At 39.5% G+C, this 136,057-nt stretch overlaps 5 protein-coding genes across 19 annotated transcripts in view; 1 reads left to right on the top strand and 4 right to left on the bottom strand.

Moving 5' to 3' along the window:
- esr2b (estrogen receptor 2b) overlaps positions 1-4,237 on the bottom strand; it is a 56,390-nt gene extending 52,153 nt beyond the window's left edge. For all 3 annotated transcript variants that reach the window (XM_046865539.1, XM_046865573.1, XM_046865559.1), the window contains exon 1: positions 3,983-4,237. The gene's annotated coding sequence lies outside the window, so the exon portion shown is untranslated. The remainder of the gene's footprint in view (positions 1-3,982) is intronic.
- Positions 4,238-6,829: 2,592 nt separating this feature from the next.
- On the bottom strand, positions 6,830-42,328 carry jag2a (jagged canonical Notch ligand 2a). The gene is given in 27 exon segments (XM_046865527.1): positions 6,830-8,705; positions 9,858-10,011; positions 10,859-10,990; positions 11,169-11,320; positions 11,323-11,404; positions 11,502-11,617; positions 11,724-11,837; positions 12,987-13,072; positions 13,178-13,205; positions 13,302-13,418; positions 13,503-13,616; positions 13,737-13,850; positions 13,960-14,073; positions 14,284-14,448; positions 15,642-15,792; positions 15,899-16,072; positions 16,223-16,269; positions 17,899-18,012; positions 18,782-18,895; positions 19,228-19,341; positions 19,462-19,581; positions 19,886-20,016; positions 22,706-22,766; positions 23,039-23,293; positions 29,119-29,179; positions 40,942-41,271; positions 41,966-42,328. Coding segments are annotated over 27 exon segments (3,654 nt in total). The 5' UTR covers positions 42,029-42,328; the 3' UTR covers positions 6,830-8,274.
- An 11,531-nt stretch (positions 42,329-53,859) lies between these two features.
- Positions 53,860-96,751, bottom strand: brf1a (BRF1 RNA polymerase III transcription initiation factor subunit a). Of its 3 annotated transcripts, none has more exons than XM_046871306.1 (20): positions 96,327-96,581; positions 94,395-94,633; positions 90,817-90,894; positions 87,749-87,922; positions 85,396-85,427; positions 82,620-82,692; positions 76,292-76,441; positions 74,334-74,427; positions 73,981-74,107; positions 72,973-73,012; positions 72,797-72,889; positions 71,299-71,586; positions 63,086-63,147; positions 62,594-62,675; positions 61,491-61,546; positions 61,072-61,340; positions 55,948-55,999; positions 55,483-55,636; positions 55,343-55,389; positions 53,860-54,425 (listed from the first exon to the last, which is right to left on the bottom strand). In XM_046871306.1, the coding sequence occupies exons 2-19, from the start codon at positions 94,570-94,572 to the stop codon at positions 55,358-55,360; spliced, it is 2,034 nt and encodes a 677-aa protein (XP_046727262.1). In that variant the 5' UTR covers positions 94,573-94,633; positions 96,327-96,581; the 3' UTR covers positions 53,860-54,425; positions 55,343-55,357. The 3 variants fall into 3 exon arrangements, with proteins under 3 accessions (XP_046727262.1, XP_046727254.1, XP_046727244.1); XM_046871298.1 differs by lacking the exon at positions 53,860-54,425 and adding an exon at positions 96,593-96,751 and having other exon boundaries at positions 54,908-55,389; positions 96,327-96,422; XM_046871288.1 differs by lacking the exon at positions 53,860-54,425 and having other exon boundaries at positions 54,908-55,389.
- btbd6a (BTB (POZ) domain containing 6a) lies at positions 78,200-82,128 on the top strand. Its single transcript, XM_046871321.1, is given in 6 exon segments — positions 78,200-78,814; positions 79,278-79,368; positions 79,958-80,076; positions 80,474-80,703; positions 80,706-81,182; positions 81,185-82,128. Coding segments are annotated over 6 exon segments (1,668 nt in total). The 5' UTR covers positions 78,200-78,383; the 3' UTR covers positions 81,505-82,128.
- A 7,662-nt stretch (positions 96,752-104,413) lies between the features above and the next one.
- LOC124399949 (kinesin-II 95 kDa subunit-like) lies at positions 104,414-111,400 on the bottom strand. 11 transcript variants are annotated; one of them, XR_006928298.1, is made up of 9 exons: positions 111,298-111,364; positions 110,236-110,313; positions 110,037-110,134; positions 109,634-109,822; positions 107,833-108,912; positions 106,348-106,379; positions 106,155-106,252; positions 104,783-105,924; positions 104,414-104,687 (listed from the first exon to the last, which is right to left on the bottom strand). XR_006928298.1 is itself a non-coding variant. In XM_046871334.1 (5 exons), exons 1-5 carry the CDS (start codon positions 111,305-111,307, stop codon positions 108,863-108,865), a joined length of 336 nt encoding a protein of 111 aa, XP_046727290.1. In that variant the 5' UTR covers positions 111,308-111,358; the 3' UTR covers positions 107,340-108,862. The 11 variants fall into 11 exon arrangements, 2 of the variants coding, with proteins under 2 accessions (XP_046727299.1, XP_046727290.1); XR_006928302.1 differs by having other exon boundaries at positions 104,414-105,924; positions 107,833-107,868; positions 108,366-108,912; XR_006928305.1 differs by having other exon boundaries at positions 104,414-105,924; positions 107,833-107,868; positions 108,378-108,912.
- Positions 111,401-136,057: the final 24,657 nt, after the last annotated feature.

Genomic DNA, 136,057 nt, shown 5'->3' with positions numbered 1-136,057 from the left:
TTCCCTAAACGTTAATTAAACATCTCTTATATCACCAGGAGAAGCGTTCACAGTCTATTCAAATACGTTGTCTTTCGTGTGTGTGTGTGTGTGTGTGTGTGTGTGTGTGTGTGTGTGTGTGTGTGTGTGTGTGTGTGTGTAGGGGAGAAATACCCATACACAGTGAGCTCTTTTACTAAGCAGCTGCTCAGGATTTACACACCGCCGCCGTTTATTCATGTACGGGAGCAAATGTCAACACAAGAGCCTGCTTTCTTAATCCTACAGATGCCACATTTCTACAGCAGCTGTTTCCTTCCACGATTATCGCCTTCAGAGGATTCAGTGTTGTGGGAGGCAAAAAAAAAAAAAAACACAACGCTGAATCATGTGTGAAGAAGGAGATAGCACGAAATCCAGACGGGATCTGACGAGAGCAGGGATCGCAAGTCACGGCTCTGTCATTACAGGTTTACATCTAGAGCTTCAAACTAGTCAGAAACACCACACACACTTTTTCTTCTGTATCATCTCTAAGGGCACAAAAAGATTTCATATTAGGGTAAAAGTGTGGTTCTTTGTGTGTGTAGTAAAGACTCCTGCACATCTGGATACAGGTGTGATACCTGGCAGATAAATAACTGCATAGCAGAATTCCTCTTTTCCCAGCGATATAAAACACAATTCACACATTCTCTGAACAGCTTTGATGCTCAGCAGAAACGTGTTACATCAGCTACCATACCATGTCAAAAATAAATAAATAAAATAAAATAAAATACCATAGATCGAGTACATCTGCTTGTACGCAACCACAAACATTTTTGGGGTGAAGGTAATGTTTTATTTATATATTTTAAATGTATATTGTATTATGCAATTAGAGCTCATGCAGTAATGCAAGGTACAGCATACTGTATATATAAAGTATACTCCTTCACTTTCTCTCACTCTATCTATCTATCTATCTATCTATCTATCTATCTATCTATCTATCTTAGATTCAACATTGTCATTGTGCAGAGTATAAGTAAAGCCATTGAAATGCATTTCCCATCTAACCTGGGGTGCAAATAATAATGTATACAAAAAATAATATAAACATAAATATACAATAAATGTTTTACAGTAGTGCAAAAGTGCAGTATACACTACAATAATACTGTATAAGGTGCACATATGAAGATCACACAAAAACACAAACAATGTAAAATTCAACATCAGGGAAAATGTAATTTGTGCAACAGTAAGAGAATGTATAGTATGTATTAATGTGTATAGTAAGAGAATGTATAGTATGTATTAATGTGTATAGTAAGAATGTATAGTATGTATTAATGTGTATAGTAAGAGAATGTATAGTATGTATTAATGTGTATAGTAAGAATGTATAGTATGTATTAATGTGTATAGTAAGAATGTATAGTATGTATTAATGTGTATAGTAAGAGAATATATAGTATGTATTAATGTATAGTAAGAATGTATAGTATGTATTAATGTGTATAGTAAGAGAATGTATAGTATGTATTAATGTGTATAGTAAGAATGTATAGTATGTATTAATGTATAGTAGGAGAATGTATAGTATGTATTAATGTGTATAGTAAGAATGTATAGTATGTATTAATGTGTATAGTAAGAATGTATAGTATGTATTAATGTGTATAGTAGGAGAATGTATAGTATGTATTAATGTGTATAGTAAGAATGTATAGTATGTATTAATGTGTATAGTAAGAATGTATAGTATGTATTAATGTGTATAGTAAGAATGTATAGTATGTATTAATGTGTATAGTAAGAATGTATAGTATGTATTAATGTGTATAGTAAGAGAATGTATAGTATGTATTAATGTGTATAGTAAGAATGTATAGTATGTATTAATGTATATAGTAAGAGAATGTATAGTATGTATTAATGTGTATAGTAGGAGAATGTATAGTATGTATTAATGTGTATAGTAAGAATGTATAGTATGTATTAATGTATAGTAAGAATGTATAGTATGTATTAATGTGTATAGTAAGAGAATGTATAGTATGTATTAATGTGTATAGTAAGAGAATGTATAGTATGTATTAATGTGTATAGTAGGAGAATGTATAGTATGTATTAATGTGTATAGTAAGAGAATGTATAGTATGTATTAATGTGTATAGTAAGAGAATGTATAGTATGTATTAATGTGTATAGTAAGAATGTATAGTATGTATTAATGTATAGTAAGAGAATGTATAGTATGTATTAATGTGTATAGTAAGAATGTATAGTATGTATTAATGTGTATAGTAGAGAATGTATAGTATGTATTAATGTGTATAGTAAGAGAATGTATAGTATGTATTAATGTGTATAGTAGAGAATGTATAGTATGTATTAATGTGTATAGTAAGAGAATGTATAGTATGTATTAATGTATAGTAAGAGAATGTATAGTATGTATTAATGTGTATAGTAAGAGAATGTATAGTATGTATTAATGTGTATAGTAGAGAATGTATAGTATGTATTAATGTGTATAGTAGGAGAATGTATAGTATGTATTAATGTGTATAGTAAGAATGTATAGTATGTATTAATGTGTATAGTAAGAATGTATAGTATGTATTAATGTGTATAGTAAGAATGTATAGTATGTATTAATGTGTATAGTAAGAATGTATAGTATGTATTAATGTGTATAGTAAGAATGTATAGTATGTATTAATGTGTATAGTAGAGAATGTATAGTATGTATTAATGTGTATAGTAGGAGAATGTATAGTATGTATTAATGTGTATAGTAAGAATGTATAGTATGTATTAATGTGTATAGTAAGAGAATGTATAGTATGTATTAATGTGTATAGTAAGAATGTATAGTATGTATTAATGTGTATAGTAAGAGAATGTATAGTATGTATTAATGTGTATAGTAAGAGAATGTATAGTATGTATTAATGTGTATAGTAAGAATGTATAGTATGTATTAATATGTATAGTAAGAATGTATAGTATGTATTAATGTGTAGTAAGAGAATGTATAGTATGTATTAATGTATAGTAAGAGAATATATAGTATGTATTAATGTATAGTAAGAATGTATAGTATGTATTAATGTGTATAGTAAGAATGTATAGTATGTATTAATGTATAGTAAGAGAATGTATAGTATGTATTAATGTGTATAGTAAGAGAATGTATAGTATGTATTAATGTGTATAGTAAGAGAATGTATAGTATGTATTAATGTGTATAGTAAGAATGTATAGTATGTATTAATGTGTATAGTAAGAGAATGTATAGTATGTATTAATGTGTAGAGTAAGGGAATGTAAAGTATGTATTAATGTGTATAGTAAGAGATATACATATTTTCCCTTTACCTGGTTCAAGTGAAGGGAAAGTTTCATGCATCTACATTAAAAACATGCTATCCAATTGTCTGCATTAACTTTGCAATAACAGTTTGGGAAAGAACCACATTTGGCTGGGAAAGTCAGATGTCTCAATACGTTTGTATATGTATACACGTATATTTATATATAAATTATTTTTGTATGTAGGTAGATCATTTTGACGGGCATTTTAAAAGCAGATTTAAAGCAGGCCAAAAAAAAAAGGATGAGCTCCCCTCACTGACGTCACCCAGCGACTCCTCGCCAATTTTCTAACAAAATTCAATACTTTCCCCTGAACAGTTTTTTCCCAATAACCTGAGACCAAAACAAATACTGAGCAGCCATTTATACAAACTCCATTATCATATTTCAAGTGTTTACAAAACATAAGTGTTTAAAACACAATATAAAACTATTTAGACATGTATCTGTGAAATGTTAGCATTTTTATCTACAATAAAATTACCTAAAAACCCGGCTAATTAGCACACATGCGCTTATCTTTCTAATTACAACGTTTTAGCTACTTTTAAACATTTCCAATATGCTTTAGTTTAAAATTCAGACTGTTGTCTGATTATAAGTCAAAAAAAAGAGGAAGAGAACATTTTCAGACCTGTGAGAGGAGCTGAAAGCAGGAGGAACAGGAGGGAGGACTGGGACACCACCAGGCCGCAGGGGTGGAAAATGGCGGCCGGGTAAAGCGGGTAACACGGGAAAGTAAAATAGCGGCCGGGTGAAGCGTGCGATAGAAAAAAACTCTTTTGTAGTAATAAAAATGGCAACTAATTTCCCAATACTACTATATTTATTACATGTGTTTGGTGATCTCCGCTGCACATACAGATAACCAGGTGATAGTCGGGAAACTCAATAAACAACCTGACATCAAACACACTTAAGACTCCGCCCACTTCTTTCTTTTAAATGAGATAGTAGTACTTGTTTGTTAGTTTTTTGTTTGTTTGTTTGTTTGTTTAAATAAAAACTCATATTGTCGTTCAAACTTTTCTATCTATTAAAGTATGACGACACATTTTATTCTAACATTTAATGCTATTGAATGCCTGACGAACAAGTTAGTTCATGTTCTCGCTTACCTTATAGCAGCTGTAAACAGTCTTCACCAAACTCTTTTTTTCTCTTTGGTTTATTCTATTTATTAACATCAATAAAATAAGCTCACCAAAAAAGCACAAAGATGTAAAGTCTTCTGTCCTGGTGACAGTCGAAAGTTGTAGCCTAACCTCCGACTGGGACAGAGGTGGGACTGAGACTGGTGCTTTTTTTATGAAAAGTTTCATCATATCAGCAAGTCTTGTGTTTACTTCAAGATTAATATACAACACTATAAGAAGTCATGAATCGCCACTAAAACAATCTATTGAAATTCGGATGTTCATACTACATTGTATAGGGAATAAAGAACTGTATTAGGGGCCACGTGATGAAGCAGGTTTACAATCATTACCCTGAAGTTTTTATTATTTTTTAAATTATTATTAGTATTAGTATTATTATTATTACTTTCCTATAACCACATCCTTTAGTGTTTTATGTCTCTCACACTACAGAAATTTGCCAATGCTGGCAAGTTTTTTCATTAAAAGATCGTTTTTCTTTTTACGGTTACATTTAATCTTCTGGAATGAGATAAACACAGGTCAACTCATTAATTCACATAGAAATAGTTGTTTCATTACCATTCTTTTTTTCTCTCTTAAAGTTAATTACAAATCCACTGTTTTCCAAGAAACTACAAAGTGTAAACAATTGTCTTGAAGACATTCAATTAGGTTTTACTTTTGACACATGAGACTCCCTCCATAAATGTTTAATAAATAACTTCATGAAACAACATATCAACAAATACACACATTTTAATATTTTATTACTAGGCTTAGATTACACAGAGCATCCACCATACAAGTCCCTGTGATTGGCCATAATAATAATTTTAAAAAAGCATCATGTTTTGTGGATTCCATAAATATAAACCTGTCAGCAACATTATTGTATTAATTTAAAGAAACTGTTGTCCCTTGAGATCCTGGAGGAAAACCCATAACCCATACAGCTGGATTTGTTTCTGAATAACATTTACGTAGGCAAATAAGTGGATGTAAACGTAATACAAGCTTCATGGGAATTTGTTTAATCTTTCAAAGCAATGGTTAAGTCATGAATCACATTGCAAGGCCAGACTTGGTGCTGGAATGAAAGAGTTTTCTGAAGAATCCCAGACTCTGGGGAGGGGGAAGGGGGAATCCTGTTCATAACTCCAGGGGAAAGAGGATTACGCTTTTAAACATCCCACATGCACTTAATGTTAAGGTGAATAAAACATCCAGTCAGAAAAAATACACATACCGAGGATATCTCGAGCAGAGCCAAACCATAAGCCCCCTGCTTTCTCCATTAACATTACATACATCATTAGTGTAACAAAGTGGATAATACAGTTGTACTGAAATCAGATGTACTGTTTTACACATTTGACCTTATGGCAATGCATTTTTATTTTGTTACAGATGTGAAATCACAACCCACATCATCAAAGATGTTTTATACTTGTAGTGGTCTGAGCACTAAAGTAAACCCAGACATAATAATATGGTCTACTGGTAAAAAGTTCAGTTATCAAAAAAGCTCAAAAATCTTATTAAGAAAGTAAATATTTTACTACATCATGTTACTATTATTACTTTATTACAGGGAAATTAAACACTGCATACACCCCTTACACACACTCTTTACCCTCCTGCCATTTGGGAAAAAAGGTGCTTAATCTATCAGGTCCTCATGGCCAGATTGTCCAACAGATTCTTCCCGCAAGCCACTGGACTGGACTGATACTCATACACCTTCATACAATTTGTTTTTTGCACAATTAACATCAAATCAACAGCATTTATTATTATATGGACAAGTAACACATTTAGCTCTGTGTATTTCTTGGTGCTTCACTGTTACAGTGTCATTGTTTGCACATGTGCAATATGTTACATCGTATGTATATATATGTATATATCTGTATATATGTTTGTTCTGGTTAGTTTTGTCTTATATTGTGTTCATTTACACTGTTATATGTAATACCCTGATACTATAGGAACATTGTTTTGTTTCTCTGTGAACTGAACTGTATAAGTTTGAAAAAACTCTTATAAAGCCACTTGACTTGTCCTGACACACTGTGAGGGGAAGAAATCTGCTCCACGGGACCATCCTGTACAAACACAACAGCCTGAAATCAAACACAAGTGATTTACATGTAATCATCAACATCAATAATTGTGATAACAACTGTGGTGTATTATTCTATTACGTGCAGCACATTTTTTGCTTTTTTTGTAATGTTCAAAAATAAATCAAACAATTGTTTTAAAATTTTTATTGTCAATTTAAACAATTTAACCTTGTACAAACGTGTGTGTGTGTGTGTGTGGGGGTAGAAAGAAAGTTATTTCTTGTCTTTTATTATTACAAGTTCAACTAACACTGTGCCGCTTATGCCCTAACGCCCCATCCGCTTATGTTCTAAAATGTCACGGAAAAAAAAGAGGAAAAAAGAGGAAAAAAGACAGCTCCATAATTTCCAAAAAGTTGTGCACCTCCTAGAGCCCAGAAGGAAAAAGAAGTGTTGAAACAACTGAAGGGATACATCCTTTGAAAACAGGAAATAGGCCGATCAGTGTTTGTCATTTAAACAAATTCTTTCCACAACATCCAACAGAGTTCTGATTTCAGAACCGTCAGTGCTCCAGGGGTTTATATATTTATACACTTGTAAAGCGTTGAACCAACATAAATAAAAGGAATGACAATATGTATATAAAAAAGCAAAGACAATGTGAAAAAAAGACAGAAATAGAATTAATATCAATAATAATAATAATAATCAAAATAAAAAGTCTCTTAAGTTACTAAACTCAAATATACACAGCTATAACTCTCCTATTTACACATGTACACATTAATTTTTTATATTTTTATAATACTTACACAGTTTCTCTCTATAAATTTGTAAAAAAAAACTGCTTTCTGTCAAAATTGTCAAAAACTCCAGAAGAAATAAATAAATAAAAAGGGGAGAGGGGCGTGGCATAGGAACAAAGCCTTTAATACACGCTTATGACAAGATGAACTACGGGACAAGTGAAGGGTTCGCTTTTATCTTTTATCCAGTCGCTTCTGTGAGCCGTATTCTCAGGACTATAAAAATTGAGTGTGATTGGACAGCACCACGTCTTGTGTTAATGACATTGACAGCATTTGAACGACATTCATACAACTGAGCAGCTTTGAGGTTAAGTGTCTTGCTCAGGGGCTCAGGCATGGCAACTTGGTGTGGTTGGGATTTGAACTTATGACATTTGAATCCTAAGTCCAGTGCCTTAACCACTAAGCATTCACCTCACTATGTATGGACATAAAAAAAAAAAATGCTTGATCACATGAAGGTAAAATAATATAGAATGTAAGCATTTATCTAGTATTTGACTGGTTTTGCTCCAGTGTGGTTATTGCCCTATCGCCTACTGGCTGAGGGGACTTTTAAAAAAGGAAGACGATAAAACCATGCAAAAATAAAACCGATAATATAAAACATAATTCTGCTGTAAATTACCAGAGGAATAAACACATCCCATAGTCCAGAAAATACGCTAACAGCACGTGTTACACACTTTACACACATTACGACTGGAAAAAACCCAAAACTATGAATCAAAATCCGAGCTGCCATTTCCAGATTCGCCGGATTTTTTTGTTTGTCTGTAGAACTGGGTCCTTACCCACCTTTACAGAAAAACAAAAATGCAAATAATGATGTGGGTGTAAACGGATATAGAAGAGGGTGAAAGATCAGCTTTGAGGGGTGTTTGTTCATACGTAGTGATCGTCGACTCATTTGCTCCGGTTCACGTCTTTACACCGGTTGTCTTTAGAGCTGTAGTGCGTCATTAAAGGGTGTGTCTGGGCTGCGGTAAAAACGGTATACACTGCCTCCACTTTAGTGTACTTTAAAGAAGGGCACTTATCCACCACCAGCCCCGGGCCCCTTTCTTCTTCTCTGTCCTCGTCCTCTTCCTCATCTTCATCCTGTTTCTCTGCTCCGTCTCCGATCCTGTCCATAGGATATGCCTCACTCTTCCTGTTCTCTCCGTAAGGGGATTGAAGTCTTAGAAAAGCCCCTTGCTGGTTGTTGATGCTCTCCTCCATCGGCACATTAATGCTTTCCCTCTGTTTACGGCGCTTGCGGATCCAGCACACACACACCACTGTGCAGGAGATCCACAACACGGAGAACAACACACACAGCAGCGGGACTAGGTAATCTACAGAAACGAGAGAGAGAGAGAGAGAGAGAGAGAGAGAGAGAGAGAGAGAGAGAGAGAGAGAGAGAGAGAGAGAGAGCAAGAGAGAGCAGAGAGAGAGAGAGAGAGAGAGAGAGAGAGCAGAGAGCAGAGAGAGAGAGAGAGCGAGAGCAGAGAGAGAGAGCGAGAAAGCGAGCGAGAGAGAGAGAGAGAGAGAGCAGTATTTAGGCAGCATTTTTGACCCATTCGTTATTTTGCATGCGCCCTCCATTATCCATGAAGGCAATCCCACATTTCTGTTGTGTGGGCGGCAAAAGTTTCTACAAACACAGAGAAAGAAATAGACCTCTGTTGCTCTGACCCAGGAGCTTAATCTCTCTTTTCAATCTTAGAAACAAGCTCATATAATCTCACTTTGTAGTTGTTTTTCCCTACGTAGCTGTATTCTGTGGGACTACAATTGACTAAAATGTACACGTATTAAAGTAAAAATCTTATGTTCTGTTGGATTTACAAAAATAAAGTTATAATGAAAGTTAAACAATGATGATGTTACACTGATGCAGTTACAATGAACTTACAATGAAGTTACAGTGATTAAGTTACAAATATGAAGTTTTAATAATTAATTTTTTACTAAGTTCTGATGAAGTTACAGTGATGAAGTTTTAATACTGATGAATTTTTGATGAAGTTCTGATGAAAATACAATGATTTTTTTAATGAGGTTACAGTGGTTAATTTAAATAAATATAATATTAATGATGCATTTTTTATGAAGTTTTAATTATGTTACATTGATGAAGTTTTGATGAAGTTACAATGATGAAGTCTTAATAATGATGCCTTTTTGAAGTTTTAATTAAGTTACATTGATGAAGTTGTAATTAAGTTACATTGATGGCGTTTTAATTAAGTTGTATTGATGAAGTTTTGATGAAGTTACACTGATGAAGTTTTTTGTTAAAGTTACTCATACAGCTATAGGCTTCAGGTAGAACATGCAAGTTAACCTTCCTTACAATATTATGTAAACAGTAAGGAGTTTTCAGATCTGGTGTGCACTCTCGCAAACTGAGTGGATCAATTTGTGAATGATTGAAAGATAAAAGAGAGGATTTGATAGATCAGACCCCTCATTTTGCAAAAATAAAATAAAGCTCTCCTACTCACTCAGGGATGTGGGCATGACCTGGGTTTCAACTTTGACCTCTCGGATGGCCAGAAGCAGTGTGCTGTTGTGGCGTTTGGAGAGGACGCCGATGAGGGAGCTGACTACCTCCTGTATGTCTGCATGCTCCTCGAATGTTGCACTTTGCTCAAATGACTAGAGAAAGAGAGAGAAAGAGAGAGAGAGAGAGAGAGAGAGAGAGAGAATACATTTTTGGATCTTGTAAAGTAGCAGCGTTACTGTAAATACAGCAGCACACTGGTGATTACAATTACAACTAAAACAAGTATGTTGTTCCTCAGTTAAAACCCAACCTTGTGCTGATGAAACATATAAATAAATCTAAAAATACTTGTCTCATTTAAAGACCGTTATGAAATGGAGCCTACGTAGAAGATGGAGTGCTTGCAACTTTTATAAAAGACTACAGGCTGCAACTGTTTCTTGAATAAAACTCCACAAACACAATGCCATGAAAAATAAAAAAGGGTGTTTATTCTTCCATTAAAGCCTTAAATAGGTGTGTGGTGTACAGACTGATTAACCCAGGGGTGGACACGGTTGGGGTTTTCAGTTATAAACAGGGTTAAACAAAAACGATTAAACAAACTCAATGTGTGTGTATGTGTGTGTTCACAAAAAACTCCTGGCCACAGTCTTAAACTTTAAACAAGGACAAAAGTGTGCTTTTAATAGAGAAAATTATATTTATAAAACTAATATTTGATCCCAAAAAGGAAAACTTTACGGCCAGTAAACTGGATTCAGTCATAAACTCGCTGATGTAATGGTCTTAGAGTTATTTACTCAGTATGTAATTTGACATAATAAGTTTAAAGTTCTATTGTGATCTCTCTCTCTCTCTCTCTCTCTCTCTCTCTCTCACTCACACACACACACACACACACACACACACACACACACACACACACACACACACACACAATCAAGTAATGAAAAAGAGATTTCCAAAAAAGTAAAAAGTACCAAAAAATATCCTCACCATGGCAACCTCTAAGGCGTTGCTGCTCGATTGTGATTGGTCACAGAGAATAAAGAGTGTGTGATCTCGGGCAAGGGTTCGAGTGACCGGGAGATATCTGAGTTCAGAACAAATCCCATCAACAGTTGTTCCCTGTAAAACACACACACACACACACACACACACACACACACACACACACACACACACATATATATATATTTATTTATTTATTTATTTTTTATTTTTTATTATTATTTATTTTTTTATTATATAAAGATTCTAGCCAATGAGATCACAGTTCACGTCACACAGTCGCAGTCAGCGTTACCGGAGGCAGGCCATGGCTGTCGAACACCAGGGTGACGCGTGCACACTCGCCGTTTGCGTACTCGGTGTTGGGCCGGCACTCGGTGCTGATCTGTGGAGCATTAGGATCAGAGCACACGCCCAACAGCTGACACGGGGGGCGGAGACAAAAGGGAAGTGATGCTGGGTGCACTCCTGACCTCTGGTGCACTGGGGTTTTTGAGAGTCAAGCAGACAGGGCTGACCGCCACAGTGCACCTGAGAGATAGGAAGACATAAACATTTTTTGTAATCGTTCTCAAATATTACCTTTAAGAGAGACACGAGACATGTAGACATCAATAGGCGTGCTTACTTTGGTGCACTTGATGTTGCCGTTCATACACTGACAGCCGTTACAGTCATCTTCCCAGCGAGAGCCGTGAGGAACAGAAATACCCGAGTGCTGACATGCCTTACCAACACCTATAACTACACACACACAACACACAGACACTTTTTTCTTTTACAAGCTCATTAGATGTGTATTTCCTGATATAACACACAAAAGCATGGTTTTTCTCCACATTGCACTCACACTCCTGACAGCGAGCTCCAGCTCGGCCCTGAGGACACACACACTGATATGCATTAATCTCATCCACACACGTGGCTCCGTAAGAGCAGGGAGACGACTGACACTCGTCCACATCTGAGTAAAAAAAAAAAAAAGAAAATTATTATAATGCTGTGTATACTGATCCATGTTATTTTCAGAAAGTATTAGGATTTAGAAGTAGAACTTAATCTTTATCTTATGTTTAAATGTGTAATCTGTCGATGTGCACTGACTGCGAAAAGAGTTTTTTTATGATGTTTGAGACACATACATGTTACGTTTGTTTCTATCCAAAATACTCAATAAAAGGCAAAAAAACTAAACAAGACTTGGGCAGTGAATGACTGGAAGAAAGTTTCGTGGAGTCACAAAGTGACAGTTTTGTCTCTAACACAAGAACTTGTGTGCAAGCTGGAGAACAGGGGAGAAGATGTTAGCAGACTGTCTCACTTCCACAGTCAAACATGGAGATGAAAGCTTAATGGTTTGAGGTTTAGTGGAGCAGGAAAGGTTGCAGATTTATACTACAACACCATGAAATTCTGTCTGGACTGCGGCTCACTTCACCATACAACAAGACGATGAGCAGAAAAGTACGTCCGAGCTCTGTAAGTGTTATTTAGAGAGAAAACAGACATCTGGAGTGTTATCTATCATGGAATGACCTTCCCAGTCACCGCACCTAAATTCTATTGAACTGCTCCCGGATGAACTGAATCACAAGGTCAAAAAGAAATCCCCAACTAGTGAAGAACACCTATGGCAAGATTTACGAGGCACAACAAAGTATTTCACCTGAATGTTTAGAGAAACGAACTGAGAGAGGATTTTTCAATGAAAATAAAGTGTAACATCTGCACATTTATACATTTGTTTGGACAAAGTAAATTTTCGTATGGTTACATTACAGAGTTTGTAAAAAAGGAACCTGCATGTGTCTCTTAAACACCATAAAAGACCAGGAATAACATCTAACAGGCTCTGTATACATTTTTTCCTATAATTTCTTTTTTATCTTTACCAACGGTGCCAATAATTGAAAATATCAACATTGAAAAGTTGATTATATTATAATTATTATGATCATTATTATTACATTATTATTATTATAATTATCATCATTATCATTATAATGATGATAATAATAATAATTATTATTATTATTTCATTGTTGGCAGAATTTTTTCATTAGATTTATATTTATATATTTTAACATTACTAAAGGATGTGTAATTTGCTCACTGATGCGACAGTCAGGACCGGCGAACCCAGGAGCGCAGTGACATCGAAACCAGTTCACTCCGTCCACACACTCGCCCCCATTATAACTGCAAAGAGAAGAGAGTTCAGGAAAGCGTACAGTGATATTTGACATTAATTAATATTAACATGAATTAATAATATACATCAACATTACAGTTTATAAATCTTACCATGGATGAGGATTGCAGTCATCAACATCTATAAAAAAAAAATTATAAACTCATATCTTGCATTCTATACACATTAAATCTGCAGCCTCATAAAGATTATTAAAATGTGTGGGCGTGGCCTTACTCTCAGTACAAGTAGGCCCCTCCCATCCATCCTTGCAGATGCAGGTAAAAGCTCTGCCCACTCCGACGCACGTTCCCCCGTTAGCACACGGCTGAGAGTCGCAGGTGCTGTTTATCGCTGCGAGGACATGATAAAGACAAGGCTTTAGTTTTTGTCCTGTTAGTGTTACAGCATGTCTGGCATCATGTGCCTGAAACTTACCTGAGTTACAAGTGCTGCCAGTGAAACCTGGTGGACACATACAGCGGTACGAGTCTCCGTGATCAAAGCAGGTTCCACCATTTAAACATGTCGTGGGGTCACACTGACTCTCTCCTGCTCACACACACACACACACACACATAGACACAGAGATGAAATTAACCTGATATCTACACTTAGATTAAAAGATTTAAAGCATGATGGGTAAAGTTTTACACACACACACACACGTACGTGATTGACAGGTTTTGCCCTTCCAGCTGTCAGTGCATTGGCAGTAAAAATCGCTGTGCAGATCGACACATAGACCACCGTTCATACACGGCTCACTCTCACACTCGTAAACCTCTGCATACAAAAACAAGGGATCAGTCAGGAGAGAGGAGAGGAGAGGAGAGGAGAGAAGAGAAGAGAAGAGAAGAGAAGAGAAGAGAAGAGAAGAGAAGAGAAGACTGACCTTCATCACAGAGTTGACCCTTCCAACCACTACGGCAGATGCAGCTGAACATGTTAATGCCGTCTAAACACGTTCCCCCGTTCATACACCGAGACGGAGCACAGTCATTAACATCTGCACAGGAGACACAGGATAAACACAATATAAACACACAATAATACACACTATTGTAAACTAATATACACTAACACACAATCACATGGCTTATCTTCCTTAATGCACACATACAGCTGATTCCTGTGTGTGTGTGTGTGTGTGTGTGTGTGTGTGTGTGTGTGTGTGTGTGTGTGCGCGTGTGAGTGTGTGTCTGTTTGTGTAACTCACTCTCGTGGCAGTAGGTCCCTGTAAATCCTGGCAGACAGGCACAGGTAAAGTTGCCTCCTGATTGGCTGATACAGCGGCCATGCGGGCCGCACACGTTGGATGAAATGTGCCACGCCCCTTCCTGGGTGGAGTTGTTCACCACGGAAATGGTGCAGCTGTCAATCACTAGCAATAAATAAAACATTTGGGATAAATAAGGCATGTTACTGCCGAAAACACTCCAGCAATATCAAGATCATACAGGAATAACACACTCTGTGCTGTGCTGCTGTAGTTAAACTATTAGCGACAAAACAGTGTGATGAATCAGGGTTACTCTATTTACCCTGCAATGGAATTATTTCCTACCACAGGGTTTGAAAACAACGCTTTATTCTTCTTGTACCTCACACATTTTGTGGGGATTGTAATGTCTTCATTAAATAATTATGAATTTTTTGTCCATTTATGATTACATTTATGGTCACTGAATGCTGATGAAAGACTTCATATTTCTATATTTCTATTATAGCAGCTATAAACAATTGTTTCCTAGACAGAAATCATTTTCTTCTCTCAAATTAATACATGATTTAATTAGTAGTTACTTAGCAATTAATTAGTAATTAATCAATAACAACAAAAATCCAAACTTGTCACATGGCCAGGAAGTGTGAACTCCTCTGTCCTGACCTGTTGCAAAGAACTGAAACAGGAGACTCCTTCCACACGTTACATGAAGGTCTCCTTACAGAAAACTTACACAGAACTGTATATCTGTATAATGTGTCAGTGGTGGATTAAGTACACAATACATGTAGTTAAGTTAAAGTAGGTACTGTAGGTAAAATATGACTCCAGTACAAGTAAAAGTGCTCCATTTAAACTTACACTTTATTAAAAGTATTGACCTCCAAATGCACTCAAGTATCCAAAGTACTATGATTTATTATGGCACACACAAATGAGGCCACAGGTGTTGTGGCAAGTTCGAGTCAGGAGTTTGTTCCATCATTTATTACTCTCTAAATGTTCTGCTTCCTGTTGAACTGACGCCGAACTGTATGCTGGTGATAAGTAGATACCACCAAGCGCCAATCAAAACAAGTTCAAAACAGAGCATGCGCTTTGCCCTGATTGACCAGTTCAGTTTTTTCTACTCAAAAATAAAAAGGAACGACTTATTTTGCAAAATCTACTAAAAAAAGCTACTTATGTAACGGATTATATTTACTTCATTACCACATGACCACCACTGATAACATGTTAGAGGGAGCGCATTCTTATTATCATGTGTCTGAGCTTCTGTTGTAGGAAAGGAATCGACACCTTTGGACCTATCAGGATCCATTATTGGTCACGTCGGCGTGAGTTTTCACCTCGGCATGACGTGATCTTGCAGTGGTCCGTCAGCTCGGCGCACGTTCTGCCCTCGTAACCGTCAGCACACTCGCAGTAGAAGCCCGACTGCAGGGCGTGGCACTGAGCTTTATTTACACATGGGTTCGGATCACATGGATCCACCTGCACCTGCACCGGAGACCAGACATCAGATAATGACGTTACACAGAACAGGAGAAAGAGAAAAATAAGAAGAATGAGATGGAGAGAGAAAGGGAGGGGGGGTTTTCCTCACCTCGCAGTGTGTCCCTGTGTACCCTCTCACACACTGACACTCATAGCCAGTATGTGTGGTGCGACACTGACCCCCGTTATGACACAGCGAGCTCACACACACACTCTGCTGCATCTCACAGTGTTTGCCCACAAACCCTGGCTGGCAATGGCAAACATAGCCCTGATGCCCGTCCTACACACACACACACACACACACACACACACAGAACTGAAGATAAGCGAAGTGCGCTTTCCCACGCACAGAAAGCTACAGGTTCTGAACGGTTGACATTGAAATGACAAAACGATTAAGCCAGACTGTCTTAAGTCTCTCTGTACTCACCGTACACGTGCCGCCGTTCTGACACTGTCCATAACAGGTCTGAATATCTACAGTTAGATCAAAAAGTACAGCACTGAATCGTATTCATTATGTAATCTATATAATATATTAGGGGTGAAACAGTACACAAAATTCATGGTTCGGTACGTACCTCAGTTTTACAGTCAAGGTTTGGTTGAATTTCGGTACAGTTTGTGGGGAAGAAATGCAAAACATAAAATTGCTTGTCATTTTTTAATAACTCAGTTTATTATTATTAAAATTTGTGATCAACAACATTTGAACAGTTTACACTTTTTTACTTTTTTAAATAAAATGCCTGCTTGGTGAAATAATATATAAAATAATATATTTTATACAATTTTATAAAAATAAACAAAATAAATCTAATTAATGCAATGTAATGCACTTTTTTATTAAATTAAGTAATCACAAAAAGTAAATTGACTAAATTAAATTAAACTTATGAGAGATTTTAAACTAAATAGTTTGTTAGGCATTTGTTAGACCCATTTTGGGTAATAATAATAATAATAATAACATTAATAAATGCGCTAAGTGTGAGGTGAAGACTAAACAAACTCGCAGTCTGCCACTTCGTTGCTGAGGAAACTTAAGTTTTAACAAAAAAGGAAAATCCTGACAATTCCACATATCGAGTGGAGTGAATGATTAAAGGATGGAAGGAATTAAATTTGTTGAAATTACATTTGACAAGTATGCTGCAATAAGTAGAACAGTTAAGTAGATCATATCTTTAGAAAGTTAAATATTAAATGTAAAACACACACACACACACACACACACACACACACACACACACACACACACACACACACACTTACATCTGTATTGTGAACCAAATGGGGTCTAACAAATAAAAATAAAAAAATATTTAATATTTCCATTTATTTAATTTAATTTGTGCCAATTTAATTAATAACAATGTAATCAATATAAATACAAAAATGCCATTAATTTAATTTATTGTATTAAATTTTTATAATATTTTATAAAATATTTTATTATATATATTATTTCACCAGGGAGGTATTTTATTTAAAACTATAAATTGTTCAAATGTTAAAGATCAAAAATGTAAATAATAATAAACTACAAATAATAAAAACATTGCAAGCAATTTTATGTTTTGCATTTCTTCCCCCAACTATACCGAAACTGAACCAAAACTTGACTTAAAAACCGAGGTACGTATGAAGAATTTCCGTGAATTTTGTGTACCATACACCCCTAATATGTAAGTGTGTATATAAAGCTCGAGTCTATAAATTTAAGCATGCAAATACACTTCTAAAGACTTACACTTAAAACTTAACTTAAAACTTTAAAGTAAAAACAAGTGTGAACATGCACAAAAATAGCAGAAGTGTGCAGAAGGGCAGGCAGGAAACAAAAAGATGCTAATGGCGTACAGAGGAATGTTTAACATCTATGCCTGTCTCTATCAGAGTAATCTGACTTATTTCTCTCCAAAATGAACCCTGGTCTCAGTCCTGCTTTTGTGTCCTCCTGTAGACCTGATTCATTATTAACATTATTATTAACATTATTATTATTATTATTATTGAAATGAAAAGGAAGGATAAAAAAAGAGTAGAATTCCAAAGGAGACAGAGGAAAGCTGTAAAAATATAGACTGATGCTGATATACTGACTGATGTCACAGTTTGGTCCCGCCCACCCTGGATGGCAGGCACAGTGATATCCACCAATCAGATTTTTACATGAGTACGAATTTGCGCAAGGCCTCTTCACACACTCATTCACGTCTGTGAAAGACAGAGACAGAAACAAGCGATAAAGCCTCGCCACCCTGCTCACCGTTACACACATCAGGGCGACATGAAACACCATGTTCCCGGTTTCTCTGTGTTCATTAAATCAGAAAAGTTCTAAGTCTGTGGGATGGCGTGAATGCTGTGAATTATCCTCTCTCTCTCTCTCTCTCTCTCTCTCTCTCTCTCACACACACACTCACACACACACACAAAATGATACTGAGAGCAGCGCAATTTAAACAACCAGATTGTAACTGTAGCCATTTGCTTGATCGGTTTCATCCATGCCTTGGCTGAAACAGGTATAGAAGCTTCCCTGAACTTAAATTTGTCCCTGGAGTAAATACCTCAACCCCTCTGTCTCTCTCTCCATCCCTCCATCTCTCTCTCCCTCCACCAAATACACCTCTGTGAGAGTAAATATAGCCAGTGGCTGGCGGTTGCCAAGGACGGAGTTATAATTAGATACGCTCGGGTTGCTGATAACGTATGGCTTTCTGTAACAGACGTGCAGTCTGCGATCCTCAGACGTCCATTAGCGTGCGCACACACACATAAACACACACATTCCCACACATTCCCACACATATACACACACACACTCCAGTGTAAAACACAGCATTCAGTTCAAAACATGGCTGGTTAGATGGATCATGCAATTACTTCACATGCTTAATTCTGCACCCTATGCAAATACAATCCACAGAATCAAACACACAAACACATACACACACACACACACACACACATATGGCCCTACCAATCTGGCAGGTTTTTCCCGTCCACTGAGGTGGACACAGGCAGTTGAAACCGTTGTCCTGATCGATGCAGGTTCCTCCATGTGCGCAGGGGCTGGACATGCACTCGTCTTTGTCTATGACACAAATACAAAAAGACACACACACACACACACACACACACACACACACACACACACACACACACACACACAAGAAAGACAACCTATTTGAATAGACTGCAAATGCTGTAGTTGCAGATAGGTATATAATGGAACTTTCCGTATATGGCCAGTGTTTCCTGTTTAAGTCAACTGATGTCAACTGTCACTCATTACGTAGCCTAGTGTGCGTGTGTGTGTGTGTGTTTGTGAATCTTATTTCTAGCTATTGTGTGTTTAATATTTTCCTCATGTCTGCTGGACAGAGCTCAATCTACCAGGTGTGTGAGGAAGTTGTGACCTCTGACCTTTGGCGCACGTCGTCCCTGTCCACCCGGACGGACAGTGGCATTCAAATCCGAATGAAGTCTCGTGGCATGTCCCACCATTGGCACATGGGTTCGACATGCACGCGTGTTCCACTGGACAAAATCAATACACAGACACACACACACACACACACACACACACACACACACTAGTTAACACTTCAGCACAGTTGTGATGTCCTGTGGTGTGTAAATTGGTGTCAGGTTCCTCACCGATCTCACAGTTCTTGCCTGAGTAGCCGTTGGGACAGACGCAGAGATACTCATCCGGCTCGGTGTTCATACACGTCCCTCCGTTTACACACGGCCGGTGACTCCCGCAGTAATTCAGGTCTGTCCAAGAGCAAATGAAAGAGTGCAGGAAGTATGGAATGGTTAAAGTGTCAGATCTGAAAAAGTGCTTCGTGAACACCTTAGAATTTTCCACGCACGATCGAAAATAGTTGCTAGTTACCTAAAAAATACAATCTGCATCTACAATCGACATTACAAAGCTAGCTAACTAACACTAGATAGCTTGATCTTACTTTGCCACTAACAAGCATTTACTCGTAGTTTAAGTGATCTGTGCATGTATGTATGTGGTATATTAATATGTAGCATACAGGAGGCTAAAGTCCATCGTGTCAATGATCACCTTTTTCACAAAACAGTCCTCCCCAGTTCTTCTCACAGATACACTCCCACTTCTCCACACACGTTCCGTGAACGCAGCCTGGGTACGGCAGACACTGGTCACACAGAGGACCCTGCCAGCCGTAACTACACCTGCAGCAACACACACACACACACACACACACACACACACACACACACACACACACACACACACACACAGGGTTTAGGATTGTAAACATACTGTAAGTAAGTCACATGTGAATCACTGATATGTTAAACATTTTTGTGTATGGAAGGAGTTTTCAGTTCAGTTCTTTCATAAAAACGTAACTATAAATGGATATTATATTATATTATATAGCATGGTGAGCATCAGAGGAGTAAAATGTGTGGTGATGGCAGTGTTTCAACACGCTGACATGTCATTGATGGGTTTCCTACAACAGCATGACACAAAGTGTTATACACACATTAGGGATGTGCATCTCCATAACTGAGGTCAATGCGATTTGCATCTCGATGCATAGCCAAGAATACGTTAAAGCTACATATGAATGCGATGTGATACAAGTCACCACTTTTACAGTCCAGTCTGATCCGATTTCGATTCGATTCAATGCGATTTAATGCAAAAAAAATAAATAATGGTATGCAATTTAATAAGGGACAGACAGACAGCAAATCATAAATTTATTTGAGTGCCTTTTGACCTCTAACGCATGGCCCTTTCGCATACAGCCCTTTGTAGTACAAAAAAAGGAAGAACTTTAAATAAAACCAGACGTTTTTTTCCTGCTGTCTGCAGGAAGATGCAGCTCTACCTCTGCCATGTTAATCTATATTCTATGTGACTCTCAGGACGTACATCGGTCTTTGTAGCGTTGTGATACGTCATATTCACGTAGCAGCAGTGGTGCTGAGAGAACGTGCTTGACAAAGAATTTAGCAAAAAGAAAGCAATCTTCATATCACATATATGTCACACATTATTGGTCACTTTCTAAATCACAAAAGTATAGCACATCTACTAATAGTTACATATACATAAATCATTTTTTACCAACAGAAATATGATAACAAACCATTGTGATACAAATGCCAACTTGTATCTGAAACACACTTTTTAAATCGATGCATCACATTGTTAACTTTTATGCAGATGCATTGATGTGAATCGGGGAAACTTACCATACCTACCACACACACACACACACAGACACACACACACACACACACACACAGAGTGAGAGGTTAGCTAATCACTTGGTTTAAAGTGATGTGGTGTTATTTCGGTTTTGGTAGCAGCCTTGTTCCAGCTGTCTCCACATTTCATTCAGAAGTATTTAAAGACTCTACATAATACAACACACACACACACACACACACACACACACACACACACACACACACTTACTACAGACACATGCACACACTGTGCCGTCTGACAGACACACTTGTTGCTCAGACACTCTTCCAGCTTCAGACAGCTCATTCAGACTCATACACACTTATCAGCCACACAGCACATGCAGCAGTGACCACAATCACAAAACGACACATACACACTACACAAACTATACATACACACACACACACAAACACACTCACACAATGTGATAAATAATTTGGGATTTGGGACAGCCTCTCTCCCTGTCTCTCTTTCTCGTTCTCTCTCTCACACACACACACACACACACACACACACACACACACACACACACACACACACAGATCCGTATCTTTTTACACTGACACACACTCAGATATCAAGCCATATTTGTGTTTGTGTGTAAAAGTGTGTGTGCCTGTATGTGTATGAGATGTAAGGTGTGTGTGTGGGTATGTGTATGAGATGTGAGCTGTGTGTTTGTGTGTGTGTGTTTGTGTAAATAAGATGTGTGTGAAGTGTGTGTGTGTGTGTGTGTGTGTGTGTGTGTGTGTGTGTGTGTGTGTGTGTGATGTGAGGTTTGTGTATGTGTGTATGAGATGTGAGCTGTGATGTGTATATGTGTGTGCATATGATGTGAGGTGTGTGTGTATCTTTGTGTATGAGATGTGTGTTGTGTGTGTGTGGTGTGTGTATGAGCTGTGCTGTGTGTAGGTGTGTATATGAGATGTCAGATGTGTGTGTGTGGTTTCAGGGTGTTACCAATCTTCTTATAGCCTCAGTCATCTTTATGGAGAGCAAGATTTCTAATTCTCAAATCCTCAGAGAGTTCTTTGCCAATTGGCGCCATGTTGAACATTCAGTGATCAGTATGAAAGAATTGTTCTTAAAGCACCTAATGTTAACTGCTATAATACAAGATACACAAATCTGTATGGTCCTGTCAAGCAGACAAAAACATGAACATGATGAATAGGACATGTGGCTCTCATAGTTACTCGATGTACAGCTGTTATCACTTAGGGTGTACTCTTTGTTATTTTGAGAATAATGTCTGTATGTTGAGTTATTTTCAGAGAACAGTATATATATATATATATATATATATATATATATATATATATATATATATAATAAATAAACATACTTTATCTGTATATGATCATGTATTATATATATATACATATATGTACAAATATCTGACATTTTTCTAAATCTGTGAAATTCAAACATGAACATGTATGTAATATATGTACTTTGCATATATTGCCAAATATCAGATTTCTGTATGGGTAAATATAAGTAAAAAACATGTAAATAAGGTGGATGTGTGTGTATGTATGTATGTGTGTGAGGTAAGCATAAATAAGGTGTATATGTCTGTGTGTGTGTGTGTGTGTGTGTGTGTGTTTGTGTGTGTGAGAGAGAGACTGATGAGATTAGCAGACTTACATGCACTGACCCGGGATGGTGCAGTTTCCGTGCAATTCACTGCAGCCCTGCTTACAGATTGCTATCTCACACACACACACACACACACACACACACACACACACACACATTTTATTCTCAGGAGCAAGAAATAAACTAAAACATCTACAATAACATGCATTCCACACAGAACCTGCACCTGCCTGGAGCATAAACATCAGTTACACCACACCCCCCGCTAGCCCCACCCCCAGGCCAGGCAGAGACACGTACCTGTGTTCCTCCCACCCACAGCTTTTACTAAATCATTTAAGGAGGGCTCACCTATCAAGACACACACACACACACACATACCTGTCTTGCAGTCGGATCCGGTCCAGCCCTCCAAACACTGCAGGTTGCCATGTTGATCGCACTCAAAGTGGCCAAAGAGGTCATCACGGGGTCGGCACAGTTTGTTGCACTTGTTGCTGTAGTAATGGCGATCGCAGCGCACACACACTTGGTACTTGAACCTGGCAGTGTGGCCAGGGTGCTGGATCACCTGACACTCGTCGCCGGGGTTCATCTCACTACGGTGCACGCTGCGCTCGATCAGCTGCTTCTCATCTGCCACAAACCCACAAACACACAATACAGTTAGCAAAGAGTCTAGTTTAAGCTTCTGATTAATCAGAAGGTTTTGATTAGTTTGTGCAGCTCTATCTATAAAGGTAACAGTATTGCATCATCGTTTCTATAGTAACAGCTCATTCTCAGGGGATTCCCTGAAAGCAAATGGTTTCCTGGTAATAGACGTGTGTTTAACGTTCAGTGGAAGGAGTCTCCAGTGTCAGGGGTAAAATCTGGCATGAGGTCGGCCAACTATATGATCGCTAGCAAACTTCTAGAAAAGGAATTCGTGTTCACAGGAAATAAGTGGCACGCCAAGATGATTCGTCATGACACATACAGTCTGCGCCTTTGATTAGTTTCCTACAACAGCACGCCACACGGGGTGTTGTTTCTTACCTGGCGGTGTTGAACAAGTACATGAGGCTTGTAAGGAGCATGGTATTTGGTGTACATTCCCCCCTGAGAGGCTGCAGTGTAAATCCTCCAGTAATCCCCTCCTCCTTGTCTTGTTGTTATGAATATTTGTATGACTGGACGCGGGCCAATGCTACACCCTTCCGTAACAACACGGCTCTCTAGGAAGCGGAGGAATTCTCCGACGCCTCCGGAGCTGTTTTTTTTTATTATTATTATTATTTTATTTTTTTTACAGCTTCCCTTTTGAGAGCGCACGGGGCGACCCGGAGGAACGGCGGAAAAAAGTAAACAGTAGGCTGCGAGAGTTCGATAACGGCGCCGGCCCGTGCCCTTTCCTGCTTTTCTCAATCCTCAGAAACTTTCTGTCTCTATCTCTCAGGAAGCAGGAGTCTTGCAAGTCTCAGACTGTCGAGAAGCCAGAGAGGAAATAATAAGGGGGGGACTGATGCGGAAGGGCGACCAGGGGAAACTCTCTCTCTGTCTCCATCTCTCTCTCTATTTCTTCATCACTTTAATCCAATACTCTGTGGCCTTTGTACCATTTCCAGCGCGGTATAATAAAACTTTCATTCCCGCTTCCTGGTTTTGTCTCTTGCCACACCCCCTGAGAACTAAGGTGAAAAGGTTTACATGATATATGAGGTTTAATAGATAATGCGTAGGTTTAATAGATGTTTCGATTAATTAAATAAGCGTGTCATTTTCCTCACCAACTAAAACCGGAGGAAATTGAAGTGACCGAGCTAAAAGGCGCATCTGGAGGCACGTTCTGGTTTTCGGGTTACGATAGATTTTTGCCCCGTATGTGAACACCCCAAACAATCTCAGGAGCGAAGTCTTGTGGCAGATGCAATGTGAACACAAACCTCTCTGGTTCTTTTCTATCTACGAATTCTCAGACAGATCGGGCTACTTAGAGTAGCTGCTTCCTGCTGAAACAGGGATGACATGAGCACCTGTGTAAAAACCATCTTCCCACAAATTTGGAAGGAGGACCGCCAACATAAGGCGAAGCCTTGGAGATAACCGGTGCCATATTTTTCTTGTTGTGATCCTCTTTTTTGTACATTTCTTCAAAACCAGGCAAATCAGGGCATATTTCAGGTCAGCGGCCTTTACAACACTTCTTCATGCAAATTACTGCAAACGAACCAGGACCATTAATATGGGGCAACACAATGAGGTCTGAGACTGCATTAGTGCGTCAGTGGACCAGAATAAGATGGGATTTCTCATTTTTTCAGCGATAGTATTATATGTAAATGTAAAGAGAACCATGGTCCTTTATAACTTGGTCCACTTCAAGAGGTCCAAGTACAGTTTGAATGAGGTAACGCTGATATTCTTTGTACTCAAGACTTTTGAGAAAAAAAGCCTGTTTTTTTATATATATTATTGAAACATAAGTTTGAATTGAGGTTATATAAGACTTTTTCTCCTCCAGCAGATTAGAAATCATTATATTATACTTTATGTGTATATCCATCACACATCTTACACATTCTTTAGGCTCTCAGTGTTCTTGCTCTGTCCAGATTTACTCCCTGATTTACACTCTCGGTATCAATCTCTCTTTCTCTCTCTCTCTTTCTCTTTCTTTCACAGACACACACACACACACACACACGCTCACATTCTCCCTACATGGTCACAGGATTTGAGAAATAGCACAAAATGCTTTGGCACACTGTCCTAATTTCAGCCTAAAAAAGGATTTAGTGTGCTGTTTCCCATCAAGCGTGTCATCGCCTCTTTGCTTTCCTTTCCCTTTGCTCTCTATCTGCACTTGGAAGAAAAAAAAAAAGAAAGGGGCAATACACTCATCACCTAATTCATTTTTCAGCAATTAGTTATAAAAATACAGACCAATCATTGTGGCTGTCTAAAGTGAAGGAGACAATCACAGCCTGTTGCTGGGGAGAGTTAGAAAAAGAGGAGGGGGTGCATTTCTAAAAGTAAGTGTGTGTGTGTGTGTGTGTGTGTGTGTGTGTGTGTGTGTGTGTGTGTGTGTGTGCATGTATTTTCAGGCCCGCTAATCTCTTCGACACGCAAACAGGAGTGGTCATGATCAACAGGTATGAGCAGTGAAGCCGATTAATATGAAATAAATCACAACAGCTGCTTCAAAACAATCAGCCCCTACACCCGCACTGACCATGTCGGAGTCAGATCACTGATTCTGACCATTTAGGTGTCGGATCACTGACAATAACCATGTAGAAGTCAGATCACTGACTCTGACCATTTAGGAGTCGGATCACTGACACTGACCATGTAGGAGTTTAAACAATGATTCTAACCATGTAGAAGTCGGATCACTGACTCTGACCAGGTAGGAGTCAGATCACTGATTCTGAGATCTGAGACTGCATTAGTGCGTCAGTGCACCAGAATAAGATGTGATTTCTCATTTTTCAGCGATAGTATAAATGTAAATGTAAAGAGAACCTGGTCCTCTTTTACTTGGTCCACTTGAAGAGGTCCAAGTACAGTTTGAATAAGGTACTAAATACAGTCACTGACTCTGACTATGTAGAAGTCGGATCACTGACTCTGACTATGTAGAAGTCGGATCACTGACTCTGACCATGTAGAGTCGGATCACTGACTCTGACCATGTGAGTCGGATCACTGACTCTGACCATGTAGGAGTCGGATCACTGACTCTGACCATGTGGAGTCGGATCACTGACTCTGACCGTGTAGGAGTCGGATCACTGACTCTGACCATGTAGGAGTCGGATCACTGACTCTGACCATGTAGGAGTCGGATCACTGACTCTGACCATGTAGTCGGATCACTGACTCTGACTATGTAGAAGTCGGATCACTGACTCTGACCATGTAGGAGTCGGATCACTGACTCTGACTATGTGAAGTCGGATCACTGACTCTGACCATGTAGAGTCGGATCACTGACTCTGACTATGTAGGAGTCAGATCACTGACTCTGACTATGTAGAAGTCGGATCACTGACTCTGACCTTGTAGGAGTCGGATCACTGACTCTGACCATGTGGGAGTCGGATCACTGACTCTGACCGTGTAGAGTCGGATCACTGACTCTGACCATGTAGGAGTCGGATCACTGACTCTGACCATGTGAGTCGGATCACTGACTCTGACCATGTAGAGTCGGATCACTGACTCTGACAATGTAGAAGTCGGATCACTGACTCTGACCATGTAGGAGTCGGATCACTGACTCTTACCATGTAGAAGTCGAATCACTGACTATGACCATGTAGGAGTTGGATCACTTACTCTGACCATGTAGGAGTCAGATCACTGACTCTGACCATGTAAGAGTCGGATCACTGACTCTGACCATGTAGTCGGATCACTGACTCTGACCATGTAGGAGTCGGATCACTGACTCTGACCGTAGGAGTCGGATCACTGACTCTGACCGTGTAGGAGTCGGATCACTGACTCTGACTGTGTAGGAGTCGGATCACTGATTCTGACCGTGTAGGAGTCGGATCACTGACTCTGACCTTGTAGGAGTCGGATCACTGACTCTGACTATGTAGAAGTCGGATCACTGACTCTGACCATGTAGGAGTCGGATCACTGACTCTGACCATGTAGAAGTCGGATCACTGACTCTGACCATGTAGGAGTCGGATCACTGACTCTGACTATGTAGGAGTCAGATCACTGACTCTGACTATGTAGAAGTCGGATCACTGACTCTGACCTTGTAGGAGTCGGATCACTGACTCTGACCATGTAGAGTCGGATCACTGACTCTGACCGTGTAGGAGTCGGATCACTGACTCTGACCATGTAGTCGGATCACTGACTCTGACCATGTAGGAGTCGGATCACTGACTCTGACCATGTAGGAGTCGGATCACTGACTCTGACAATGTAGAAGTCGGATCACTGACTCTGACCATGTAGGAGTCGGATCACTGACTCTTACCATGTAGAAGTCGAATCACTGACTATGACTATGTAGGAGTTGGATCACTTACTCTGACCATGTAGGAGTCAGATCACTGACTCTGACCATGTAAGAGTCGGAGCACTGACTCTGACCATGTAGGAGTCGGATAACTGACTCTGACTATGTAGGAGTCGGATCACTGACTCTGACCATGTAGAAGTCAGATTACTGACTCTGACCATGTAGGAGTCGGATCACTGACTCTGACCATGTAGGAGTCAGATCACTGACTCTGACCATGTAGGAGTTGGAATCGCCGGCCCTGACCATGTAGAAATCTGAATCACTGACTCTGGCCATATAGGAGGCGAATCACTGACCCTGACCATGTCGGATTTGGAGAACGCAACATTGCTGTGGTAAAACAATAATTACAATGGTCCCCTAGTTACGTTCAAAGACCCCCGCGAGTTCCCGAAAATCCGCAGATTTTGGACGGACCCACTGAGCCCTTATAGTACCATCTGACATTATGTCACTTTATAAATCTAATAGTGTACAGTATTTGACAAAATGCATAGTTTAAAATGTTATTCCTAACGTTCCTGAACATTCAGTCCCTCGAATTTTAAGATAATTTAAACTTGCTGTTAATTAGGTTCCAGATGAGAACCTGTGAATTTTTATGAGCCGTGAGTTCTGAACCGCAAATTATCTGGGGTTGACTGTACGCCCAAAAGGTGTCGATTTGTTTCCTATAACAGCTGCCCTGACAATAGTGTAGCTTCAAATTGCTGACACACTCTCGTTTCCTTAGCAACGCATGTGAACGACTGTTTTATATACATTTAACAGAAAAGTACCTTATTGAACGTAAATATAAACGAAGAAAAAAATCATTCTGTAATAAACAGAAGGTGTTGGCAAATTGCGGTGTTATTCTATCACACAAACACACACACTTCATAGAGTACACACTCATTTCTCTATTTAATAAGATAACTAACTCATGTTAAAGCCTCGAGTTGGCTATGCAAGAACACACTCAAGCGCACACACACACACACACACACACACACACACACACACACACTCACATATGTGTGTGTGTCTGTGTGTGTGCGTGCGTGCATGTGTGTGTGTGTGTGCATGCGCGCGCGCGTGTGTGTGTGTACAGTGAGTGTGTGTGTGTGTGTGTGTACAGCATGCAGTTGCATTGCAGCTGTCCATGCTGTCACGAACACACACACACACACACACACACACACACATAAAACACACACACATCAGTGGAAAATACCGGCGGTAATGAATAGCTTAACTAGACGATGCTCTCCCCAAGTTAATGTGCACACACACACACACTTTTTCTCTCTCACACACACAAACACTATCTGCGAGCTTTATGGTGTTAACAGTAACCCAGACTTTGCTTATTTTCCTACAGCACCATGTAACTGTGTGTGTGTGTGTGTGTGTGTGTGTGTGTGTGTGTGTGTGTAAAACTTACTGTCAGCAATGACAGTGCTGTTGTCCCAGTCCCATGCCTCAAGGATCAGTGTGTACGCTCTCTAGAAGGGTAAAAATGAGAAAAAGAAAAAAGTCAGAACACGCACACACACACACACACACACACACACACACACACACACACACACACACACACACACAAACTTTGAATAATATTGTCCTGAGAACCACATTTAGGTTCTCACCAAGCCATATCAAGCAAGTAAACACACACACACACACACACACACACACACACACACACACACACACACAGACACACACACACACACACACACACACACACAAGAAGGCACATGCAGACCCATATGCAAACAGTGTAGTGTAGTGTGTGTGTCTGTGTGTGTGTGTGTATGTGTGAATCATAACAGTGTGAATATGAGAATAAGCTGCTTCCCACGCTATGGTGACTGATTAGCTCAGTAATAAACCAGATGATCGCTGAGAAACAGCATGTGTCAGTGAGTGAGTGAGTAAGAAAGTGAGTGAGTGAGTAAATGAGAGAGTGAGTGAGTGAGTGAGTGAGTGTGTGTGTGTGTGTGTGTGTGTGTGTGTGTGTGTGTGTGTGTGTGTGTGTGTGTGAGTGTGAGTGTGTGAGTGTGAGTTTTGTCTAAATGTGAATGTGAGCAAGAGAAAAGGAGGTCGGGTTCTTAATATCGGAACAGCAAGCTTCAGGTGTCTGTCCACACTGTAATCTGTAAACATGAATTATTTAACTAAACACGGTTATAGGAACCGCCATCTTGGAAAGCAGGAAGTGATTCAAGTGATGTCTACACACAGGTAGTCTTCTACTTACGATGGAGATACGTTACGATGACTCCATCGTAAGTCAAAAATATCGTAAGTCGAAGATGATACTATGACTGGGACAGTCTTTCCTGCTTCACGCTGATTTATAATTTTCGTTTTCTGCTGATGGCTTTCCTCTTCTTTTTTTCACTACCAGCAAGAGACATACTTGGGCGCTTTTAAGACATGCTTTTATAACTAAAATTGCTGTTTGAAACCATTTGAAACAAACAAAATACACACTAACACGAAGACAAATTTGCTCCGTCGACTGCTAGCAAGAGTGAGGCACCTCACAGGGCGAGAGATATGCTCATCCCAGCACTCTCACTGATCAGCGTGTGGGGTAGGGGTGTAATGGTATACAAAATTCATGGTTTAGTACATACGTTGGTTTTTATGTCAGGGTTCACTTCGTAAACATAAAATGTTTTATTTGTATGTTTTGAACAATTATATGTTTGACGTTTTTTTTTATTAGCATTTATTATTATTAACATTAATATTTTACACTTTTCAAACAATTTTAAATAAAATGTCTGCTTGTTTAAATAATAAATAAAATAATGTTAATATTTTATAAAAGAATTCTGTGTGATGTGATGTGATGGTGATACTTTGCAAAACATTACTCCAAACAGAAACAGAAACAGTAAAAATAAATGGAAAAACACACACACACACACAAACACACACCAGTTTGTCTTTTTCCCGGAATTTGTGTTTTCCTTTTGCCGCTCGTGTCTTTCTTACTCTCTCTTAAACCATGGCTCAGACACGCCTCGCTGATTCTCCGTTTAACTCACACCACCACAGCGGGAGGAAGACAAAGACCCTTAAAATGTTCTGAAAATGTTTACACACACCCACAGCCCCGGGATCAAACCTCCTCAACCAGTAGAAGTTCGTTCTCTTCATGATAACAACATGAGTTGTTCATGTGGTGATGAACTTCTGACACTCCTACTTCAAGTCTTATATCTGCACTATATGGCAAAAAGTTTGTAGACACCTGACCATAAGATTTGGTTATAATAACTCTTCTGGGCAGAGATGGGAAGACTATACTTAAGTAGATTTCTCTTGTATTAGTACTTTACATTACTTTATTTATTACTTGGGCAACTTTTTACTTTCACTCATTAATTTTTTTACACAAATATCTGTACTTTCTACTTCTTACATTTCCAAACCAGGCTCATTACTTCAGTTTTAATCGATTTGGTGACATAAGATAAGATAAGATAAGATAAGATAAGATAAGATAAGATAAGATAAGATAAGATAAGATAAGATAAGATTAGATAAGATTAGATAATATAAGATAAGATAAAATAAGATAAAATAAGATAAGATATACCTTTATTCGTCCCACAGTGGGGAATGAAGCTCTCACACACTACAGACGTAGGCTAGTTTACGAAGCTAACAATGAACAAGGCAGAGACATTCCTCATCACCTGATCATCATCTTCTTTTCTCTGCTTGTGTTCTCTATGAAAGATGTTCAGCCTGGATACATTCATTAGGTAACAAAATGTGAAATTCTTTTGTATTAATATATTAATATGACATAAGGTCCAGTTACCAGCATGACAGTAAAATAGGTAGCAGTAATGAATACTTTAACTTTGTAATAGAACCACATGTGTGTAATAGATGTGTACTTTTGCCATCTCTGGTGGTAAGTAGTCAAGTACTGGTGAGGAGTCAAGTAAGAGTGTAGGGTGAGGAGACAGGTATTGGTAAAGGTTTAAGATTCAGCTACTGTTGTAGGCGAGGAGTCAAATACTGAAGTAGTGTAAGAAGTCAAGTACTGATGTTGGTCGAGGAGTCAAGTATTGATGTAAGGAGAGGAGTCAAGTGCTGGTGAGGAGTCAAGTACTGGTGTAAGGAGAGAAGTAAACTGCTAGTGAGAAGACAAGTACTGGTGTACGGAGGGGAGTCAAGTACTGATGAGGGATCAAGTACTAGTGAGGAGTTAGGAACTGGTGTAGGGTCAGGAGTCAAGTATTTATGAGGAGTCCAGTTACAGGTTAAGGGTGAGAAAGCCTGGGGTGCAGTCAACACTGCTGATCAGGAATCTAATATAATACAGTTATCTAGTGTTGATTCTCACCATGAGCATGGGTTTGAGTTGTTATAACTTATGTGGTTTCTCCTGATTTACTTGCAGAGACCTGTGTCTGTGAGGTCATGAGACACAATCTGCCACACAACCATTGCAATTCTTTTGCTGATTATCTTGAAAAAAGACGGCAATAAATCAATCTCACACATAAACTCCCACACGCACAAGTGGGCACACACCTGACAGAGATCAAAGCAAATTCGATTTGGAGTCACTGCTTCAGTACTGTCATCAAGAGGCATCTGTCCAGCACTGAATCAATGATGTCAAGCCACATGCTCACATGCAGGATGTGCATGCGTGTGTGTTTAGTGTGTGTGTGTGTGTGTGTGTGTGTGTGTGTGTTAGAGGTGTAATGGTACATGTATTCGTAACGGAATTTTTCAGTACAGGGCTTTCGGTTGGGTGCACATGTGTACTGAATGCAGTCCAGAACAGAGTTAAAATCTGAGTTCCCTGAGGAACATATTAAGTGGCGGACAGCAAGTTTGTTTAGTCTTTGCCTCGCGCTTATTGCATGTTTTTATTATTAAACTTGAAAACATACAAAACAATGCCAGGGGTATTAAAAGAAACCAGAGTTAACGCAGTGCCACTGCAGGTACTCACTCTGTACTGGCAATAAAATTTGTTTTGCGCATGCATGAAAACACTAAAGAAATCATAGTGCTAGCATTAGCCGCTAACCAAGAAGTGCTAGTGCTATGAATTCTTTTGTGTTTTATATCCTGCTTCAAGAATTTCTCTAAAAAGAAGAAAATCATGACAATTGCACATTTTGAATGAATGAAAGAAAAGCATTTGTTAAAGTATTCTAAAATAAGTAGAACAGTTAAGTAGATCATATCTTTAGAAAATTTAATATTCAATGTAAAACACACAAACACTTATAAACACATCTGTTTTACCCAAATGGGGTCTGACAAAAAATCTAATCTATTTAATAAATTTTTTCTATTTATTTAATTTTATTTAATGTATCTAATTTGCGCCAATTTAATTGCTTACTATTTTTTTATTATTATTTTAATCAATATAATAAAAAAATGATTAATGCATTAATTCTGATTTATTTTTATGAAATATAAAGAAATATATATTATTTTAACCAAGCAGGCATTTTAGGTGCAACGTTACACCCCTAGTGTGTGTGTGTGTGTGTGTGTGTGTGTGTGTGTGTGTGTGTGTGTGTGTTTGTGTGTGTGCCATGACATGTTCAAATTATCTCATAAAATTCAACACTGACCCCGAAGCTGAAATGATGAAAAAAAAATAGAATTACACTTGGTTGGATCTAAAAGTATCGGCGCCCTCGGTAAAGACATCGTTACTCTTCTCCCTTCTTTCATCAGCGTATCCTTTAAACGTCACCATGCTGATTAACGCGTTTTTTATGTTCCCATTGTGTGTTTATTTTTGCGGTCAAAGTTACAAGCAGTGGTTTGAAATTTATGCTGAGGTTTAATGACAGTCATGAAGTGTGAGGGAAGAATGATGGTGATGATGAAAACCTGCGCGTTATTGCTGCGATTCTGATGGGATTCAATTTACGACACTGCTCCGCTCTTAGCTCAGATCGAGGCAATGTATTTACACCATTTATGCAGGGTTTTTTTTTCTAATAATCCAGTAAAAAACATGGCACACACACACACACACACACACACACACACACTCACTCACTCTCTCTTCTTTTCCCATATATCAGTGTAAACATGTCAAGTCTCGCTTCGCTCTCTCTCTTACACACACACACACACACACACACACACACACACACAAGCGCGTGCCAAACATTGTCCTATCTTCAGAATTCTCTTATCATAATTCCAGGTTATCACTCTGTTGCTTCTATTTGCTGTAATCGCTCTCCTGCCATCAGTTTTGATAAACTCTGATTTGCAATGAGCTTTAAGGTTCAGCTAAATGATTCTTTACTTGGTACTGGTTTCACTTCATCTTCCTCACATTCCTACTCTATAAATGCAGAGTGAAAAAAACCCATGAAGAGAAATTTACATGAGAGTTTCGTAACGGGTTGCATGTGGGTTATGTGAGGATTGTGAGAGTTGTGTGAGAGTTACATGAGACTTACATGAAAGCTGCATGAGAGTTACCCCTCACGTAACTCTCACGCAGCTCTCACATAACTCTCACATAACCCTCACGTAACTCTCACGCAGCTCTCACATAACTCTCACATAACCCTCTCGAACTCTCATGCAGCTCTCACATAACTCACATAACCCTCACGTAACTCTCACGCAGCTCTCACATAACCCTCTCGAACTCTCACGCAGCTCTCACATAACTCACATAACCCTCAAGTAACCCTCACGCAGCTCTTACATAACTCTCACATAACCCTCACGTAACTCTCACGCAGCTCTCACATAACTCTCACATAACCTTCACGTAACTCTCACGCAGCTCTCACATAACTCTCACATAACCCTCATGTAACTCTCACATAACCAACATGTACTGTAACTCTCATTTAACTCACATAACTCTCATGTTATGTGAGAGTTATGTGGGAGCTGCGTGAGAGTTACGTGAAGGTTATGTGAGAGTTATGTGATAGTAGTGTGAGAGTTACGTGAGGGTTATGTGTGAGTTGACTTAGAGTTATGTGAGAGTTACAGTGAGGAAAATAAGTATTTGAACATCCTGCTATTTTGCAAGTTCTCCCACTTAGAAATCATGGAGGGGTCTGAAATTGTCATCGTAGGTGCATGTCCACTGTGAGAGACATAATCTAAAAAAAAAAAAAAATCCAGAAATCACAATGTATGATTTTTTTAACTATTTATTTGTATGATACAGCTGCAAATAAGTATTTGAACACCTGAGAAAGTCAATGTTAATATTTGGTACAGTAGCCTTTGTTTGCAATTACAGAGGTCAAATGTTTCCTGTAGTTTTTCACCAGGTTTGCACACACTGCAGGAGGGATTTTGGCCCACTCCTCCACACAGATCTTCTCTAGATCAGTCAGGTTTCTGGCCTGTCTCTGAGAAACACGGAGTTTGAGCTCCCTCCAAAGATTCTTTATTGGGTTAAGCTCTGGAGACTGGCTAGGCCACGGCAGAACCTTGATATGCTTCTTACAGAGCCACTCCTTGGTTATCCTGGCTGTGTGCCTCGAGTCATTGTCATGTTGGAAGACCCACCCTCGACCCATCTTCAATGCTCTAACTGAGGGAAGGAGGTTGTTTCCCAAAATCTCGCAATACATGGCCCCGGTCATCCTCTTCTTAATACAGTGCAGTCGCCCTGTCCAATGTGCAGAAAAACACCCCCAAAGCATGATGCTACCACCCCCATGCTTCACAGTAGGGATGGTGTTCTTGGGATGGTCCTCATCATTCTTCTACCTCCAAACATGTTTAGTGGAATTATGACCCAAGTTCTATTTTGGTCTCATCTGACCACATGACTTTCTCCCATGACTCCTCTGGATCATCCAAATGGTCATTGGCAAACTTAAGACGTGCCTGGACATGTGCTGGTTTAAGCAGGGAAACCTTCCGTGCCATGCATGATTTCAAACCATGATGTCTTAGTTTATTACCAACAGTAACCTTGGAAACGGTGGTCCCAGCTCTTTTCAGGTCATTGACCAGCTCCTCCCGTGTAGTTCTGGGCTGATTTCTAACCTTCCTTAGGATCACTGAGACCCCACAAGGTGAGATCTTGCATGGAGCCCCAGTCCGAGGGAGATTGACAGTCATGTTTAGCTTCTTCCATTTTCTAATGATTGCTCCAACATTGGACCTTTTTTCACCAAGCTGCTTGGCAATTTCCCCGTAGCCCTTTCCAGCCTTGTGGAGGTGTACAATTTTGTCTCTAGTGTCTTTGGACAGCTCAAATTTTTTATACAAACAAATAGTTAAAAAATCATATATTGTGATTTCTGGATTTTTTTTTAGATTATGTCTCTCACAGTGGACATGCACCTACGATGACAATTTCAGACCCCTACAGGATTTCTAAGTGGGAGAACTTGCAAAATAGCAGGGTGTTCAAATACTTATTTTCCTCACAGTACATGAGAGCTGCGTGAGAGTTACATGAGGGTCATGTAAAAGTTATGTGAGAGCTAAATGAAAGTTACGTGAGGGTTATGTGAGAGTGACGTGAAAGCTGCGTGAGAGTTACTTGAGGTTATGTGAGAGTTAGGTGAGAGCTGTATGAGAGTTACATGAGGGTTATGTGGGAGGTACGTGAGAGCTGCATGAGAGTTACATTAGGTTTATGTGAGAGTTACGTGAGAGCTGTATGAGAGTTACGGCAGGGTTACGTGAGAGTTACGTGAGAGCTGTATGAAAGTTACGGCAGGGTTACGTGAGAGTTACGTGAGAGCTGTATGAGAGTTATGTGAGGGTTATGTGAGAGTTGAATTAGAGTTAAGTGAGAGTTATGTGAGGGTTATGTGAGAGCTGCGTGAGAGGTATGTGATAGCTGAATTTGAGTTATATAAGGGTTGTGTTAGAGCTGTTTGAGGGTTCCATAAGAGTTACATGAGAGTTGAATTAGAGCTACGTGAGCGCTGTGTAAGGGTTACATGAGAGTTGTGTGGGAGCTGCTTGAGGGTTACGTGGGTGTTATGTGAGAGTTGTGTGATAGATACGTGAGAGCTGTTTGAGAGTTACGTGAAAGTTATGTGAGAGTTGTGTGAAAGATACATGAGAGTTACATGAAAGTTCTATCAGAGTTAGATGATAGTTATATGAGTTATGTGAGAGTTGCACGAGAGTTATATCAGAGTTATACGAGTTATGTGAGAGTTGCCTGGGGGTTACTTGAAAGTGATGCAAGAGTGATGTGAGAGTTGTGTGAGGGTTAGATGAGAGTTACATGAGAGCTACACGAGGGTTATGTGAGAGTTATGCAAGAGCTGTTAAAGTTACGTAAGAGCAATTTGAATTATGTGAGAGCTGCGTCACAGTTGCATGAGAGCTGTGTAAGAAGCAAGTGAGTTACAAACACTACTCAGATTTTGATTAAAAAAGTGGAGTATATTGGGTTTTATATTTAATTGTCTCTTGCTTTTTTCATGCCACATCGTATTACATGCTCCTTTAATTTTAAAGGCGAGTGTTTGTGTTTAAATTTGAAGACAATAACCCGTCTCAGACGTTTCTTCTCCAGAGTGAACTAAACACTGGTGATTGTGGTCATCTGAACAGAGAGCTAAGTAAATTAACAGAAGTGTGAGAGTAACACGACTCTGAATACACAACTTTCCCCGAGCAGATACTGATTTACCTTTTGACTGACTCAGAATAAATAATTACTCTGAATAAATCATTTTACTTTCAGTACAGCTGCTAAAAAAATTATGTTGGATAAATAAATAACAAGACATTATATATTTATAAAATATTTATATATACTGCATATATTTACGCATTAATTACACATGAACGCAAATTCATTTTAACGTCACTGATGTTATTTTGATTCTATGAATAATGCAGCACGCAATTTCTGATTGACCATTTTTTATAAAACGTAAATAAATAACTATAAAAGAAGCGAAATTAAAGCATTTATACGCAACACACATTTATTTACGTCCTTTCTTTACTCATTTATAAAAAAAAAGAATAAACACCAAAAAATTTATTTTTATCACTAAATATTTGTTTTACTGATGCACCAAGTCTTAAATCAAGCACCACAATCCACCATGATGCACACATCAGGAAATTAAAACAGTCCGTGTGGAAAAAAAGAAATGTTTTGTTTGATGTCCTGATGATTTATTTAATTTAAAACACCATAATTACTTTAAAACATTTACAAGAATATTTGTATATATATATATATATATATATATATATATATATATATATATATATATATATATATATAATAAATCAAATTATTGCAATATACATTTTTATTATATTGATTAAACTGAGTAATCGATTTAATTGGAACAAATTAAAAATAAATTTATTTATTTATTAAATTAAATAAATAGAAATTCTGAATTAAATAGTTTGGGTAATACAGATACTGTGTAAATAAGTGTGTGTGTGTGTGTGTGTGTGTGTGTGTGTGTGTGTTTTATATTTAATATTTAATTTTCTACTGTTCTGCTTATTTCAGCATACTTTAACAAATGTCTTCATTCCTTTTATCCTTCATTCATTTACTCCCTCGATATGTGCAATTGTCAGGATTTTCTTCTTTTAAGAGAAATTATTGAAGCTTGACATAAAACGAAAAAAAAAAAAATCCATAGCGCTACGCTAACGCTAGCGTTTTATGCATGCACAAAACTAATCTTATTTCCGATACAGAGTGAGTAGACACAGTCAGTTTTCCCCAAGGCCTGAATTAGAATCACTGATTTACGTATTAATATATTTTTGTCCATGAATATGTATTCAATTATTGCCAATAGTTTATTTACTTTATTTCATAGCGTGTGTTCATTTAACCTGGTTATGAGAAGACGTAACAAATGCAAGCTATGCTAACTTCTTAACTGATCTGTTAAATAAGATAATGGTGTGGTGTTTTTATGTGAATTATAGTATTGTAACATAATAACCGAGACTAATCATGAACATGACGCGTATAAAATCTGACTGATTTAATTCTATAAAGCTTCATATTTAAAATTTTACTCAGTCATTTCTCTATCGGTTTTCTGCCACATGCAAACTTGTACACCACCAACTGGAGGGAAGTTTAACTGCAATAGACATGTTTTTTTGCACATCCATGCTTTAATTCTTACGTACACGAAACCCTAGTGAACGTCTGCACCGAAACACAGCCATTCCCCACTAGCTGAGAGTCCCGTTTCAGAGAAACCAGTGAAACAGCAGTAAGGTGTCTGAGCTGGTGATGATTGAGTTTAAGCGTTGAAAGCGAAAGCTAATGATTCACACATAAAAAAAGGGGGACAGAAAGCATGTCAGAGAGAGAGAGAGAGAGAGAGAGAGAGAGAGAGAGAGAGAGTAATAGAGAAACAAAAAGAGAGAGAGCGAGAGAGAGAGAGAGAGAAAGAGAAAGAGAGAGAGAGAGAGAGAGAGAGAGAGAGAGAGAGAAAGAGTAATAGAGAAACAAAAGAGAGAGAGAGAGAGAGAGAGAGAGAGAGAGAGAGAGAGAGGCTCAAAGATTTCGTGCCAAAGAAATGTCTGCGCTCAGTTTGCTCTACCTTTATCGGGATCTATATCAGGGGTTTCCCAGTGTGTGTGTGTGTGTGTGTGTGTGTGTGTGTGTGTGTATGTGTGTGTGTTTGGGTGCGTGTTGGGACACGGGCTGAATTTTGAAAATAGACCCAAATGTAATACTTTTTTCGTAAAATAAATCACACGAATAAATAAATCTGCAGTCATTAATACATCACTTCCTGTCATTCCAATTCTTTCTACTTTTTGAGTCATTATGACCTATAACTTTTTTCTTAATTTTTTGTTTAATTAAATTTTACACACAGATTATGTAATGTTTTTTTTAAATATTAATTTCATTTAAATTCAGTTTAATTTCTATAGGGCTTACAATAAAAGACATTTTCCCAAAGCAGCTTTACACAAATAAACAGTTTGACTAAAAATGCTCGTATCATAAATTAGTCCCTAAACATACATTATCAGAGGTAAAGATGTCAATGAAAAACTTGACAACAGGAGGCTCAAATTGTGACTCTCTTCACTACCTCTTTATATAATCATAATAATAATGATGTCCTCAAAGCTGATCCTCAATGTCAAAAAAGAAGTTTTCCTGTGTAGATAAGCTAATACATTGTTCTTTAACGCTATTAAGGAAGTTAGTGGTGACAGTGTCAAGCATAAACTACACACCAATAAACTACACACCAATAAACTACACACCAAACTACCATCATTACAGTTTCACTCCACTGTTAAACTGTTCATGGCAATTGCAGTCCCAAGAAATGATATGCAGGCTCCTAACCAAAATGTGCTCATAGATGGATGGATGGACGGACGGACGGACAGACAGACAGACAGATAGATAGACAGACAGACAGACAGACAGACAGACAGACAGACAGATAGATAGATAGATAGATAGATAAGGTTATACATAGATGGAAAGTACATCTACTATACACGTACAAGTACAAGTACTATACACTTCCCATTGCACACCGTTTGCAGCTTATCAACCAATTTCTCATTGCATGGATTTTTTAACCTACCGCTCGTGTATAATTTCCTGGCTCTCACACACCACAGACGTATTCTAGTTTACAAAGCTAACAATAAGGACAGGACTGAGAACAGAGACATTCCTGATCATCATCATCTTTTCTCTGCTTGTGTTCTAGATAATGGTTGTTCAGCCTGGATACATTCATTGGGTAACAAAATTATAAATTCGTTTTGTATTAATATATCATGTGAGGTCCAGTTACCAGTGTGACACTGAAACAGGTAGTAATGACTACTTTTAACTTAAGTACATGTCAGAGCCCAAACTTCTTTACTTTAACTCGAGTTAAAAAGTGTAGTCAATACTTCAACTTTTACCAGTCTTTTAAAACATGCGTATCTGTACTTCAACTTGAGTAAAGGATGTGTGTACTTTAGGTATCTCTGTTGTAGTACAGAAAGTTTCTAAAGAGATTGATGGATGGATGGATGGATGGATGGATGGATGGATGGATGGATGGATGGATAGATGGATGGATGGATGGATGGATGGATGAATGGATGGATGGATGGATGGATGGATGAAGGGATGGATGGAATAGATAGATAGATGGATGGATGGATGAATGAATAGATGGAATTGATGGATGGATGGAATAGATGGATGGATGGAGGGATGGATAGATGGATGGATGGATGGATGGATGAATGGATGGAAAATAGACAGACTTACCGGCCAGGCAAACTGGAATGGAATGATTAAAGTGCCGATGTTGCTGCCTTTGTTCCGGTTATTCCCAGTTCCCTCAAGCTGAAACGAGTTGCCACCTAAGATGGCCGAGCTCGCTGTTCCATAGGTGCATGGGCCCGAGGTCATGACCTCCACCTGGTACTCCTTCAGACACGCCCTGAAATACGTGCTGCACTCCACAGCGCTGCAGTCGACGCCCTGGCCCTGCCTAGCCCCCCTTTCCCCGCCGCAGCACTCGCCGCTCGCCAGCGCCCCTTTCCAGTTCTCCACGCTGAGCACACGCAGCTCCATGTAACCAGACGCCCAGCACACCTGCAGGAAAACCGAACGATCACAGGAGCATCAGTATCCGAGACAACGCTGACCTGAAGCACTGCATCAGATAAAGTTTTGACATTTATTCATGACATATTCACTGCGCCATATGTGAGGCACGTTCACACGTGAGGCACGTTAGACATGAAATCTAATACGGTAAGTAAAATGTGTCCTGATCGTACAGGACGCAGCTCCATGTTCAGGTAGAGGAATATCTCAAGTTTGGTCTGATTTTCCCTTGCACAACTTTAAACTGATTCTGATCAGATTCAGGAGGAACAAAATCTGATTTCCTGAATTTTATTTATGGCTTTGATCAGATTGCAGAGAAAATGTCTTTCTCCAAAATAAAAACTTTTGAGAGTTGACTTTTTTTTTTTTTGCTGTGTTTGCTGTTTTTGTTGCTCAACCTGCGGTGGGGGCGGGGGCTTGGGGTTTGCTTAAATCAGATATGCCTATAATTATATATTATATATACCAGTGAACTCTAATATCGGTATCGCTTTAATAAGAGAAAAAAATCGAATCAGATCATACTAATATTTTCTATTTCTATTTGAATAAATAAACTCAGTCTCCGAGGAAAAATACAGATAAAATGTCATAATGAGTTTGTCCTCATTGACCATTTTTATTATTTACATTTTTCTGCTCGCGATCAGAAATACGGTTCAGTATCGTCTCTCACCTCAAACCAAAACGTCAGAACGATGCAAACCGAGTGCAGGAAAGCGCCCGTGCAGCTCCACATGACTCCGTTGAGGCTTCACGGTAACGACGCGTAGAGCAGAACGCGGTTCTCCATGGTACAGAAGACGCTCCTGAGAGATGAGAACATCCGCCACGCCGCCGCGCGCTCTGCGCCTCCAGTCCTGGGGTGGAAAAAAACACACGCGCACACTCACACTCATGCACACACGCGCGCGCAAACACACACACACACACACACACACACACACACACACAAACGCACACTCCAGAAGCGGGTCGTTGAAAAAAAAAAAGTTGGTGTAGTGACCAGCGCGCGCACACTCTCCCGCACGCACACGCGCGCGCTCGTTCGCTCCCTCACGCAGCACAGGAGGGTTTGAGCGACACCTCATCCAGCCAATCACATCCTGCCGATCTTTAACAGAGTCTCTGTGCAGCCAATCAGCGACGAGCATGAAGGAGACGATTTGTGATTACGAGATTAAATTAAAACCAATTTATTTAGCTGGGAGGATTAATGCAAACCCATTCAAGTTCCATGTTTTTTAATATTACTAAGGTGTCATTATGTATTACAACAACAATAATAATATTTACAATAATCATCATTATCATAATCAAAAATACTCCTATTGATTAGATGTTCACTATATATTTATTGCATAACACTATATATATATATATATATATATATATATATATATATATATATATATATATATATATATATATTTGCTGAATTTGTTCTCAATAACTAAGACTTGTTGACTTTTGTGTTTCTTAGATACACGGATGACATTTTTTGGCGAGAGAGAGAGAGAGAGAGAGAGAGAGAGATCCTGTAGTTTCTTTCTTCTTTCTCCAGAGTTCTACCCAGCCCTGGAGCACACGTTGAGCACTGGCTTGAGCACTGTACTCTGGCTCGATCGTCAACATTTTTTTTTCAGAGTCAGTAAAACTCTTTTTTTGACTCCTGCCATCCATTATAACTGCAGTATAAAAGCAAGTTGTTGTGGTTTTTGACCTGCTCAGACTGAAACACATTTCCATTTAGTACCAGAACGTCCTCGAGAAATGTAAAGACATAAGAGAATATATTTCCCATCAACCTGTCTGTCAGAAGTCCATGTCACACAGACTGAAATCTGTTTATTATTCCAAAAACAACTGTTATGATGGATGGCTGAGATTATACTTCCTCCGGAACATCCCCAAGACTGTGTCACAATTTAAAGGAAACGATTTCCCACAGACAGGAAACAAAAGTGAAGACATGCTTAAAGTGAAATAAATGATCTGTAAATTACAAATAGTTCCAAAGGGGTGTGTGCGTGAGAATGCGTGCGTGCGTGCGTGCGTGCGTGTGTGTGTGTGTGTGTGTGTTTGCGCCATCTGCTGATACTCGACTGCTCCGGGTAAAGCCGTTCTGGAGATTTGAAGCAAAGAATGTAAGAGTGCATCACATCACAGTTCCTCTCCTCTTTTTTCTGCTTTTCTTTATCAGCTCCATTTATTTTTCACAAGAATTTAGCATGCTGCAGCAACCTTATCTCTCACTCCATCCTAAAGTCTGACTGCGACCGCTTCTATTTAATAAAACATCCACAAACACCCTCTCTAGAGTTCTTCAGTCTCCCTTGAGGAACACTACAGAAGAGATTTGACAGAGGACCCAGAACCATAGTGTGTTTATCTACAAGAAAGTTTCCAAATAAAACCCTTTGAGGAAGCTAAGAACCCTCTAATAACCCATTTTCCTGAAAAACAAATGACCATAGATGGCTACCTGATTGAACTGCTGAAGGAAGTGATGACCTGCTTCACGTACTTGCATAATAAACACTCTCACATAGGACCTGCTCTGAGAGACGGCACCAATAATATCTAAAGCCCTTTACATGGACAAAATTTCAGTATGCATATGGCTTATACATTTTTTGCTGGAAACATGCAAAACATGTCAAATCTAGAAACTTTGTTTGTCTCTCTGAAGGAACAGTAAAGAACCTTAATTCAAAAAGGCTTTCATACTTGATATTTTAGGAATCAAAGAACCTTTGCTAGCTGAGGACAAATGGGGTTATTGGCAGAGATGTTATATATGATGAGGAATAAGTTTAAAAATAAAGTGATTAAAGTAAAAAAAAATCCATCATCTAACAAACAATACAAGGATGAAATAAAGGAAGGTTTGCAAACTGCCCTGTTCAAAACCCTAATAAAGAGTCCTTGGTTTGTTCCTCTGAGGAAACCCCCGCAGGCTCTATGAGGTGATTCCCTTTTAGAAATCATCCCCATTAGTGTGCTGTCAAAAAATTCAACACTTGCCTGGTGCATATTCTACAAACCCAAACGGTTTGTACTGGATGATGGCTGAACGAACAAAGAAAAAAGATTTGAGGAAAGAGTTTCAATAGAAGGATGGAGGCATGAAAAAAGGACACACAAAAAAGCCCAGATGGCTTAACAGCATTTGGGAGCTTCTTGCCATAAACTGGGATGAAAAGCAAAGGATTAAAAAACAAGGGATAAAAGATGGGGTGAAGCAAGAGAAGGAGAAGGAGAAAGAGAAGGAGAAACCGAAAGAGAAGGAGAAAGAGAAGGCAAAAGCATCAGATTAGTCCCCAGAACCATCACAGTGATGGTTCTTAAGATCTTTGCACGTCCAGGCAGACACTGGTTGGGGGGAAAAAAAAGGCGTGTAAGACAATGGTGAAAATAGTGATTTTTTTTTTCTTAAAATTTTTAAAATAAAGAAAATCTCAGATAACATGAATATAGAACCAAACTCTCCTCCAAATGCTCCTCTTCACTGCTTGTCAGCTGTAGCACTTGTTTCAATCGCTAGCACTTCTTTCTAGCTAGCATTTTATTCATTAACTTTTTTACTACCTACTGTAATATATACAATCTATTTCCTGAGGTATCTGGATCACTTTAATGTATTTATGCTTATCTTTTCAGTAAACATTTGTTTACTAACAACAAACGAAAAAAAAAATGCTGTGTCATGATGCATTCTGGGACTTTAATGATAGTTATGGAGTAGTTCTCAGGCCAGTAACAAACAGAGGTCACAAATGTTGTGTTTTATATTCCAGTGGATTTTTTCAGTCTCTCTTTACAGATGTTTAAAAAAACAAAAATCCTGATCAGAACACACAGAGCAGCCATTAAATTATCGGTTGTTGATAAAAGCGACGTGGGAACGTGCGTGTGAAAACGTTTCAGCTAAATGCTAAAAGAGCTGCCGAGCGCTCGTATCGCTAACAGTGTAAGCATTTCTTTAACAGGATTAGAAGGGGAGATAGAGTGTGCAAGGTTGTAATTAGCCATGTTATCAGTCCCGGTTTATCTGTGGTCTCCCTGTTGCACTGTTTACAAAAAAAGAAGAGTGACGTCGCCAAAGATAATCATGTTCTGTGACTCAGTCCATTCTGTTGGAATAAAGAGAGGAAATTTCTCGAGGCAGAGTCATTGTGTGGCTTTCGCAGAGCTGCGTCGAGAAAATCTCTCCAAATGGTTTTGCGACACAATCTGAGGAAATGCAGAACAAACACGGGAGGCTTGTTAACCTTGAGCATGTGTAATATGTAATAAAAAATGGAGCGGGGAAGTAAACGATTCTTAAATACACTGCATATATAACAGAGTCTAGCGATTAGCTAATCTGTGCTCGTGCACCTCTAGGACCAGTTTCTCAGAATGACTGGTATTTCTTTCTGTGTTAAAAAAACATGTGAAGCTACCAATTTTAAAAGCAATCGATTTGCTACGTGCATCCTTCATGTAATTGTGATATAATTCTTCATATAATCTCTCAGTCTATTTATGTATGACATATTTGACCGTAATAATACCGTGAGAGAGAGAGCACGCTTGACCTTTGACCTTTTACACCAGCCACCAGTCACCCTCAACATCCACCCCCAAACTTCCCCCCCCAACACACACACACACTCATAAACATACACACACACAACCACCCCACACCCAAAAGACCTTCCTTCTGTCTGATGTGTTTGAGGAGCTTTAGGTGGTGTATACTCATCCCTCAGCGCTCTCTAATTGACTGAAGGAGAGGATCTGAAGCATGACCTGACGCCTGGGGATCAAACGAGTGGTGCTTAAAGAAAAAAACAAAGAAAAGAAAAAAGGCAAGGTGCGAGATTAGGGACTTGAAAAGGTGCTCATCTAGCTGGACATCTCACTGTGATTGATGTGTCTTGTAAAATGAGACAGAAAGACAGACAGAGAAATAGATAGATAGATAGATAGATAGATAGATAGATAGATAGATAGATAGATAGATAGATAGATAGATAGATAGAGAGAGAGAGAGAGAGAGAGAGAGAGAAAAGAGAGAGACCATATTTGTCATAAATTTTCTTTAGAAATCTTTCACACAAGAAATCTGTCACTTAATAAATGACTAAACTTTTGTTAATTTGATGCAACATTTTTTATCATTGCTTTGTAACAGATGATGTAACAATGATGTGTATGCGCTTAATGCTTTTCTATCAAAACACCTTTGTGGCACTGTCCCCATGTGCTGTTAATCTTCTGGAAAGATGTTCCACTGGTGTTTGGAGTGTACTTGTAGAGATTTGTATAAGATTCATTCAGCCACAAGGGTGTTAGTAAAGTACTGAGGTAGGTGAGGTGAGGAGGCCTGGGATGCAGTCAGTATTTACATTTATCCTGAAGGTGTTCAATAGGATTGAGATCAGAAGTCTATAGCAGGTCATTCAAGAACTTCCACTCCAACCCATGTAAAGCATATCTTCATGGAGCTTTGTGCACAGGGGCATTGTCTTGCTGGAACAGGTTTGGGTCTCAGTTCAATTGAAAGGAAAAATAATTTCATGGTATTGCATCCAAAGATATTCTGGTCTGATCTGATCTGAATGTAGAGAGTTTAAGTTCCAGTATTCCTAAACTGCCACTTGGGGTGCTTAAGCAAGACCCTCAACCCTCTGTGATCTAGGGGGCACTGTATCATGGCTCGTGCTCTGACTCCAGCTTCCTCAGAACTCATGTCCGAGCAGACATATCAGTTGAGTGGCTCAAAGTTCAAATCAGTTTTAGCTATTCACTAGTAAATTACCAATAAGCTTTAAAACTTCAAATAATACATAAACAAATCAAATGAAGATATCTTGCAGTCAAGGAATGAGAAGGAGCAAATCAGCTTTATTCAGTCCTTTTTTTTTTTTTTTTATTAGTTACCAATTTTTGTTTTTGATCCCCGAGCTTTTTTCCTCAACTGTTTTTATTGTAATTTATTTTTACTTAAACTTTTTCACTATTTCTGTACCTCTTGTCCTATCTTAGTAGAAGCTTAATGCTTATGCTAAATGATATTAAATGTTACTAGATATTAATATTGTTAGCTAAAGCTGGCCTATGCTCAACCTTTAACCCTTTCATGCACCCTGTTATGCAAAAAGTAAAAAAGAGTCAAAAAGTCATGCGGTTTCTCTGTTTCTCCGATTAGCTACGGTGTTTATCTACGTAGGCTACAGATGTGTTCCACACATCCTGTACCACATTATGCAGGTTCAATATTTTTCTGACATTTTTTAACCTTTTTGAGCATATTCTCTGACTGATTTTTGCACACAGTGCACAATGCATGCTCAGTAATAAATCACTCTATCGATCTTAATTACTAGTCTTTTGTGCATCCTTCTACACGATTATCATACCTGAACTCTTTTTTAATATTATTTTTATAATTCATATTATTATTATTATTATTATTATTATTATTATTATTATTATTATTATTATTATATTATAAGCCGAACTAGCTAAATTTCTCAACACATCACTGGGATGAGCAAAGAAACAATTTCACTGTGTGACCACTAAATAATAATGTGTGTATATATGTGTGTGTGTGTGTGTGTGTGTGTGTGTGTGTTTATATAGACATTAATTATTATTATTAATACACCTATAACCTATAATTCTATATGTTCAAGAGCTTTGAAAATAAATAAAGCTTTAATAAGCTGAGGCAGGTTTGGGTGTGTGTTTAGTTATTATCAGTTCTAGCAGCTGTAATAATAATTTAATACTGAAGGATTATACAGGTACTTTTTAGGTGGAGTCTCTCTCTCTCTCTCTCTCTCTCTCTCTCTCTCATTTTGTGATATTCTGTCAGGCACATGCATATGAGCATAACTGGAGACACACAGACTGAGTCTGTATTGTGTTTTGTAAGTGATCCCTGAGGACAATGTATGTCTATGTGTGTGCCAATGACCTTAAGTTGAGCACGATGATGTGAGAGTTACAGAGAGCAGTAATGCAGGTTACATTTAAGAACCATCACATCTTGAGCCTCTCAGTCACACTGCTGATCATCATCTCTCATCACATCACATTACATCAATCCTCAGACTTATTCTACTGGAACAAGGCAGTAAAGCATATTAATGCCAGCCTCGCCCCAAGTCAGTGAGAATTTAGGTTATTTTTCCAACAGTAATAATTCTCAAATATCCAACCAGTGAAATGAATATATTCGGTCAGCAGGAAGTTTTACCTTTATCTCAGGAAATTAGGATTTTAAATAAAATAATTTTTAAATGAAAAGAGTGAGAGAAGAGATGTATAAGGGAATATATCACATTTTTAAAAGTAAAAGACAAGCAGCGAGATCAGTGTGTCTGGACATCAGCTGTGTTTTTCACTCTTTAGGCACTCAGTGTGCTTTGGACTGCAGAGCGTTTCCGAGCAGGAACCCTGGTCAGAGGAGGAAATTTTCTTGGGCCCTGATGGAGTTCCTGTGCAATTGTTTTTTTTACACATTTTTTAGAGTGAGGAAACATTTCCTGCTATTTACAGATGAGAAGAAGAAGAAGAACAAGGAGATAAGGAGGAGAAGGAGGAGAGAAAATGAGAGAGTGAGAGAACACGAGAGAAAGATCAAGAAAACAAGTATCAGAGAGAGGAAATATGAGGGTGAAATAGAGAGAGAGAGAGAGAGAGAGAGAGAGATGATGTGATCTGTAATTACAGGTATTCGACAATCAATCCAGGGGGTGAAATTGCAAATTTGTTCCTGTGTATTAAGTTTTTTCCTGGGGATTTGAAATAAAGGCAAATTGGGGATTTTTTGTGCAAATTCTACAGAAAAAAAACGGTTAATGAAAAAGCGTAAGAACTGATATCCATACGGATATATTTGAATTTATGCAGTTCGCTACAGATGCGGTTTGCGAGCTACGACTAGTGCGTGCTCTGACCATTCAAACAAAGGAGGTGAAAATGCTGACGTTATAGTACGCCTGCTAGATGGTTGAATAGAATAAATATTCTATATTGTATACAATCAAATATTGTATGCCTGCTAGATTATTGGTTAAAGCTACAGCCTTTGAGCAACATGGATTTAAAGCTCCAGGGGTCCGCAGTGTTCATTGAGAAGGGCTTCTGTTAGTTCGCTTCCACCCCAGTAACATGTGACGTGACGGCTAAAATCTGATTAAAAAGAAACTCTAACCTAAAATGACACTTGGTTGCACTGTTCCTTTATTTTGATTTAGCAGTTATTCTGATTGTAGGCCAGCAGAGAAAGCCCTGACGGCCTGCTACTGGCCATATCACACTTTTTCAACTCCTTAATTCACAACCTCCATAAATACTTTAAAGCTTCAGCTAAAAACCTTCTGCAACTTCCAAATGCAGTTTGCTGTTGTAACTCATCCACCTTCTTTCTGCTCAGGATGGTTGTAAGGAGTGGTTAATTGAGTTGCCTTTTATTCAGCTCTGTTCTTTCTCATCGAACAAGGTTTTTTCTGGACGGTTCTGCTGTAGAATTAGATGCGAGTAGCGGATATCAAGATCAGGTTCATTAACATGTCAAAACATCAATGCTGTATGACGTATTTTACATTTCTCAATTTATTTGTCATCTATCTTTAGTTGTGGCTTGATGAAAATTTTAGTTTTTGTTTGTATATTTTAGGAAACGGAACCACGCAAGTTCAATCGAAACCTTCATAAGCAGGTACAAACAGGTGCAGGATTTAAAAACACCCCCCCAACACACACACAAACACACACTCAAAGCTTTTCTCAGGCGCCATGTGAATGTTGAAACTTGAATGCGAATGTTTTTCTAATGTCAGGATTTGTCTGTCCAAAACCATCCAACCATCCAGGTATTAAAAACCCAAACCGACGTGTCACGTTACCGAAACTGAATAATATCTTTCTAATCCGGAACATTTCACACACTTTGTGTGTGTGTGAGAGAAAACGTGCGAGAGTGGTTCTACACAGGGAAGATTCTGCTTTTGATAACGCAATACGAGCGAAAGAAAGGTTCGGCCTCTACATGTTCAATAAGTCTCTTGTGCCAAATGCAGGATTCTGCCATGATCTTTATCGAGCAGCAGGAAAGTGAGAGCGAGACAACAAACAAACAACAAAAAAAAGAACAGAAGCAGTAAAACTCTTGTGGTTTTGATGGACAGCAGTCTCTGGGTCATCGATGAGGTACGGCTGCGTTGATGGTTGAGCTGAACTGTTTGTCTTCGTGTCTCCGTGTTTTTACGGTGGATTGAGTTTCAGAGCTTCAGATGCACCACCGAGGGGAAAACACACTCGCCAGTGACTGATTACACACCGAATTGTCTTTTGAGATGCTAACACTAGGCTAGTCCTGGTAACGTATAGCAATAACACCACGCTACATTCTTCTGTTTAGACGTCCTGCTCTGAATTCTTCTCATGAATTAATTAGAAGTTATTCAGGTGGAGAAACTTCTCAGTGAGGATGTCTGTGGAGATTTGAATCAGCGGGTCAGGCAACGACCGTGGACTGAAAGTGATTCCAAAGTTATTGTCCTCATTTGAGACCATTTCTGTCATCAGAGTGTCAAGTATACAGTAACAATTATTACTGTGTATTCACTCACTTGTTCATTTATTCATTCACCTTCAATTTTTTCCGGAACTGGTTGATTAGTTCAGCTTCTGGGGTGTTTTATTATTTTTCTACTACAGCAGCTTTCTTACTGCAACCAGTGGTCCTTCACCAGCATCTTTTCTTGCTACTGAAATTAATAAACACACATACACAAACACACACACACACACACACACACACACACACACACACACACACACACACACACACGTGTGCTCATCATGCCAAAAAAGGTAAAAATTACAGCTTGGCACTAGATATTCCTTCCAAAATGTTTACATAAACATATATATATATATGCACATTAATATAGGCGCACCTGTAATCTGTCAGATCTGCTGTTACAGAAAAACCTATCCACAGCCTCTGACCAGAGTCCAGTATTCAACAGCTGCCAGAAAAGCTTATAAAAAGCACTGATTATTGTGATCAATGAAAGTAACAAATTTGTATGTAAATAAGAATTTGATGCTAATCACTGAATGTGATATTACAGTAGTTATGCTAGTCTGAGGTGGGAGTCAGAGGTCAGCATCAGCCCTGAGAGACTAATTTAAATGTATATACTGTAAATACAGACACCCACAAACAACAAATAAGGTACAATCAAATATAGAGCCAAATGTTATCGGACACCAGATCAACACTTAAGGCTCATTACAGCTCAAGTGTTCTAGAGTGCGAGACAATTTCAGAAGGAAACTAACAGTACAGGGATATATTTTATTATATATTTACAGCATTTGGCAGACGCCCTTATACAGAGCGACTGACATTTATCTCATTCATACAACTGAGCAGCTATGGGGTTAAGGGCCTTGCTCAGGGGCACAGGAGTGGCAGCTTGGTGTGACTGGGATTTGAACTCATGACTGTCAGATACAAAGTACAATGACTTAACCACTAAGCAACCACCAGGTTATTACAGTGAGAAGCATCACATTTTGAGTCTACAGTATGTAGACTTTCTCTACGACGTCATATTAAATCTGCACACCACAAAATATCTACAAGTACTCACATGCTTTTTACACACACACACACACACACACACACACACACACACACACACACACGTTAGTGAATATTAAAGGGGCTCTAGTAATCGGTGTTCTCTTCAGGTCAAACAGACTCAAGACCACAGACAAAGGAAAATCCTCACTCCTACACCAGTGAAGAATTCTGGATTCTGATTGGTCAGGAGGTGTTGATTAGTTTCCTATAACAGCAGCTCTGACAGCACTGTGGCTGCAGTTTACAGGTTTGTATTTTTACGCTCATCTCTAATACTGTATTGCTGTTACAGCAACAGCTCGTTCAAAGAGACCTGTATGACGGACACTTGACAAAAATGTTTCTGGAAGTAGTCTCCAGTTTCAGGTCTTTGGTAAAGAAGTAAAGCTGTAACTAAATTTAGCAGCTATTTCAAGGACCTTCTACAAAATTCCTGTTTCAATAGTACTGGTCACCTCAATGCTAATACACAATAACATCACTGGCAACTATAACAGTTCCTTCAGGGAACAGGGTTTATTTTACACATCTGAGAGGAAAGAATACAGGAACTAAATGAAAAAACAAATACTGCTCAGAGTTTCTTTTTATTTTAAAAAAGGTTTTGGAAATACATTATTATTATTTTTGCTACCGGGAAAACTAGCTCTCAATTCCAGGAGGTAAAGAAATTGTATTTATTTGTTAAAAAAAATTAATAAATAAATAAATTAAATTAAATATTACACACAGCGTTTTTTTTAACATTATATTTGTGGAGACGTTAAACGTTTCTTTCATAATAAGTCCCCCCTAGTGGCCATTTCCAAGAACTACAGAAAATAATAAAAATCTCAGCATTTAACTAGGCGATAAGAAAAATATCAATTTAGAATTTTGTCAACACTGTATAATTGAAATTCAGTCTTAAATTTACAGACTTTATGCTTATGATCACATTACATGTATTGAATGGTTCTTGAGAAACCTTGTTTTCTATGCAACTGCACAGTGAATGGAAGAAAATGTGGCCAGATGAGAAGAACTTGTGTTAGATGGAGAACAGGAGAGAAGATGTAAGCAGACTGTCTCACCACCACAGTCAAACATGGTGGTGAAAGCTTAATGGTTTGGGGTTGTTTTGGAGCAGGGAACATTAGAGAGTTATTCCAGGTGAAAGGAATCCTGAACTAACAGAGATCCCATTCCATACTTCAGCACCATGTAATTCCATCTGGATTGCAGCTCATTGGAACAACCGACTTCACCGTTAAAGACGATGAGCCGAAGCGACAAATACGTCCAACCTCTGTAAATGTCATTAAGAGTTCAAAGTCGTCTAGAGTGTTATTTCTCATGGAATGACCTGCCCAGTAACTGCAACTAAATCCTAATGAACTGCTCTGGGATGAACTGAACCACAAGAAAGGAATCTCCAATTAATGAAAAAGAAAACAAAGTAACAAAGTGAAACATTTACAGTATATATTTGTTTGGTCAAAGTAAATCATCGTACCATTTGTTGCATAGAAACAAAAGAAACATGCATGTTTTGCTCGAAATTATGACAAGCACTGTACCATATATATATATATATATATATATATATATATATATATATATATATATATATATATATATAACATTTTCGCACAATAACAATTTGTCTCGTCTTTATTAATGGTGCATACTATAAACTCTGTCCTATCAATTAGCACCAGTAAACTAAAAAAATATATTTAAAAAAGTGCAAAATAAATTATCCTAGTGAGTTTTAATGTCTTAAATAGATATGTAAATGTATTTTCTTTCTCCCCCTTTTTTTTTTTTACTTTTTAAGCATTCAGTTCTAGAAAGAAGGAAAAATGATCTACTAATAAAATAAAAATCAGTTTAAAGCATAAAGAGGAGTAAAAACATCAGGCTGAATATTCTTACATGTGATTTATAAAAATCAGAGAGAATAAAATAGATATATTTGCTTATATTTAGGGTCTTGACTATGCGTATGCAGGTAGTGTACCGGAAAGCTGTGTGCGATTACCGGTAATGAGCGCTAGAGGGAGCAAAGTGAGCAGAGCAAGACTCCGCTACTACAATAGCAGAAAAAATTATAATGACGTCACGTCTCAAGGCTCAATATGAACATATGATGCGCACAGTATCAGGATAACGGAGCACAGACCCCGTGTGGTGGTGTAACAGAAAAATAATCATCTGCATGTTGGTGTGCTAATAAATAATGTGTGAAACAATAGCAATGCAAATACGAAGTGTTTAACAATTGTCTATGGGCCTATTGTAATAAATACAAATATAACACACTGATCAGATAAAGTACAGCCAGCAGTTAGTAATTTTCACTTTTTACATTTGTACAGTCTCATCATGATCACTTTATTACATGCAATATTGTCCACAGGCTAGTCATGTAAGTGTAACACCTCAGCATGTGCAGGATCAGCGCAGAGGCTTTATATCTCAGTCAGAAGAACGTCTGGGGCAGAAGGAGTCAGGAAGATGTGAAATTAATCACATGACAATATTACACATAAAGCTGTGTGGGTTTCATAAACACCGTTTTTAAAAAAAATCCGGTTCCTGTAATAATTGTAGCTTATTGCAGGACTAAACACAAAGAAAGAAAATCATTTTGAGACAACAGCGTGAGAGCAGAGACGTAACCATAGCAACAGTACTATACAAAAACCTTTTTTTTACTCATTAGATTAGCTAACTCAAATGGCAACGAAATGTATTCAAACCATTTCTCAATGAATGATTCATATTAAGCACCAAGCTCTTATATATGATAATCTGTAATTCTTTATATGATCTTTATATGATAATTCAACCATAATACAAAGTCTATTTCGCTCCAGCGCTCTTGAGGAGTGTCCGGATTCCCCTAGAAAACCTTTTCCTATTTTTAAAGATTATATAAAAGATGATATAAATATGATGTACATTCTCTACACGTTTAAAGTTACTTTTCTTTTTTATTGCAATCTGGAGGTGTTTCATCGTCGCTGACTAAGCAGAGGCAAGACTGTGAAAAAATAAATAATCACAGAGCGAGTTAAATCAAACACAGAACTAAACTGCAATAATCATCCTCATGGAGTCAGTCAGAGCACCTGAGCAAAAGAATATTCACAATCTCACTAAATAACCATTTAAAAAACAACAATTTAAACCTGCCATGAACTGAAATCAAAATGTTCTGGATTAGGACACACACACACACACACACACACACACAACAACACTTTATATAATGTTGTAAGACTGTCATTTTAAACACTCTTTTAAGTCATTATCTCACACACACACACACACACACACACACACACACGGATTTGTCTGTGTGTGTCAGCAGCCTTGTGTCTTTAGCAGTCCATCTTGCTTACACACCCGTTCCTCTCCTTATCAATCTTCGTCGTCAAAATCATAGCCGTAATCTGCCAAAAAAAACAACACAGTAAGTCATAATCATGAAAAGAGGCTCAGAGTGTACGGTAGCTTTATTGTGGTACGAGTGAAGTGTGACTGACCGTCTCCTCCCATAAGCGCCATGGCACTGACGCACTGCTCCTCCTCTTCCTCGTCCTCCTCCTCTCCAAGGTCTTCATATGCCACGGGCCCGCTCTCCACCACCACGGCATTGTGGGTAACCACAGCAGGGGCGTCCGGTGCATCGGACACCAGCTACAGAGCAGGCAAGTAAACATCGAATATAAACCTCAACACAGCATCAAACACGATCAGAACTCCTAAGGGCTGAGAGATGCACGTGACAGACGTCCTCCTACTTTTCTCTGCATTTTTACATTCCTATAAACTTAATGCACATTTTACAGGTTGCATTGAAAAAACGAGAACAGATCTGAGATCAGTATAATAACATCTTTTATACAGCTGTATATAAAACACCAGAGCTCTATAACATGAATAAGTCTGATCTGAGTTCAGTAGAAGAGTATTTGAAGAGTGACAGAGGGAGGAGGCAAAAAACACACCTGATCCAGAAGAGGCTTCTTAGCAGGCTGAGCCGAGATCAGTGGCCGTAACCTTGAGCAAGCACACACACACACAAGGATTTTTATATCTCCTCAGCCAGGATGATATATAAAGGTTAACTCCTTATACAATATTTTATATATATATATATATATATATATATATATATATATATATATATATATATATATATATATATAGAGAGAGAGAGAGAGAGAGAGAGAGAGAGAGAGAGAGAGAGAGAGAGAGAGAGAAAGGTTAGATTACACCTGAAGCTGTGTGCAAGTTATATTTCAGTCTGCACTCCTCCTTTAATGTAAAGCTGCAGCACCAGCATCACTTTCATCTTTTAATCCCTAATTATAATTAATGCTCTGTTTTTTTTTCCCTCAAAGAGAAACCGACAGACTACGGAGTAAACAAATAATACTTTACTTCGTAAACACATGCTAATGAGCCGATATAGAATGAATGCTCATGCCATTTGGTTTCGTCGCTGTATGTTTTTTAGCACGCAGAGCTAACGAGCTAATTATTATTCCACAGACTCGAAGATATGCGAATGTGTGTGATAAATTCGGGATTTAATCAAACGGCGAGAGCAGAGGAGGGTTTCAAATCTCTCTGGGATTTGCCCCTTTATTCTCTCATTCTCTCTCTCTCTCACTCAGACACGCACACACGCGCACACACACAAACACACACACACACACACACACACACACAAACACAGCTTTCCAGCAGATGCATCACACTCCCAGGAAGTCTGATGTATGTCTATTGACTCATTAGGAGTCTCACACATTCTCGAAAACATGCCTCTCTCTCTCTAACACACATTCACACACAGCTTACTCTCAGCTTTTTCACACACACACTCAGCGGGCCTTTATTCATTCTGCAGTGCAATCTGGGAAGCATAGAAGCATTTGGTAGAGCGAGACTGAAGCCAAGAAAGTTGTTAGGTGCTAAACAAGTTAGCAAGTGTCTTTCTTTCTCTCGCGCACACACACACACACACACTCTACTCTCAGCTTTAACAGTTAATGCAAAGATTATTTTTAACCCTCTGAAGTAAAATCAGCTGATGAATAGAAACAGCTGTTGAACAGATCTGGTGTGTGAACTTGTGGTACTGGAACTGTTCTCGGTGAGTTTTTTTGGCGTTCGAGTTCCGAGTCACATCAAATAAATCCACAAAATCGTTCTGATATTCTGAGAAAGAGATTTTACCATGTGACACCCCCCCCCAATGATCTTTTACCTCGTGACCAGGTGGATGTTAAAAAATTAAAACAGTGATAAAGTAATGGATTTACACACGTGCAATGTGCACACAGTGTCATGATGCTCCTCTTATTGCTCTTGTCATATACAGAATTTTAAATAATAACAAGGACACACACCCTTCCTGAGTCTCTTCTTTCCTGCTGTGGTCTCACACAGAATATAAAGTGGTAAGGGTACACACACACACACACACACACACACACACACACACACACACACACACACACACAGGACAAACTTTACAAGATTCTGTCTTATAGTAAATGCATTGATCAGTCATCAGTCCCTCTCTGATCATTTCCTATTATTCAGTTTATTGCCGTTAGCTTTACTTCTCCTGAGAGTCGGACAGAACAAGCAGACAGACAGATGAGCAGACATACACGCAGAAAGAAAGACTGATGAACAGAGTTAAAGAAACATAGCTAGAGAGACAGTTTTACACCAGGACATTTATGTACAGAAAGATGTAAATGAAGAAATGAAAGAATAAAAGAGGAAAACGTCATGATTTACAGACAGACACAAATCTAATGCACGTGTGAAAGAAAGAAAAAAAAACAGGCAAAGCAAAAGTAAATGAGAGGTGTGGCAAGAGAGAGAGAGAGAGAGGGAGAGAGAGAAAAGACAAAGCGAATACATCTATAAGAATTATTATGTTTAGGCCAGATGAAGGTAAAGAGGAAGAAAGGAAGACACCAGAAACACCTTGAACAGGAAGCATAAACACATGTGATGTGCTGTAAAGTGTGGGATCTGAGTGCAAAGTGAAAACAAACAGAACATCTGGGCTGTAATATGGTAAAAAAAAAAAAAGATAACGGTGCTTTATACTTGTCATATGTACTTTACAGTAGTGAAATACTTTCCTCACTTATCCCAGTGACGTTAGGAAGCTGGGGTCCAAACACAGGTTCAGCCACGATACAGCGCCCTGGAGCACAAGGGCATCTTACTCAAGAGCCCCAAGAGTGACAGCTTGGTGATACCAGGGCTGTAATGTGTATGAAACGTCAGTAAGTCCATATTAAAACAGTGTGTGTTGATGTATTTAACTGCAGGTGAAGTTGCTCGATTATGGAATACACAAGCGATGGCGTTTAAATATTAATCACTCAAACCCTTTTTTTGTGTTCAGGTCTTTATTATTGGTATTGTGTAATGACTGACAGTGCAGGCTGGAAAACATCTCTTAATGCCAACTGGAGTCCGATTACAAAGACAAGACTGAAAGTGTGAGTTTTGAACACTGATTATTGACAAATCTGTTCTGCTGAAGAACATCTGATAAGTGTGTAACGTGCACTTAACGCCATCAGCATTCACAGGAAGAGAAGGGAAAAGGCTACAAAAGCATCTCTAAAGTCCTGTAGTGTACAATCAAACTGAGTCTACAAATGTTGGAAATTCAAGACCGGTGCTATTCCCCTTGGCAGTCTTTAAAGATCACACCAGATCTGATCGAGTTGAAGAGAGTCTAAAGCTTCTAGAAAAACACTAAAGAATGTGTTAATGGAAGCTGCAAAGAAAACCACTTTTGTCAAAAAAAAAAAAAACTGAACAAAAAACAAACCAATTATATTGCCAAAATTTGCTAGAAACACCCAGATGTTCTACAAAACCTGCAAGGAAACCCGAAAACCTTCTGAAAATATAACAAAAGAAACGTAAGACATGGAGTTTGCTGCGAATGATTTAGTTGGAGAATCGGTTCCTATTCGTGAACAATGGAGTGATATATTGATACACCTCTAAAAACACACACCCACACACACACACAGAATTAACTCATTATAGTGCAGCGATGAGGAAACCCAGACGGGAACGCCTTCATCTTCAACATGAAATGAATGAAAAGAGCGAACTGATGAAGGCAAAACAGAGCATTTAGCTCATCTGCAGAAAGGAACTTTATCATCAGAGAACAAGTGGAAGAGAAGAGAGAGAGACAGACAGAGGGAGGGATGAGGGGATGAAAGGGGTGAAAGATGAAGGAAAAAAGGAAGGCTGGAATCAGTTGCTGCAGCAGGAGAGAAGCTTTTCCTGATGAAAGAAAAGAGAGAAGGAGGAGGGTGGGGAGACGTAAATAACAGTAGTAAGGAGAAATAACAAGTTCACATGAGGGGAAAAAAAAAAGAGAGCGAGTGTGAGAGTGTTGAGGTGAAATAAATAAAAGAAATACTGAATGTACCACAAAGAATGAATAGTAATGAACTACTGTGCATCTGTGTGTGTGTGTGTGTGTGTGTGTGTGTGTTTGTTTCCATTCAGAAAATGCTTTTTGAATGAATGATTTAAAAATACACTCCATTCACATCAACCATTCAGTCGAGAGAAAGAAAGCAAAGAGAGAGAGAGAGAGAGAGAAATAAAGAGAGCAAACATGATAGCTGGACAAAGAGAAATGGACAGAGATAAGTGCGTGATCCGTTAGGATCACTGTAGAGACAGATGAGGAATAAGAGATGGACAAGAAGAGATGGGGCAGGCAAGGAGAGTGAGAAAATGACGAATGGAAAAGGATTAAAAGAACAGAGAGAGAGAGAGAGAGAGAGAGAGAGAGAGAGAGAGAGAGAGAGAGAGAGAGAGAGAAAATGAGATTTAAAGTGATTGAGAGATTCCCACAGTATCTGACTCTAATTACATTTCTATTTGTGTCTGATATCTTGATTTCCCTAACACACACTAACAGTAACACGCACAAACACACACACACACTGCCTCTCTCTCTCTCACACACAGTCTAAGTTTAACCCAGATGTTTCCCACAAGGTTGTGTGGAGTGGAAATAAAGTCTAAACATAGACTGGGTTGTGTCCCCACACACTCACACAAGTACACACACTTTCTTTGCTTTGGAAACACACACACAGAGAGAGAGAGAGAGAGAGAGAGAGAGAGAGAGAGAGAGAGAGCATTTACATTTACATCAGCATTACTGTGAGTCGGTTTGGAAGAAATACTGCCTCACCAACTCAATTAACTCAGCATGAGACTGTGTGTATGTGTGTGTGTGTATGTGTGTGTGTTTGTGTGCGTGCGTGCACATGTGTCTGTGAAGTAAAGCTTAAGCCAAAGACCATCAATTGACCGAACAATTTTCCGCTGCTCAGCCCCATGTGAGGAGATTAGTATCGCTTGGTCACAATACTGACGGGGAAAAGTGTGTGTGGGCGTGTGTGTGTGGTTAAAGGAACCTTTACCTCCTTCAGTCACATATCACGTCACTGGCTGTCCATCTGCTTCTATACATATAATATTTTCTTCATGTCTGCCTTTTTTATGCAATTTTATAAATTAAAAAAAAAAATCTTCACACAGACTGAGAGTCTATTCACTATACATGCTCACTATATATGTAGGGCACTCCAGCACATGACCCTGCTTCAATCCCTATATAGTGCACATAGGTTTCGGTACATGGAATCCTGTTTACCAACCTAACAATACCGAGGGGAAACAATTTCACTGTGCTTTAAAGTACATTTGGCAAGTATAAAGCACCCACACATCCCATTGAAACACCAAACGTCATTTATAAATAACTTATATCAGTTTTAGACCCGACAATTCTTTTTTTTATAATAAATAAAACAACTCCTGTGTGTAGCTACAGGTCGTTTCATCACAAGCCTTCACCAGATTGCCAAACAGAACATTTCAGGTTCTCAAAATGAGAGTGAAGCGTGAAGAATTTGCTCGCCGGTTGCAGTTTGTGCTACAAAGAGGAAGGGTAGCAGTTGGCAGAGCTGTTTCAGTTTGTACCCTGTCTGAGTAAAGGAGGTGCTAGCAAACATTACAGACAAAACACAAAAATAAAACAAAAAACAAACCTCTTGCCGAAGTTGCTGGCCGGCTTTGCCAGACTGGCCGTGAGCTCGTTGACCCTGCGAGGACGTGATGACGGTGTCCTCCTCTGTGTGGAGCGACCCGGGGATTCCTTCGGTTCAGGTGGAGGGCTCTTCACGCTCGAGTGGTTCAGGTCCTTCAGGACGTCATAGTTGATCTTACTGGAAATCCGTTTCTGCTCCAGCATCTTTTCAATGGCCTCATCAGCTGTGCTGGCGTTGATCGGCGCTCGCCTCTGAGTCGTTTTCCTCGGCTGGGAAGAAGGTAAAAGTGAACGGTTTCACACACACACACACACACACACACACACACACACACACACACACACACACACACACCCCTTAAGTACTTAAAAGAATGTTTTAAAATAAATAATTAAGAAAAAATATTAACATCACTTCACCTTTTTCTCTTTGTAGATACCCAGCTCTTTCTCCTTTGCTATTCTCTCCTCCTTTTCTACACAAACACACACACACACACACACACACACACACACACACACACACACACACACACACACACACAATCATTTCTGAATATCTTTCAACAAACATTTATATCCAAGAAAATGCATCTAGACAGCTGACATATCAGCAATAAACAAAAAAATAGATTTTTAGTTCTAATTCAGTGTTGCCAAATACTATAAATGTAAATCAGAAATTAGGCAACCCATCACAGTGAATCACAAAAAATTATTATTCACAATTCACAGTCTATACAGGGCAGATAACATTTTAGAGCAGCGAATAATGAAGGAGCAGTAGACTGGCAGCTTGTCCACAGGGGCAGAATTTCATCTGCTTCACACCTCCATTACCCTGTGTAAGTTACTAATTATAAAAAAAAAAAAAACCTTATGTATACAGATGTTTATATGTATATATGTTTGGGTTTGCACATTTGTTTTTTAACTCAGTCATGAGGCAATGTGAACTCTGCCTCATTTTACTTCCACTAACTATTTACTAATTACCTAGTGGTCAAAAACTGGAACTACCACGATTTATTTGGGAAAAATCTTTCAAAAACACAGATTTTGTAGCATATCATCCAAATTCGATTATAAACTGTAAAAGTGTGTATACAGTACAGAATTAATTTTGTGCGATGCTGTGCAGTTTTTAATGCAGGCCTACGGCCTCGAGCTGCAAGGAAGGCAAAGAAGGTTGTTTATGGTTGTGGTGAGAGAAGACATGCTGGTTTTTAGTTTGAAAGAGGCATAAATTGGACAAATTGCTTTGAAAACATATGATCGGCTGTGCTGAGTCCTAACAGGAGCAGCCGAAAGAAGAAGTAGAAGAAGAAGATGGACTCAAGCTGTAGCAGACTTAATTTGTTTGTTAATTATAATTTTTTTCTTCAAAATCTGTTTCCGTTTTCATTTAAATTAATACAAATAAGTAAATCAATAAATAAATTGCACAAAAGTGATTGGGAAAAAAAAAAAAACCATAAAATAATACTGTCTATTAACTTTTTATTTTGTATTTATTTTTTTACCTTTCTGTTCTTTGAGGTAGTCTGCGTTCTCCAGCATCCAGAGCTCAGTTTTAATCTTCACCTCCTTCTCATTGAGGATGTACTAAAGATGAGAGAACAAGCACTGATGTTCTGTTTACTGTCAGCATGTTCAGATCCATGTATGTGCACGCGCACACACACACACACACACACACACACACACACACACACACACACACACACACACACACACTGAGAGAAAAAAGCGATCAAAAGGCTAAGCAGGTGTTTCATCAGGCTTCACCTTTCGCTCACACGCGTATAAATGAGCATCTCTGATGGAAATGTCACGCCGTGTCTGGCGCTAATACATCTAATCGCTAACACTGAACAAAATCAATCTCAGCAGGGTTGCTGCCGCTCAGCAAGGATCCGCCGGATCGTGCACACATCCGGTTTACGGCTCTACCTTCATTATAGAAGCTGAACGAGGAGCATTTCCTGTAGCCTGGCAATGGAGCTCATACTCACCCACTCAAGCTCGCCGTCGTCGATCCCGCTCAGGTCCAGCTCACCACCGTCCGACACACTATCTGTAATTCCAAACAAATCATATTAGCATTTTAAGTCCAGACTCTTCTTGTTTGTCTTATTAATGTTATACAGATTTGCTGGTAAGTCGAATTGACTTAACACAAAAAACAATTACTTGATCGTGTAACGCTGAGTTTGTAAGTGCACTAGTATGCACATATGTTTGCATGTGTAACAGAGATCACACCATGCACTAGCTTTAGCTAGGTGCTACCATGAAACCATGGCAACTAAGGGTGATCCAATTTATCCAAAGTACAGTGTGAATGCAGAGTACATGCATGTGTGTCGATTACGTGCAGGCTACCCGAGCCCACTTCTTAATGCTGAGGTCACTGTAATTGAGTGTAATGTGTGTGCATGTGTCTCAAAAGTCCCTCTACATCCTTCTTTCTTTCCACACTTCCTCCCCTCCATTCCTTATCTCTCTAAGCCCTATTTAAAAAAAAAAAAAACCATAAAAAAAGCCTGAGGCCTTTTGGCAATGCTTCACAACTCCACCATGATATGCAGAACTTCTCCATCCAGACTTCTTGCACTCTCTCTCTCTTTTTCTCTCTCTTTGCCTTAGTGATGTGGAAAGAAAGCTGAAATGTGTAAGAAAGAGAACAAACTCTATGCTGATATTTGTTCCCAGATCTGTGCATGAACTTTTTAAACATGCAGCAGTGGAACTGACTATTCTAACAATAATTAATAATAATAATGGCGTTATTTTTTATGTGGCAGAATGCCAGAGCCTGCATGAAGTAGGCGTGGTTTCAACGTGTCAATCACAATAAAGGGGGTGTGGCCTCGGAACCTTTCCTAACCAATATATTGGCTGTGTGTTGATCACCCAATGAAAAGTGGTGTGTCCTCAGGGTCTGTTGTTTAGAGAAGGAGGATCGGTCTTAGTGGTTGTCAAGTCAAGTCAAGAAGCTTTTATTGTCATTTCAACCATATATAGCTGATGCAGTACACAGTGAAATGAGACGTTCCTCCAGATCCCTTGTGCTACATAAAACAACATAGAGCTACATCACACAACATTAAGCTACATAACAGGACACAGAGCTATGGAGTAAATTAAGTGTCCTCGCCACATAAAGTGTATCGTGTGCAACCTGGTGCAAACAGTGCAAGACAAAGACAAAAAAGCGCCGACCTGTAAACCTACTGTATAATATGTTTTACAACACCGTGTGCAAAAGAGAGAAATATAGAGAAGTGTGTACTTGTAAACATGGACACAATGTTATGCGAAAACAGCAAAAGCAGCAAAGCAGCATGTAAAGTATATATGATTAACATAATGTGTGGTGCTGAAGACATGGATGTGTACGAAGTGAAATGAGTATTGAGTTTATGTTGAGTTTAGGTTCTAACAGTTCAGTAACACACATTTGAGTGAGTTTATGAGGAAGTCCAGGGTCCAGTTGCAGAGGGATGTGTTCAGGCCCAGTAGACTCAGCTTCTCAATCAGGTGCTGAGGGATGATTGTAGTGAGCTGAATGTGAACTGAAGAAAGTAGGCGTGGTCACCACACATGTCAATCTCAATAAAGGGAGTGTGGCCCCAACCAATATACAGGGTACGTGATGGTCAACCAATGAAAAGTGATGTGTGTCCTCAGGGTCTGTTGTTCAGTAAAGATGTTGGCGCTGTGTGCCACTAGTGATAAAGAAGAAATGGCCTCTGTATCAGTCAGAAAAAGAGGTGTGGTCTCTGTCTGTCTTACCCAAAGAGGCAAAATAAAAAAACTTATATAGAAGGTCTGACCTCTGGACTCATCACTTTTAATTAAGGAGATATGGATCAGTGGCCTTGGTGTAATGTACATCATACTGTTGCAGAAGTACAGATTCAAAACCCTCATGCTTCCCTTATGAAACCCTTTTGGGTGCATCTATGTGTGTGCGTGTGCTCTCTGATGTGTATGTGGGTTTGAAGTCTGATCTGTGATGTGGTCAGGTATCATCAGATTGCACAGATTAGTTAATGCACTTAAACAGGACAAGAGTTGAAATGAAACAGAGAAACCACAACAGAGGGAAGAAACCCAGGTGCTGAAACTCCACAGAGACAGAGAGAGAGAAAGAGAGAAAGATAAACACTGTAATCAGGGTCCACCTGGCCTGACTTCAGAAAGAACAAAAAAGAAGGAGGAGAAGAAAGAGCTCAAGTAATACATGTAACAAATTAGAGAGGACATGAAGAGACAGCACACACCTGTCGGGCCTGATTCTCATTCTGACAACACACACAACTCTCTCTCTCTCTCATCTCTGTCCAAAAGGCTCTTCACCTGTTTTACCTGCTACTCCAACATTTCACACTCACAGACACACACAAATGGGAGGGAAATGGTACTTGAAGAGGACACACTACAATGTCATTATCTGCACTCCGTTTTATCATCTTGAGTATATCTGGGCTTTTTTTACTGATGCCTGCAAAGATTTGGCATAAAAAATGATTTGCCCCTGAACCATTCTAGGACAACCTGCTTCACTTCATCATCAGGGAACCACAACAACCGGGATGGTCATTGACAGACATACGGCCATCTCTAAACTTTTACACCATTTAAATGTCTTGAGCGTCTCATAACCATACTGTGCTTAAAGTATTCTGTAGATATCAGCCTTTTTTAGCTTTTGTTCACAGGAAAGTTCGTCACCATATTCTGTTCCCTGCACTAACATTTTGTATGCCATCTTGATTAATGGTCTTTAGACTGACTTGAGCCACGCATCAGTAATAAGATACACTAGCCTCTTATTAACATTAAATAAAATGTTTGCCAAAATTTGAGAGTCACTTTTGTGAGATACTGTATGTTTATACATGTATACAGAGCAGGCATAACATTATGAGCGTTAAAGTGAATAACACTGATTATCTCTTCATCATGGCACCTGTTAGTGGGTGGGGTGTATTAGGCAGCAAGAAAACATTTTGTTTTCAAAGTTGATGTGTTAGAAGCAGGAAAAATGGGCAAGCATAAGGATTGAATGAATTTGACCGGCCGAACTGTGATGGCTACACGATTGGGTCAGAGCATCTCCAAAACTGCAGCTCTTGTGGGCTGTTCCCAGTCTGCAGTAGTCAGCATCTATCAAAAGTGGTTAGAGGAAGGAACAGCGGTGAACTGTTATGGCTCACTGATGCATGTGAGGAGCGAAGGCTGGCCAGTGTGGTTTGATCCAACAGACAAGCTCATGTAGCTCAAATTGCTGAAAAAGCTAATGCTGTTAATGCTCAATAGCTCAACTGTTTTGGCAGCAAATGGGAGAACACCATAATATTAGGCAGGCGCTCAAAGGTATGCCTGATCAGTGTGTGTGTAAAAAAAAAAAAAAAAAAATTAATAAAAATAATATTATATATATATATATATATATATATATATATATATATATATATATATATATATATATATATATATATATATACACACACACACACACACACACACACACAAATGTTGAAAATCAACCCTGCAGTTTATTTGATTATTTATTAAAGTGGTAATGTGCTAAATGTGTTCATTTACTTGCTTTATATTCCAACAGTAGGCGAGATCCATGCTAATCCCAAACCAAACAAAAGAATCTAAAAAATCTAGATCCAGACAATATGTTGACCTGAACATGGAGTTTTTAAATAAACACACACACACACACACACACACACACACACTGAGAATCTCTCAGATATGAAATAGGCAGAGGTCCTGAATAACAGCAGACTCTCTCTGACCCCTGCAGCCTCCCGTGGGAAACCCCTCACGCCCACACACACACCTGCTCATACCCTCTGCACCGCCCTGAGCAAATCGAACAGCAAGGAAGAAAAGATGAGTCCAGTGAGACGAATATAGAACAGTTTCCGCAATATGCTGCACATCTAGAGTGCTTAGCCTGGAGGGGGGAAGAAGAGCCTCCTGCTGTAAAGTGCACACACACACACACACACACACACACACACACACACACACACACACACAAAATAATGTTTAAAAAAAAAAAAAGAGGCAAAACAAAGAAAGTGTGATTTAATGATCAGTTATCAGGGTATATGTTAAATCATCTCTCTCTCTCTCTCTCTCTCTCTCTCACACACACACACACACACACACACACACACACTCCATAGTTCAGGGTTCACTCCATCTCAGCATGACCACACCCTGCTTTGTCTCTCGTCCCATTTAAAGTCAAACAGCTGCTTAGTCGGAATGCAGAAAGCCTGGAAAGCTCCTTTGTTTGTGTGTAAGAGCACACATGCATGAAACTCTAGCAGTGTGTTGTGTAATGTGATGTAATTCCTTCAGGAGGTGGACAGCACAAACAATGAACAAGAGCAGTGTGTGTGTGTGTGTGTGTAGACAGATGGTCACACTTTCCTGTTTGCTCTCATGTTGCTTTTTGATCAGCAACAAGAGGCGATGAGACGATGGCATCTCTCTCTCTCTCTCTCTCTCTCTCTCTCTCTCTCTCTCTCTCTCACACACACACACACACACACACACACCTTTTAATACCTTTTCTCTCTGACCTGTTCTCTTATTATTTCTTTTTTATTCTTTCCTCAATTATTTTGTTTCTTTTTTTTGTTCTTCCTTTTCCTAACACTCCGTTTGTCTGTCTCCCTCTCTCTGCTCTGACTGCTCTCTCCTCTTTTACAATCATCCTTCCTCTTCCTCTCTCGATTCATTTGGCTTCTCATCTGAAATATTTTACTGGTTGAATATGTGTAGCAGGGTTAGCACTGTGTGTGTGTGTGTGTGTGTGTGTGTGTGTGTGTGTGTGTGTGTAATTAGTGACTTGACCCCCTCATGATGCTAATAAAACTCTGTCCATCTGTCCATAGAGAGAGAGAATTAGAGAGTGTAAGAGGTAGGAAAGACACCTACAGACAGACAAACAGAGACAGACAGAGGGAGATACAAAGTGGGAGAGACAGAGAGGAAGACAGAGGGCAAAACAGACCAAGCAAGAAATACCATTAGACAGAGAGACAGACAGAGAAAGATAGAGGTAGAGACAAAGAGAGAGAGAGAAGGATGACAGACAGACAGAGAGAGTGAGACAGACAGAGAGACAGGAGGAGGAACAGTGGATGACATTCATTGTGTGTATTGATTGTCAATCGGTTGTGAGCAGATGTTTGTGCTTCGTGTTTAAAAAGGCCAGATGGCAGTCACCCTTGTGCTGTGTGTGTGTGTGTGTGTGTGTGTGTGTGTGTGTGTACGCGTGTGCGTTACCTTTACAGATGCGTGTGATTGAGATGCAGTCTGTTTCCAATTGTTAATAAATTATATCCTTATATCCCTATTTTTTCCGTTGGATCAACATAAACATTTTATATCACTTTATTCACTGCTTCTTTCTAATCAACAAAGAGTGATCAGATCAGGTCAAATCAGATTCAATCCGATTAGATCAGATGAGGAAAAATCAGGTTAGATCAGATCAGATCAGGTCAGGTCAGGTCAGGTTGGTTATATCATATAGGGTTAGATCAGATTAGACTAGACTGGCATCAAACTTTGGGCTGCTTTGTACTTTGTTAAAGAAAAAATATATAAACCCCCGCTTCTTGAAACTCCAACTCGAAAATTCATAAAAGTTTTTTAAATCCCAGATTATAAAAATGTCTGACTGCGTGTGTGTTTCTCTCTTTATATCCCACTGAAGGTCAGAAAATAAAAGTTCCCTAAAATATCCCTGAAGGTTGTGCCCTTATGACATGCCCTCATCTTACCTCTGTCCACACACACACACACACACACACACCACACACAAAACACACCAGATCAATCTGACGGCTCAGAGTTTTAAATACCACCCAGGATCCACCACGAGCTGCGTAACCACAAACCCACTGTGATTGATCTACCCAGACACACACACACACACACACACACACACACACACACACACCCATGTATGGAGGGATAGCTTGGCTTAAAATAATGATCTCTAAAAAGTTGGAGAGAAAATACTAACTAATGTATTCTGAAAAGTTTGAACACGAACACGCACAAAAAAACTAGACTACAATGCCCTTTGCTCTCCAACCTTCTATAAATTTCTTCACTCTGTTTCCATTTTAAAGACTACAGACTTTTAAAATCCATTTAGACATTTCCCCACACACACACACACACACACACACACACACACACACACACACACACACACACACACACACACACACACAGAGAGAAAGAGATATAAGGCGTGTGTTTATCTCACCCTGGAAATATATTTTTGCTCTCACGTGTAGGTGTGTACAGATAACCGAGACAATGAACATATAAAGGCTTTGGCATGGAGGAGTTGGTGTTAAATCTATAAACATCTCAGATGTTAAGCTAATTTATAAGTTGCTCAGGAGCTCCTGGCTTCACAACTCTAACTGACTGTAGAAGACTGTGGAAAGGACATTACTCAATCACACACTTTGTTACTTATGATCTTTCTTACTCTCCAGTGTTTTAATAAATTATTATCACACTTTTGATATCTCCCAGATAAGGATGAGGGGTGTCCCTTTTTGAGTCTGGTTCCTCTCAAGGTTTGATCTTCATAACATCTAAGGAGGTTCTTCCTTGCCACAGTCCACAGGCTTGCTCATCAGGGTTAAATACACATAATTCACTTATATTAACTTTTTTATTCCATAATTCTTATATTTTTATAAGGCTGCTTTGCAACAATGTCCATTGTGAAAATCTTAATAAAATGAAATAGAATAAAGCATAAAAAGGTTGACGTTTCAGGGCTTCAGGACAATCCAATCATTCTGTTCAGCAGAAAGCTCATTTACACTAAGAACGAAATTCACTCCTCTTCAGACCTTTTTCATGTCAGGATGTCATGAGGAGCCGAGTGGATTCACACAATCGTTTGAAATAAACAATTTCTGATGAATTATTATTAAAAATTATATTGTAAATCTCCACTGGACCCCTCAGAGACATGAATCTTGAGATCGGATTGAAACATCTGCCTGTTTTTCTGATTTTCCGCTCTGCCCCAGCTGATGGATTGATGGACGATCGCTGCGGTTCTAATCGGACTGAAAGCACGCAGCAATCCACCCTTTTAACAAGAGTAATGAGTTTGCTGTGGGCGGCCCCATCCTACGCTAACCACACACACACACACACACACACACACAAGGTGGGTGGATGAAAGAGAGGAGGCAGTAATGACAGCATGCTGCATGCACTAACTGCTTCAAAGGGCACAGGGGTTAATGAAAGACACAGCAAACCATACAGCCAATAAAAAGACCTGATAACAGTCACGCACAGCCAATCAGAAAGCCAGCTCCGCCTCTATAACCGCTCACAGGAGTAGCTGCCTGCTCACACACCATGCGCTAATCTGTGAGGTTTACAGGCTAATCCAAAAAATCATCTATTACTTGTTCATAATCAATACAAAAATTTATTTAATATATACAACTGCATGTGGCATAGAAAACTTATTTCTTTTTACATTTGCTTGTCGTTGGCGCTAATTGTAATTACACAGCATAACAGTCACATCAAATCCACTGGAAAATGTTGATGTTCCTGCCACTTTTATTGGCCTTTCACATCACTGTGCCATTCTGTTTTCCACATATGAACAAACAGAATTTGCTAGATAATTTTTTTATATGCTTGGGGATATAATTTATATGTATATGATAAACATATAGCAGCATACTGCACCCATGAGTTACATTTGAAAGCACCAAAAGAGCCAATCAGCTGTTTGTAATGGAATACTGCAATATTGATTGGCAAAAAAAATTGCTTCCTATTTCAGTTGGAGCATTTCTCAGATCAGAAAAGAAATTCTCAAAACAACTTGTTCAACCCCACATCATGTCTGTGCATCTTAAAAGCATTTCTCGTTGCTTTGAACAAACCGTGAATGCTTCAGTACATTTAATCGATTTTGTACAATTGTCTGCTGTTTCCTACTTTATCAATTGTTTATGTCATGTTGCTCAAAATATGAGATGTTTAATCCTTTGTATTGTGCTGTTTGTACAAATTGTTTTGAGAAATCTTTTACTGGTTCGCAAATATTAAGGATGATTTGAGAATTGCTCCAAAGCAACTTAGAAAAACTAACAAAAACTGCTGAGACGTGACTCCTCACCGTTCTCATTCTCCTTCTCCTCTCCCACGCACTTATGGATGGAGTCGGACAGGCCGAGGCTGGCGGCGGTTGGCAGCGGCCCAAGCAGAGCTTCCAGAGACGGGCGCTTGGATTGAGAGACTCTTTCTTCCTCTCTCGCTTCCTGTCCGTCATCGTCCCGCCGCTCTTTTCCGTCACTGATGCCAGGAAGGTCTTTGCTCAGGTGAGATGCCGCGACCCGCAGATCTTCATCCTCACCCTCGTCGTTGAGATCGTGCACGCTGGAGGACGTCACTGAGACGGCGTCGTCTGGAAAAGGGTTAGAAACGTATAAAAGGAGCGGCTAACGTAACAAATTACATTTCCCAGCGTTACTGTAATTAAGTAGGGTTTTTTGTGTACTTCTACTTTTTAAAGTAATTTTTAAATCTGTAGTTAGTCAAATAGTTTGAAATGAATATCTCCTTGTCCTTTTGGAATTACACTAGAATCCCCCACCCCATGATGTTAAAAAAAAAAAAAAAGTAAAATTTAAATGAGCTACTCTTTACTTTTACTTGAGTTGAGTTTTTTGACCGTAAACTTTATTGAAGTTTACTTAAGTACAATTTTGTTAAACTTACAGTACTTTTACTTGAGTAGAATGATATTTATTATTATTACAAAGCGATGCAACAAAAACCCATTGCTACCAGGAAGATCACAAGTCATAGGTATGGTGAAACCAAGCAAAACATGTCATGCTCCATCTCCTGGGTCTTTGTGAGCTCATGTATGCGGAAGGGGGAAGATAGAGTTTGCTGTAATGCAGCACAAAAGAAGTAGCGTGTTTTATATTAAAATGAGATGACAGAAAAATGTGATTAAATGAAACCATGTACATTGGTGAATAGTGAACTGTTGCTTTAAAATATTTTTAACACAAGAGAGAAAAATGTCTCTAATAATGAAATGCAGCATCATTAACCTTCTCCTGTTAATTAGTTTATTGGAAATCAGCAGAGCAGATCATCAGAGAAGGGAAAGGAGCGTCGGTGTCATCACTGACATTTGCTCCATTCGGCCGTGCCGCTGTGTATTGTTAATGTGAGTGATTAAGTACGTCGTTACGGCTCGCTTAACGAGCTTAACAATGGGGGATTATTTTTAATTAAACCAGGAATCCTGCTTTATTTGGCCTTTTATTCAAAACTGCACTGTGCAGCGCGTCAATCATTACCAGCAACGCAGTTCCACGTCCACACACACGAGCGCCTATTAATTAGCCCTCTCCAGCTATCGCTGTCAAACATGAGGATGGCCATCACAGCTTTCTGTAATGGAGTGTTAATTGGGCTGAGATTGAGCTTGCGTCAACAGAAAACATGCGATCATGAACAGCGGAGTGAAGACAGGAGCTTCCGCAGAGCTGGGTAACACAATAATAAGGCTTTCACGAGACACGGCGATAAAGATGAGGTGTTAACTTATAGCGGAATGTGAAACATGGGACTGGAAATGAGTGTGTGTGTGTGTGTACCATTTTTTGCATAAGCGGCAAAAATCCCTCTGGATTTGGGTCGACTGATGTCCAGCTCCATTTCAATCTCATCCTGATAACCCGAGATTTCACCTGCGAGCACACAAACACACGCCAAGCTGAGTGAACACTTTCAACCAAACACCCGTGTCCTGTTCATAAATGCATCGCTGTACCCTGAACGTCGTCAATCTTCTTAGCCAGCTCCTCCTCAATCTGCAGGAAAACAAAAACACACTTCAGTCTCAAGTGCATGAACAGAACAGCTGTTCTGCACTGTATATTCATTCACGACATGCGATTATTTTCCTGATTAATCAGCTGTCTGGTGTTTACTCCTGTTGCGTAGAAACGAAAAGCCAACTTTTTAGTGTACAAAGTGCATGTCTATGAAAAAAAAGCTAATTACTGAAACCAATCCATAAGTCAAATCACTTTCATCCTCAGCTCACAGTTTCGTCAGACTCAAAAAAGGGGACATGGACTGATTTTTAGTGTTGGAAGTAATTTGGTTGATGATCCAGAATTTACCAAAGAAATGAACTACCGATAGTCCCCATGGGGATTGGCAGTATTTATGATACATGATACAGTTTTAAAATATTGTAAAATACTTTCTAAGAAAGTCTGCATGATGACATCATAAAAATGTGGCTTCTAAATGGTTCCTACTCAGTAGTTGCTAGACTTGAGCTCAGAACAGAAAATGCATATGGAAGAAATGTTCAGGCTGCTAGCTTTCAAATAGGTGTCCAATGATAATGATAGATAAATATTTGACTGATATCCCTTTATAGAGGAGGAATTATAGTAAATTTATATCCCCTTATTAGAAAAAGTGGTAGCTCAGTGGTTAAGACCCTGGGTTCTTAAAAATCATAACATTTTCTGTGATCAAGCCCCAGTATCGCCATGCTGACACGCTTGGGGCCCCAGAGTAAGGGCCTTAACCCTGTTCTCCAAGGGCCCTGTATCATGGCTGACCCTGTGCTCTGACCTTGTGCTTCCTGGGATATGTGAAGAAAGAATTTCACTGTGCTGTAAAGTACATGTGAATAATATAAAAAACCTTTTTAATGCACAGAAATAATGTTCAAATAACGTTTACATGTCCACTTCCTGATTTTTTTTTTCATTTTTTTATATAATATTGCAATTAAATCAGATTTTGGATTCTGAATTACCTTCTGCAGCCGGGTCTTCCTCTGTCCATCTTTAAACGAGGGCGGGTCACACTCCTGTTCCAGATCTACCCTCATGAACTCGTCGATGGTCAGCTCGCTAGTGGGCGTGTCCTCAAACTCACTCAACCTGTCAATCACAGCACAAAGGGGTGTGTCAAGAAAGAGGCGAGGTGGTTATTTGCTTGAGTAGTTTTCTCTCCGTGTATGGCTAATTCAATAATTAAATACGTCACTTAATTTTACAATATAAATTAGCAACATAATATTGCTTACAAGCTAGATACTGATAACTCCACAGTATTATTCATTTATTATAGATAATGGGCAGGTGGACATGAGTTTGAAGTCCTGACCTCTTCCTCAGCGTGGCCTCACACACTTTAACCACACCGATTACGTCTTTGATGGTGCGACGGAACTCGTGCATACGCGCGGCAACCAGCAGAGCTGTGAACCATAAACACACACACACACACAAACACAAGCACGCACACATTACTGTGTAGCTGTACATTGATTACAAAGATTGTTATATTGTACAGAAATAAAAATGGATCACAGATACATGTAGAAGCAGTCAGATGCAAAGAAATTTCCATCAGTTACATTATTCAGCTTTCAGAAAAAAAAAAAATAATGAGTGTATGTATGAAACTGCACTGCTTTTTTTCGTGACCTTTACATTATTTGCTCATGTCAAACTTCCTGCTTGACATATTTAAAGCGATTCAGCAATAAAGGATTCTATCAGCTGCCATCCTGAAAAGCATCCACCTAACCACCATGTGCAATAACTTTTTATTTATTTATTTCTTAAAAAATGTGCAACTGGAAGCATCTATCACCAAAACAAATTCCATGCAAGTGCAAATATACTTGCCATTTAAGCTCTTTCTGATTCTGATTATCTAATCAGACACACACATCTTTAGAGAGACTGAGATCGGGGAAAATGGTGGCTTTGTGTAAAGGCACTGGACTTTGACTCCAAAGGTCATGAGTTAAAATCCCAACCACCTCAAGCTGCTACTTCTGGGCCCCTGAGCAAGGCTCTCAAATCGCTCTGAATAAAGGCATCTGCCAAATAATTGCAGTAAATATAAAATCATCAGCATTCTTTAAACCCTTTTAAACGAATGCAGGCAGTGGTGTCCCAATGGGACAAAAAATGTGTTTTGGCATTTTTATTTGGTCCCTAAAACCTAGCAGGATGAACCTCATCATCATCTTGATATTCTTTCGCATTTTCTCTCTCTGCTTTCTTGTCTTTGCTCTCTCACCATGAAGTGAACTCCCCTAAACTGGCTCGTCCCATCACCATGTGCAGCTCCTGAAACATTAATGTTGCCTGAATTATTCAGGCTGAAAACCAGGACAGAGAGTGATGACAAGGGAGAGAGATCAAAAAAAAAAAAAAAAAAAAAACTGACAGAAGAGGAGGGGGAACTTATTCTCATTATAGCTCAGAGGGATACGATGCGAGAGATGAATCACAAGAGCATTGCCACCGAGACTTTCCCACTTCCTCTAGCGGCTTAAACAAGCGCTCGGGCTAAACGCGGATCAAACTCCACCAGGGAAACTATTATACGCGTTTCTGAATAATAAAATACATTTGTTATTTTAAATAAGAAAACCCCCCTCTCAACAGAGATGATTTATAGTCATATATTTTTATGTGCATCGTCTCCCGATCGTATTATTCATACATTAACGCTGATAAACCAAGCAGAAGCTATACCCCCAAACGAGTTCACAGATAAAACTAATTATAAGTTATCTAAATCAAGTGGCACAGAAAATGTTTGCGATACATGCTAAGAATAGTACAGATACTATTTATTTATTTCTTTGTTTGTTTATTTGCTTACACGGAGTAAACAACTCTGTTGTTAACTTTCCTTTATGCCACACTTGTCATTTTTATCTATGGGAAAGGCCACGCCCAGATTATTTATTGCCTGCCACAATTAACCAATCACAGAGTTTCCAGGCTTCTGATTGGCTAGTAGTTTGTACACATTAGACAATTGTCTGAACTATACTGAATATTAATATAAATTATGCTGAATTAATTAGGCATGGAAAGTAGGAGGAGACATGGCCTCTGTATCAATCAAACCCTGTGAAAGTATAATGTATAATGATATCGTGTATCTATCACATAACAAGATGCACATAACACACAGTGCTTCTGTATACGTGTGTGCACGACGCACACATGTAAAGGTGTATCAGCACCCTTCACTAAGCGACATTTGCACAAAAAGAAAAGGTCGGCGTCAATAGGTCAAGAGGTTTCCATGGTTACCTGCTCCGCAAAGCCCCGATGGCCTTCGTCCCGTGTGCATCCAGTCCCTCTTCATCCTCTGCACGAGTCTCAGCGCCGTCATGGACACCTCGTGGCTCTTCTCGCCGAACTCCAACATGTGGGAAAAGCGGGGGATGTACAGACATGGATCTGCAAACACACACACACACACAACCACACACGCACACAGGTGTTGGATTTTATGTTAGTGTCCTTCAATCAATGTTTTAAAAAAAAAAAAGAGATGGATTGTGGCTTCTCCATTCCTTAAGCCTAATGCTGTTAGAGACTCAATGACCTTAAGAAGGTCAGACAAACAGAAAAGGGCAATTGCTCTTTTTCGATTGATCCACTGAAAAACATACAAAGATTCCAAACAGCATAATGAAATATTTATCTGTAATCTAAATCTGAATAATAATATAAATGCACTAGAGGAAAATAGACTCTGTATCGCTCTTGCACTTTACTGAATCACATCACTTTGCATTGTGTATCCAGTCAGAACTGCTCTTAAACATATTAAATTCATCCATGATGTCATACATATTCTCACAAAAAAAAACCACACACCTGTTCCAACATCATGTTACAGTTTGCTGCATGACCGATTCTACAGTATGTCAGTGAGCCATGAGCTGCACTCAGGGTCAAATTTTAATGAGCAAATATGCAGAGGTGGGCCAGAGGAACAAAGCAAAACCCTAAAAAAAAAAAAAAAGAAAAAAGAAAAGAAAGAAAGACAAAACCAATGCATTATGCATACCTTTCCAATGCAAGAAAGAAAATCCAGGTTTGTCCCATATAGTGGCCTATAAACAAGCAGCAGAACTGACCTATTTTACATCTCTTGCAGCCTGGAACTGTTTACTAATAATCTTTATTCTAGCAACAAAATGACGATCACTTACACATGAACCATGATTGAGTCAGTGTTAATGTAATCCTTTAATCATAAACCTCCACCAAAGTGTGTATTCATACTTCAGAGCACAATGTGTAGAACATCCAGTTAACAAGGAATGACAAAAAAAAAACAATATACTTTGTCTATTAAAAAAATTAAAACACTCAATGAAGACTCAAGTAGATAATTATAGTAATAGAAAACATTTCAAAAGTGAAAACAAAATAATCCAAATTCAGGAATCAATTCCTTCAGTAAATTTAGTGTTCATACAGTCTTAGTGGTTTAAAGAAATAAAAAAAGATTGATGAATCTTCTTTCAGCTTCTCTAATTAGAGGTCGCCATAGCGGATCATCCGTCTCCATACCCCTCTGTCCTCTACATCTGCCTCTTTCACCCCAACTACCTGCATGTCTTCCCTCACCACATCCATAAACCTACTCCTTGGTCTTCCTCTTTTCCTCTTTCCTGGTGGCTCCAAAACATCCTACATGCGCTGTCCCTCTAATAAACTCATTTCTAATCCTGTCCATCGTTGTGACTCCTAACGAAAACCTCAACATCTTCAGCTCAGCTACCTCCAGCTCCACCTCCTGTCTTTTACTCAAAGCCACTGTCTCTTAACCATACAACATCGCAGGTCTCAGCACAGTAATATAAACTTTCACTCTTGCAGATACTCTTCTATCACAAATCACTCCTGTCACTCTTCTCCACCCACTCCACTCTGCCTGCACTCTTTTCTTTACTTCTCTAACACACTCTTCATTATTTTGCACTGTTAACCCCAGGTACCTGAACTCCACCACCTTCTCCACCTATGAAATTGTCATCACTTAGAATTAAACAGATCACATTCATCAGCCGGGCGCGCATGCGCACAAATCAGTACACAATGGCACACGCGCTCAGAAAACAAACGCATCAGTCATCAGCAGCGTCTCATGTGATTGGAGCAATTAGAAGTAGGCGGGAAAGGAGGCGGAGCTACAGAAACACTGAACTCAGTCAGACTGCTGAAGCTCCGCATTCGGGAAAGCCGTTAGCTGTAACTAAGCAACGCGAGATTTTTGGTTTCAGCTTGATTTCTATAGAATGACACATTTAATCCGTAAAGTAAATTTAGTTACATAATACATAATTAATTTTATTCGCTGGTTTATAAAGATTTAATCCCGAAAGCAATGAGGAATAAGGCTTTTGGGAGCGGGACGGTGCGCTTAGAAGCAGCGGAGGGAGAGTGGAGTAAACAGCGGAGTTTTGCGGTCAGAGCGGAGGAGTCATGCGGACATCACGGCCGGATAATGAAGGGTCTCGCTTTCTTCCTCTTGCTGCCGGCGGCGCTCAAGAAGTCCAGGAAAGCTGCTAAGAGCTCGGGCAGGGCGCAGAACTGTGTGACCGCCGGTGCCTCTTCCCTCAGAAAGGTGAAAGCCGTCGCCGCGGAGGTGCAGGAGGTCACCGGGGAGAGAGTGAGCTCCTCACTGACTCTGAACAAGGAACACAACCGCAGCTCGGCCGAGCAGAAGGACAGCACCTCACCGAGCAGCGTGGAGACAAACAGCACCGGGGAAACAAACACACAACCCGAACACACACACACCAACCTCCGGGACAGGTACGGAGGTTCAATCATCACTTCTTCCTATTCTTGTGGTTCTTCTTCAACCATTTCGTGGTTATTGCTGTTCCCAGTCAGAGCTGAACCTCATTACCTGCCTCCCTTCATAACTACTGATGTTCTAATAGAAATAAAAATAAACAGTATTTATAATATAGCATTAAACTTGTAGTTATTAGTACTAAGTTTACTAATAACTACATATTAGTACTAAATGTATAATATTAAATGTTTAATTGTTATCAAATATTCTACTTCTTGGGTTCATATATATTAAGATTATTTTTTACTACTCATTCATGAAGAAAAAATAATTATATTATATATATATATATATATATATATATATATATATATATATATATATATATATATATATATATATATTATTATTATTATTATTTGTGTACCAGTAGAAATGCTATACTCGTTATTACAACATATTTTTACCCGCATACAGGAACGCAGTGATGTTCAACAATGAACACATGGCAGATGTGCACTTCACCGTAGGTCCGCCAGGAGCGACACAGAAAGTTCCAGCACATAAGGTTAGTTTGAAGAGCTTTAAGGAGAACAGACTGTTAAGGAAACCTTTAGTGTGATGATCAAAGTAGAAACCAATCTTGGGTCAGAAAAGGAAGAATATTTTGCAATTGACTATTTAACCTCTTAAGCTGATGACGTCAGTCAATACAGAACATTGTGACGTCACTCGTGACCATCACACTCCTGCTCTGTACCTAGACTGCATTGCAAATCAGTCAACGTCAATGCGAGACTATGAACAACATTTACACTTCTGTAGATTGCAGCAGTGCACACTCTTTCCACGTCTCCAACACTGCATATTTGCTGTTTATTCTACTCTTTGTTGTGGTCCACACCCAAAAGGACCACAAACAGGACATGCTCTGATTGCAACGAAAACACGATTCAATCATAATTTGACTCAATTGCAGGAAGTCTTCATCTCCACCCTTTCACCACATGTGCTTTCTGTCTTATGAATCCAAATCAGAAAGAATAAAAAAATAGAATATGACTTCTTCTTAAAGCAGAAGTGTTCTACAGTAGTTTCCTAAATAAACAGAGTTTCATTCACATTGTTCATTCATTCTCTCTCTCATTCCTATTCAGTATGTTCTGGCTGTCGGGAGTTCCGTTTTCAGCGCCATGTTTTATGGCGACCTTGCCGAGGGAGACTCCGAGATCCAGATACCAGATGTGGAACCGGCTGCTTTTTTAATCCTGCTCAAGTAAGACTCCCTAATCACTGCTGGTTTAAAAATAACAGCTTTACCATGCTGTCCAGCCAGCAACTGAGGCTGGATCACTAATGTTTCAGTAGATCTGCCCTCTTATTTCACTGCTATTAGACCTGACTGATGTGAGACTCGCCTCGCAATGGGCAGGAAAGATGACTTAGAGTTGCAGGAATGAGGCTCAGAGCAAAATGATCACTTTTTTGTCTGTTGAAAACGAACCAATTATAAAAAATACCTGTTTCAGGCGAACGGACGAGATGAAAAATTCTTAGTCCAATAAGTGTGCAATCAGGTTTTTATTAAAGGACCCAGACACTGCAGCATTTTTATGTTTCTGGGCTGGGCCATGGTTTTTTTTTTTTAACTCCACTTTCTCTTTTCCTTCTAGATACTTGTACAGCGATGAGATTGAGCTGGAGGGAGATACAGTCGTAGGGACCCTCTACGCTGCTAAGAAATACCTTGTGTCGGTGCTGGTTAAAGCTTGCGTGTGCTTCCTGGAGTCGAGACTGGAGGCGGGTAACGCCTTTGCACTGCTTTCTCACAGCCGTGCGCTGGACGAATCAGAGTTGCTACATAGCTGTTGGAGGGTCATTGATGCCCAGACTGAGCTGGCGCTAGATCCGACGGCTTCCTCCAACTAGACCCAGCGACGCTAAAATGCGTCCTGCGACGCGACTCATTAACCGCTAACGAATCCACCGTGCTGCAGGCGACGCTAGCGTGGGCCGAGGCAGAGTGCCAGCGGCGTGGATCGAGCCCCACAGCTTCGAACAAGCGAGCCATTCTAGGTGAAGCACTTCACCTTTTACGCCTGCCTGCCATGACTTTAACGGAGTTCGCTAATGGTGTGGCGCAATTTGACTTCCTGACTCCGCAGGAGACTCGCGATATCTTCCTTTGGTTCACCGCAGCTGAGAAACCGAGCCTGGATTTCCCTGTGACACCGAGGACGGGGCTGGAGCCGGAGAGATGCAGGCGATTCCGGTCCTCTGCGTACCGGAGCAATCAATGGCGATACCAAGGGAGATGTGACAGCATCAGGTTCGCTGCTGATCAGCGCATTTTCTTGGCTGGAATTGGACTTTATGGATCCAGCGAACGGAAAGCGAGTACAATGTCCTGATCGAGCTGAAACGACAGGAAGAGATGCTCGCACAGAGGGTGACACAGTTCATTTCGGACGGTACGAGCTCGGCATCCATCGTACTCTTTGAGCAGCCGGTGCAGGTGGAACCGGAAGTTTTGTACACGGTCAGTGCCATTTTGGACGGAACCAAGCTCAGCTACTTCGGCCAAGACGGCATGCCGGAGGTGCGCTGCGGAAAAGTCACCTTCCAGTTCCAGAGCTCGTCGGACAGCACAAACGGGACAGGGGTGGAGGCGGGGCAGATTCCAGAACTTGTCTTCTACACGTGAAGACTTTCTGACACTATAGACCTGGATTTGAGAAGACTCGATTACATAACTAGGACACTATGAAATAGGACACTAGGAGGTACGAGAGATTACATTCTCTGGACTGTCAACACTGAGACAGAGGGGGTGGGCAAATTCCTCAAGTTTCCTTCTACGCATGGGGATTTAGACCTGTCCATCTTAGAGGTGACCTGGATTAGAGAACGGCTAATTCCATAACTAGGACACTAAGATGCCTGAGATATGGAGCATAAGAATTTGGACTGGTCCATTTCACAAAGAATTATCGGGGGGGATCACAAAAGTTTTAATTACAGAAACTTACCCTCTTGCATTTAAAAAATGAATGCTCTTTAACCTTATTTATTTCTTTACACTTATTATTTAAAGTATTTACTAATTTAAAACCAGTTCCCATTGTTTATAACAATCGCACACAAAAACATGTCTGTGAACACAGAGTGGACTGTACCACTGAGAAGTGTGGCTCTTTCTAATGTATTTTATTTATTTATTGTTTATTTTCTTAGCAGCTTGTTGCTGACCGAGAGAATGCAGAGGTTAAAAAGATCTGCTAAGTCGCAGAGTAGTGATTCGTTACTTACAATAAAATGTAAAATGAGACACTGGAGATGAGAGTGGTCTGATGAGTGGGATTTTCTTCTACTTTTATATACAGTAATCCCCCGTTTATCGCGGTAGTTACGTTTCAAAACCCACCATGATAAACTAAAAACCGTGATAAATCGGACGCCACCCCAAAAATTATATTTTATGTATACAGTACTGTATAAACATTTTACTTCATTTTATAATGAATAGTTATATTTTTATTAATACATTTCATTATTTCAAAATAAAACCAAAAGTTTTTTGGTCTATCGTGCTATCCATGAGAAACCGGGAAAAATCAGCCAAACGAATTAGTTATGTGGCAAATGCAATTACGTGATAAACCGGGGATGCGAGATTCAAAAGGGGGGGATTACTGTACCTATATTAAAGTGAGAAAGTGATACAGCGCCCTTTAGGTCAAAACAGGAACAATGTATTTACATAAACACCAAACAGCTGTCTATGTAAATGTATGTGTGTATATAATATAGAAGGTTTACCTATGGCTGGAGCATTGATGCAGAGTTCTCTGGCCAACACCAGGAACGTTCTTCCCAGAACATACACGTTGACCTACACAAAACGAGAATCAGGACAAGGCCAGAAAGCATCAGCACAGATACAGAAACAATGAAAACTACTGTTTTTCCTCCAGACAACAGATTCAGTAATAATATTTATTTTAAGAACTTAATATTGTTTAATTGACCTACTCTAACCTCCCCACCCACACACACACACACACACACCCTCCCTTTTATCTGGGTCCCATTAAAGGAGGAATAGTTGGCCTCTGAGGAATAGTTGGAGGTCATGCCTTTTTTTTTTTTTTTTTTTTTAACGTGGGAGGGTTTCCATACACGCTTACACACTTATGACCCCACAGGGAAAACTCTTCCTCAGGCCAGAAAAGGGAGGAATTTATAGATCAATCTGTGTGGGTGTATGTCTATGTGTGTGTGTGTGTGTGTGTGTGTGTGTGTGTGTGTGTGTGTGTGTGTGTGTGTGGTCAGAAACATGTATACAATGGCAGCTACTCTCTCAAAAACTGAATTTGGCTGTCAGAATAAAGTAAATTTTTCAAACCTGTAGTACTATGCAAAATACACATTTGCAAAAATGCATATTTTAATTGTTTATCAATTTACAAATTGCAAAGTGAGCAAACAGGAGAAAAATCTAAATGAAACCAGTATTTGGTATGACCACCCTTCGGCCTTCACCCTTTCAGGTCTTACTTTTTCCCATTTTGTAGGATGAGAGTCTGGTGTATGATTATTATTAGCACCTTCTTGGTAGATTTGCCTTATCATATTAATACGCTACTTGAAACCCAGTCATTAAGTGGAAAAAAAAAAACAGCTGTGTAGGTGCTTCAATCTAATTGAGGAAAAGCCAAACTCTGCTACTAAGGTGAGGTTGTGGAAGACAGTTCCGCATCACAGGTCCTATACCATTGCAAGACTGAGCAGAGCAACAAGACACAAGGTAGTTATACTGCATCAGCAAGGTCCCTCCAAGGCAAGATCTTAAAGCAGACTGGGGTTTCAAGATGTGTTCTTCAAGCTATTGTGAAGAAGCACAATAATATGGACATTGTTGAGAAGCAAAGACGCAGTGATCGGCAATGGAAACCTAATGCAGCGGATAAAAGACATCATGCTTACTGCCCTTTAACATCAGAAGATGTCCAGCAGTGCCATCAGAAAAGAACTGGAAGAAACCCATTTACTGGACAAGTCTGGCTTGGAAACTCAACTCTGCATGAAAACAGAGGAACCGGGGGCAGTAAAATAGCAGCAGGTGCTTTGGAATGATCAGTCAAAATCTGAAAAATGCAGCTGTAGAAGGAGGCAAGTTGTTTGCTGAAGTGCTGGAGAGCAGCACAATAATGAGTGTCCACAGGCAATAGTGAAGCATGGTGGAGGTTTCCTGCAAGTTTAAAGCTGCATTTTTGCAAATTGAGTTGGAGATTTGGTCATGATAAATGGTTTCCTCAATAGTGGGAAATACAGGAATGCAAATACTTCTTTATCAGGCAGTACCATCAGGAGGTGTGTGATTGGGCCCAAATTTATTCTGAAGCAGGACAATGACCCCAAACAGACAGCCAATGTCATTAAAGAACAATCTTCAGTGTAGAGAAGAACAATCCTGATCTCAACATCATCCTGTCTGTATTGGATTACATGAAGAGACAAAAGTATTTGAGTCTGAATTAATCCACAGATGATCTGTGCCTTAGTTCTAAAAGATGTGTGTAACAAACTACCTGCCGATTTCCTTCATAGACTGTGTGCAAGATTACCTACAAGATTTGATGCTGTTTTTCACCAAACACTGATTTGATTTGGATTTTTCTTTTGTTCAGTTACTTTCAATTTTGTTCATTGATAAAAATGAACTATTAACACATCATTTCTGAAAGCTTTCTCACTTTACGGCATTTTTCCACACCTAACCTTTGCACATTGCTGAATATATAAAACATAACTGAATGTCAATCAAATCTCATCACACTGTACATCACCACTAATGACACACTGCCTGGAGCCGTTAATGTTGTCATTTACATCAGGCAAAATGTGAAGATACTGTAAGTGACTAGGCTTGAAAAGCAACAACAGTGCATGGATGTGTACAATGCCTGAAGACTTCAGCTATCGGTGCTAATAGCCACAAGTCAGTATATACATGACATTTGGTTTTCCTTTTCTTTTTTTTTTGGATAAAATTAATTGCGGGAACTACTTGATCTCTCACACTGCAGTTTACAGAAATATCGGGTGATTGCACGATTGTGAACAAAACCTGAGCCAAAGCTCTTAGTCAGTGAGATTTTCAACATACACTTATTTACTGTTATATTTTCAGCTGGTCATGTCAAGCATGGATCCAGTTAAAGTAAATAATAATAAATGAATAAATAATAAAGCTAAATATCAGTGAGAAGAAAATGTCTCTGTAGGATAATAAATACCAATGGATCTGAAATGTGAATATTTCAATTAACTTTTGATTTTCTCTGGTTTATGAGATACAAAATCATTTTGTGTCAGTTTTAACACACACACAAACAACCTGGAGGTCAACACCAATATCCTCAGTATGAAATGCACATGTGCGAGACTGTATTAATCCTTTAATCACAGATCATCTGCGCGCACACACACACACCACACACACACACACACACACACACACACACACAAATATCCCATTTATCAAAGTCATTTTCACAGGAAATATAAGCTGATAAAAGAGTATTAATCTTACCTGCAGCAGATCGCTGAGATCCAGCAGCATGTCTTAAACAGCTCGGTTAAAGAAACAGGACTGAATACACACTTGCTGTCAAATCATTTCTGATTTATGAGAAAAGAAATTGCATTCTGTAGTAATTTAGGGTCTACTCAGGGTTTCTGACAAAACATTGGCTATTTTAATGATTAGTCCTGATCATTTTTTTGATTAAAAAAAAAAAAAAAAAAAAAAAACTGTCTGGTTTCTCACATGGTATCTTCGTCACACTATCTCAGGGAGTTTCTCCTCACTGGCTCAATCATTAGGAATAAACTTAAAATAACAAGAACCAAACATACATTCTTTTATAACCGCTTTATCTCTAAAGTTTCTTTGAGACAATATCCATTTTTGAAAGTGCTCTACAGATAAAAATTAATTGAATTGAATAGATATTATTCAATTCAATTAATTTTCAAGGAGTTAAATTTAAGATTTTGGAAGCTGATTTTGTTTATCAACATTTCCACAAATGAAAATCCAAAAATTCAGGAAACCCATAAACCACTTTGGTCTGAGATGTAAAATCAGTCCTGTGGATGAAGATATAAAATGTGTTTTTTTGTATACATTATGAAACAGAGGGTATCAATCGCACAGGTATACTGGCACACTGATACCTTGGCCCATGAAGATGGATGAATGAATGAACATCATACATTATATGTCTCATTTGCACGGCCCTTTACTTTCAGAACATCGGACATGACACTTCTCTCTTTTCCTATTCATCCGCGACTCTCTTCACTCAGTCTCTGTGTATAAGTAAGGGGTAATGAATGCTAATCAAAATGCCTTACGGAGCATTTAGAATGCCTCCATTACACAAATGTTACACTGCAGGAACTTATTTACGTCACGCAGAAGGTGCAGGCGAAATATCGCTAAATAATAAAGCCACGTGATGGGACGTGATTAATCACATCTAATGGAAACTTTAATACCGTTCATAATAATAACAGGTTAAATCGTCCGTTACGACGCGACCACAATCGTTGATACTGCAATACTGATTTATAAACCCATTAAACACAAGGTCACCTCGCTCACCTCCAAATTAACCGTCTCCTGGCAACCAAGCACTCAGGGAAACCTTCAGCATGGAGACAGGCACACCTGTGCAACCAGGTGGTGTTGGATTAATGACAAAAACCATTAGTCTTTGTTAGGGATTAGTCATCATGACAACAGACAGATCGTCTGCATCTGAGAGACTGGTGATGAAACAACTGACTATTAAACAGAAAAAAAAAAAATGTGTGTGTGCGTGTATATATACATACACGCACACACGCACACACACACGTGTGCAATCCACAGATTTCAGTTACAATAGCAAATTTGGTATGAAGGTTTATTCTTTGGTCTTCCATACTGCAGTTTGTTCTGGTGTCTATAAGCTTTTACTGCATTGCCATGATAGCTTTGGAACTCCAATCCATAACAAAGTGTGTGTGTGTGCGCACGTGTGGAGGGGGGGTTGTGTCAGACACAAAACATCTCCAGGCGGATCAACTTTATTCGGGCCGTATGTTTAATTTTCCGCTGAACTCCTCCTTTAATGATCAAGTCGTTTCACTTCAGAGGCAGAATGTATAATTCAGAAAGCCGTAAGCTGCTGAGCTTCTGCGACTCACTGCCTCTAATTAGAACCAGAGGAGCTACTGAGCTATATATAACACGCCCACTGGGAACTCCCAGCTACAAACACTGCACACACACGCACACACGCACACACACACGTTTCCAAACAAGCCATCTCTGAACACATTGATTGCTTCTTTCTTTCTTTTGTCTTTCGTCTACTCTCCTTCTTTTCCACTTGCCTAGTTCATTCTCCATTTATTTTATGTGATTCATCCATTGCTTCATTTTATTTACTCAAAGAGTGAATTAATGACAATGTTAAATGACTGATTCTTTGATTTCTTTCTTTCTTTTTCTCCCTTTTTTCTCTCCATTAATCTAGCCATCTAGTTATTACTGCATTCATTCATCAAATAGATTGATGGCATGACCCCAACTCTCATCTTCCTCTCTTTTCCTTGCCTCTCCTCTTCATCTTCCTCTCCAGACTCTGTCTCTCTTCTTCATCTCGCTCTTCTCTTTATCTTCCCGGTCTCTCATCCTCATCATCTCTCTTTCTCCTCTTCGTCTTCCTCTCCAGACCCAGTCTTCCTCTTCATCTTCTCTCTCTCTTTCTACCTCTCTAGTCCCTGTCTCCTCTCTATCTCTCTCCCTTCCCTCACTCTAACCACACTTCTCTTTTTCCCTCCTGATCCCACCACTTCCATTGTCTATTTGACATTCCTCCACTAAAGGATACGAGGCGTGCCCTCCGTCCTGCACACCAGGTAAAGGCAGGCGGCGATGACGTGGGCCGCCTTCCTCCCGCGGGTCAGGCGTTTACACAGCGCCATCTTGTAAAAGTTGAAGGCAGTGTCCAGGCAGTGCTGGTTCATCTGCAGCTGGTGGCCCAGGTGATTTATATTCCTCTTTGCTTAACAAGAAACAAACAAACAGTAAACAACAAAAAACTCAATTATGTAAAAATACCCCAACACAGGAATAAAGGAGGCCACCTCCTAAATGTTCAAACATAAAAATAATGCAATTTAACTTATTGTTTAATTAAATAATTCCCTCAGTATTTGTCCTCTTGTGGCTTAAATAAGCAGAAAAATGACCAATACACATGGTTTAGAAGGAAATCTTAAATGGGAAAGATGCATGTTATGAGAAAATACATCACTTAAGAACACGATCAATACGCCTGCACTGATCCTCTCAAATCAAAGGAATATTGTTGCCCATCCACTTACCCTGCAATAAATGTATACATCCAGAGTGAGATGTAGTGAGCGAGCTCAGAAAACCACTCAGGATCCCTCACACCCAAGCCATATGCTTTTTGAACTTTTGCCATCTGGCCTACCGAGCACCAAACACTAGGACAGCCAGGCACAATAAACATTTCTTCCCTCAAGCAATCTGCCTCATGAACAGTTAAATGCTTTCCCCACAGTGCAATAAGAATAAAAAATGTGCAATATCACTTTTAATTTCTTTCCAATACAAATGGACACTCACCCCCTTTTAAAATGATTTTTTTATATAAAAAGAAACATGAAACTGCAGGCAAAACAAATTCCTTTTAAGTGCAAACATACATGCAATAAAGCTCCTTCTGATTCTGATATACCGTGTACAGTGAAAAGGAATCTTAACTGAGGTTGTCTGAGACAGGGGTCGGCAAACACCGGACCGCAGACCAGGGCCACGTTTACTTTATTTTATTTAAATTTTTATTAACTTTCGTGGTCTGAACGGTGTTTTATTTATGAAGATGACCATTTCCTCTTATGCCAGATTTTTTTTTTCAAGGTATTGATAAATCAAGCGTGCATTTATTCTGTATTGAGACACATTTTACTTACATATACAATAAAGAAATAAATAATTAAAGATGTACATTATTGCGTTTAGTTATGCCAAAACCCCCATATCACCTTCCACAAGAATATGTATATTATGACATGTACACGAATATTTATGTATGTATATGAATGTACGCAGATTAAAGTTAAGGAAAAGAATCCCACGCTAAGTTAAACAATAATTGCAAATATTATTATTGCAAATATGTGACTAAATAACTGGTTATTCAGGGTTTTTTAAATGTGTTGCCTTAAAAATACTTAAACCTAATTAACACAAACAATACTTAACCCCAATTAACACAAATTACCGTTAATTAACCCTGATTACTATCAATTAACCCAAATTAACCCTAATGAACCCTAGTGACCCCTAATTAACACAGCTGTGATTTCTTAAGCAGGGTTTTACATTTCTGCATAAATGAAAGTCAAAATTATTTCTTGGTGAATTTATGGTGTGAATCCTCATCATGAATCATTCAACGCATGACTTGGGTTTAATTACATAAAGGATTCCTTTATGTAATATATATATGTGGTTGTGTGTGTGTGTGCGCGTGTGTGTGTGTGCGCGCGCAAGCGCACACTTCATGCTCCAAGTGAAATAAAATGCAGGTATTTTAATTACTTGAAACACTAAAAAGAGAAACAGACACATATAATTAAACACACATACACATTTACACACACACACATACTTCAGACTCATGATTCATATATTAAGACACTACTCCAGCGGTCCCCAACCTTTTTTGCGCCACAGACATGATTATTGACAAGACAATATTTTCATGGACCGGACTTCAAGGTGTGGCGAATAAATACAAAAAATTAAAATGATACGACCGGCCAAAAAATTTTATTTTCTAAATATATAAATAAACGTCAATCCACTGTGTTGTTTTTTGTTTATTTTGCTCGCTTGGGGGTTTGAATTTAGTGGTAATGTGTTATGTGTTAGCAGCCGGAGCAGCCCCTTTAAGAAGGTAGCGGATAGAGTTAAGACATGTGACCGAGGCATCATGACATGCATCAAAAGTGAGTCACAGACAGATGTGACGGAGAGAATCCGGTAATTTTCCAAAAGAAAACATCGATCAGAATCAGTCAATAAATAAAACGGAAATAATGTAAGTTATGTATACTTTCTGTGTGGCCCGGTACCAATTGAACCACAGACCGGTGCCGGTCTACGGCCAGGGGGTTGGGGACCACTGCACTACTCCATCTAGCTTTGGCTTAAGTTCTCTACACTTTCCTGCTCAGCATTTTTTCCAGTACACACACACAGCAATGATTCACAGGACACGCAGTCCTAATTTCGGTTCCCTGCACTTCAGTGGCTGTGCTCACAGCCCCCGGGAGCGATGCTCATCCACAAACACCTTTACGTGTATCTTTGCAGAAGCATAAATCAGGCCTTTACACCACTTACTGCGACACGAATGTTCTCACACAGCTCGGAGTTTGCCGCATTCCTCTCAAAGGACAAATTCTAATTCATTAAAAATAAAACATGGGTCATTCCTACAACGTATTCAGGCTGCAGGAAAAGAGAGTAGGGGGAGAATTAAATAAAAAGAAAGAAAGAAAGCCTCATAACATGAAGGTGAAACTTGGTGAATTTTAAACGAAATATTATTGAATCATCTAAACAGCTTTCTAATAAATTAAAAGAAAAACACCACACTCTCCTGTGTCCACACACTCTCTCCTGTCCTCATGCACTCCCCCTCATTCACATGCCCCCCACGCTCGCTCCCCCTTGTCCACACTCTCTCTCCCCCTCATCCATGCACTCTCAGCTTCTCCATTTTCTGCTCATTTCATTCTTTTAATAGTTTGCAATAAAAATGTAATGCACAGATGGAGGTCGTGAGTGCTGTGTAGGGGTGTTATAAGTGGGCTTACTATTTTCTCACTCACTATTTCCTATTTGGGCTTAAACACTCACCGTTCTGTAATGTCTGCGCTCTGGACTCTTTTCCCATCCCAGTGAAGTTCGCACCCAGAGACGGGACATTGCCCTGGGCTGCAACACAAAAAGAAACACATTATCCACCATGAAAATACAAAAATAAATGAAACAAAATGGAATAACACGTCCTAGAGGCGACCTCTGCTGACCAAAACACTGTACTGCAGTCCTGTTGAAAGAAGCACCTTTAATCTGCTTTCTTAGGAAAATGAAACAAAATCAGATAGAATCAGCTGCTAGTTTCTGAGTACATGTGGAGCAAAGCTATTATAAATGTATTACAACATTTATTTAAAAAAAAAAAAATCGCATTGCTAAAAAGATACAAACTTCTCTTGAACATTTTGATTTTGCAATAAAGCTATTCTTTTTTTTAAAGAAACAACATTAAATCTAAAGCAATACTTTTTGAATAACATTCTTTGAATATTTGACATTTTAACAAATTATATATATATATATATATATATATATATATATATATATATATATATATATATATATATATATATATATATATATAGTACCAGTCAAAATTTTGGACACATCTTTGCCCTTTAGTGTTATTTATTACATTTATATTAATATGAAGACATCCAAATTATGGAAGAACATGGAATTATGTATTGAACAAAACGTGTTAAATAACATGATGTTTTATATTTTAGATTGTCCCAAATAGCAACGTTTAGCTTTGGCAAACTCATGCAATTCGCTCATCAGATTCATGTGGTAGTCACCTGGAATGGTTTATAATTGTGAAGAGTTCATTTGTGACATTTCTTGCCTTCTTGATATGCTTTAGACCATCGGTTGTCTTGTGCAGAAGAAAGTGAAAGTATAAAGTTAATATCCCTATTAGTGCTTCTACAACTACTGTACAAACCCATATTATGACAAGATCTCTCAGTGAAGTAAAGAGAAAAGACAGTCCATCATTATTTTAAGAATCGAAGGTCAGGCAATCTGAAAAATTAAGAACTTTAAATGTTTCTCTAAGTGCAGTCTCCAAAACAGTCTCGCATAACGACCATCCCAGAAAAGGAAGACCAGGAGCTACCTCTGCTGCAGATGAAAAGTTTATTAGAATGATCAGCAGTAAGAAACGCGGAATTCAATAAATGCTTCTCAGGGTTCAAGTGGCAGATGTATTTCAACATTCACTGGTCAGATGCAGCGGTGTGTGTGAGGTCTTCGTGGTCAAATTGCCTCAAAGCAACCATTTCTTCAGAAGAACTACAAGTAGAAGAGACATGCTTGGGGCAAGAAACAAGGAATGTACACTAGATCAGTAGAAATTTGTCTTTTAGTCTGATGACTCCAAAGATTTTTTTTTTCAAATTTTTGGTGTTTTTTTTATAGATGTACAGAGGGTGAATGGATGGTCCCTAAATACAGGGAGCGGATGTGATGGTGTGGAGGTGCTTTACTGGTGACAAAGTTGGTACTGTAGTCAAAATTGAGGGCACAACACATGGCTACAACTGCGTTATGCAGCAACATTCCATCCCATCTGGTTCGCACTTAATGGGAACACAATTTGTATTCCAGCAGGACAATGTCCTCATAGACACCTTTAGGTTATGTAAGAACAACAAACATGCACTCAACACCTTTTGGAACTTCTCAAGATTGTTGGAAAACTATGAGGCTGACTGAGAGATATATCAAGAGTGTGCAAAGCTGTCCTCAAAGCAAAAGGTGCTTTAAAAAAATAAACAAAAACATTTTTGTTCATTAAACTATTCCCTACACAGACTTTCATAGTTTGGGTGTCTTCAGTATTAATGTACAATGTTGAAAATAATACAAACAAAAAAAATCTAATGAGTAAGAAGTTGTCAAACCTTTTTGTGTATTTTAACTTTCACATATTTATTAATTTAATTGTTTGTTTATTCAGTCCTGCTGCCACCTCCTGGTCATGGCAACTTATTACACTCAGTCATTTAACAAATGTATAGTACTAGCTTTGGACTTGATTTAGTAATTTGCTTATTGTTTATTTTATTTAAGATCCGAATGTTAATAAATAAAGCTGTAGAAACCCTGTGATTACTAAACACTTTAATTAAACTTTACAACATCAAATAAACAATAAACAAATTATTTATCTATATTGCAACATACAAACAAAATTATAATACAATAAGTGAAAAAACTTTAATTCCAGTTTATAGTATTAATTCAGAAACACATCAGAGCTGAGTGACAGGCATGTCTGCGTAAAAAAAAAAAAGATGTGGCTTATGTTTTATTGTCTCATTTGAATAGAATACTGTTACAGTGGAACCCGGTTATCTCGACCTCGGTTAACTCGACAACCCTATTAAGTCGACGTTTTTGAAGTGGAACCGCCAAATTCTCGCTTTGTCTAAGCATTTTTTATCGGTTATGTCGTTTTATGTCGCGGAACCCTGATATCTCGAGCACAAGGGGTCAGGTATGTCGATCGGCAGTGTGCAGCCGCAGAAGAACTCGCGAAAGTGGTGGAAAAATCAAACCTTACAGATACTACAGGTGTTTGTATTGTATACTGGTGAATCTCTGCTGTTAGTAAGTGCACATATGCATTTTTTTGTTAAATGTTATGCGCTCCCGGCTTCAACTCCTTACCGAGCGCGCGGGCGAGCAGTAAGGAGCACGGCTCTCTCGGTAAGGAGCACGGCTCTCTCGGTAAGGAGCGATGCGCTCGGGTTTTTTTCCGGCTTCGAGCCGTGCCGCGGTATTTTTTTATTTCCCTATTTTCCATTCACAAACTCTCTCTCTCTCTCTCTCGGCTTATCTCCCCCTCGGCATCGCGGATGTAAGTTTTTTCGGACACTTTGCTTTGTGTGTTTGTGAGGATTACTTCAGCCTGATGGTCATAAGTTTTCAGAAACTTAGTTACTGTTTATTTTTCTTTTTTTTCCACATGTGGACTAAATGTGAGACGGCACTGTGCAGCCGCTGTTTTTTTTTTTGTTTTTTTGAGCGATCTGTGTGTTTATAATGTTGGAGAATATAATAAAGGTTTGTATGGAGAATGGACGGTGGTTTGTATTGTATACTGGTAAATCTCTGCTGTTAGTAGGTTCCCCTATTGCCTTTGGTTGTTAACAAACGTATGTACATTTCTATAGCATGCCTTCATCAAACAAATCGCGGCAACGTTGTGTGTAAAAACCCCTCCAAAAACACGTGCATGTACATTCTCATTTATTAACGCACATCATGTACATAAAGAAATTTCAAGCACGTTAATATACTGCCGCCATTTTGTTATCGTTTACCTCGATCATCGATTATCTCGATGCTTTTTGGCGACCCCCTAGGACATCGACATAACCGGGTTCCACTGTATATTGTTCAATTAAAGCAAGGGCTTGGAAAAACTTGGTAATGTCACGTGACTACGTCATGTGATGATATGAATTGTAATTGGTGGATCTAATTAAACCCTGTCAAGTGGGGAAATAATCCAAACGTGATAGTAATGGTGTACACTGTTTTCCAGTACAGTAGCGTGAATGAATTTCAGAGCATATCAAAAGACACGTGTGAAAATCACTCACAGTCTGAGGCCACAAACTGTCCGACCGCTGACGAGGCTCCTCCGCTGCTCTCCACAAACATCACCTCGGAGACGATGATGTTGTCTTCGAGCACGGAGCCGCAGGTCATACACACGGCATCACCGCGAGCCTGGTCCACGTCCACATCTGTCCCACCGCAGTTCTTACACCTCCGCATGTTGGCGTTGCAGTGAGTTGCTCAGAAGGAGAAACGGGTGATGACGAGGAGGAAAAGAACACTGTTTAGACAAAAAAAAAAAAAAAGTTTTCCAACAGAATAAACATGCATCAGTCACTAATTTGAACTGCAGACATTTTCTACCGTTGCCTTATTTTTATTTTATAAGTACCTCATTATGGAAGGAAAAATGTAACCATGTCCTCTTACTGCCAACATGTGTTATAGTTATTCAGAGCTTTAATTAGAAAACAAAGCTGCACTTTTCCAAACACAAAGTCAGAACAATTTTGTCCTGACACAAGACCAGCCATAGAATTAGTGCTGCAAAATCACAATCTGTCCTCACACTGACATGTGATTAAAAATGCACAAGGCTAAATTTCGTCTGTATGAATTTCTACTGCACAAATGTAGACATAACTGTATGTGGGATATTGATTGCAGGAGTTTGAACCGTATTCAGACTTGATCACTGGTTGATGTGATGCCGTACACTCGCCCTCATTAGTAACATTGAAGATTTATCTGCGTTCATCAATTCAAGACACATTTACAAAATAAAAAAGTTTAGTAGAAATTTAAACTTGACAAATTATGACAACTGGTTTAACCATTATGCGTTCAATGATTCATGCAATGAACTGATGCCTTGATGTTTTGGGGGTTAAAACTATTCAGGTGAGGACCAGTATACCACAATTCTACACAACCGATTAAACAAATCCACCAAAGCATTGACAATTTGTACAAAACAATGAGAATTGCTTTGAGGATGCGCACAAATGACTACATGATGTGAAGTTTGAACAAGTAGTTTTGAGAATTTTATTTCTGATCTGGGAAACGCTTCAAAGCAACTGAGAATAACTAACATCAGTCCAGAAAATAATCTGACTCTCGCAAATCCTAAACAATGATCAATATCACTGAATAACGCAGAACTGCATTGAGGAATGAAATGCTGTCCGTCATGTTCGTTATAGAAAAATCATAGAAAAAGTGTGGTGTGAACTCATGTAAGAGCAGCTGTAAACATTTGATCCCTCACCACCAGGTTTTTTCCCCTCCTTTTAGTCACGTAACTCAACTTCCAGAGAAAACTGGGACATCGTAACCCAAACATTTTTAGCTTCCGAATCAGACCCGGCATGCATGCTATTCCAGCTGTCCTTTTTTGGTTTGCAAAATGCCCAAAAAATACAATGACTCAAACATTTAAGATCAGGCTGCTGATCAGGAGTGTAAAAATGATGCTGCAGGATTGCAGAAGAGGACTGTATGATGAAAAAGATGGAAATGAAGTGACCTTACTGTGTTCCACTTATTCTCTGACCTTTAACAGTCAGTCCCAAAGGTCAAACCCAAAGTGCTGGCAATAGACAGTGAAATGTGCCAGTTATTCACTGGAGCACTGGGATGTTAGAGAGCATTAATGCTGTCAGGATGAATATCTGATCATATTTCATTTGACAACTGAGCACACAGAGAAGTGGCATGGCTGGAATTAAGAGGGAAGCGATTTGAACATGTATTAGCAGGGTGTGTGATTTTTATGATTATTTATGTGAATAAATAAATACTCAGAGCATTAATAGAATGAATGGCAACTCTAAAGGCCACGGTGTGACGTGGCAATGCAATGCACCGGACTTAAGTCGTAATCCGGGCAGTTTCTCAGCTCCACCATCATTTCTGCCACATGCAGGGACATTTATCAACATTTCTACACAATCAGAATGAAGAATAAATACCTGCAGCAGATGGAAACCAGCTTCCTTTCAATATCCTGTTTGATTTAGCAGGCGCGCGTGCTCAGTTTGGTTTCCTCTCCCACGAAAATAAAGTCTCTGTAATTCAGTAAAACACAAAACCGGTAGATTTGTAAGAAAACCGTAAAATCTCAGGTCACCGTTTTTATCTGGCACTTAGCACAATCAGCATTATCCAGGTTATTACAGAAAGATTACACGACCAGATCAACAAACTGCACATGGTCAACGTGCAATATGGACCATACCATTGTCATCTCTGTTAAAGGGGGGTGCGCTGTTAAAAAAAAAGCTTCAACTACACCTTTTATTGTCGTTTTGGCGATTACGTATTAACTAAAGTATTTATTATTAGACTAAAGAATACATGTTCAATTCAAATGACGGCCATTCGTTTAACTCTGCTGAGGTGTACTGTTACTTCTAAAAGTCCTATCATGAAGTTTGAAATGATTCTTTTCAAAGATTCGTTTCACATAGTTCGGTTCAGTGAAACGACTGAACCGAATCGTTTAATCGCTGATTCATTCAGTTTCACGTTTATTTTCAGTTGCTTTGGGTCGTTTTTCATATCAGAAATGAAATTTTCAAAAATACTTGTTCAAATTCCACATCATGTCGTCATTTGTGCAGATAGTAAAAGCAATTTATGTTGCTTTGATCAAATTGCGAACGCTTTGGTACAATCATTTAATTGATTGTGTACAATTGTCTTCTGTTTCCTACATTATCGGTTGTTTATGTCGTGATCAAAATATATTATACTTGTTCTCACCTGAACAGTCTAACCCCAAAACATCTAGGCATCAGTTGCGTAAGTCCTTGAACGTAAAATTCTTACACCAGTTGTCAGAATCTGTCAAGCTAAAAATTCGATTCACCTTTTTTTTCTTGTAAATGTGTCTTGAATTGCTGAATTGTGCCGATGAATCTTGAATGTCACTAATGAAGGAGAGATTATGGCAAAAGATCAATCAATAATCAACTAGTTCTCTAAAACAGGTCAAAGGTGAATCCTGTGAACCTTCAATAGAAACAGAGCAAAATACAGAATTACAATTTCTGAAAATGGATGAACAACCAGGAAACGAATAAACACTAGTACAATACAGTAAAATGAATCCTGTCTGGTCTCTTGCAATCAATATAAATCGGCTATGCAATCGAATGAAAAAATTTGTGCAGTTGAAATTTATTGATGCCGTACAGAAGAAATTCAGTCTTGTGCATTTTCAGTCATTGTAATCTAAACTGTAGTTTATATCAGGAAATCCTGAAACTGTGCGCCGTCATACTGACAACAAGACTAAACATTTGATGAACTTGCTTGTGAACAATGACAAAAGGACTCGTCATTGTGATGGCAATGTTTATTAACACAAATACTTACATTTCAGAGATGAACTAAGGATTTGGAAAAAAGTACAGGCTTTTGCAAGTAATCCAATGTGTTGTGCTGTTTGTACAAATTGTTTTGAGAAATGCATTTACTGGTTTGCAAATATTAAGGATGATTCGAGAAATGCTCCAAAGCAACTGAGAAAAACTATAAGAAAAACTTGCACAAAAATAGATTTTACCAATGAAATTGCCGAACGGGTCCAGGTGAACCAATGAAAGTCTTTATATTAAATCAGATGCGCTCTCACTGAATTGGGCCGCACCACATCATAAATATGGATGTTGTTCCTCTGACATTTGACCTGCCACTCACTCGGACTGTCTACAGGAAATGCGAATCATTCGTCACGCTGAAAACAACCGGGCATGAAAAAACACACTTCACCTGTGTTCTGAGCTGCACAGCATCGGGAGAAAAGATTCACCGATGGTGATTTTTAAACGCACGACGATGCTAAAAGATAAACTCTCGAGAGAAATAGTTGTGAAAGGAAGGAGGAAGACAGTGAACAATGACTTTCTTGGTAGGCTACTGTTTAGATACAAGCCGTGTAACACACACTTTCGTTAAAGCCTGTGTAAAGTTCATTAGTTTCAGTGTAGACTGTGCGGCTTATAGACAGGTGCGGCTTATTTATGTTTACAATAAAAATCTTTGTCAAATTCAGTGGGTGTGGCTTATATATGGGTGCGTTTAATAGTCCGGAAATTACGGTACTTTGGAAAAACAGCATGCAGAGTCTTGCTTGGGTCATAGAACACATAAAATAGACATTAGATCAGTAGAAAACTGTCCTTTGTTCTGACAAGTTTGAAATTTTTTGTTCTAACCACAATATCATTGTTAGACATACAGAGAGTGAACAGACAGTTTCTGTCAGGATCTGATGGATGCCTGCTAGATCTCTGGCCTCTTTTTTTTGTTCTGTTTCCTATTTTTCCCACACCAGATGTCACCATTTTGATCCTGTGTCCCTAAATAGCTTCAATTGTTTCCACCTAAATCCTGTTAGCTCTGCCTGTATTAGTTTTTCACAGTTTCTTTTATAGCATTTCACAATTCATCAATTCATCTGCACACTTCATCTATTTTGTATTCAATGACTTATGCAATAAACTGATGCCGAAATGTTTTGGAGATTTGAACTATTCAGGTGAGAACCAGTATAATATATTTTGAGCAACATGACAAACAACTGGCACCGTATGAATCAGCAGACAATTATACACAATCAATTAAATGAACGTACTCAATGTAGCATTCTCAATTTAATAAAAGCAACAAGAAATGCGTTCATGATGTGCACAAGTGACTCCATGATGTGGTGAGGTTGAACAAGTTTTAGGAATTACATTTCTGTTCTGAGAAACGCTCTAAAGCAACTGAGAATAACTGTAAATAGCAAGAAAATGGATCTTCCACCGTTTCCGAGTCTGTTTCTGCATTTGGGTTTGCATGCCTCCCCTCATCTCATGCAGCCAACCCTGATTTAAACCCAAGCCCTGACAGGTTCCTCAAGATGGTTGGTAATCTATTCCAGGTGACCACCTCATGAGGCTGACTGTGAAAATGCCAGGAGTGTCCAAAGCTGTCATTAAAGCAAAAGGTGGCTATTTTAAAGAATTGAAAAAAAAAAAATGAAGAAAAGCCGCTGAAGGACAAAGGGTGTCCAAACTTTTGACTGGTACTGGATATAATCAGTATCAATTATAAACTTAAATTATTTTAAAATATCTTATTTAATTATTGTTATTATAATGGAGATGGAGAGGAGAAAGGTAGACATGTTGTGTGTTCAGGAGACCAAGTGGAAAGGGAGTAAGGCCAGGAACATTGGAAGTGGGTTTAAACTGTTCTTTAATGATGTGGATGGAAAGAGAAATGGTGTAGGGGTAATCCTGAAGGAATAGTTTAGTAAGAGTGTAGTGGAGGTTAAGAAAGTTTATTAAAGGGTTATGAATGTGAAGCTGGAAGTTGAAGGGGTGATAAAACAATTTAATCAGTGCCCATGCTCCACAAATGGGTGGGTAGGTATGGTCTCAAGGAGAGGAATGTGGAAGGGCAGATGGTGGTAGATTTTGCTAAATGAAATGGCTCTGGTGAATACGCATTTCAAGAATAAGGAGGATCATCGGGTGACGTATAAAAGTGGAGGAAGATGCACACAGGTGGACTATGTTATATGTAGAAGATGCAACCTGAGGGAGATTGGAGACTGTAAGGTGTTGGCGGGGGACAGTGTAGCTAGACAGCATTGGATGGTGGTCTGTAACATGGTTTTGGAGGTGAAGAAGAAGAGGAGAGTGAAGACTGAAAGAAGAATAAGATGGTGGAAACTGAAGGAGGAAGACTGTAGTGTGAGGTTCAGGGAAGAGGTCAGACAGGGGCGAAGAGGTGCTGGATAATTGGGCAACTGCTGCAGAAGTGAAAAAGGGTGACAGCTAGAAAGGTACTTGGTGTGACATTTGGAAATAAAAAGGAAGACAATGAGACATGGTGGTGGAATGAGGAAGTGCAGGAGAGCATAAGGAGAAAGAGGTTGGCAAAACAGAATTGGGATCAACGGAGTGATGAGAGAAGTAGGCAGGAGTACAAGAAGATGCTGCAGCAGGTAAAGATGGATGTGGCAAAAGCCAAGGAAAAGGTGTATGAGCAGCTGTATGTGAAGTTGGACACTAAGTTAGGAGAAAAGGATTTGAAAGGTCATAGGACTGTGGTGAGACCTGTGATGTTGTATGATTAAAGACAGTGGCATTGAGTAAAAGACACGAGATGGAGCTGGAGGTAGCAGAGCTGAAGATGTTGAGGTAGTGAGGTTGTTGGTAGTGACGAGGATGGACATAATTGGAAATGAGTTTATTAGAGGGACAGCGCATCTAGGAGGTTTTGGAGTCAAGTGCTAAAATAAAGATTTTGCAAAAATAATTTTAATACATAAGTCGTTTAAACTAAAAGTAAAATGTAATTAAACTGAATAACAGATACATACAGGTGTAAGTGTCTGTGTTGCACACACTAAATGACAAAAAAAGGTGGCAAGTTTGTTGAATGCTCTCCAGTAGGTGGGGCAGTTTGTAGGGGGATAAGACGGGGTTAAATTCGGGAATGATTTCAGATTTAGAAATCAGCTGGAATGTGGTTGCATTTGGTGCATTCGGTGAGGAAGTGTGCAGCCACATGTGGGACATATTAGAGATACTCTTTCCAAAAACTTAGCGTGTGATCTAACCCTAAACACCTCAACAGAATCAGGCTCAGACTGGATCACTGTAAACTGTGATTAGGCGATGATGACTCCAGCCAGGTGGAATTAAACAATGCTGCTACAGAGATCCGAGTTCCTTTACATACACACAATCCTAGTTCCTTTACTGTTTCACTTCAACTGCCATGTTAACACAAAATAATAAAGATTTATTCATATGTTTAAAACTTGTGTTCTAGGTGAACTCAGGTGTGCTTCTCGGGAACCGAGCTATGCCCACCACGGAGGTCTGGAACGAAGCGACGCCCTCAGCGGGGATCAGAGGCTGAGCGACGCCCATGGCGGGCTGAGCGACCTTCTGTCGGGGTAGTGACCACGCGATGGAAGTGGGAGTAACTCAATCATCATTTATCAATGTTTGGACACGAAACCAGAGTCCGGGAGAGTTACGCACCATAAAGCGGAGAGAAATCCGAATGCGGGTAGAATCCGGAAAGCACGTATAAATCCGCACAGCGAGTGCAGTCCGGAAATCGGGTATGAATGCGCACCGCGAGTATGCGAGGGTAATCCGTAAGGTGAATGTAATCTGTCCGAATGGAACAGGTAGCAGGAACCAGCGGGGAATGCTGGCAGTCGGTAGTTTGAAAGATCACTTGCATGACTTAGTAGGTCAGACACTCAGCGAGGCGGAATGGGAGCTTATAGAGGGGAATCGAGATGAGGAACAGCTGTCGGTGATTAACGCCGAGAGCGGCAGAAAGAGGCAGCGTGAGAATCTCCGAGGGGGTCGTGGCAGGTGGATCCCTGACACAGTTCAATATCTGACCGGTGGTATTACAATTATTTCACAGGGGTAAATTTATTCATGTTAATTGATGGTTAATTGGATTGTCACAATAAAAGCAAAAACGACTTCTGGACTTTTAAAAAATTATTATATTAAATGCAAATAAGCTGATGCGAAGGACCTGCGTTATAATTATAATATCACAACATCACTAAGAGGCAAACGGCAATACAATCGTGAAATCAGCCCTATAGCTGTATAGACTATATGTACATGTGAAATGGTGCTGTAGGACCTTTAAATTCCTCTCTTTTTAAATAAGACTAACAAAAACAGCATCAAAAATGGTGTTTGGAGCATGACGTGGCTTTTCTGTTCACCGTGTTTTAAGCTCTGGTGACAAATGAGGGCCTGAATTCCCACTGCAAAGGGTGATGAATCTTTATTTATTTGTTTATTGTTGTTGATTTGTATGTGTTTCAATTAAAGTGCTGCCAGTGCGAGGAAGTAAGCGCGTGGTTAGCTGCGAGCGTGTGGTGACGTGTGATATGGGCTCATGAGGTTCGCACTGGAGTAGCTAAGCGCCGCCACCGTCATGGGTCGCATGGGCTCCTCGGTTTGGGACACCCGTAGAATAGGAGGTGGAAGATTATTATCCTAAGCTACCAAAGACTCTATAGTAAAACATCTCTTCTGTGTGGGCTGAAACATGGTGCTTTAAAACCAGAAAAATAAATAAATAAATATATATATAAGAATCAAGTCAAGAATAAATAAGGTACAGATAGGAAGTACAGGGGGAAGCGAAAAAAGATTTTCAAAACTCCGTGAGAAATGCACACATGGAGACGGTGGACACGATTTGCTTCTTCGCGCTCCATGGACGCACACGAACCGGTTCCTAGCCGATCTCTGGCGGAGATTCTGTTCAGGCAGGGCGCAGAACTGGGTGACCGCCGGTGCCTCTTCCCATAACTAGAACACTAAGATGCCTGAGATATGGAGCAGGAGAATTTAGACTGGTCCATTTTACAGAGAATGATATGGGCAATTACAAAGGTTTAATTACAGAAACTTACCCTTTTGCATTAAAAAAATTAATGCTCTTTAACCTTATTTATTTCTTTACACTTATTATTCTTAATTTAAAACCAGTTCCTATTGTTTATAACAATCGCACACAAAAACCTGTCTGTGAACACAGAGTGGACTGTACCACTGAGAAGTGTGGCTCTTTCTAATGTATTTTATTTATTTATTGTTTATAATTTTAGCAGCTTGTTGCTGACCGTGAGAATGCGGAGGTTAAACAAGATCTGCTAAGTCGCAGAGTAGCGATTTGTTACTTACAATAAAATGTCAAATGAAATGCTGGAGATGAGAGTGGTCTGATGAGTGTGATTTTCTTCTACTTTTATATACAGTAATCCCGTTTATCACGGTAGGTACGTTCCAAAACCCCCCACGATAAACGAATAACCGCGATAAACGGACACCACCCCAAAAATTATATTTTATGTATACAGTACTGTATAAACATTTGACTTCATTTTATAATTAATAATGATATTTTTAATAAAACATTTCATTATTTCAACATAAAACTCCATTAAAAAGGTTCCTTATAAGTATTTTGGTCTATCGTGCTATCCACGAGAAACTAATTATTTATGTGGCAAATGCAATTATGTGATAATCCGGAGGCGCGAGATTCAAACCGCCGTAAAGTGGGGGATTACTGTATCTATTATTAAAGTGAGAGTGATACAGCGCCCTCTATGTCAAAACAGAAACAATGCACTCCCTTCACTGGCTTCCAATAGCTGCACATATCAGATTCAAAACACTGATGCTTGCCTACAAGGCCAAAAATGGACCAGTGCCATCTTACCTCAATGACCTCATCACATCTCGCACTGCACCACGCTGTCTGAGATCCTCCAGCACTGCTCGACTGGTACCACCTTCTCTCAGAATGAGAGGTAAGTATACTTCAAGGCTCTTCTCTGTTCTGGCAACGAGGTGGTGGAATGAACTTCCCCTAAATGTCCATACAGCGGAGTCCCTGACTATCTTCAAGCGACGACTGAAGACCTACCTCTTCCTGAAACACTTGAATTAGCACTTTCCAAGTTTGTAGAATTCAAGAGTTATATTTATATTAAGTTTGTAATCTGGCATACCAGTGTAGATTTATTCAATACTAGAGACTCAGAGCACTTTTGTACGTTGCTTTGGATAAGAGCGTCTGCTAAATGCCGCAAATGTAAATGTTAATGTCATTTACATCAGTCTGAAATCAGTCCGAAACCTTTACATTTTTATACATTTGTAGTAAACCTGAATTTGTTGCTGTTTTCGTTACATCGCTGACTGTCAGATTCAAATTTGAAATAATAACAAAATGTGAAGATACTGTAAGTAACTAGTCTTGACAAGCAACAACAGTGCATGGATGTGTACAATGCCTGAAGACTTCAGCTATCGGTGCTAATAGCCACAATTCAGTATATACACGACATTCGGTTTTCTTTTTTTTTTTGGTATAGAATTTAATACGATGGAGCACATTTAATGCGGGAACTACTTGATCTCTCACACTGCAGTTTACAGAAATACCGGGTGCTGGCCTGATCGTGAACAAAACCTGAGCCAAAAAGCTTCTTAGTCAGTGAGATTTTCAACATACACTTATTTACTGTTATATTTTCAGCTGGTCATGTCAAGGATGGATTGTCAGGCTGACAAACACAGGCGGAAACCAAAGTCCATTTTACGAGTTTAATGCAGTAGAACAGCACAAAACCAACAGGGTAAAGTTCGGGGTTAATATCCGTATGGTGATCAGGAAGGCAGGAGTTAGATTCCGAACTGGGAAAGTCACTAGAAACCAGAAAGTCCTGTTGAAAGGTAGAGATGAGTCCTTGGGTGTTGACCCAGCATAATCTGAGAGAAGGAGGAGAGGCCTTAAGTAGGCCCTGGGCTGATGAGCGCCAGGTGCCCGTATTTAATATGGCATTAGTATGGTATTTAGTACTCACTCTGTGCAGGCGGGGTGTTGAGGAGAGGCGAGGCTGGTGGATCCCTGACATCACCCCCTCCGCCAGGGGCGGCTCTTGACACCCAGACCCGGCGTCAAGGTTGACTGCGATGGCGGAGTGCCGGCCGCTGTGGATGAGCAGCGTGGAACTACTGGGTGATCTCATGGTTCATCCCCTGCCACCAGTAGCGAGCTTGGGCGAGGAGAATGGTGCGTTTCCTCCCAGGGTGGCCCGGGGACCTCATGAACCGCCTTGATACCGTAATACATGTAACACAGTTGCACCAATATACCATAGTTACGACTGTGTGCCCTTCAGAGCCCATGGCGGTGTGGATTTCCTGAACGAGATCCCAAACTATAGGACTGAGAATCAACTTGGTGGGTATGATGGGCTCCGGTTCCGTGGGTTCTTCAGGTCCATATAGGCGGGAGAGGGCATCTGCTTTACCGTTTTCCGAGCCAGGTCGGTACGTGATCTGGTAGTGGAACCGGGCGAAGAACAAAGCCCACCGCGCCTGTCGAGTGTTCAGCCTCTTCGCCTCGCGGATATATTGGAGGTTTTTGTGGTCTATGATCACAGTGAAAGGATGCGAGGCCCCCTCCAGCCAGTGTTGCCACTCCTCCAAGGCCAGTTTGATGGCTAGGAGCTCCCTATTGCCGATGTCGTAGTTCGGTTCTGCAGCAGAAAACTTCCTGGAGAAGTAGGCGCAGGGGTGCAGGCGTGCGGGATCCCCCGCCTGCTGGGAAGGGCAGCTTCGACACTGGTGGCGGAAGCATCCACCTCAACGACGAACGGGAGTTGGGGGTTAGGGTGGTGTAGCAGGGGAGCAGTGCAGAACCTTCTGCGCAGTTCGTCAAAGGCTTCCTCTGCTTCCGGGGTCCAGGTGAATGTCTTGGCCTTCCCTCGGGGGGGCCAAGGTAAAAGGGGCTGTAACCAGGCTGAAACCCCGTATGAACCGCCGATAGAAGTTAGCAAACCCCAGGAAGCGTTGGAGTTCCTTCACTGAAGTGCACCGTTGCACAAACACTCTTTTCTTCTTGTGCTCTCTGAGAGGCCGACGTGCTGAGGTGCTGTGCAGGAGGTCAACGATCTGCTCATTGTAGATCTCAATAAAAGAACATTTACACCAGAATCGCAGACTGCACATACGCACGCACACACACACACACACACACACACACACACACACACACACACACACACACACACACACACACACACACTTATAGGCAACCCTAGAAACAGAGTCAGCACTTTGTAATCATGACCCACCTAAATGACACAGTGTGCTAGTTGCTACAATCCCACAATGCATTGCAGGTACAGTGCAGGTTGAGTGTTTGATGGGTGGTTGAGTGACACAGCTCACCTTTTCCACCTCTCTGCTGATAAGGAGGAATAAATGCTCAATGCTACGAGGAATAACACCACGCAGCTCATCAGAGAAATCTTTTAGCTTGTTCGGTCCTAAAATGCAAATGCAGCCACACACACACAGAGTTCATCAGCACTGTACACTGAAATGAAGACGGAGCCTCGGGGTGTGATGGTGTGTAACTCACCCAACATGGTGTTCCCTGAACCAGTTTGTCCACTGCACAGTAAGCAGAAAAAAAGTTAATAGGCAGAAAAGAATTAAATAGACCACATACAATAATTAGACATAACATAATATAAGACATAAGACACAACACAATAACATTATGAGCGGTAAAATGAATAACACTGATTATCTCTTCATCATGGCACCTGTTAGTGGGTGGGATATACAGTCAGCCCCAGACCTACAAACGCCTGACTTTTCGGGGATATGAACACGTTCACCCAAAAAAACGTGAGAAAAATAATAAAAATTAAGGAACTCAAAATTTAGCATTTTGTCCTCAAAGTTGACATGTTAGAAGCAGGAAAAACAGGCAAGCATAAGGATTTGAGCGAGTTTGACAAATTGTGATGGCTAGACGACTGGGTCAGAGCATCTTCAAAACTGCAAACTGAGGGACAGTTTCTGAAGAGCTGCATGATGAAGCATGATGAAGCTGTAAAACGTCTTGTGTTTAACAGGAGATATTTTTATGGAGAGCAAAATATTTTAAGTTATTCAAAGTTTAAGATTATTTTTTATAAAATGGCCTAAGAGCAAAGAAATCTGATTGTTTTGATTTGTTGTTATTTTAACGTTTACTTAAAAGCAAATTTTTTATTTGTTCAGGGTTTTTTCGCAGCATGTTCATATTTCTAACTTGTATAATTTTGACAGGAGATATTTTTATGGAGAGCTATTTATTTAAAGTTTAAGTTGACTTATTCTGGAATAATATTCCTGTCTGTTTTTATTCATATTTATGTTTAAAAAAACATCGTTTTAGTGTGTTCAATAAATGTTTATCCTGTTCGGCCCACGACCTAAAGTGTGCTTTGAGTTTTGGCCCCCTGTGCAATTGAGTTTGACAGATAAATATCATTAATTATTAATAACAACATATAATTAAAGGTGAATTGAGCAAATTTGTTATTTCAGAATAGTGTAACAAAATGGTAGCCCTTCACATTAGTCGGTACCCAAGAAGTAGCTCTCGGTGTCTAAAAGGTTGGTGACCCCTGATCTAAACTATCCCATAAGTCTCCTACACTTTTTTGATTTGCTCATCTAAATATATTTGCACTATTTGTTTTAATGCCAGTTTATCATCAATATGCATTAGATATTTTCTCATATCTTCTCTTATTATTTACTCATTTTCAAACATTTTACATTTATAGTCCCTTTAACTGATTTAAAGTCTAATGCAGAATTTCTGAGCGGCCGATCAGGTTTACATTTACATTGCACTCTGCATATAACTATGTTTGTGACTAATTACAATCTTGGATGACTCATGAACTTTCTGATCTATTAAAAGGAGAAAAAGAGCTCACTAATGCAAACCGCTTTAATAAAAATTTTAATCTGTAAATCTAGTTAAAGGCTTCCCTGCTCCTTGTCTCTGCTGTTCAGGTCTCTGAAAGGTCAAGGTGAAGGTGCTGGAGCAGGATAATGAAGTTACCTGTTGGACTGGAGAGGTGAAGTCGTGCCCCGAGACCTGCAAAGAAGAAAAAAAATGGATGCAGTGCTAAAAGAACTGATAAATAACACACTGTTCAAACACATCATACACACGACTCAACACAGTCATACGATCACGACAGGCGTTTCACTTCATTTATTTTTATTTTAAAAGTATACATTTTAATTTCTATTTTTTATAACATACCAATACAATATGAATAAAATAAATTAGTATCAAGGAAATATTATATTATTGCAATAAATATATAATTAATCATTGATCACTGCCAAACAACAAATAAGTAATTATTAAAATAAATTGTATTCTAAACTAATAGGAAAAATTGCTGTTATTTGACAGAGTATTTTGTTTCACACTGATATTTTTATAGCCATTTTATAATTATTACTCTACTGTTTTCATGTACAAATATTTATATTAATTAAACATTTACTTTTAAACCAGTAAACTATTCCAGATGTTTGTCCTATTGCTTAGTGTACTGAAAAAAATATAATGTATGTAATGACCTTTAATCTTACAGAAAAAAATAAAACAAGGCCGCTGTGGATGGGCAGTGTGGAACTACTGGGCGATCTCATGGTTCATCCCCGGCCACCAGTAGCGAGCTTGGGTGAGGAGAATGGTGCGTTTCCTCCCAGGGTGGCCCGAGCCGGGGACCTCATGAACCGCCTTGATACCGTAATACATGTAACACAGTTGTACCAATATACCATAGTTACGAACGTGCGACCTTCAGATCCCCTGCGGTGTGGATTTCCTCATTGAGATCCCAAACTATAGGACTGAGCATCAACTTGGTGGGTATGATGGGCTCCGGTTCCGTGGGTTCTTCCGGTCCATACCGTTAGCTTTACCGTTTTCCGAACCAGGTCGGAACGTGATCTGGAAGTGGACACGGGTGAAGAACAAAGCCCACCGCACCTGTCGAGTGTTCAGCCTCTTCGCCTCGCGGATATATTGGAGGTTTTTGTGGTCTGTGATCACAGTGAACCGCCGATAGAAGTTAGCAAACCCCAGGAAGCGTTGGAGTTCCTTCACTGAAGTGCACCGTCACTGCATTTACACCCAACAGAAAAATACCGTGTTATACACCTGAACACAACCGTTTACTCCACCCTTTAAGCCCTATTCAGACGGGACTAGTTTTCCAAACAACGTTTGAGTTAGAATTTTTTTCAGCCGACGTCTGTCATTTCATGTATGGATTCGGACGGGACTAATAACATCGTGTTTATTGCGGAGGTAGGAGTGTCTGTGTTTTACATGTGGGCGTTGCACAAGACCTCTACATGCATTATTGGTGCGCAGAAAGCAGAAAAATTTGAGTACCAGCACGCTAGGATTAGTACGGTAGTTCACGTTGACCAAAACACACAAGTAAACGTGTTTTGGAAAAAAACTTTTTCGCCAATCACAGACATTCGCATCCGGACGGTTTCTCAGATTTCTCAGAGGAGCGCCGAGTTTGCTGAAATACAGTAGGTAATTTGCTCTGGAATTTTTACAGAGGTCGTGTGAGAAAAAAACAGGCATGGCAGATTCGGACGGGATTAAAATCACAAAGTACCTCTGTGAAACAGAAATTTCTCTAACGACCCCCTGTAAAACTAGTCCCGTCCGAATAGGGCTTTAGATAACATCTACATACAAGCGCGAGTGCGACAACGTTGATTACAAATTATTACATTTCATTGATTAAAATATGGAATATGTTAAAATCTGATTGACACATACTGCCCATAAGCAGTCGTGGTGTGTGTGTTTGTGTGTGTACCCGGTAAGCCCCTGCGGCTGAAGCTGCATAGTTCTCCACTGCTCCTTGCACAAACTTTCTTTTCTTCTTGTCCTCTCTGAGAGGCCGACGTGCTGAGGCGCTGTGCAGGAGGTCAAAGATCTGCTCATTGTAGATCTCAATAAAAGAACATTTACATCAGAATCGCTTTGTTACTGCAGACTGCGCAAACTGCACACACACACACACACACACACACACACACACACACACACACACACACACTTATAGGCAACCCTAGAAACAGAGTCACCACTTTGTAATCATGACCCACTTAAATGACACAGTGTGTTAAACCAGAACATCTAGTTGCTACAATCCCACAATGCATTGCAGGTACAGTGCAGGTTGAGTGTTTGATGGGTGGTTGAGTGACACAGCTCACCTTTTCCACCTCTCTGCTGATAAGGAGGAATAAGTGCTCAATGCTTCGAGGAATATCACCACGCAGCTCATCAGAGAAATCTTTTAGCTTGTTCGGTCCTAAAATGCAAATGCAGCCACACACACACACGCACAGAGTTCATCAGCACTGTACACTGAAATGAAGACGGAGCCTCAGTGTGTGATGGTGTGTAACTCACCCAGCATGGTAAAGGTCTTCCCTGAACCAGTCTGTCCTTCAGAACTGCAAAAGGGATGATGATAAATGTCATCAGTGCCTATGCTTCACAAGTGGGTTGTGAGATAGAGGAGAAAGAAAAATTCTGGAGTAAGTTAGACGAAGTGGTAGAAGGTGTAGCTAGGAATGAATGATTGGTGATTGGGGCAGACTTTAATGGGCATGTAGGTGAAGGGAACAGATGTGATGAGGAGGTGATGGGTAGGTATGGTCTTAAGGAGAGGAATGTGGAAGGGCGGATGGTGGTAGATTTTGCTGAAAGGATGGAAATGGCAGTGGTGAACACGTATTTTAAAAAGGAGGATCATTGGTTGATGTATAAGAGTGGAGGAAGGTGCACACAGGTGGACTATGTTCTATGTAGACTGTTCAAACACGTACACTGTTCAAACATCATACACACGAATAAACACAGTCATATGATCTCTTCAGACGTTTCAATGTATTTATTTTTATTTTAAAGTATACATTTTGAATTCTATTTTTTTTACAACATAGCATTACAATAATAATACAATAGCAAAAACAAAATACAAAAGCCAAACAACAAATAAGTAATTATTACAATAAATTGTATTCTAAACTAATAGGAAAAATTGATGTTATTTGACAGAGTATTTTGTTTCACAGTGATATTTTTATAGCCATTTTATAATTATTACTCTACTGTTTTGTGCACAAATATTTATATTAAACGTTTACTTTAAAACCAGTAAACTATTCCAGGTGTTTGTCCTATTGCTTAGTGTACTGAAAAAAAATATAATGTATGTTATGACCTTTAATCTTACAGAAAAAATAAAACAAGCAAATATTTAACGTAATTTTAAAATGCGTTTGGATCAACATGTGATTCTCATGTTTACTGACGATGCTAGCATGCTAACACTCAGCATGCTAGCATCGTTCAGCTTTCAGCTTTAATCACGTTCAAGCTTTAGCGCCTCACACAACTAATACAAATGTAAATCCCGCAGAAGTGAACAGAGAGAGAGAGAGTAAGTGTAAGAAATCAGATGTCTACCTGTGTCCATTGTAGAATTATAATTAAAAAAATAATGACACAAAAATCCTCCAGCACTCGGCACGTGCTAGAGGAAGTTTAATTGAGGAGAGATGAAACTCCGCCACCTGCAGGAGTGGAGAAGAACAGCAATAACACAAAAAAACGCTCGCTACATGAAAAACTTTGCGTATATAAATAAAATACACACATTTCTAAAAGTTATCCGTTAAAAATACGTTTATTAAATTGAGGGATTTTTTAAAGTAATTAAATTAAGGGTAACATGGTATTTAGTATAGAAATAAGGTGACATCTACTTTTTGATAACACATCCTTCAAAAAAAGAGAATTTACAGTGCATTTTTAATATATCAGTGCATTTTTTTATATATATTTTATATACATTTTGAGAGTTAAAGTACAATAAACTGATTGTTTTTCCAAACAGTTGACTTTAGTCCACGTACAATTTCTTTTCTAGTTATTTCAGTCATTTTGGTTTTATGGTAAAGAGCTTCCCAATAGTTTAATGTGGAACGTTTACATTAAATGTGGAAGACCCAATTTATTTACACATTATAATCACCTGGAATATATATTCATTTAACCAGTTTCTTTTTTCATTGTGGTTCAGTTGTACTACATTTTACCCAACATTTTATGTCCATGAGGAGAAAACAAAGCCTAGAGACAAGTTAAATACATCAACTTTTTACAACCAGACCAGATTATTTTTGTTATTCTTTCTCCAGAATTTGAGGAGAATCAGAATGTGACTTGTATATTTGAATGCATCTGGTTTTCCCTCCATTTCCAAAACAGGGCTGGTTCTACACCCACAGGAGCATAACTCTCAGGCCTTGCATTGCAGACCTCATTTCTCTCTCTCTCTCTCTCTCTCTCTCTCTCTCTCTCTCTCTCTCTCTCTCTCTCTCTCTCTCTCTCTCTCTCTCTCTCTCTCTCTCACACACACACACACACACACACACACACACACATACACACACATACACACACTAACTTAATCTTTAACCAAAGATTCAGCACTTAGTCAAGTTAAATTTTATAAAAAAAAAAGAAAGAAAGAAAAAGAAAGAAATAATAGGAATCACCCCAAACATAAATCCCTAGGTTCTTCACATGTTGAAGCCGTTTAAACTCTTTATTTAACCTTTTCACTGAAAGTCAGTTACACAGTCTTTTTTTACATTTTTTATTTAATCAGTTTCAAGATGAACAACGGAATGAAACAGACAAAGGTGCATTATTTGACTTTTTTGAAAACACAGAGGGAGAGAGAGGGAGATGCTTCATATTCGGGGAGTTGATTACAAATTGGTAGTCAATTGATTGCTCCAATCAATCAAATTTTCTCCTCTACGTGAGATTTGAGCAGTCTGGCTAAGTAACTTCACACACAGCTTTAGTGTCTCCTCCTTCTACACACACACACACACACACACACACACACACACACACACACACACACACACACACACACACACACTGAAGTTGTTCAGAAACACAGCATGAAGTGCACCGTCACTGCATTTAAACCCAAAAGAAAAATACCGTGTTATACACCTGAACTGTTATATACCAACATAACACTGTAATGTCATTTTAATAATACAATTTCATGTTAAACCATTTAAAATATCAGACACTACACCATTCTGAACATCTGTGCAGGTAGTTGAATTTAAAAATCTCTTTATTTATTGATTTGATTGCAGAGGCCAAATCAAGAAGAGGTGTGAAAAGGCCATGGTGCTCAAATGAAGTAAATGCTGTCATAAAACTTTTCAAAGTCCACATTGCAAAGGGACACCTCGCAACAAAGGCAGAGTGTGAGCAGTGCAAAACTTCAGAGGACCCTGTTTTAAGAGAAAGAACAGTACAAAATATAAGGGATTTTGGTAAATCGGTTAGGAAACGAGGTTTGCAGTTTAAAAAGAAATGTTAGTTCAGGATCAGTTTTGCCTTGCCCTATAGTATAGGAAGAGCTTATAACTGTCCAGAGAGAACTGAGAAAGAAGATCAGAGAAGGAAAAGCATCCTACAGGAGGAAGATGGAGGATCATCTGCAGCAGAACAATGTCAGCGGTGTGTGGAAGGGGCTCAAAACCATCACTGGTCATAAGGAGCCCAGGTTTCAGGCTGAGGGTGACCAGAAGTGGGTGAATAATTTTAATCTATTCTTTAACAGATTCGATCAGCTACCCTCCCCTGCCCCCATCCAGTCCCCCCTGCTGCAATCCCCCTTCTCTGCTTCCACAGCAAGCAGCTCCATCCCCACCTCTCTCTGTACTGCTATCAGTTCACAGTCAATACACAACACACCTAACTTTGCCCCCACTGCCAATTCCCTCCAGTCAACACGCCAACCAATACACACTGCCCCTCACAGAAGCTCGGGTGAGAATGTCCTTTCCCTGCGTGGTGCCTGTTCCAAAGACGTCACACCCAAAAGACTTCGGAGACTATCGACCAGTAGCATTGACCTCGCATCTGACGAAGACATTGGAGAGGCTGGTGCTCACTCATCTCCGACCTCTGGTGAGCCCATCAATGGATCCACTTCAGTTTGCCTACCAACCTGGCATTGGAGTGAAAGATGCAGTCTTCTTCCTCCTAAATCGGGCTATTTCAGGCACCTGGAAAAGGCTGGGAGTACTGTGCTTTTAACACAATCCAACCTGCACTGCTGAGGGATAAGATGGTGTACATGGGAGTGGACCATCATCTGTCTGCCTGGATACTGGACTACCTCACAGACCGACCACAGTATGTAAGGACTCGTGACTGTGAGTCTGACATGATTGTCTGCAACACTTGAGCCCCGCAGGGAACAGTTCTAGCCCCGTTTCTCTTCACCGTCTACACTGCAGACTTTATGTTCAGCTCAGCAACCTGTCACCTACAGAAGTTCTCTGATGACTCTGACATCGTCGATCTGATCATGGATGATGATGACAGGGATTACAGAGGATCTTATCTTATCTTATCTTATCTTATATACAGCTTGTGGCTTTTGTTCAGGTTTGTTGACTGAGTTTTAAATTTACTATTGTTAAAACATTGTTTTTATAGATCTTAACAAATACAATTTTATTTAAACAGTATATAAATCTGGCTTTATTTACTTTGGTACTGTGTTGCAGCTTTAAGGCACACACTCTGATACATTTTATTCCATTAAAGTCAGGCTTATTGTTTTTGTGTTATGTTTTTTCAACATTTTTTATTACCTTTTTAGTTTTATGTTTGGTTTTGTTTATTAATCTTTTTACAGGTTCATTTGTTTTCTTTACAGTGAAAGACTTTCTGACTAGATTTTTGAACTTTCTACAACAATATCAATTTTTATAATTTGAATTTTGCACCAAATGTAGGTCTAGAGTCAGCATAAAGAGATTCACTCTTAACTGTAGAAGATCAGGTTTTGTTTCATATTGTATTTAGTTCGACTCAGTTTAAAATTAAATTGTATACATCGAAGAAATCAGACAAAGTCCTATTCCAATAAGACAAATTAATGGGTTATGTGTTCATAACTGGACGCTTTCTAGATTAGTTAGTTGTGTTAGTTTGGTGAAAATGGAGCAATGTCCATTTAAACCCAGGTTGTCCTCATAACTAGTGGGTTAGTTATGTTTGTGTGTGACTTTTCAGTTAAACCCAGTTTTTCCTCATAACCAACAGTGAGGTGATGTGTGTGTATGAGTGGTGTCCAATTAAACCCAGATTGTCCTCATAACTAAGGGTTGTTATGTGTGTGTGTGTGTGTGTGTGTGTGTGTGTGTGTGTGTGTATGTGTATGAGTGGTGTCCAGTTAAACCCAGTGTGTCCTTATAATTAGGGGTTAGTTGCGTGTGTGTGTGTATATAAGGGCAAATGTACATTTAAACCCAAAAGGTCTTTTCTACTTTAGATATTAATACTTGTCTGTAATTCTCTTATTTTATAATAACATTATCACATTATTATGAATTGATGTATTCAAAAGTTAAATTCTAATGAATAAATTCTATATAATTCTAAGAAATAAAGACTGACATTCAAGGTTAAATAATGAGAAATACCTGTTACTTAAAAACCACAAGTTGAAACCTTTTTATTTATTTAATGCTCATTTCCACAAGAATGCATGCATACATTTGTATATTCCAAATTTTGTTACACCTTTTGGTGACTGTTAAGTAGTCTAATATTCTTTTGCTTTTTAAATTTACTTTAAAAAAAAAAGTATAGCTAAATATCTCAATATTTCACTTGGGACCTGTCTCTTCTCTCTCCTAAAATGCTTTTGACTCCCTTCACAATTTTAATAACTCATACTAAAAATGTCTAGAAATGTCTCAAAATCAGGGACAAATGTTTGATTTAAATTTGGGCATAGGAAAAGAAAACCTCATCAATGTTGCACTCCTATGGGTCAAGTTAAACAACTGTGATTGTGATGGTTAATGATTTGTGTGATAGTGTAGATGATATTCAAATAAACTAAATTAGTTTATATAAGACATGATTCAATAAGATACGCCCACTGCCGCCCCATCCTTACAGTGCTGTAGAAAATCAGGTCTTAATATTTCCAGACTGTTTCACTATAACTGAATTCTGAGTAGACAGATTTTTACCCCATGCAATAAGGATAATTTTAATATTACTTATTAATCTCTGTGACAAAGGTAAAGGTGTGTCCCCATAACTCAGTGTGGTAATTATTTGGGAAAAAAGTCCTGATAACCCCTGTACATGTATAGGTGTGTGTGTGTGTGTGTGTGTGTGTGTGTGTGTGTGTGTGTGTGTGTGCGTGTGTGTGGCTGCATTTGCATTTTAGTACGAACAAGCTGACGGATTTCTCTGATGAGCTGCGTGGTGTTATTCCTCATAGTATTGAGCATTTATTCCTCCTTATCAGCAGAGAGGTGGAAAAGGTGAGCTGTGTCACTCAACCACCAATCAAACACTCAACCTGCACTGTACCTGCAATGCATTGTGGGATTGTAGCAACTAAATGTTCTGGTTTAACACACTGTCATTTAGGTGGGTCATGATTACAAAGTGCTGACTCTGTTTCTAGGGTTGCCTATAAGTGTGTGTAAGTGTGTGTGTCTGCGCAGTCTGCAGTAACAAAGTGATTCTGGTGTAAATGTTCTTTTATTGAGATCTACAATGAGCAAATCTTTGACCTCCTGCACAGCGCCTCAGCACGTCGGCCTCTTAGAGAGGACAAGAAGAAAAGAGTGTTTGTGCAAGGAGCAGTGGAGAACTATGCAGCTTCAGCCGCAGAGGCTTACCGGGTACACACACAAACACACACATATAACGACTGCTTATGGGCAGTATGTAAGGGGTTGAGTAAACGGCACATCGCATCCACGCCAAGGAATTGTGTGTCGTCTCGCTCTCATGCAGTTTTTACAATAACGCTGGAGTCCATTGTGATGCGAGGATAAGAAGTGGTGAACATCAGAAAATCTAAACTCAATGCCCAGTGTCCAATGGAAGAAGTCAGCATATATGTTACCGGGACTCCAAACTCACCTTCCTGCTCAGGGTACGAGATCAAGGTCATAGTGGATACAGTGTGCTTGTGGAGTTGTAACCTGAACATGGCTGTGTGTGTGTGTGTGTGTGTGTGTGTGTGTGTGTGTGTGTGTGATAGGATTCTCTTGGAGGCAATGCTAAAACTTACATCATTGCTAACGTCCACCCAGGATCCAACTGTATTGAAGAGTCTCTGTCCACGTTGCAGTTTGCACAGAGCGCCAAGCTCAGCAAAAACACGGTAAATCAAAACACGATGCTTAAGATGCTATGTAGTGTGTGAGATATAATTTCAAATTTCTCAACTAGATATCTATCTGGCTAAAAATATACTAATTAATAGAGGTCGACTGATGGTAAGGATTTAAACATATAAAAAATATCTCACAGTACGATAAAACCTCAGTATAAAGTTCAAAATATTTATTGCTCTAAAACAAACGAAGATGTGGAAAAAAGTGCCATAAGTATTTATTAACCAATGATTGCGCATTACACTGATGTACAAATTAATCGTGTCATATTTATATATCCTCTAATCATAACAGTGAAAATATATAATATAGTATAAAATGAAATGAACATAAAATAACATTCACTAGTCGTTACCATTTCGTAGACTTAAATGGAGAGCTATCCAGGCTAATGCTAGTAAATTATGGTGTGCCACAAGGTTCAGTTCTAGGACCCCTGCTTTTCACAGAATACATGCTTCCCTTATAAAAATATTATTAGAAGGCATGGAATTAGCTTCCATTGTTATGCTGATGATACCCAGCTATATATCTAATCAAAACCAGGCGATACAGCTCAATTAGCTCGCATAACTGAGTGTGTTAAAGAAATAAGATATTGGATGACCCATAAGTTTCTACTATTAAATTCTGATAAGACGGAGATTTTGCTCATCGGCCCAAAAACCATATATGAGCAGAAGCTCCAGCATCTCAACCTGCATTTAGACGGATGTTCTGTAACCACTAGTTCAACAGTAAAAGACCTGGGAGTTATTTCAGACAGCAACTTGTCTTTCAAAAATCACATCAACCAAGTTACAAAAACAGCCTTCTTTCACCTTAGAAATATTTCTAAGCTAAGAAACATGTTATCTATATCTGATGCAGAGAAGCTCGTCCATGCGTTCATGACCTACAGAATAGACAATTGTAATGCATTACTAGGTGGATGTTCTGCATCATTAATAAACAAGCTTCAGTTAGTTCAGAATGCGGCAGCAAGAGTTCCTACAAGCGCAAGAAAATATGATCATATAACCCCAATCTTATCATCCCTGCACTGGCTTCCTGTTACGTTTCGAATAGACTACAAACTACTACTTCTTACTTATAAAGCCCTAAATGGTTTAGCTCCCATGTATCTCTCCAGTCTTTTTACACGCTACAATCCGCCACGCTCCCTGAGATCTCAAAACTCTGGGCTTTTAGTAGTTCCTAGAATAGCAAAGTCCACTAAAGGTGGTAGATCATTCTCACATTTAGCTCCCAAACTCTGGAATAGTCTTCCTGACAGTGTTTGTGACTCAGACACACTCTCCCAGTTTAAGTGCAGATTAAAAACATATCTTTTTAGCACAGCCTACACATAACATACGTCTCACATCATAACCTTGTGCTCCAGAACATCTGATCACATGCACATTATCAACTTGTGCTGTTAATATCATAAACAGCAGCTACCTAATTCCTCTCCACTGCTTCTCTTTCTCTTCCCATCCCGAGGCATCCTGAGGTTTGGCCAGCTCCAGTCACGTCCCACCTCATGAAGATTATGAACCTTTGAAGAAGTAAATACCGAATTTGCAAACATCCTAAACCATCTAGAGACGTACCAGTGCCAATTGCATCCCACTACATGTGTGGAGTTTGACATTAGACCTCCTGGAGTGTTTAAAGGCTCTGGCATGGAGAAGCTGATGCTGGATCTGTGATGATCACAAATGTTGAGCTCAGTATTTCCTAGTTCTTTAACCATATAGAGTGTATAAGACTGTAGAAAGAACATTATTTATAACCTTATACTCCAGTACTCATGTTAATTCTCACTCTCCAGTGTTCTGTATTGTTGAAGATTTATGATCTTGATGTCACCCAAATGAGGATGGGTTCCCCCTTTTGAGTCTGGTTCCTCTCAAGGTTTCTTCCTCATTACATCTAAGGGAATTTTATAAATAAACTTGACTTGACTTGACTAGAGTATGGCTCTGACAGGATTTTACACTTTGGCTCCAGCATGTTTACTAACTTCTTAAAACCTTCGTTGTCCACCACCTGTGGGTGTTTGTCTATGTATGAACTGATGCAGCTTGTGATGTCTGTTCTGAGGGAGTGAGGTTGTAAATGCTTTGTTTATAGTCTTTTGGCCTGGGCTGGATTTTATTCCTCCTATCAGGGTGATTATTTGAACAAGTGGCTCTTCATGTTGGTCGTATTCCCCGGCATGCATTTTACCAAAGTGTGGCATTGTCTGCATATTTTTTTTTGTCTGTCGGTCACCTTTTCTTCTTTCTTGTTCCTTTTCACTGGGAAACCGAAATGCTTCCACACTTCATATTCAAAATTCGCTTTAGCAACCACAATTTCTACATCAATCTGTAGAGGCAGCAGAGCTTAAAGAATGATAGGCACACGTGGGTTGAATGGGAGTTAGAGGTTCCCACTTCCCTTCGCTCTGCTCCACTGGGCTGAAAATAAAAGTAGACCTATTGTTTCGTACTTTCATGTGACCACAATGATATCAAGACAATTTTGCTATCGCGAGACCACAAAATCGATAATACCGTTACATCTAGCGGATAGCGGCTATCAGCACTGACTATTATTAGCTAGCATCCATGCTATCGTACAGACATTTCCCCTTCATTTTATTTCGGCCAAATGTACTAAGCCAAGATTTTATACAGTGCGCATTTGGTACAAGATTTATAAGCGATTAGTTATTCAACTTTTAGTTTTTAAAACTAACCATTGATAATTAATAATGTTGCTAACTAACCAGATTTAATATATGCCTTCTTAAGGCAAAATTCACCCCAATATCCGGATTCCAATGAAATATTTCTTACTATATTCATTAACAAAAAGTAACCGAATTCTTGGAATATATCAATAGTCCATTAATGAACTTTATGAAGTTAATAATCATACCTGGCTTTTAAAGAGCTGGATAATGGCTGTTCAACGTGTTGACACACTGAGTATAGTGAAACTCCGCCCATAAAGGGAACACGTAGAATAATTGATGTAGCTCTCAGCCATTCAGAGAACGAAAAAATGGCAATCAGCGCTAGCCAATTATAAGGTTTAAATTTTAACACTGGTGTAAAAGGATAATGTCCCCATAATCTGAAATGTCCCCATAATGTCGGTACATAATTAGGTCAAATGTCCACATAAACCACAAAAACCAACACACACACACATATATATATATATATATATATATATATATATATATATATATATATATATATATATATATATATATATATATATATATATATATATATATATATATATATATATATATATTCAAAGACCATTCCTAACATTATAAACAACTGCCTAATATTTTGTTGGTCCCACTTTTGCGGCCAACTTATCAGCAGAGAGGTGGAAAAGGTGAGCTGTGTCACTCAACCACCCATCAAACACTCAACCTGCACTGTACCTGCAATGCATTGTGGGATTGTAGCAACTAGATGTTCTGGTTTAACACACTGTGTCATTTAGTTGGGTCATGATTACAAAGTGCTGACTCTGTTTCTAGGGTTGCCTATAAGTGTGTGTGTGTGTGTGTGTGTGTGTGTGTGTGTGTGTGTGTGTGTGTGCAGTCTGCAGTAACAAAGCGATTCTGTTGTAAATGTTCTTTTATTGAGATCTACAATGAGCAGATCTTTTACCTCCTGCACAGCACCTCAGCACGTCGGTCTCTCAGAGAGGACAAGAAGAAAAGAGTGTTTGTGCAAGGAGCAGTGGAGAACTATGCAGCTTCAGCCGCAGGGCTTACCAGATACTCCATATTTTAATCAATTAGATGTAATAATTTGTAATCATTGTTGTCGCACTCGCGCTTGTGTGTAGATGTTATCTAAGGGGTTGAGTAAACGGCACCTAGCATCCACACCAAGGAATCGCGTGTTGTCTCGCTCTCATGTAGTTTTTACTATAACACTGAAGTCCTTCAAGATGCCAGGAGAAGAAGTGGTGAACATCAGAAAATCTAAACTTAATGCCCAGTGTCCAATGGAAGGAGTCAGCATATATGTTACCGGGACTTCAAACTCACCTTCCTACTCAGGGTACAAGGTCAACGTCATAGTGGATACAATGTGCTTGTGGAGTTGTGAGCTGAACATAGCTGTGTGTGTGTGTGTGTGTGTGTGTGTGTGTGTGTGTGTGTGTGTGTGTGTGTGTGTGAGATAGAATTCTCTTGGAGGCAATGCTAAAACTTACATCATTGCTAACGTCCACCCAGGATCCAACTGTATTGAAGAGTCTCTGTCCATGTTGCAGTTTGCACAGAGCGCCAAGCTCAGCAAAAACGCGGTAAATCAAAACACGATGCTTTAGATGCTATGTAGTGTGTGAGATATCATTTCTAATCTATCAACTAAATATATTCCTCATAGTATTGAGCATTTATTCCTCCTTATCAGCAAAGAGGTGGAAAAGGTCAGCTGTGTAACTCAACCACCCATCAAACACTCAACCTGCACTGTACCTGCAATGCATTGTGGGATTGTAGCAACTAGATGTTCTGGTTTAACACACTGTGTCATTTAGTTCGGTCATGATTACAAAGTGCTGACTCTGTTTCTAGGGTTGCCTATAAGTTTGTGTGTGTGTGTGTGTGTGTGTGTGTGTGTGCAGTCTGCAGTAACAAAGCGATTCTGGTGTAAATGTTCTTTTATTGAGATCTACAATGAGCAAATCTTTGACCTTCTGCACAGCGCCTCTGAAGGTTTGTTTAACGGATGCTTTATTTCAAATACAGCACTGTATAAATTTAAAAGTAGTGTGCCTACAGATGTTGTGTACTGGTTGACTTTTGACACCACAGGAGGCAAGCAGCATCAACTTCTCTCTAATGTGCCTGGGTAAGGTGATCAGGGCTCTGGTGGACCTGTCCAATGGAAGGAGTCAGCATATATGTTACCGACTCCAAACTCACCAAAATATATAATACAGTATAAAATAAAATGAATATAAAATAACATTCGCTATGCAAACAAAGCTCTAAGTAGCTCTTGATGTCCACCCATCTATGATGCACTCTATGGACTATGGTCAGCTGGTAATATCGTTTGACTTAAGTATGGCTGTGATGGGATTTTAGACTTTGGCTCCAGCATGTTTTCAGCGTGTGTGTGTGTGTGTGTGTGTGTGTGTGTGTGTGTTTGTGCAGTCTGCGCAGTCTGCAGTAACAAAGCGAGTCTGATGTAAATGTTCTTTTATTGAGATCTACAATGAGCAGATCTTTTACCTCCTGCACAGCACCTCAGCACATCGGTCTCTCAGAGAGGAAGAAAAGAGTGTTTGTGCAAGGAGCAGTGGGGAACTATGCAGCTTCACCCACAGGGGCTTACCAGATATTCCATATTTTAATCAATTAGATGTAATAATTTGTAATCATTGTTGTCGCACTCGCGCTTGTGTGTAGATGTTATCTAAGGGGTTGAGTAAACGGCACCTAGCATCCACACCAAGGAATCGCGTGTTGTCTCGCTCTCATGTAGTTTTACTATAACACTGAAGTCCTTCAAGATGCCAGGAGAAGAAGTGGTGAACATCAGAAAATCTAAACTTAATGCCCAGTGTCCAATGGAAGGAGTCAGCATATATGTTACCGGGACTTCAAACTCACCTTCCTACTCAGGGTACAAGGTCAACGTCATAGTGGATACAATGTGCTTGTGGAGTTGTGAGCTGAACATAGCTGTGTGTGTGTGTGTGTGTGTGTGTGTGTGTGTGTGTGTGTGTGTGTGTGTGAGATAGAATTCTCTTGGAGGCAATGCTAAAACTTACATCATTGCTAACGTCCACCCAGGATCCAACTGTATTGAAGAGTCTCTGTCCACGTTGCAGTTTGCACAGAGCGCCAAGCTCAGCAAAAACACGGTAAATCAAAACACGATGCTTTAGATGCTATGTAGTGTGTGAGATATAATTTCTAATCTATCAACTAAATATATTCCTCATAGTATTGAGCATTTATTCCTCCTTATCAGCAAAGAGGTGGAAAAGGTCAGCTGTGTCACTCAACCACCCATCAAACACTCAACCTGCACTGTACCTGCAATGCATTGTGGGATTGTAGCAACTAGATGTTCTGGTTTAACACACTGTGTCATTTAGTTCGGTCATGATTACAAAGTGCTGACTCTGTTTCTAGGGTTGCCTATAAGTGTGTGTGTGTGTGTGTGTGTGTGTGTGTGTGTGTGTGTGTGTGCAGTCTGCAGTAACAAAGCGATTCTGGTGTAAATGTTCTTTTATTGAGATCTACAATGAGCAAATCTTTGACCTTCTGCACAGCGCCTCTGAAGGTTTGTTTAACGGATGCTTTATTTCAAATACAGCACTGTATAAATTTAAAAGTAGTGTGCCTACAGATGTTGTGTACTGGTTGACTTTTGACACCACAGGAGGCAAGCAGCATCAACTTCTCTAATGTGCCTGGGTAAGGTGATCAGGGCTCTGGTGGACCTGTCCAATGGAAGGAGTCAGCATATATGTTACCGGGACTCCAAACTCACCAAAATATATAATACAGTATAAAATAAAATGAATATAAAATAACATTCGCTATGCAAACAAAGCTCTAAGTAGCTCTTGATGTCCACCCATCTATGATGCACTCTATGGACTATGGTCAGCTGGTAATATCGTTTGACTTAAGTATGGCTGTGATGGGATTTTAGACTTTGGCTCCAGCATGTTTTCAGCGTGTGTGTGTGTGTGTGTGTGTGTGTGTGTGTTTGTGCAGTCTGCGCAGTCTGCAGTAACAAAGCGAGTCTGATGTAAATGTTCTTTTATTGAGATCTACAATGAGCAGATCTTTTACCTCCTGCACAGCACCTCAGCACATCGGTCTCTCAGAGAGGAAGAAAAGAGTGTTTGTGCAAGGAGCAGTGGGGAACTATGCAGCTTCACCCACAGGGGCTTACCAGATATTCCATATTTTAATCAATTAGATGTAATAATTTGTAATCATTGTTGTCGCACTCGCGCTTGTGTGTAGATGTTATCTAAGGGGTTGAGTAAACGGCACCTAGCATCCACTCCAAGGAATCGCGTGTCGTCTCGCTCTCATGCAGTTTTTACAATAACGCTGAAGTCCATCGAGATGCGAGGAGAAGTGGTGAACATCAGAAAATCTAAACTCAATCCCCAGTGTCCAATGGAAGGAGTCAGCATATATGTTACCGGGACCCCAAACTCACCTTCCTGCTCAGGGTACGAGGTCAAGGTCATAGTGGATACAGTGTGCTTGTGGGGTTGTGAGCTGAACATGGCTGTGTGTGTGTGTGTGTGTGTGTGTGTGTGTGTGTGTGTGTGAGAGATAGAATTCTCTTGGAGGCAATGCTAAAACTTACATCATTGCTAAAGTCCACCCAGGATCCAACTGTATTAAGAGTCTCTGTGCACGTTGCAGTTTGCACAGAGCGCCAAGCTCAGCAAAAACACGGTAAATCAAATCACGATGCTTTAGATGCTATGTAGTGTGTGAGATATCATTTCTAATCTATCAACTAAATATATTCCTCATAGTATTGAGCATTTATTACTCCTTATCAGCAGAAAGGTGGAAAAGGTGAGCTGTGTCACTCAACCACCCATCAAACACTCAACCTGCACTGTACCTGCAATGCATTGTGGGATTGTAGCAACTAGATGTTCTGGTTTAACACACTGTGTCATTTAGTTGGGTCATGATTACAAAGTGCTGACTCTGTTTCTAGGGTTGCCTATAAGTCTGTGTGTGTGTGTGTGTGTGTGTGTGTGTGTGTGTGTGCAGTCTGCAGTAACAAAGCGATTCTGGTGTAAATGTTCTTTTATTGAGATCTACACTGAGCAGATCTTTGACCTCCTGCACAGCACCTCAGCACGTCGGTCTCTCAGAGAGGACAAGAAGAAAAGAGTGTTTGTGCAAGGAGCAGTGGAGAACTATGCAGCTTCACCCACAGGGGCTTACCAGATACTCCATATTTTAATCAATTAGATGTAATAATTTGTAATCATTGTTGTCGCACTCACGATTGTGTGTAGATGTTATCTAAGGGGTTGAGTAAACGGCACCTAGCATCCACGCCAAGGAATCGCGTGTCGTCTTGCTCTCATGCAGTTTTTACTATAACACTGAAGTCCTTCGAGATGCCAGGAGAAGAAGTGGTGAACATCAGAAAATCTAAACTTAATGCCCAGTGTCCAATGGAAGGAGTCAGCATATATGTTACTGGGACTCCAAACTCACCTTCCTACTCAGGGTACAAGGTCAACGTCATAGTGGATACAATGTGCTTGTGGAGTTGTGAGCTAAACATAGCTGTGTGTGTGTGTATGTGTGTGTGTGTGTGTGTGTGTGTGTGTGTGTGTGTGTGTGTGAGATAAAATTCTCTTGGAGGCAATGCTAAAACTTACATCATTGCTGACGTCCACCCAGGATCCAACTGTATTGAAGAGTCTCTGTCCACGTTGCAGTTTGCACAGAGCGCTAAGCTCAGCAAAAACACGGTAAATAAAAACGAGATGCTTTAGATGCTATGTAGTGTGTGAGATATAATTTCTAATTTCTCAACTAAATATATTCCTCATAGTATTGAGCATTTATTCCTCCTTATCAGCAGAGAGGTGGAAAAGGTCAGCTGTGTCACTCAACCACCCATCAAACACTCAACCTGCACTGTACCTGCAATGCATTGTGGGATTGTAGCAACTAGATGTTCTGGTTTAACACACTGTGTCATTTAGTTGGGTCATGATTACAAAGTGCTGACTCTGTTTCTAGGGTTGCCTATAAGTGTGTGTGTGTGTGTGTGTGTGTGTGTGTGTGTGTGTGTGTGTGTGTGTGTGTGTGTGCAGTCTGCAGTAACAAAGCGATTCTGGTGTAAATGTTCTTTTATTGAGATCTACAATGAGCAGATCTTTGACCTCCTGCACAGCGCCTCTGAAGGTTTGTGTAACAGATGCTTTATTTCAAATACAGCACTGTATAAACTCAAAAGTGTTGTGCCTACAGATGTTGTGTACTGGTTGACTTTTGACACCACAGGAGGCGAGCAGCATCAACTTCTCTCTAATGTGCCTGGGTAAGGTGATCAGGGCTCTGGTGGACGTGTCCAATGGAAGGAGTCAGCATATATGTTACCGGGACTCCAAACTCACCAAAATATATAATACAGTATAAAATAAAATGAATATAAAATAACATTCGCTATGCAAACAAAGCTCTGAGTAGCTCTTGACGTCCACCCATCTATGATGCACTCTATGGACTATGGTCAGCTGGTAATATCGTTTGACTTAAGTATGGCTGTGATGGGATTTTACACTTTGGCTCCAGCATGTTTTCAGCGTGTGTGTGTGTGTGTGTGTGTGTGTGTGTGTGTGTGTGTGTGTGTGTTTGTGCAGTCTGCGCAGTCTGCAGTAACAAAGCGAGTCCGATGTAAATGTTCTTTATTGAGATCTACAATGAGCAGATCTTTGACCTCCTGCACAGCACCTCAGCACGCCGGTCTCTCAGAGAGGACAAGAAGAAAAGAGTGTTTGTGCAAGGAGCAGTGGAGAACTATGCAGCTTCACCAGGGGCTTACCAGATACTCCATATTTTAATCAATTAGATGTAATAATTTGTAATCATTGTTGTCGCACTCACGATTGTGTGTAGATGTTATCTAAGGGGTTGAGTAACGGCACCTAGCATCCACGCCAAGGAATCGCGTGTCATTTTGCTCTCATGCAGTTTTTACAATAACGCTGAAGTCCATCGAGATGCGAGGAGAAGAAGTGGTGAACATCAGAAAATCTAAACTCAATGCCCAGTGTCCAATGGAAGGAGTCAGCATATATGTTACTGGGACTCCAAACTCACCTTCCTACTCAGGGTACAAGGTCAACGTCATAGTGGATACAGTGTGCTTGTGGAGTTGTGAGCTGAACATGGCTGTGTTGACTTTTGACACCACAGGAGGCGAGCAGCATCAACTTCTCTCTAATGTGCCTGGGTAAGTTGATCAGGGCTCTGGTGGACGTGTCCAATGGAAGGAGTCAGCATATATGTTACCGGGACTCCAAACTCACCAAAATATATAATATAGTATAAAATTAAATGAATATAAAATAACATTCGCTATGCAAACAAAGCTCTGAGTAGCTCTTGACGTCCACCCATCTGTGATGCACTCTATGGACTATGGTCAGCTGGTAATATCGTTTGACTTAAGTATGGCTGTGATGGGATTTTACACTTTGGCTCCAGCATGTTTTCAGCGTGTGTGTGTGTGTGTGTGTGTGCAGTTTGCGCAGTCTGCAGTAACAAAGTGAGTCCGGTGTAAATGTTCTTTATTGAGATCTACACTGAGCAGATCTTTGACCTCCTGCACAGCACCTCAGCACGCCGGTCTCTCAGAGAGGACAAGAAGAAAAGAGTGTTTGTGCAAGGAGCAGTGGAGAACTATGCAGCTTCACCAGGGGCTTACCAGATACTCCATATTTTAATCAATTAGATGTAATAATTTGTAATCATTGTTGTCGCACTCAAGGCTTGTGTGTAGATGTTATCTAAGGGGTTGAGTAACGGCACCTAGCATCCACGCCAAGGAATCGCGTGTCGCCTTGCTCTCATGCAGTTTTTACAATAACGCTGAAGTCCATCGAGATGCGAGGAGAAGAAGTGGTGAACATCAGAAAATCTAAACTTAATGCCCAGTGTCCAATGGAAGGAGTCAGCATATATGTTACCGGGACTCCAAACTCACCAAAATATATAATACAGTATAAAATAAAATGAATATAAAATAACATTCGCTATGCAAACAAAGCTCTGAGTAGCTCTTGACGTCCACCCATCTATGATGCACTCTATGGACTATGGTCAGCTGGTAATATCGTTTGACTTAAGTATGGCTGTGATGGGATTTTACACTTTGGCTCCAGCATGTTTTCAGCGTGTGTGTGTGTGTGTGTGTGTGTGTGTGTGTGTGTGTGTGTGTGTGTGTTTGTGCAGTCTGCGCAGTCTGCAGTAACAAAGCGAGTCCGATGTAAATGTTCTTTTATTGAGATCTACAATGAGCAGATCTTTGACCTCCTGCACAGCACCTCAGCACGTCGGTCTCTCAGAGAGGACAAGAAGAAAAGAGTGTTTGTGCAAGGAGCAGTGGAGAACTATGCAGCTTCACCAGGGGCTTACCAGATACTCCATATTTTAATCAATTAGATGTAATAATTTGTAATCATTGTTGTCGCACTCGCGCTTGTGTGTAGATGTTATCTAAGGGGTTGAGTAAACGGCACCTAGCATCCACGCCAAGGAATCGCGTGTCATTTTGCTCTCATGCAGTTTTTACAATAACGCTGAAGTCCATCGAGATGCGAGGAGAAGAAGTGGTGAACATCAGAAAATCTAAACTCAATGCCCAGTGTCCAATGGAAGGAGTCAGCATATATGTTACCGGGACTCCAAACTCACCTTCCTACTCAGGGTACGAGATCAAGGTCATAGTGGATACAGTGTGCTTGTGGAGTTGTGAGCTGAACATGGCTGTGTTGACTTTTGACACCCCAGGAGGCGAGCAGCATTAACTTCTCTCTGATGTGCCTGGGTAAGTTGATCAGGGCTCTGGTGGACGTGTCCAATGGAAGGAGTCAGCATATATGTTAACGGGACTCCAACCTCACCAAAATATATAATATAGTATAAAATTAAATGAACATAAAATAACATTCGCTATGCAAACAAAGCTCTGAGTAGCTCTTGACGTCCACCCATCTGTGATGCACTCTATGGACTATGGTCAGCTGGTAATATCGTTTGACTTAAGTATGGCTGTGACAGGATTTTACACTTTGGCTCCAGCATGTTTTCAGCGTGTGTGTGTGTGTGTGTGTGCAGTTTGCGCAGTCTGCAGTAACAAAGTGAGTCCGGTGTAAATGTTCTTTTATTGAGATCTACACTGAGCAGATCTTTGACCTCCTGCACAGCACCTCAGCACGTCGGTCTCTCAGAGAGGACAAGAAGAAAAGAGTGTTTGTGCAAGGAGCAGTGGAGAACTATGCAGCTTCACCCGCAGGGGCTTACCAGATACTCCATATTTTAATCAATTAGATGTAATAATTTGTAATCATTGTTGTCGCACTCGCGCTTGTGTGTAGATGTTATCTAAGGGGTTGAGTAAACGGCGTCATCTCGCTCTCATGCAGTTTTTACAATAACGCTGAAGTCCATCGAGATGCGAGGAGAAGAAGTGGTGAACATCAGAAAATCTAAACTTAATGCCCAGTGTCCAATGGAAGGAGTCAGCATATATGTTACCGGGACTCCAAACTCCTTCCTGCTCAGGGTACGAGGTCAAGGTCATAGTGGATACAGTGTGCTTGTGGAGTTGTGAGCTGAACATGGCTGTGTGTGTGTGTGTGTGTGTGTGTGTGTGTGTGTGTGAGATAGAATTCTCTTGGAGGCAATGCTAAAACTTACATCATTGCTAAAGTCCACCCAGGATCCAACTGTATTGAAGAGTCTCTGTGCACGTTGCAGTTTGCACAGAGCGCCAAGCTCAGCAAAAACACGGTAAATCAAAACGAGCCGTCAGGCTCCTGAACAAACATCTGGACTGAACTCTCTCTCTCACACACACACACACACACACACACACACACACACACACACACACACACTTACACACAACTGAGTGACTGATCTGTACAACCGGACTCAACACACATACACTTCACACACCCAGGTTTCAGCACCATTCACACCTCTCATTATAGCATAATGTTTACATGCCGTTTGTTGCTGATCTCCGGGACTTGCTCTATTTGCACAATATTCTGTTAATCCCTTGGTCACTGATCACTTTATCTTGATTGCTGCTACTATATTTTTTTACACTATTATAGAATTGCAAAATTCTGTTTATATTTGTTTACATTTCTGCTACTGTGCACCTTATCCTGTCACGACAGGTTTTACTGGCGGAGCTACTGCTGCTTTTATTTTTATATTTTGTGTATTGTGTATTGTCCTGCACTGTCCTGTGTTGTCTCTTGCACTGTTTGCACCAGTTGCACACATGCACTTTATGTGGCGAGGATCTTAGTTCCTGGCCCTGTGTTCTTCTGTTCTGTGACTGTTGTTTTATGTTGTTTTATGTAGCACCTGGGTTCAGGAGAAACGTTGTTTCATTTCACTGTATACTGCATCAGCTATATATGGTTGAAATGACAATAAAAGCTTCTTGACTTCTTCTTGAGATGCTTTAGATGCTATGTAGTGTGTGAGATATAATTTCTAATTTCTCAACTAAATATATTCCTCATAGTATTGAGCATTTATTCCTCCTTATCAGCAGAGAGGTGGAAAAGGTGACCTGTGTCACTCAACCACCCATCAAACACTCAACCTGCACTGTACCTGCAATGCATTGTGGGATTGTAGCAACTAGATGTTCTGGTTTAACACACTGTGTCATTTAGTTTGGTCATGATTACAAAGTTCTGACTCTGTTTCTAGGGTTGCCTATAAGTGTAAGTGTGTGTGTGTGTGCAGTCTGCAGTAACAAAGCGATTCTGGTGTAAATGTTCTTCTATTGAGATCTACAATGAGCAGATCTTTGACCTCCTGCACAGCGCCTCTGAAGGCTTGTGTAACGGATGCATTATTTCAAATACAGCACTGTATAAACTCAAAAGTGTTGTGCTTACAGATGTTGTATACTGGTTGACTTTTGACACCACAGGAGGTGAGCAGCATTAACTTCTCTCTGATGTGCCTGGGTAAGGTGATCAGGGCTCTGGTGGACGTGTCCAATGGAAGGAGTCAGCATATATGTTACCGGGACTCCAACCTCACCAAAATATATAATATAGTATAAAATTAAATGAATATAAAATAACATTCGCTATGCAAACAAAGCTCTGAGTAGCTCTTGACGTCCACCCATCTGTGATGCACTCTATGGACTATGGTCAGCTGGTAATATCGTTTGACTTAAGTATGGCTGTGACAGGATTTTACACTTTGGCTCCTTTGACTAACTTTGACTAACTGAACTCCTTTGACTAACTACACTTTGCACTTTGACTAACGTTTTAGCTTCAGACCAAGGCTTCATCTCGCTGTTGGTTTTACTAGATCTTAGTTCTGCATTCGACACTATAGACCACAATCTTCTCCTAGATCGCTTACAAAATTACGTCGGCATTCCGGGACAGGCATTAAGCTGGTTTAAATACTACCTGTCCGATCGTTACCATTTCGTAGACTTTAATGGAGAGCTATCTAGGCTAATGCTAGTAAATTATAGCGTGCCACAAGGTTCAGTTCTGGGACCCCTGCTTTTCACAGAATACATGCTTCCCTTAGGAAATATTATTAGAAGGCATGGAATTAGCTTCCATTGTTATGCTGATGATACCCAGCTATATATCTAATCAAAACTAGGCGATACAGCTCAATTAGCTCGCATAACTGAGTGTGTTAAAGAAAAAAGAGATTGGATGACCCATAAGTTTCTACTATTAAATTCTGATATGACGGAGATTTTGCTCATCGGCCCAAAAAACATATATGAACAGAAGCTCCAGCATCTCACATCTCACACTACATGTGTGGAGTTTGACATTGGACCTCCTGGAGTGTTCAAAGGCTCTGGCATGGAGAAGCTGATGCTGGATCTGTGTATAAGACTGTAGAAAGAACATTAGTCTTTTGGCCCGGGCTGGATTTTATTCCTCCTATCAGGGTAATTATTTGAACAAGTGGCTCTTCATGTTGGTCGTATTCCCCCGGATTTCACTGGGAAATCAAACTGCTTCCACACTTCAGATTCAAAATTCGCTTTAGCATCCACAATTTCTACATCACTCTGTAGAAGCAGCAGAGCTCAAAGAATGATGGGCACACGTGGGTCGAATGGGAGTTTAGAGTTCCCACTTCCCTTCGCTCTGCTCCACTGGGCTGAAAAAAATAGACCTATTGGTTCATACTTTCATGTGACCACAATTATATTGAGACAATTTTGCTATCGTGAGACCACGAAATCGATAATACCGTTACATGCCTAACCAATTTTACCGACAGCTAGGTTGGATCGTATCTGCCGAATAGCCGATTATACAACGGTGTAATAAACCATGTAAAATAGTATTGAACTTTATCCTAAAAATAAAAACCCAGCTAAAATGTTTATATGGGCCCCACATTGGTTTTATATGGGCATCACGTGGGCATGGGGTCAGAGTGGGCACTTTGATGGGCTGAATGTGGGCCCCAGCTTGGCCAGGGTTGTGGGAGTTAGGTTGCCTATTTTGTTTATTCGAGGGCCCTGTATGGGCCACATTTGGGCTATATTTAGCTATATTTGTCAAAAGAAATCTATCATTCAATTATTCAATTGATGATAAATTTAATTAATGTTTTTACATTTTTTATAAGATCAATAGATTAACAAAAATTGTATATATTAACAATAACATGGTATGACCTTTAGTTTAAAATAAATAAATAAATAAAAATCGGTTGTTACAGAGCCTCCCATTGGCTCCTGTGCCTCCCGCCTTCTCATTCTGAAGAAATGGTCGTCACAGTAAGAAATTATTTTTTGTTTTAAATTAATCACTTTTTACTGTTGCCTATATTTAATGTATATGTTTGAAAGATTTGGGTTAATTAAAGTTACAGGCAGGAAATAACGAAGGTAACTGTTGAGATTGAACTGGTTTACCTCAGATAAACACCTATGCCAATCTGAAAATTTTTAACGATTGGCAGATAACTAGGAAATTGTCTACTAAAATGTGGAAATAACGACTTTTCAAACCATTTTCAACCGTGTTTTTTCCATATAGCGGCCTCATGATAACAGGACGGTGTAACTGTAAAAGCACTGTGGCCTAATCTTTCTCTTTGACTACCTTTTATAACATTTGTATAGGTGAGGGGTATTCAACTAAAAATTTAAGAGGTCCAGTTAGAGAAAATTTCATTGTCCGGAAGTTCATAATGTCTTAACTATTTAGTGTGATATACATTTAAGTAGCCTAGTAGTTGTATCACCGTCTGCATGTAATCAATACCTGGCTGTCAAATCAAATGAATTCAGTTCAATTAAAAAAAAACCTTTCGCAATATTTGTCACAAAACATATATACTGTGTGTTCAGTTCTATGACTGTAGATCCATATAATGTTCTCTCATTACTAAATAAAAGTAGGGCTGCATATCAAAATAAGAGAAAATAAATAAAATGGGAAAACTGTGCACGTTCAAATAAAGTGCTTAACTTCAGAAAAATAAAATAAAGGGAGGAAAAGCTTGAATCTTGACTCAACAGTCTCAACAAATGTTACAGATAATAAATTTCAAAGCATCTTAACAATTAAACAGTTTTAGAGCATCACTTTCTTCCTTTCTTATATCCACTCCCCCACTTTTTGCTTAGTGAGAGAATTGAGCTCTAGCTTGTCCTGCCAGGATTTTAAACCTGGGCTTGTATGGAGTCAGGGCCATTCTCAAACACATGTGGTGGTGCCCATTGGTGAGCCTGGAACGCTTTTTAGTTTTGATTATGTTCATTGTTAAGAAAGCTGCCTCGCAGTTGTATGTGAAGCCAAACATGGTCAAGATGTATAGGGCTACTTTTCCTTAGCTCTCTTAGGGACCATTTGGAGACAAAGTAGATGGGTCAGTTCTTAAAAACTGCTCTTTCAGGGCCACATCTGCTTAGAGATCAACCGATTGCATCTGGAGAAGCCCAGCATTTACCAACTTCAAGTGCAGTGTGACTTCCTTTGAAAACCCCCTGACATCTGTGATGAGAAATGGGTTCTGAATGAACATGGTGAGCTGCTGTCCAAAGCTTAAGCTGTCAAAACGTTTGCTGAAGTTTACAATCAATTTATTAATAAAGTCAACAAAAGAAGACACATCTCTCTGTCCCTGAACCTGTTCCTGCACTGCTGGGAAGTGTGCACAGTCTCCCTGCAGGTCCTCCTTGAACACCTTAAGTTTCCTCTGAAAGGAGCAGACAGCTGTCATCAGTTCACAAATTGAATTGTCCTTGCCCTGTAGCCTCAAATTCAGTTCGTTCAGATGTAAAGTAAAATTAACCAAAAAAGCCCCATTATCCATCTGTTTCTCATTTTCTAAAAAGAAAAAACTGTGTTGCCTTCTTAGCTCTGCCAAAAAAAGATGCTACTTCCCTCCTGATGGACCAAAAGCACGCTAACACCCTGCCTTTGCTGAGCCATCTCACATTGTTGTGCAGCAAAAGATCAGCATTGACATCAACTTCTCTGAGGAATTCCCCAAGCATGCGGTGCTGGTAGGAAGACGATGCCCTGAGAAAGTTTATCATTTTCATCAGTGCTATGAGCTCAAGATTGTCCTCTTTCAGTCTTCCTACAGCTCCTTTCTCTCTTCCTATCATGGCAGGGACTCCATCTGTGGTTATTTAAACCACTTGTTTGAGCTCTATTCTTCTCTTTGTTAACATCTCCTTAATGGCCAGGTAGATGTCTTCTCCTCTTGTACTGGTCTGAAGGGGAGTCTTCACAGAATGCTTTCTGGTGTGTATTGAAAAACCTGACACAGTTAACAGCTGAGCATTGTCACACGTCAGTGGACTCATCCACAGCTAAGCCTACACATGATGCCTTATGCATGGCTTAATCTAGCTGGGTTAACACATCCTGAGTTAATATTTCACCTTTCTTTGTGGCAGATGATGCTGACATGGGCATTTGCTTTATTTTACCACAAAGCTCTTGTTTTTGTTTTCCCTCAAGTAGTGTTTCAGATACTGCACTCATGCATTCTTTGACAACCCCTCCATCAGTAAATGGCTTTTTGTGTTGACCCAAAATCCAAGCAACTCTGAGAGAACACTCATGCTCACATCTTTGGGGAGTAAATTTGTGGCTCAGGATCCTGGAGGACTGGTCATTCTAGGCTCTGGGACTACTTATTTTCTGGAATTTCACTTCAGATTTGAGTGGGTAAGTTTGTTCATAACCTTTATGTTTTGTCTCATAATGGTATTTCACATTGGCACATTTAATAAGAGCCACGGTTTCTGAACATATGAGACACACTGGTTTAGTGCTCCCAGTAGGAAGTCTGAGCAGAAATGAGTCTGTCCATTCCGGATTAAATGCTCTATTTTCACTGTCCAATTTTCTTCTTTTGGAAAGCACCATTTGTTCCTTATTTTTCTAATCCTTTCTCTGTCTCACTCGCCCGTATCTCTCCGTCTTACACGTCCGGTTTTTTTCTTTGTTTTCCACATGTATCTCAATCTTTCTTTTGCTTTCTACAGCCTTTTCATGGCTTAACTTGCATGCAATTGGTCTGTGCGTCTCCTCATCCACTAAATCACTACCGAAAAGACTACAAAAGCTGCACCAGTGAAAAGAGAAGCGCCCCGTCAGGTTTTAAATCATAACTGTTTTGGCTGTAGGTCCGGGTCCGTATTGGATGGCTTCTGGGTCCGGACCCGGACCGCAGTCCACCTGTTGGTGACCTGTGGTATCTGCAATACACAGAGAAAAGCTCTGAGGAAATTGTGACAATACTCAACATTATTTTAATGTGATTTAGGTGAAATAGGTAGCGGAGATAAAAAAGCGTTCATCTTTATATCATTTCTAAACATTACTAAAAATAGCAGTGCTTACCAATAATTACTTAAAGAATGGCGATTCTTAAATTAACATTGACATAAATACACTTCACATAACAACAAAAGATAACGTAAAGATAAGATAACGTAATTTTGCCCCGTTCAGAAAGTCAGTCAGACTCCCGCCGCTCACGCACCCCCCCCCGCTCTCGGCTCCGAGGCTTCACGCATGCGCATAGACACCACGAACTGAGATGTGTTTGACTTGAAGCTGTGCAGTGCAGACTGACAAATTCGAGAGCAGACAACTCTGTATTCTTCCGAATCGCTTTCACGGTATTTTTATGTCAAGCACACTTCGGTTTGTGC

The sequence above is a fragment of the Silurus meridionalis genome, chromosome 2 (genome assembly GCF_014805685.1).
Source record: "Silurus meridionalis isolate SWU-2019-XX chromosome 2, ASM1480568v1, whole genome shotgun sequence".
Taxonomy (NCBI): Eukaryota; Metazoa; Chordata; class Actinopteri; order Siluriformes; family Siluridae; genus Silurus; species Silurus meridionalis.
Note: the sequence above shows the minus strand (reverse complement) of the source record. Positions and strands in the feature narration are given on the sequence as shown.

Excerpts from the sequence above, each read along its gene's own strand:
- brf1a (XM_046871298.1), bottom strand. The coding sequence starts at position 94,572 with ATGCGGAGGTGTAAGAACTGCGGTGGGACAGATGTGGACGTGGACCAG. Across the intron at positions 82,693-85,395 it reads ATCTCAGCGATCTGCTGCAG|GTCAACGTGTATGTTCTGGG; the intron begins GTAAGATTAATA and ends CGTTTTGTGTAG. Across the intron at positions 61,341-61,490 it reads GTATCTACAAAGAGAAAAAG|CCGAGGAAAACGACTCAGAG; the intron begins GTGAAGTGATGT and ends CCTTCTTCCCAG.
- LOC124399949 (XM_046871334.1), bottom strand. Across the intron at positions 110,135-110,235 it reads GAAGACCTTTACCATGCTGG|GACCGAACAAGCTAAAAGAT; the intron begins GTGAGTTACACA and ends TTTGCATTTTAG. Across the intron at positions 108,913-109,633 it reads CAGCCGCAGGGGCTTACCGG|TGACGGTGCACTTCAGTGAA; the intron begins GTACACACACAA and ends GTGTAAATGCAG.